General features: G+C 31.4%; 20 protein-coding genes and 2 pseudogenes across 25 annotated transcripts; 8 read left to right on the top strand and 14 right to left on the bottom strand.

The window, feature by feature from the left end:
• The first annotated feature begins 15709 nt into the window (after positions 1 to 15709).
• On the top strand, positions 15710 to 20277 carry LOC101266241 (TPR repeat-containing thioredoxin TTL1). Its single transcript, XM_004244218.5, has 7 exons — positions 15710 to 17148; positions 18034 to 18229; positions 18320 to 18504; positions 18581 to 18914; positions 19034 to 19238; positions 19326 to 19432; positions 19518 to 20277. Exons 1-7 carry the CDS (start codon positions 16223 to 16225, stop codon positions 19668 to 19670), a joined length of 2106 nt encoding a protein of 701 aa, XP_004244266.2. The 5' UTR covers positions 15710 to 16222; the 3' UTR covers positions 19671 to 20277.
• A 5330-nt stretch (positions 20278 to 25607) lies between these two features.
• Positions 25608 to 30928, bottom strand: Fni3 (ubiquitin-conjugating enzyme E2 35-like). The gene is given in 8 exon segments (NM_001287377.1): positions 25608 to 25645; positions 25775 to 25872; positions 26007 to 26080; positions 26169 to 26210; positions 29510 to 29568; positions 30376 to 30462; positions 30695 to 30722; positions 30893 to 30928. Coding segments are annotated over 8 exon segments (462 nt in total).
• Positions 30929 to 33833: 2905 nt separating this feature from the next.
• LOC101266844 (anther-specific protein LAT52-like) lies at positions 33834 to 35891 on the bottom strand. The gene is made up of 2 exons (XM_004244220.5): positions 35676 to 35891; positions 33834 to 34361 (listed from the first exon to the last, which is right to left on the bottom strand). The coding sequence occupies exons 1-2, from the start codon at positions 35827 to 35829 to the stop codon at positions 34006 to 34008; spliced, it is 510 nt and encodes a 169-aa protein (XP_004244268.1). The 5' UTR covers positions 35830 to 35891; the 3' UTR covers positions 33834 to 34005.
• A 1184-nt stretch (positions 35892 to 37075) lies between these two features.
• LOC101267142 (uncharacterized) lies at positions 37076 to 41586 on the top strand. Of its 2 annotated transcripts, none has more exons than XM_010326086.4 (6): positions 37076 to 37693; positions 39924 to 40074; positions 40179 to 40463; positions 40546 to 40717; positions 40982 to 41060; positions 41144 to 41586. In XM_010326086.4, exons 1-6 carry the CDS (start codon positions 37164 to 37166, stop codon positions 41340 to 41342), a joined length of 1416 nt encoding a protein of 471 aa, XP_010324388.2. In that variant the 5' UTR covers positions 37076 to 37163; the 3' UTR covers positions 41343 to 41586. The 2 variants fall into 2 exon arrangements, with proteins under 2 accessions (XP_010324388.2, XP_004244269.2); XM_004244221.5 differs by lacking the exon at positions 37076 to 37693 and adding an exon at positions 38396 to 38996.
• A 129-nt stretch (positions 41587 to 41715) lies between these two features.
• On the bottom strand, positions 41716 to 46780 carry LOC101267427 (alpha-1,2-mannosyltransferase ALG9). Its single transcript, XM_004244222.5, has 10 exons — positions 46380 to 46780; positions 45661 to 45748; positions 45377 to 45536; positions 44888 to 45105; positions 44271 to 44566; positions 43641 to 43755; positions 43424 to 43562; positions 42468 to 42664; positions 42266 to 42355; positions 41716 to 42183 (listed from the first exon to the last, which is right to left on the bottom strand). Exons 1-10 carry the CDS (start codon positions 46652 to 46654, stop codon positions 42052 to 42054), a joined length of 1710 nt encoding a protein of 569 aa, XP_004244270.2. The 5' UTR covers positions 46655 to 46780; the 3' UTR covers positions 41716 to 42051.
• Positions 46781 to 47415: 635 nt separating this feature from the next.
• Positions 47416 to 53517, bottom strand: ppc2 (phosphoenolpyruvate carboxylase 2). 2 transcript variants are annotated; one of them, NM_001320894.1, is given in 11 exon segments: positions 47416 to 47936; positions 48035 to 48421; positions 48538 to 49536; positions 49932 to 50086; positions 50356 to 50443; positions 50545 to 50648; positions 50872 to 51094; positions 51713 to 51797; positions 51944 to 52335; positions 52905 to 53108; positions 53311 to 53498. In NM_001320894.1, coding segments are annotated over 10 exon segments (2895 nt in total). In that variant the 5' UTR covers positions 53073 to 53108; positions 53311 to 53498; the 3' UTR covers positions 47416 to 47642.
• A 3764-nt stretch (positions 53518 to 57281) lies between these two features.
• On the bottom strand, positions 57282 to 61030 carry GAME7 (GLYCOALKALOID METABOLISM 7). 2 transcript variants are annotated; one of them, NM_001365978.1, is made up of 5 exons: positions 60745 to 61030; positions 59551 to 59768; positions 58769 to 59013; positions 58107 to 58494; positions 57314 to 57926 (listed from the first exon to the last, which is right to left on the bottom strand). In NM_001365978.1, the coding sequence occupies exons 1-5, from the start codon at positions 61025 to 61027 to the stop codon at positions 57501 to 57503; spliced, it is 1560 nt and encodes a 519-aa protein (NP_001352907.1). In that variant the 5' UTR covers positions 61028 to 61030; the 3' UTR covers positions 57314 to 57500. The 2 variants fall into 2 exon arrangements, with proteins under 2 accessions (XP_019070415.1, NP_001352907.1); XM_019214870.3 differs by lacking the exon at positions 59551 to 59768 and having other exon boundaries at positions 57282 to 57926; positions 60745 to 60886.
• Positions 61031 to 61438: 408 nt separating this feature from the next.
• LOC101268591 (cytochrome P450 CYP72A219-like) lies at positions 61439 to 65032 on the bottom strand (annotated as a pseudogene). Its single transcript, XR_011210837.1, has 5 exons — positions 64604 to 65032; positions 63567 to 63777; positions 62983 to 63221; positions 62350 to 62737; positions 61439 to 62021 (listed from the first exon to the last, which is right to left on the bottom strand). The product of XR_011210837.1 is annotated as a cytochrome P450 CYP72A219-like (transcript).
• A 959-nt stretch (positions 65033 to 65991) lies between these two features.
• On the bottom strand, positions 65992 to 70096 carry CYP72A14 (cytochrome P450 72A14). Its single transcript, XM_004244224.4, has 5 exons — positions 69576 to 70096; positions 68047 to 68264; positions 67291 to 67535; positions 66811 to 67195; positions 65992 to 66719 (listed from the first exon to the last, which is right to left on the bottom strand). Exons 1-5 carry the CDS (start codon positions 69844 to 69846, stop codon positions 66294 to 66296), a joined length of 1545 nt encoding a protein of 514 aa, XP_004244272.2. The 5' UTR covers positions 69847 to 70096; the 3' UTR covers positions 65992 to 66293.
• A 1237-nt stretch (positions 70097 to 71333) lies between these two features.
• On the bottom strand, positions 71334 to 72634 carry LOC101268888 (epidermis-specific secreted glycoprotein EP1). Its single transcript, XM_004244227.5, has one exon. The coding sequence runs from the start codon at positions 72539 to 72541 to the stop codon at positions 71615 to 71617; it is 927 nt and encodes a 308-aa protein (XP_004244275.3). The 5' UTR covers positions 72542 to 72634; the 3' UTR covers positions 71334 to 71614.
• A 6483-nt stretch (positions 72635 to 79117) lies between these two features.
• Positions 79118 to 80371, top strand: LOC101243909 (epidermis-specific secreted glycoprotein EP1-like). Its single transcript, XM_004244228.5, has one exon. It carries the CDS (start codon positions 79146 to 79148, stop codon positions 80070 to 80072), a length of 927 nt encoding a protein of 308 aa, XP_004244276.3. The 5' UTR covers positions 79118 to 79145; the 3' UTR covers positions 80073 to 80371.
• Positions 80372 to 87144: 6773 nt separating this feature from the next.
• On the top strand, positions 87145 to 88056 carry LOC101244207 (protein LIGHT-DEPENDENT SHORT HYPOCOTYLS 10). The gene has a single exon (XM_004244230.5). The coding sequence runs from the start codon at positions 87304 to 87306 to the stop codon at positions 87862 to 87864; it is 561 nt and encodes a 186-aa protein (XP_004244278.2). The 5' UTR covers positions 87145 to 87303; the 3' UTR covers positions 87865 to 88056.
• Positions 88057 to 89748: 1692 nt separating this feature from the next.
• Positions 89749 to 91725, bottom strand: LOC104648584 (peptide-N4-(N-acetyl-beta-glucosaminyl)asparagine amidase A; the record flags this gene model as incomplete). Its single annotated transcript, XM_069287489.1, is given in 6 exon segments — positions 89749 to 90470; positions 90472 to 90992; positions 90995 to 91099; positions 91102 to 91147; positions 91149 to 91517; positions 91519 to 91725. Coding segments are annotated over 6 exon segments (1647 nt in total), but the record flags the coding sequence as incomplete, so codon positions are not given.
• Positions 91726 to 92057: 332 nt separating this feature from the next.
• On the bottom strand, positions 92058 to 96574 carry LOC101244685 (rab3 GTPase-activating protein non-catalytic subunit). The gene is given in 8 exon segments (NM_001347935.1): positions 92058 to 92481; positions 92759 to 92902; positions 93196 to 93344; positions 94478 to 94635; positions 94758 to 94819; positions 95060 to 95239; positions 95410 to 95544; positions 96174 to 96574. Coding segments are annotated over 8 exon segments (1368 nt in total). The 5' UTR covers positions 96528 to 96574; the 3' UTR covers positions 92058 to 92295.
• Positions 96575 to 96821: 247 nt separating this feature from the next.
• On the top strand, positions 96822 to 99338 carry LOC104648569 (uncharacterized). Its single transcript, XM_010326092.4, has one exon. It carries the CDS (start codon positions 97347 to 97349, stop codon positions 99135 to 99137), a length of 1791 nt encoding a protein of 596 aa, XP_010324394.2. The 5' UTR covers positions 96822 to 97346; the 3' UTR covers positions 99138 to 99338.
• Positions 99292 to 106407, bottom strand: LOC101244972 (polynucleotide 3'-phosphatase ZDP). Its single transcript, XM_004244232.5, has 12 exons — positions 105939 to 106407; positions 105134 to 105193; positions 104674 to 104730; positions 104539 to 104580; positions 102944 to 103015; positions 102509 to 102565; positions 101920 to 101996; positions 100741 to 100822; positions 100480 to 100596; positions 100026 to 100147; positions 99861 to 99930; positions 99292 to 99767 (listed from the first exon to the last, which is right to left on the bottom strand). The coding sequence occupies exons 1-12, from the start codon at positions 106251 to 106253 to the stop codon at positions 99714 to 99716; spliced, it is 1125 nt and encodes a 374-aa protein (XP_004244280.2). The 5' UTR covers positions 106254 to 106407; the 3' UTR covers positions 99292 to 99713.
• On the bottom strand, positions 103235 to 103335 carry LOC112941966 (U6atac minor spliceosomal RNA; annotated as a pseudogene).
• A 1818-nt stretch (positions 106408 to 108225) lies between the features above and the next one.
• Positions 108226 to 110081, top strand: LOC104648585 (protein FAR1-RELATED SEQUENCE 4-like). The gene is made up of 2 exons (XM_010326142.2): positions 108226 to 109083; positions 109165 to 110081. Exons 1-2 carry the CDS (start codon positions 108289 to 108291, stop codon positions 109393 to 109395), a joined length of 1026 nt encoding a protein of 341 aa, XP_010324444.2. The 5' UTR covers positions 108226 to 108288; the 3' UTR covers positions 109396 to 110081.
• A 2778-nt stretch (positions 110082 to 112859) lies between these two features.
• On the top strand, positions 112860 to 116558 carry LOC101245270 (uncharacterized). 2 transcript variants are annotated; one of them, XM_004244233.5, is made up of 5 exons: positions 112860 to 113730; positions 113970 to 114122; positions 114213 to 114299; positions 115076 to 115180; positions 116065 to 116558. In XM_004244233.5, the coding sequence occupies exons 1-5, from the start codon at positions 113077 to 113079 to the stop codon at positions 116104 to 116106; spliced, it is 1041 nt and encodes a 346-aa protein (XP_004244281.2). In that variant the 5' UTR covers positions 112860 to 113076; the 3' UTR covers positions 116107 to 116558. The 2 variants fall into 2 exon arrangements, with proteins under 2 accessions (XP_004244281.2, XP_010324395.2); XM_010326093.4 differs by having other exon boundaries at positions 112944 to 113730; positions 114210 to 114299.
• Positions 116559 to 117884: 1326 nt separating this feature from the next.
• Positions 117885 to 120732, top strand: MBF1c (multiprotein bridging factor 1c). The gene is given in 4 exon segments (NM_001320223.1): positions 117885 to 118089; positions 119162 to 119245; positions 119956 to 120038; positions 120184 to 120732. Coding segments are annotated over 4 exon segments (423 nt in total). The 5' UTR covers positions 117885 to 117953; the 3' UTR covers positions 120304 to 120732.
• Positions 120733 to 120871: 139 nt separating this feature from the next.
• LOC101245861 (tubby-like F-box protein 7) lies at positions 120872 to 125709 on the bottom strand. The gene is made up of 4 exons (XM_004244235.4): positions 125243 to 125709; positions 124419 to 124506; positions 123550 to 123679; positions 120872 to 121643 (listed from the first exon to the last, which is right to left on the bottom strand). Exons 1-4 carry the CDS (start codon positions 125606 to 125608, stop codon positions 121067 to 121069), a joined length of 1161 nt encoding a protein of 386 aa, XP_004244283.3. The 5' UTR covers positions 125609 to 125709; the 3' UTR covers positions 120872 to 121066.
• A 5953-nt stretch (positions 125710 to 131662) lies between these two features.
• LOC101248798 (protein DOG1-like 3) lies at positions 131663 to 133060 on the bottom strand. The gene is made up of 2 exons (XM_004244325.5): positions 132459 to 133060; positions 131663 to 132259 (listed from the first exon to the last, which is right to left on the bottom strand). Exons 1-2 carry the CDS (start codon positions 132909 to 132911, stop codon positions 132032 to 132034), a joined length of 681 nt encoding a protein of 226 aa, XP_004244373.1. The 5' UTR covers positions 132912 to 133060; the 3' UTR covers positions 131663 to 132031.
• Between the last annotated feature and the right edge of the window lie 9877 nt (positions 133061 to 142937).

Raw genomic sequence — 142937 nt, 5'->3', positions numbered from 1 at the left:
TACTAGGCTCAATTTTTCATCAAAAGGACTTTGAATGAAATCACGCATCTTTAATTTTGCATTTTAGCTCGGTGTAAAACATATTATGAATTGTTTTAAAAGGATATATTTTGAGTTGAGATTAACTGTCTTCTGTATCGATTTTTTCATACTTGATTGGTCAAGATTTTTAAAAATTTCTATAGAAAAAAAAAGTTTCTTAAACTATCTCAGGCGTTTTCATATCATTTGTCTAGATTAAATACAAATAACATTGAAATAATATTTTTTTTATTTACGTAACGAACGCAAAAATCTTACTCATTTTATTTTTAGAAAATATTTTTCATGCCAAACACATCCAAAGTCTAATCTTTGCCTAAGCATTTCTGACATCCCAATTTATGTCCTTTGATGTACAATACAATTATTTATTTTATGCTATCATCTTTTTCTCCAAAAAAAAAAAAAAAACTCAAAATCCAACAAAATGTAATGGCAGAGGCATCTTCTCTGAACAATAAAGATTCACATTTAATATAAATATATATATACAAATTTCAAATTATAAAAACAAATAGTAGTAAATTGGACCATAGTGTCCAATAGGTAGTGAAGAATAGTAACCAAAAATACACTTGATGACAAAAAATGTTCACAACCCAAACATGAGGAGAACTCCATTTTCTTGAATAACTTAAATTACTCTGAATTTCTGATCATGCCCATACCCCCCCACCCCCCACCCCCACCCCCCCCCAAAACAATAATAATAATAAATTCTCAACCACCCCTTTTATTTTTTAAAAAATATTTTTTGTGTGAATTTAAGAGGAATCCAATGAACCCCATGAAGAGACAATTGGGATAATTACTACACAATGGTTTTAATTTTTTAATTTTTTGAAATGTTTTATCTTTGTGATTTTTTATTAGATTTAAATAAATTAAAAATCTGGCAAAGGAAACAGAAGTCAGAAGAATATATACTAGCATAGGCTAGCTTCTATAGTTATTAGTACTATTTTATTAGTATATTATATACTTCTTTAATTATAAGTTGATAATTCAGATTTGTTTAGTATATATAAAAAAATATTTACTTCTTGTTTAGTTTTAAATTAACTTAATACCTGTATAAAGAAGAAATTAGACTTGTTATGATTTTGTAGTAACGAACATAAGGTTGAAAGTGTTAATTATTTTATTTTTTAAAAAAAAGAGTGTTAATTAACTTATGGGAATATATATTAATATAGTAATTCATAGAGATCGAAGTATTAATTTGAGAAAAAAAATAATACTCCTAATAAATCTTCTCGCAAAAAATAACTCATTTTCTTTTAGTTATTTTATTTTTTGATATTCGTTTTGAATCCTCATTAATTTAGATTTGCTTGCAAAAGTTTCATTCGGTGAAGACACTTTCTAATAAGAGCGATCGCATATATTGTCTCAATTCACAATTAATTATCATAATTTTTTTTTTAGAATCAAACAATAAAGATTTTGATCAATATTTTACGGTGTATATTTTTATTATATTTGATATGCAAAAAAAATTATAATTTATAGTATTTTTCGTATAGTTTTTGAATATTTAATTTTCTTAAAAAAAATATTGAATTAACTTAATCTAATTTAATTTAAAAAATGAACCGAATTAATTTTTGAAAAACGCAACATGACAAATAAAAGTATACAAAGAGATTATTATATTAAAAAGTCGTTCGTAGCTAATGTATAAGAGTTATGCATATATTAATAATGTTGAATTACTCGTAAGAGACTTTACGTATCATTTTAGCACGTATTAGTTTTATAAGGATTAGTTATTCATATATTAATTATATATGTATCTGTTAGATTTTCTCATAACTTATTTATGTATTGATACTGATTACTAATTTATAAATTACTCTCCGTTCGGTATTGTTTGTCATAGTTTTTATTTTTAGAGTCAAATTATAAAAACTTTGACTAATATTTTAAGATGCATTTTTTATCATATTGACATGAAAAAGTTGTAATTTATAGTACTTTTCATATAGTTTTAGAATATCTAATTTTTTTTGTTTAAAATATCGAATTAATATGATCTAATTTATCATTATAAATTAATCAAATTGACTTTTGATAAGTATAACATAACAAATATTTCTGAACGAAAATAGCAAAATATCACATAACTTACAAAAATAACTAATTATCAAATTCAATTTTATTCAAAAAAATTAAAACGACAATTAAAATAAAATCGAGAAAATTGCTACTTTTCTTAGAGGAAAGTGTGAAAACTGATGATGATCATTATATTGTCTGTAGTTTTTTCTCCCTTGAACTTTGTGAAGTAAAAAAAAAAACGTACTCTCTTTAGTCCTTTCATTTCTCTTTTTTTGTTTTTTACTTTTAGTTTTATTTTTATTTTTTCTAATTTATTTTAAGGTTAAAAGACATCCTAAATTGGATCAACCTTTTGTCTTTCTGGTTCTTAAATCACGTGGCATTTCAGTTTCTTGGGAAAAGAAAAAAAAAAGAGAATTTTTTTTAAAAAAATAAATTCAGTCAAACATAGCATAGTTAGATTCTTGTTATTCAGTATGGGAGTTTTTGGTTATGATAAGAATACCTATCACAAATTTTCTTATCCTTTTCTTGTTTTGAGTATTGGAGATATGTCTAAGTTATACACGTCAACGATTAAATTATGTGATCATCTTATTTAGTTAATGATATTTTTAATATGTTTTTTTTCATGAGTCAAGTACGTAGAAATTTTTCTTATCCTTTTGTTTTGAGTATTGGAGATATATCTAAGTTATACGTGTCAACGATCGAATTATGTGATCATCTCATTTAGTTAATGATATTTTTGATACGTTTTTTATTATGAGTCAATTACGTAGAAATTTTTTTAAAATTTGAATGTATGGTGATGAGATTGAATCTCAAGTCTTCTGTTTGTTTTGATATCGTTGAAGTGTGCGATTATATAATATATTTATTTAAAAAAAATTATCAATCAAACTAAAATAGAAACATAAGAGTAAGATTAATTAAAAATCTAACATATAATGTATCATAGATTAAATTACATTAATATTGTGTAATTATTTTTTTGGAATTTAGGATAAGGTTTGAGAAAAAAGAAAGGGAAAGTTGAGAATATGTATGTAAGCTAAGAAAGGCACAAGCTTTTTCTGAAAAGAAAAATACAACAAATTAACAAGTCCCATTTTTCTACATGAAATCCATAATTCCATATTCCAAAAAGAAAAATTAATAATTTATGGGGAGTTTTTTTTTTTGTGGGGGGTGAGGGGGTGGGGGGAGGGAGGGGGTGGAGTAGTTAGTTGTTATTATTTTTTAATTTGTTTATTTTAATGAAAGTTTGAACGTAGAAAATTATGTTTAGTCTAGAAAAAGTACTATTCGAAAACAAAATTCAATATAATATTTAAAATCGTGGTTGTTTTTGAATTTATATGGATGACTTTAAGTGACAATTGTAAAAATAACTTCAGGAAGTTAACTTAAATCAATACTAATTCTACGTCCGAACAATTTTTGAATAATATACTGAAATAAAATGAAAAAAGTATTCATGATCAAACGAATATTTCGTTATTGTTACAAGGTTAATGAATATTTTCTATAATCGTAGTTACTTTTCTAAATATGTCGAATTACTTAACTATTGTGATTGACTTATAATTCAATGTACCTACTTTAAATTACTTTTTTAAAAAAAGAATTATAAATCTTAAATTTAAATTACATCAAAACATTAATTAAATCCTTATACTCCAAATTAAGTCAAATAAACTTAAATCAGCATTGTAAGTCGTAACATTTATAATCTCTAATCATCAAACAAAAGATAAGAATAAATTAAAATACTTTGTATAACATAAAAATGTATATTTTATTAATTAGTAATAATAAAAAATATAGTCATTCTTACATTTTCTTTTGGGTACAATGAAATACATTTTTTTAAAAAAATAAATTGGAGACACACGAAAATAAAAACATATTTATTTATTTAAGGACAAAAATATTGACTACAAATTTCCATCTTTAGACTAAATTAAGTTCAAACTTTTTTGGTTAAATTTAAGTTTAATAAACTTGAAACTATAAAAATGGCCATTATTTAAATGACAGTCATATTATAATATATTTCTTTCATGTGAGGGTAGAACATGGTGTGTTTTGCTAGATCTAATGATTATTATTGGCTATCTTTGCAATAAATAAAATTAAAAAAAAACTCCAAAAGGAACTTACTAATTAAATAAAATATGCAAAAAATAAATAAAAATATCCATTTCTTTTTTCCACACTCTGAGATTTTGCCAAAATCAATACATTCTTTAGTTTAGTTCTCACTTCTCCTTTCCATATGTCAATCACATGGCACCTCAGATTTTGGAATTATCAAATCATGTCTATATACCTTTCCACTCTAATAATCTTCGTTTCGAGTTCGAATCCTTCTGAATTCTTCTTTGATCTCTCGTAAAAGATACTATCATCTTTCTATAATTAAAATATTTTAATTTTTTTTAATCTTAATATTAATGAAATGGTTTACAGCGAAATAAATATTTTACGAAAATTTCAGGAAAACTCACTGTTAATATAAACTTGTCACAATCTCTGTCCTTCGGATGAGTATTTTGTACACATTAGGTAAATCTCTCACTATATAATAACTTATAAACCAAACGAGAAATGTAAACTACACTAGGCAAATCATATGCGATCGACCTCAAATTTTTCCCTAAGTCTTTTTTTTTCATAAATTAATCGTTAATCAACCTATTGATTAGGGAGGTTTTGGTAGCTAGTTAGGTTCTAAATCTGTGGGCTAAACATAATTAAGGGTTCAAAAAAAGCTGATTAGGGAATTTAATATTGATGAACCAATAGTTTTGTGGGGAATTTAAGTAGGTAATTTAAAATTATGTCTACAAATATAGGTACAGTTTGGTATATCAAACTTTTGGTAACTTTCACGTATATTTATTTTATTTTATTTACTGTCTAATAAAGCTACTCTACTCCCTATTATTAATTCCTCTTTTTCTTCTTACATAGAGTACGTTTTTTTTTTAATAATCGTTATATTCAGATCAATTTAAGTACATTTTAATTAATTTCAAGAGCTATATAACATTTTTCATCGATAATAAGTATTGTTGATTTCTTTTTTAAATATGTTAGTAAAATTTATTTAAATAGTCAAATCATAATCTATGTTAATTGAATAATAGAGTATTTTGTAATACATTCCACAGGATCATATTTCGGAAAAATTCATGCATGCGTTGGACTCAATCACATAAAATATGTCTTCTTTTTAATTATACATATCAAACACGCGTCTGATGTTTTTACTGTTTATATATTGAGGCTATAAGGCATATAATCATTTATAATAAATGAGCTATTTTAAGTGATTAACGTCTCTTTAATTCTACGTAATGAATGATTGAGAACATACCCATAAACTTTTTAAAATTTTGATAATCAAAGTAACTAATACAAATATGTTATTATGTGTTTAATGTGATCGAAATATGTCATAGTTTGAACATTCGAATTATTTTTGTTGGCAAAATTATCAATGTATTTAGCTTGTAACATATATTGACTAAATAGAAAGAATCAGATTCGTCAGCATATTTTTTTATTTTTGTAATCCTATATAATTAGTGTATATAAATAATAGTAAAGAAGTGATCAATTATACTCAACATATTATAATTATTAATTTGACGTGGATAAAGTAGAAAAATGATTTGATTCACAGGCTGTAAAAATCATCCTTCTTTTTTTTCAGGCTGTAAAATTCAGCCTTTTATACATCACCTTTAGGTAACAAAAATGACATGACTCTAAAACTTTTTTTAATTCACGTCAATACTTTATATTATTTTTTTGGTCGTTGTTTCATCTAACATAAAGATTTTATATATATATATATATATATATATATATATATATATATATATATATTGAGGTAATAATTTTATAATATATAGTTCAATTTATACATAGGAATCTCACTTCAATGGCCAAAATTCAACATTTCACAAAGATTTTAAATAGCGATCATGAATTCAACTTGTTTATTAGAAAAATAGATAATTTGAAAACCAAAATAAAGAATATTTGAGGTGTGAAAAATGACAGATATTCTTTATATCGCGAAAATATTGTTATTTATAGAATTTCACTTCTTCCCTTTAATATGTAACAAACTATCAATAATAATGCAAATATCCCTTTTTGATCTGTGCCCGAAATCTCAGATATACATTTATATTATACTAAAGTCTCCTTTCTTTTGAAGTTCAACGTCGAAAATCGTATTCTCAGCCTAGCTAAAGCGAGGCAACGGGGATCCCCCATTCCGAAAGGTTACTAGGCCGGCCGTTAGGTCCAAAGTTGTATACCACTGCTATGGTGCCGATAGATTCACTACTTCAGCGTCGTTATCGGATATTGCAGGCTGAGTATCTATTTCTCGTTCGCTGAACATATTTTATTAATAATTTTCTATCCCTTTTCAGCCTACGTGACACTAGCTTGAAAAAGAAAATCAACCAGCATTGAGCCCACAGGATAGTGTCACGTAGGTCGAAAATGAGTAGAAAATTACTTATAAAATAAATTCAAGGGGTAATTGGACCTTAGTATAGTATAAGTGTGTCTATAAGATTTCGGGCATAGATTGAGGAGATACTTATTCATTTAAGTCAAATCAAATTAAATTTTAATATTACATAAAAATATTCATAACTAAATGAATAAAGTAAAAAATCACTGATGCACGATGGCTATCAACCACCGATGTGAGAAAATTCCACTTTTTTTTTCCAAATACGTAACAAAGTATACAACAACTTCATCTATAATTAATTAAAATATCTTCATAATTACCTGCTACGATAAGAGGGATATACGTATTTTATCATCGTGCTTCTTTGAAAAAATCAATCATTTGTTGAGGCTAAACATGACGATTAGTTGATTACACGTGGCTTAATTAATTACCTAGTGCTTAAGCATGGTCATTAAGGACGATTAATAATTAATTAGTCTTCAATTAGGATCAGTTGTTTATAAATAAGGACAATGTCATTTTTAGTTTATTTATACATTTTACGGGGGGAAATCACTAGGAACACGAAAAAAAAATTTAATTACACTAATAATAATAAAAAATAATAATATTAACTCTACACTTTTAATTTTAATACTTATGATCTATTACTTGACTCGAAAATATTTTTGAGAACACTGATTCAGATAAATTCAAAATCATAATTACTCAACCCTATAATAAATAACAAAAAAGGATAAAAGTTTATTCGAATTGAGTAATTAATTTCATCACATCAATAAATGAGGCATTAATGAAACGAATTAAAAATAGGAGTATATAAAATAATAAAGATTCACCTGATCTTGGATTAATTTTGGTCCCCATCATGGCAAGAATTTTATTCCTTTTTTAAAAAAATTTATACAAAATAAAAACATAAATAATTAATATGATGCCAAATGTAAATTACAAGCAAACAATGAACAAAATGACGCCTTAATTAATTCATATAATTAACGTAAGCTAACTAATTAATATTTATATTCACATTGAGTAGGCTCTTTTCTAACAATAATACAATAACTAATATATACATATTCGGTTAAACGTAGCTTTCTTTCTAATTTTGACCTAGTTTTCAACCTTTATAAAAATAAAAAATATGCTAAATTAAAAATCACCATCTTAAACATATTTTAAAAATAGTAAGCCTGCTTCCTTGCATCACTATACAACATAAATAAATAAAATAACTCATCGTGATTACAGTCATTTTTCTCGTGATCATGATCTTGTCTTTAACTTTCAAAAAACGAAACATGTCAAGTATTTTTAAAATCGAGTGAGTAATACATTATTGTCTTTTGGCTTTAAGAAGCAAATGTACCAAAACTATTATTTTTTAATATATGCATTAACTAAAAATAAATAAATAAATTTTTTTTATAAAGCGCCTGTCGTTTTTGTTATATCATAACTAGGGTAATTAATTTTGTTCCTTTGCATGACGGCCTCTTAAATTAGGGAACACATTACAATTATTTGTTTGAAAAATTAGCATTCAAATAATGTCGTTATTCAATTGACCAAAGAGTTATTATTCTGATGAATGCAAAAAAATTAAGCAAAAAATCATATACTAATTGTAATTAAACGACAACAATATCTTAATTGCTTGTAACTTAAGTCACATTTTGACTTAATTAGGCTAAACATGCAAATTAATTTTTAAAGGAAGAACAAAAATGGTTGATTCCGGGTAAAGTGAATTTTAATCTCCACCAATAAAATTTAAATTGAAAAAACATGAATACGATTGTTTAATGATATAAATTTCGTTATGAAAAAAAAAATAAAGCAAGAATCATTTACCATTGCAATATGATAATCAGAAGTCTTATGTTCAAACTCTAAATATAAACTAAATAATATTGAAAAAACTATCCGTTTAAGTCCTATAATACACATTTCAAATTTTATCGAGACTCAAATATTAATATTTAATACCAAACAAAAAATATTAAAAAAAAATACTTTTCATACATTTTTAGTTTAATCTAATTATAATGGGATAAGCATGATATAATATAAAACATGTGTTCGATGTATATATTAGATGATACAAATCATTATTATTAAATCCATTGTCACAAAAGAGAAAATCATAAATTTTCTAAACTAGTATTTATATACAATTCAAAAAATAGGATCAAGAAATAAATTAATTCTCAATACTTGTTAATTTTTTCATCATTGCGAAAAAAGTTTTAAAGAAAATATATTTATCATTATAGTATTTTATGTCGGAAATATCATCTCGCTTTCAACATGAGCTAGACTAGTCTTACGATTACGATATAAGTTAATAATTTCAAAAATATTATTTCTTATTCCGTCGATCGATCGAAGATGCCACGTTGGCATAATTCCAGCTGTAAGCCACCTCAGGACCATGTGGCCCAAAAGCAGCATGGGGTACACATGGCCACCTTGTTGCCAAATCACACACTTCTATTTCTTTTCTTGTAAAGTTCTTCACCATGTGATCACCTTTTCTTTTACTTCCACGTCACATATTAAATAAAAATTGGTATATTTAGAATAAATAAATTTATATCATATTTAAAATTATGAAAGTTTTAATATAATTTTACTTATTAACAATATTTGGCTAAACTTATAAGCTAGATCACTTAAACACCTGATTTTATAGATTATAAATTTTTTTTGTTGTTGTTGATTTGATCATATATTTTACAATTTTATGTAATCTTCAAATTATAATTTTTTTTAATAGAATAACCAATTGTTATCGGTTTCAATATTTTATTTCTATTTTCAATACCTCACAATAATCATCAACAATTAATGTTTATGAACTATTTTTGATGAGAAGACCAAAAGAAGCGTTTTAGATTAATTCATCTGTCTTAGAGATTCTTTGATATGGGTGATAAGATAAACAACGATTTCCTATATAATTACTTTATTTCACTTTTAATATGAGATAATACAAATAATCTCGAAATTAACTAATATCGCGATATATTTACTTATTGATGATGTGGCATGGATTAAGAAGATTGCCAGGTCATCATTCCACGACTCTGTCACTTCCTGCTGTCTCAATTGTTAGCCTTAAACGTTACGCCTCCATCAAATAACTGGATTTTTATCCTCTATATATAGTACCAAAGTACAATTTATTTATCTTTAGAAAATAATTTAAGATTAAATTATTTTTAAAAAAAATAATGAAAGGAAGTAATAACAATCAAAAGTATTTTTAAAAAAATGATTTTTTTTTTTTACATATTGTATAGTAGATATCGAATCTGCTTCAACTTACTTCTTCAGATTTTATACTTTCTTAGTAAGATTAATACGACCAAACACTCGTAACAATTTGTATTAAAGAGTTTTTTTTGATTGAATGAAATATCGAATATCGAGCACGTAATAAACGGTGTCGTTTTTTCGCATTATCTGCTTAGCTGGATGACACTGTAAACACCTAAGAAATTCATTTTTCCTGTATGGGGCCAGCTGGCAAAAATACACTATCCAGCACATGGCCAGCTACTAATATCGAAAACTTTACTATATTACCCTTGTTTAAATGTGGATTTCACGTAAATGCCAAGTTAAAAGGATTTGATTAGACATATTTGACGTGGACATTTCCACGTCATTCTCTCGAGCTCATAACTGGCCACGTGGAATAACTTTTTTTAATTTTATAATATAAAGTCATAATTACTTTCCCATTTTATTTTCGATACGAATTCGAGTATGAAATTTTTAAATTTTGTTTACAAATCACACAAAATTGTTAATACATAATATTTTTTGATATAATCGTATTATTTTTGATATAGTGATTAAATGTGTATCTGCTTTAATATAATATATGTTACAATAGTTTTTTTAAAAAAAAATTACACAATTATAGAAGAGAAATATTTGTTTATGATATAATTTTATTATTTTCAATCGAGTTAATAAATATATAACAACTTTAATATAATATATGTTTTTAGAAAAATGACACAATTTATAGTGGACAAAATTAGAGTTTTTATTAGGAAGTTGACATAAGTTAATTATTCTGAGAAAAATCTTTATTTTTATTAAGATTTTGTCCTCTTAATTGTTTTTTTTTTTCGGTTTTAATATTATTTTTTCAATGTTTTCAAATGATGAATTTTGTAACTATAGTGGAACTTTTCCACCGTTAGTTTGTGGTTATAAATACTTGGCTAGCTCACTGAACCAAAGTTGGTCAAAAGTTGGATACAAAGTGAGATGGAAAAGGTGATACGTATTTTTGAGATTTTTCGTATATCTTTTTATATCGAGAAGAAGAGGGTTGTGTATTTTTAATAACAATAAAAATAATGATTAAATCGTTTAATCAAGTTCTAACTAGCACTTATCATGAGTATGTTATATAAACTTTATGGACAATCTTTTTAGTTTATATTAAAAAATCATAATGTATATGAAGGATTCAGTTAGAAAAATCATAATATATGTAAATATTTATTAAAAAATTTACAAATAGTAAAATGTGAATTTAGTTAGTTTTGAAAATCTTAATAACGCAATTGGTTAACTATCTCCACTTCATTATGTTGCCGAGGGAATGATTCCCTACATTATAATTATAAAAATCTATCTCTAAAATTTAAATCTTAAGTTCCGATTCTCTTCGCATTAATCATTGGTTGTAATGAAGGTTAACAATGAAATTATGTGCGACTTAAAAGGGCAACTTGGTAATTTGAATGGCCATCCCAATTCCTAGGCTTCCATGAGAAAGTGAGAATAAGAAATCGAATAAAAGAAAATATTTATACATTACTTTAGATAAATTAGATAATGTAAACTAATTAATTATTAATGTAATTAATATTTTCTTTTAATTTAAGAAATTATTTTATAAGTAATCCTATTGTATATTTTTTTCTATACCACCAAAGAATAAAGTAGTAACAATACTAAATTTAAAAAGATTATGAAAAAAATGATAATTGAAGAAGGAAAATATAATTCTCTTGTTTCTCAAATTATTTAGAATTTCTCTTTTACACGTTCTTTAAAATAAATAGACTTAATAAGATTTGGACTATTTTATCCTCATTTAGATTTAGAAAAATGTTTAAGTATCCTTTTAGATTATGACCGAAATTTTAGAGATACACTTTTATTAAATTAAGGTTCTATTACCCCTAATTTATTTTTTTTTGTAATTTAATGCATCTTTATAACTTACGTGACATCCAAATATCCCTTCACGCCTCAGTTTTGTGGAGTCAGAGAGTATGCCATGTAAGATAAAAGATGTACAAAATTACAAAAAAATATTGTTCATGGGTGATAGAACCTTATTTTAATTAAGATGTATGTCTGAGATTTTGATTATAGTCTAGAGATACTTGTGACTTATCCGTTTAGATTTTTGCCGTGAACTTCTAAAATGGCAAAGAAATAAAATCAGATTAATATTTTATTAAAATTACGATAAATAATTTGAGACGGAAGGAATTCGCGGGTCCAAATGAAAATCAAAGTCTTGGTTAGGTTTCTGTTAACAACATAAATTAACGGACTCATTGTCTCCAAATTACATAGCAAATTCAGTTTTTTTGTTCTTTCTTTTAATTTTTTTTTTGGAAATATATTATATTTTCTTTATAAAAATATGGACCCTATGATATGATGGAGTAGAGATGCTTTATTAATGCGTAATCTTTAAAACATTAGTAATTTATATCATGTCAATAGATTGATATTATAATTGTTTGTCTAATAATTTATGTTTTCTTTGTTGAATATAAGATGTCAAGCTATAAAAAGTTATCAGTCCTTTATGATTAAGACAATTTTTAACTCAAAATCAAATTTTACATCGAATTTTAAATTTAGTGAAAAGTTTTGTATTTTCAGCTTTAATTTGCATTAATTTTAATTTGATGTAACATTATTCATCACATCAAATCACTTTTTAAATATTGTTATTTCATTATACAAAAATTTAATTTAACATTATATACATTATATGTTTTAATTAAATTTTTTGTGTATTCAATTATTTCTTATGTAATAATTTTTATAATATTAATTTTAGATATAAAATTTAGCTTTTTATAAATTAGTTTATATATATAAAAAAAATTTAAGATAAAATTATGTTAATTCTACTATAAATTATAATTGGATAGAGCTAAATTAACCTTCATAAAAATAAAAATGCAAACATATAAATTTTTAAACAACTAATATAATATACAAAAATAACCGAAGATAATAATCATTCAACGAAGTAGTAATTGACATTCACTAGAAATTATATATGGTGAATGTTTTAGGAAGAAATTATTTTATGAAATAAAAAATAATAATATAATAATGAAGAAAAAATATATTTCTTTTGGTGTAAAATTTGGTGCAGTAAATTAAAGCTGATTACACAAAAATAGTGCTAACACTAAATTTGATGTTTAGAAGAAAAAAAAAGTTGAATTGCAAAGGGAATTAAATCATTATATAATTCACTGTTTCATCAACTATAAAGTTTATGTGATTGACAATTTTATTACTTAGGGTGTGTTCTTGACTGAAGAATTTAATCAAATACTCGCAGAGTCATTAAATTAGTTTCACTTAGTTTAATAGTATGAAGAAATACAACTTTTCATTAAAAAAATAAATTCAATAATTGTGTCTTTCCTTTTATTGATTATAATATCACATGTACAAATACACATGACATAATTATATAAATAATTTTTCTAGACATGAATTTGGATTGATCCATATGGGTAATAATCCTGTCTAATTTTATTCATGTATAATAAAAGATGTTTCTGAATAATGTGTTTTCTTGCGAAATAAAATAATTTCTTTACCTACTTTTTAATGTTTGGTAAGTAAAATAAATAAATATTATCAGAAAAATATTTATGTGTAATTCAACAAAATACAAAAGACACTCGTCCTAACTCTTATATAACATAATACACAAACTGTTAGATACTAAAAGATAACTAATAGAATAATTTATTTACCCATGCTTAGGTTAAAGATGTTCATATCCATCGATCAAACTTGTGATCTCTGATTAATTAAATAGTAACTCCATTTACTACACTACATCTTTAATAGAAAGCACTACTCCTCCTATTTAAAACGTGTATCGAACACTAAATAAAAATTGTTAAATTATATTAACTAAAATAATATTGTGCAAAGCTTTTTCTTACAAGGCATGTTTTTAAGATAGATGGATAAGACCATGAATTTTTTTATTCTTTTTTTTTTTTAAAAAAAAAGAAGAAGTTGAAGTTAATTAATTAGAGGTAAATCCAAACATAGGATAAAAGAAGTACATGCATGATGTTATGTTTGTGCCCACAATGGTACAATATAGTTACAGTTGGACCATTAAAGAAAAAGCCTGTAACATTTCTTATGGTAAGATTTACTATCATACCAATAATGCATATTATATGTTTGCACATATATATACACGTACTTTTATCACTTTTAAAATAATTAATATGCATAGATTCTCATCCTAGAGGTATTATTGAGAATTTAAAATTTATGAGTTATAAATTCTAAGATACAAACTTCATATATATATCGGTACATTAGCTTGAGATTACATATTTTATTTAATACATTTTTTATGTAAATATATATCTAGGTCAAAATAACTGAAAAATTATCTCATGTATAAAATTGAGATAAAAAGAACTCGAACTACAATGATATATATGATAATACTTTACTTTTCTTGTATGAGAAGTTGGTTGAAGAAGAGCGCTAAGAAGAGTGAGATTCTTTGATGTGAGAAGTCGATATATATGATAGTTAAAATACAGATTTTTCATGTTTTTTTTTTAAATTATATGATCGAACCGTAAATCAACTTTTAATCTTACCTCGTGAGGTCACTCAATCATAGTATTGATATTAATATGAATTGACGTAAATACTTTATACAAGTTATATTAATTTTGCTAATTATTTTCAACTCCACTTTATTTATTAAAATCGAGCAATATAATTCTATTCAACATATATAGAATATTTTTTCCTTCGTTGTCCTTGGTATGAATTGAAATTATATATGGCAAAGATAAGTGAATATAATAGTCTAATGTTATGACCGTCCTTCGACTTACCATCTTTATACTACTGCTATTATAATGTGAACATTTTAATCAGTCGAATCTTTCTCAATCATCTTGATCGGCTACTGTATTACGTGTAGTGTGTGCTAAAGGTAAAGTATAATCCAAAAAAATAATTTAAGATTTTTTCTTTACTTCTAAAATATTAAGGCTATTACTTTTAACCTCAAAGAATATTTTTTAAAATAAAAAAGATATATCTTTTCATTATGCTTAAAATAAAAAAGATATATCTTTTCATTATGCTTACCTAATACGAATTTAAATTAGTTGAGTTAACGCGCTTCAAGTAATGATTAAGAAAAAAGTCTAGTAAAACAAAAAATATAAAAGAAGAAGAAAGGGTGTTTGAAGTTGGATTGTTCTATTCTTAACTATACGTTTAAAGTATTTGAGAATATAAAGAATATTCATAAAATACCACTCTCAAAGATAGATCCTTCATTTCATAAATTTCAATCGAATAAAATCTCAATATTAACACTGAATGATATAAAATCTTAATTTAAATTTAGAAAATTCAAGCCTTTAAAAAAAATCTCTCTAATATATAAATATAATTTTAATTAAATTTTAATATAAATATTATTTTTTTTAAAAGATTGAGCGTATAAGGATATATATATATATTATATAAAAAAAGAAACAAAACAAAAACAAGGAGTAGTAAATTATTGAGGAGGAAAATGAGGGGGGTCAAGGAGAAGAGTAAATGAGGGAGATAAAATGGAGGAAAACAAGAGTGACAAAGGCAAGGTTGTCTCGTGAAGCACCATCCCATCAAACCCAAACAAAAACCTCCTTATTTTTATCATTTCATAATTTATCGTATTATATCGAAATAAATAAAATTATATTAGCTTTCTATCGATAAAAGTTACGTATATAAAAATATAAAAAAAATTAGAATATAAATCACATTAATTTGATGGTTATATATAAAATGATTTCTCATCGTTAATACAATATAATTTCATTGATGTAATAATCTAAATTTTTCCTTAATCAAGAAATTTCGAATTCAAACTTTCATATAATTATTTTTGTTAAAAAGTATTTTATTCTTAATATAAAATTTTTGAAGTATCTAAATACGACAAGTAAAAGTGAACAAAAGGCTACATAAATCTACTTCTCTTTCTTCATCTTTGTATCTATAAAGAAAAAAAGAAAACTCCATTTTCTCTTTCTCTTTCTTCCCAACGCTCGCATTCATTCTTTGCTTCTTCCTTTTATATATCACGAGATCCCCATCTCTGTTCCTCTCTTTCTTTTCCCCCATTTTTTCCCCTCTTTTACATGTCTTCTTCATACGATTTCTTTCAATTGTTGAGGTTCAGTTCATTATACTGAAACAATCGGTTTTCTGGGAGCTATTCAACTTCACATTTTTTTTCCGGCCAAAGAACTGAAAGGGGTTTCGGAAATGTCGGAATCTGGGAGACCCATGTCGGAAATAGGACTTGATGGGGTAACTGATCGATTGAAGAACTCATTGACTTGCGCGGAAGATGGAAATGGAGTTGAAATTAACAAGCCCGATTTTCGAGAACTCGATCTGGGTTCACCTGTTTCTCCATTACGGAATCGACCGCGTGGATTCACCGCTACTACTACTACTACGACGACGACGACTACGACTACTACAACAACTACTAGTAGCAGTTCTAATTCATCTGGATCTGGATCGGTATCGGGTCGGAATGGATCTCATTTGGGTCGGAAAAAGTCCGAATCCAGTCACTCCGGTGAGCTTTCAAGTTCAGTGGAGAGCTCACCGAAGGCGCGTGGGTTTAAGCCAGGTCACGCGCGGTCTTATTCCAGTGGTGGCATTGCTGTAAATTCACCTCCGTTAAATGTGCTTCCCACCGGGAACATCTGTCCGTCCGGGAAGATTTTGAAGACCGGCATGGCTAGTAAGTCATCGAAGACTGACGTTTTAGGTTCTGGAACGGGTTATTACGGTCACGGAAGTATAATGCGTGGAGGTACCGGTGTAAAACCTGGTGGCGGTGCTGTCGGTGGGGTTGACGCCGGTGCTACACAGACGGCGAATTTGAGAGGGGTAATGGCTGGAGACACAATGAAAAGAGGAATGTTGAATACTGATCCAGAGGAGTTGAAGAGATTAGGAAATGAGAATTACAAAAAGGGTTATTTCGTTGAAGCTTTAAATCTGTATGATAAAGCTATAGCTATTTCTCCAGGCAATGCTGCTTACCATTGTAACCGGGCGGCTGCGCTGATCGGTCTGAAGCGGTTACCGGAGGCGGTGAGGGAGTGTGAAGAAGCCATTAGGTTGGATCCATCGTATGTAAGAGCACACCATCGATTGGGATCTTTGTTACTTAGGTAAGTTGAATAAAGTCTGAATCTTTATAATGTTTATGAATGTTTTGCTTGTTGATTAGCATAAATCTTCGCAATGTGTGATTATATTTGTGGGTTATACATGTTTAATGCTACAGTTTATAAATTCCTGTGTGTGATTTGCTCTATAAAAAGAACAAAATTTATGAACTTTGATGATTTGATCTTCACTTGTGCAAAGGGGGATGCATCTTCTTGTTTGCCAAATCTAGTTGTTTTAGCCGATCTGGAGTTGATGGTTTGGCCTCTTTTGGATTGTACTGGACATATTACTGTTACTTATTCCCTATGTTTCCCCAATTTTTTCTTTATTTTTCACTGTTACTTATTCCTTGTGTTTGCCCATTTTTCACAGGACAACCCATTTATTTCAAGGGTTATCTTTCCACCATTTTTCCTGTTGTTTTACCCCTCAAAACTGTTTTTTTCCTGGTTCTTAGCGGTGGAAACACTATGTTATTGTTCAATCTAATTGTGATTGCTGTAGTGGCTTACTTTGTGGTTTATTGATTATCTTTAGTAATCGCTAGCAACATCATCCTAGTTCAAGTTTTATGTGTTATGATGACGTTTGTTTGCATTAATGCGATGGGTGTTAGCAGGGCAAGTGTGTTTCTAGTCATCTTTATTTCCATTGGACTTCAGCTTAATAGTTAAATTCTATTCCTTTTCCAATGAATGTACCTCTAGTTAGATGTTGATAGTTTTTCCAATAACACTTCTATTATCGAACACATAATTTTCTTCATGAATTCCCAGTTACATGCTTGTTTCAGCATCATGTGTGTCGCGTCCTTATCTGAATTATGTTCTTAAAATTCACCTTGCTTATTTTGCATTGTGATGTAAGCAATCTAATTCTTGCAGTTTCGGGCAGGTTGAGAAAGCCAGAAGTCACATTTGTTTCCAAGGACATCAGCCAGATCAAGCTGAGTTGCAGAAGTTGCAAGCAGTGGAAAAATATATTGTCAAATTCACTGACGCACGAAGAGTTGGTGATTGGACACGTACGTTAAGAGAAGTCAATGCAGCCATTGCTTCTGGAGCAGATGCGTCTCCTCAGGTAAAGCAATACTAGTGATCCAAATGTGGAAGAAAATAATGCATGCAAGTTTGAATGCTGGTACTGAATTACTGAAATTGAATTTTACAGTTATTTGCTTGTAGAGCAGAAGCTCTTTTGAAGCTACATCAAGTAGAGGATGCAGAGTTGAGCTTATCAATTACTCGGAAGCATGAACCATCTACTGGTGGATCACCAGAGTCAAAAATTTTTGGGATGCTTTCAGAGGCATATGTGTTCTTTGTTCAAGCTCAGATTGACCTGGCTATGGGAAGGTCAGTATAGAATGATTTGCTAAGTTTTTATAAGGTTGTGGGGGAGTAAGAGAAGTTGGATCATGGATACTTGCAGGTTTGAAAGTGCAATCAGTTCAGTAGAGCGAGCTGGACATATTGATCCTCGAAATATTGAAGTATCAGTTTTTCTCAACAATACAAGGTCGGTGGGACGGGCTCGTACCCGTGGCAATGATCTATTTAAATCCGAAAGGTATACTGAAGCATGTGCTGCTTATGGGGAAGGTCTCAGGCGTGATTCGTCAAATTCAGTTCTCTATTGTAATAGAGCAGCTTGCTGGTATAAACTCGGGCAGTGGGAAAAAGCTGTGGATGACTGCAATCGAGCGCTCACTTTCCAGCCACACTACACTAAAGCCCTTCTTCGAAGGGCTGCCTCAAATACCAAGGTAACATGCCATATAAAAATCTTTTCTAGTCAGTGTGTTCCTAGAAGAATATTAATATATTATCACTTGCTTGTTCCTGTTGTTGAGTAAAATTAATTTTAACTGTTGATCAATTATAGCTTGAGAGATGGGCTGAAGCTGTTAGAGATTATGAGGTTTTGAGGAAAGCGCTTCCATATGACACCGAGGTTGCTGAATCGTTATTCCATGCTCAAGTTGCATTAAAGAAATCACGCGGAGAAGACATTCACAATATGAAATTTGGTGGGGAGGTGGAATTAGTTTCTGGTCTCGAGCAGTTTCAAGCTGCGATTTCATCGCCTTGTATGTTTTCCCCTGCACTTGTAGCTTGACCCTCCTTAAGTCATTTTCCGCCAATTCAGAGATTAATTATTATATTGGACATTGTAGGTGCATCTGTGGTCCATTTCAAAGCAGCATCTAACCTACAATGCAAGCAGATATCCCCTTTCTTGGATACTTTAACCACCAAGTATCCTTCCATAAATTTTCTTGAGGTAATTTCTTTTAGCAATGCCTTGTCTTGCTGCGATTTCTGATTGTTTTATATGCCTTGTATTCATTTCCTCTTCTGTGTTGAAGGTTGATGTGGAAGAGAGCCCGTCAATTGCTAATGCAGAGAATGTTAGAATCGTACCAACATTCAAGATTTACAAAAAGGGAAGCCGCGTGAAGGAGATGATCTGCCCAAGTCAAGAGGTGTTAGAATCATCGGTGAGGCATTACAGTATTTGAGTGCCATGATTGCAATGTCATCGTGCTTCTTCGTGTTCTCTCATCATTCCAATCACCCGGTATTCTTGCCGTTTACCTATGACAAAATTGAGCTACTACTACTACTACATAATAACAATCTCATTAAGGAGCCAATGCAGCCAAATGCCAGCAACCTTCAGAGGGATTAGTTTAGTCTCCTTTTTTCCCTTTTAATTTTATTCATTCATTGCTGTCTTGGTTCCTACTTCTTCCCACCTCCACATTAATCTTTCTCTTTTCATATTATATGAAAAAAAAAAAATTAAAAAAATTAGGTTACATTTCCCTAGTATAAAACTTGAGTTGTGAAGGAGAAATAGTGAACATTGTAAAATTGATTTTTATGGCCATTTTAAAGAGATGAACAAGTGGCTGGCTTTGGATGAGGATCATAAACATGTATATATATGATTATATATATACAAAAACCATTGGAGGAGGCCTATTTGGGTTTTAAGGAAAAGGGGGGGGGGGGTGGCTATTTATGGTTTAGTGAAAGAAGGATGAATATGATGATGTTATTGATACTATGTTTCTTTGCTCAACTATTCTATCAATAAAATTTCTCAATTTTTTTACCTTTTAATATTCTGTTATATTAATATAACATCGTTATAGAGTGATTTGACGGTATATTATTTTTTTCTCTCTCAATCATAAGGTATAGGGGTAATATGGTCATTTAACATAAAGATTCTAAATTTCCAGCTTGTCACAAGTACACAAATTTTAATGGAATGACGTGGTAGGTCTTGTGAATAGAAGTGTAGTGTCAGAGTTTTGATAGAATTAATTACTCCCTTAAGGGGGGGTTGTTGCTCTTGTCACTTTCTATGGTTTGTCTATTTCCTATCATTTAAAAAAAATATCAATCAATTTGCTCAAACAATTATTTTATCGAGTATGTTATTAGTTATTTGTATAGAAATCAAGTAACTCTAAGTCATTTTGAATACGTGATATTAGATAACTCTATTCACGAACAATATCATTATTTTGTCCATGTTAGGTCATAGTTAGGATGGCTGGCATTTTCAATGTAAGGCATGCTTGTATATTATTATTCACATGAAATACACACACTCCTTAGTAGTCAATGAAATAGTTTGAAAATTTTGATTTTAAGTTTCAATTCTAACGAAAGGTAAAAGCCACAAACGATTTCGTTTTTTATGTGCTTGAACACCTAAAATACAAAAATCTCCGTACAATCAAATTTTCCATAAAAATATTCTCTACCAAAATACGATAATAAATAACTTATAATATAACATAACATCTGTATTGTTACAATGAGCTCTAATAAGTCTTTTGGTTTGCCAATAAGATACATCACCAAATTTGATATACTAATTATTCTCAAATTAGTTAATTTTTAATCTAAAATTTAATCTTCAAAATCTGAAACATATCCCATGTACTTGAAAAATTGGGTAAGTTTTGGGATAAACTTATTCCCATTTTAGTTGTCTATATATGGGTTGAGTAAAGTTGCCCTCTTCTAGAGGGTTATACTTTTAAGATTTGATCTTTTTTCATTGTAAAATAAAAAAATAAAAAAATCACATGTAAGCATTTAATTTGCCAACTTTTAAAAGAGTCCCCATTCCCAATAATAATGAAAATTGTGCAATATTTTGCGCCGACTTGTCAGTCGTAAGCTCATTTTTTTTGTCTATTATATTTCTATTTTCTATGACTATATACGAATTTTGTTGACTTTGTAAGGGATTTTGAACAAATATTCCAAATCTTGAACATATAAAATTTTAATTTTTCAACAAAAATTATAGTCCATGGTATGGGTAGTTATTATGTATATATATCATCAAAGATTTTAATGAGATGGTAAATATTTTAAGTTTTCAAAATAACAAAAAAATATATTTAAAGTTAATTACGTACTCTTATCTACTTAAATAATTTGATTAGTGTAAGGTTCGAATTTGTGACTAAGGTTAAGATAAAAATCCTTAATTTTTACAAATTGAGTTAACCTATATAAGTATTTTGTTATTCTCTAATCAGAGATGGACGTAAATTCGTTAGGTATAGAAGGTAGGGATAATTATCTAGGTCTATTGTGAAAGAAAAAATTGCTTCGCCACAACATACATGCTGCTTCCTCTGTTATTATCAGGGAGCTCTTGGCAAGGAAAACGTACGATAAGTTGAAAAACCAAACGGATGAAAGAATCGATCCATTCAAATAATTTCAAAGAAAGACTGTTGACAACACATAGAGAGATTTTTTTCATTTAAAAACACGAGGAAATGCGAACAAAATAGAGCTTAATAAAAGGTTCGAGAATAGAGTAATTCTTAAATTTTAGATAAGAAAAGAGTTTCGAACCTTTTGATGTTTTGTACAAATATTACATACAAGTTTTGATTAGAACGATTGAAAAAAAGTGTCTTAAAAAAAGAAATTATCTTATCTTCATATAGTGAATTCTAATAAAATCTTAAAAATAATTTTTTTTTAAAAATCTTTTAAAATAAAATTATTTCGTAAAAATCTAAATTAATCGAATTCGAAATCAATATAAACATATGAGTAGGGGTAATTTTGATCTCAATAATTAGCTCAAGAGGATCCAATACAAAGTATTTTGTGCCTATATACTTAAGAACTAAAATGCAAAAAGGTGGTCGAATAAGTATTTAAATATTATTAAAAAATATTTGGGCGGCTGAAAATGACAAATACCTTTCGGCTGGGGAAACGTGATATTCTTTAAACTTATAAAATATCATTTTATGTACTATAGTCTATTTATTTATTTATTTTTGCTTTAATATTTCTTCTTCTTTTTTTCATTTTATAAATATCACTAGTCGTATACCTAATACCTCCACCTTGTATCCTATGATATTTTATTTGTTTTCTTTTTGTAATTAAGAGAATGGCATGTCTGCCTCCCTAGGTGTCTTTATCGAATTTTAAATATTCGTGTGATTATGAAATATTTTATTAAAATTAAAAAAAAAAATTCTAACATTAAATTGATCATAATTATAGAAAATAATATTTTTTAAAGACAAATTAAAAGAAAATAAATTACTATAAATTAAGACAAAAAAGTAGTTATTAATACACTTTTCTGCGTAAATTAACATCTACACCACAATTTTACATTCAACTATAAGTATTAAATTAGCTAAAATAAGTTGATGGATAAATCAATTTTGGATAAGTTTTTTTTTTTTTTTTACGGGTAAAAAAGTACCACATTTGTTGAAGGATGTATTGGGGAAAAGTGGAACAAGAAGCATTAAGACAAGAAAAAAGACGATATAAGCTACAAGACAACCAATACGCTAAGTCAATAACTAAATCAATAAAATATTTTTATTGATTTTCGGCTTACAATTTTCATTCTTAACGGTTTCAGTTTTCGATTTAATCAATAGAAAATACTTATAAAATAAATCTATGATTTCTCTAATAAATTTTATGCGATAAAACAATAATATAACTTTACAAATGCTCATCAAATAGACCCCACCACCAACGAAAACCATTAGATCAATTATAAAGCCACTAAAAGTTGGTATTAACTAGTCGCAACCAAAAACTGAAGTGGCAACTATTTATATACTCCTACCACTACAAAGTCAGCATTACTAGCAACTTTAGTCTGCTAAAAGATATATAAGTCACCACTAAAAGAATGTATGTTGACGTCTTTTATGGCAGCATTATAACTCGCCAATAAAGTTCGTATTAGTGGCAACTTTAGTTACCGCTATAAGTTATATTTGTTGCCAATAAAAGTAATTGTTAGTCCTAAATACAGTCGCCACTATTTATTATATGTCGCCACTAAAAGTATTTCTTGTATTTATTATATGTCGCCACTAAAAGTATTTCTTGTCGCCACCAAAAATAATCAAGTCGCCCCAAAGATTTTTTAGCTGTCGCGAACTAAAGGATGTATTAGTTGCAATTTTAGTTGCCGCTATAAGTTATATTTATTGCCACTAAAAGGAATTATTAGTGACAATTTCATCCATTGCTGGTGTGTATTAGTGTCAACTATGGTCGAGGCTATAAGTTATACTGTCGCCACTAAAAGCTGTTATTAGTGCAACTACAATCGCCGCCAATGTCGCCACTAAAAGTTAGTATTACTGGCAACTGTGGTCGACGCTATACGTTATATCAGTCGCCACTAAAAATAGTAATTAATGGCAACCTGGTCGCCGCTATAAGTTATATCTGCCGCCACGAAAAGTAGTTTTTTAGTCGCAACTATAATCGCCGCTAAAGGTTATAACTGTCGCCACTTAAAGTTTGTTATTGGTGGCAACTACAATGGAAAGTTATTTTTAATGACAACTGCATTCGCGTTACAACTTCCGCTACTAAAAGTTGTTACTAGGGCAACTATAGCTGCCGCTATAAGTTATGTCTATCGCCACTAAAAATTGTTATTGTGGCAACAACAAATGCCGCTAAAGGTTTTAACCGTTGCCATTAAAAGTTTGTATTAGTGGCAGTTGTAGTTGCAGCTATAAGTTATATCTGTCGCCACCAAAAGTAGTTATTGCCAACTCCAAACGCTGCTAAAGGCTGTAAATGTCGCTTCGAGAAGTATTTTATTAGTGGCTATTGCCGCTGAAATTATAAATGTCGCCACAAGAAGTGTTGCCACCATAGGTTTTTATTGGCAACTCTTGTCGCCGCTAACGGTTATCATTGTTGCCATAAAAGCAAGCTGCTGTCGCCACGAAAATTTTGTGGCAAGTTTAGTCGCCAGAAATACTAAAAATTTGTACTAATAGCAACTTTTGTCGTCTTGAAAACACATATTTATTGCCTTTTCTAGTCGCAATTATGCTTAGCATTATTAGCAACTTTTGTTGTTGCTGTCACGAAGGCAAGTATTAGAAGCAACGGTTGTTGTTTCTAATATCTACGTATTATTCCCACAAATTAGTAAACTTTAATCGCCATTAAAACATGTAATATGTGATCTTTAATTGCGACATGTTTGAGATTTTGTCAGCTCAAGTAATTGAGAAACATTTCAAAACACACGCAACTAGAAAGTTTCAAAGATAAAATAAAAATGCTTATATCAGATGTTTAAATGCTCAATTAATAATCTTCAGTTTGACTATAAATGAAATTAGACAATAGTCTAATCCGTCAAATTACGTTAAAGCTATATAATCTATCCTATTATTCAAAATATACTCCATTTTATTGATCTCGGAATTTAACAAATTAATTCAAAGTACTTTTTAGAAATATAACAATTGCAATGGACCTAATCACTTGAAAAGGACCTTAATATGAATAATATGGCAAAGATGCATTTTGGGGAACTACCAATAGATAATGCATCCACTTTAGTCATGGTAGACCTTGTAAACATACTTGTTCTTTGACAATACAACCAGACAAAAAAAGCCCATGAGTGCATATTTACAGTTTGATTATCGTCTTTGGGGTCTTTAGATAGGGAAAGGTAGGACAAAAAGGTTGAATGAAGGATAATTTATCTGAAAAGAGTAAAAAAGCAGCATACAGAACCGGAACAAACGATGCAGGATAGGGAGGAAAAGAAAGAAAAGAGAGAACAAAAAGGGTCAAACAAAAGGATTTCCCTTGGAAAATTCAATTTTCTGAAACAAAATCTATGGAGGTTGATAGAAGCTGTGCAGCAACAGTACTTTTCAATTCCAAACCCACAGATCTGAATCACTTACTACTCTTTGCAGTGACAAAATCCTTACCATTTCCAGTTTTGTTGTAACAAAGTTCATTCCTGAACATTAAAAAACTAAAGGGTGTCACATTCAATTATACAAATTTGGAGGGTGCTATCCAGGTTCATATTGATAAGCCAGTCAATATTGATTACATTCCATGATTTTTGTTATTTTGAACATTTCGTTGCTATATCTTCATGCACCACTAGCATATAGGCGTGTCCACTCCTTAGCTGGATCATTGAAGAAAAACGAAAGTCAAATCAAGGATTGAACAAGAATGCGTATACAGATTTGCATAAGATTAACATTTTCTACTTGACATTTACAGCTCTAGATTGGAAGACCAGGACACAACTTACCCGTTTCAACAGCTTCAACCTCATTTGACTTCCAGTGCTTAGCAATGTTTTCAGAGAGTGGATCATCTGGATTTGGAGCACTCAAAAGTGCTTGAATGCTGAAACAGTAGTAAACTTTTTGAACTTCTAACACCTTAAAAGCTTAGTATGGTTCTCATTAACATCAGTCTTGCATCTTTTGATGTACACAGAGATGAGAAACATATTTCAAAGCATGATAAATTATTAATACCTCAAAAGTACAGTACGGATCTGAAGAGCAGGACTCCATTTGTCTTTGAGAATATCAAGACATATCCTTCCAAGCTTCACATCAAAAGGCATAAATAAGCAAGGTATTTTATGGCTTGTATCTATATGTATGGATATGAAAAACTTGACGAGGACAACAGACCTTATCGATGTTCGGATGGTAGATTTTGGTGAGGAATCGAACCTGTTGGGATGCAAATTGATCAATGACTAATAGACACTATACGCATAGCAAAACTTTATAACATGTTAAATGCGTACAGAAAATAAAAGTGTGCACAAGCATATATAATCTACAATTATTAAGATGAAGGGTACATGTCATGTTTAAGAAGTCCAGAATCATTTGAAAAGTAAGCTTCCAGCAAAAGCTAGCAACACCAGGTACTACATCTAAAAACGTACCATGAAAAGCACCCAGGAAAAGTGGAAATATTTTTATCTAACATCCAGATTTAGTATCTTCAGGAATCTACAAAAAAAAACTAGGGAACCCTAGCATTTTAAGGACTGTCCATGGCACAATTAAGGTCATGACATCCTTTATATTCAATTATACAAATGGATTGTAAGTCTGAATACCAACTAAACATAATAAATCCAAGAAACCCTCACACAGCACATGTCCATATGAATCACTGTCGTAAGTTCATATTTGATAGAATTATCTATAAAAAAAAAAAGAATAACAGAGATTTTTTTTTTGAGAATTATTTGATAGAATTCTCTAAAAAAAAACATAGAATTACAGCAGCAAATCCAAGTTTGACAAACAGTTCTTCTCACAACCCGGGTTTTCTTAGTCCTATCCATCTCAGCCCTAGGATTCTAAATCTTTTGGTAGGAAAATGTACTCCCAAATAATAAATCTCATCATAATTCTGTTTAATTACTGAAACAAAGCTGCACCATAACTGCAACCTAGTTTCCAAGAAAAGTAACAGAGGCTATGCCAATACATGTAAGCCAAATGAAATAGGGTTTGCAAAGTTCATAAACAAGCATCTCACTTATCAGTTCAATTGAAACCAACGGTACAAACAACTGTAGCCAAAAGCGGTCTGAGTAAACCTTAACCATGAAAGAGAGATATAAATTTGAGATTAGACAAGACAGAGAATTAAAAGATGTCAACCATAAAGAGCAGTTCAGCCAAAAAAAATAATAGTCAATGAGAACAAGAGCTACAATTATCCTAATCTTCATTTCCTTCAATAGCTGATATCCTGATCATGGACAATCAAATCATTTTCCAGAAGAAAAATCGAATCAGAGTCCTGCTCCAACTAGTCAATAATACAAAAAGAATGTTACCTTTCTCAAAAAAGTCAATAATACAAAACAAATTGATCATTTATATAGTTGGGTTTAAATCAAATTACTAGATGAAGTTCCAATGGTATTTGCACATTGTCACTTCCACAGAGTAACAGACTTTAAGTAATTCTTTTATTCCAGCACTACTCATAGTTCCAGTAAAACCAATATCTAGGTAGCCCGAGTGTACTATATTTTCACAACCCTACACTGCATATAAATGGAAGCAGAATGTGGGAGAAACAGTCATCTAACCAGTACTCCTAGAAAAGCAACCTTATCATGAACAAAGTTGTGAAACATGACAGGATTAATACACTTGTCTCTTAGCTTTTCAACTGTCATGAGCTTCTTTGTCAATGCATCTCACATCAGGTTTGAGCATCTATTAACAAATATCATGATCAAATTGCAATACAAACTGCATAGATTTTTACCTTCTTTTCCTTGTCAAGAAAAAAGTACAAACTGCATAAACATTTAACCTAACATATTCACTTAGGCAGCAGTAAATAACAGATATTATTAGTACATCAGTATTTACCCCTAGTTGAGAGAATGATAGCTAGGGTGAAATGCTGGACATCAAAATTCCTTACTTATAGTGGCAAACTTCAACTCATAAAGAGTGTCCTATTTAAGATGCAGACTTATTGGGCACAAATCTTTTTATTGCCAAAGAAGATAACAAAAATGGTGACAACTGTGTGCAGAACCTTGCTCCAGACTGGTAGCGACAATTGTTCAAAGAAAGCACTGGTAGCATGGGAAAAAAGTTTGTATGCCAAAGGCAGCAGGGGGACTGAGTGTGATTGATGGGCATATATAGAACAAGGCAGCTCTATCTAAACTGTTATGGCACTAGGACAGAAGAAGGACAAGCTGTGGATAGTGTGGGTACATACTTTATACATCAAGAATAAGGACCTATTTACTATGACCACCCCAAAGCAAGCATGTTAGATTATAAGAAAGTTATATGATGCAAGAGCATAGTATACTAATATGTCCTGGAAAATTGATGGAAGGAAGAACCCTGAATCCAGCATCAAGAACAACTATGTGATACTTAGACCTCAATACCCTCCAGTTGAATGGAAACATTTGGTACAGGTCAAAGGTCTGTTGCCAAGGCATCAATTCATTTTGTGGATGGCATTACAGAGGAAACTATCAACTGTGGACAGATTGCTGAAATAAAGAATTTCGATCACCTGTTCTATTAGAGCTATCCTTATTCTTCTTATATATGGACAGCAACACTAAACTGGTTAGGTTATCACAGACAACTAGGCAGCTGGGATTGGGAAGTCAAATGGATGATAGATAGGATCAAGAATAGTAGACCAAGAACTGGAATTTTGGGATTCTGTTTTGCAGCAACCATTTACAACATCTGGACTGAAAGAAACAAAAGAAGATTTACAACCACAAGGGCGAGCACAGCAAGGGGACTAAAGGAGATTTCCATACAGGTGCACATTGAAGGCCAAAGACACCACAGGTAGAAGCCTCATCTGGAGCAGCTAATAGGATTATCCTAGTTAAATGTTTTCTTTTACACAGTTGATAGGTTACTACCTGAATTAGCTAAATTGTATAGCAAGGTTCTGTGAGATCTAGCTTTAAGTCCAAAAAGAGCTTGCTGATTTGTATAAATAATTTTTGTTGAATGAAAATGTTACTCGTTGACCAAAAAAACAGATAGTAACAGTGTTAAAGAAAGCAGCAAAGTTTTAACATCTGAGAAGTTTCGAATCCAGAATGATACATCACAAAGTTAAAATGTCGCAACATATTGCCGGACATAAAGACATAGACATCTGGCTAAGAGTGAAAAGGCAGATTCAAATTGAGATATAACACTCCACCAGGAGAGAGAAGGCAATATCAACAAATAATTAAAAAGAGCCAAACATAGCTAGAAAAGGGAAAACGAAACAGGGAAAAATGCACATGCAACACCTACAACAACCGTGTCGATTGCAAGAAATTTTAAACTGTATCTTGATATTTGCTTTCAGAAAATATCAGTCAAAAACAAATAAATCTTTATCCATTCCAAAGCTCTGAGATACCATTTCAAGAACCAAAAATCAAGAACATCAACTGAACTTTGTTAAAACAGCCATTGCCCAAAAAATTGTCCTTAATGTGTGTACATACCTTAGGAGCAGCCATTGGGTACTCTTCAGGTAAAAATAGTTCGAGCTTGAAGACACCTCCTACACAAAGAAGGCATGGAGATTAGGTAAAAGGAGAAAATGAGGGGAAAAAGTGCGCGGCGGTCAAAACAAATAATATTCAAAATGCACCTGTAGCGGTATCCTCTAAATCATTATTCAACAAAATGAAGGAAAATCAGAAGAGCTAAAAGAAAAGAATGCACACATGCATTATCGCATAACATTAGAAGGTAGTTGATGGGTGTCTTGCAGCTGAATGCTAGCTATTATAGAAACATTTTCTACTAGACAACAATACTCAACATTTTAAAGTAAGAGCAGACAGCTTTCTGCTATGCTTCTGAGGATTCAAACAAAAATTAAGACATTTATAACAAACATGCACACGGTCATGCTCATATAACCAAACTCCGGGAATTGCAAATATAAGTATATGTAACTACTTAAAATTTTCCAAATGCAGTTCCAACACACCATCAGTACTGCTATAAACTAGTCAAGTTAACTTCATATTCTGCTGGATTAATTAGTTCAGAAAATTAGCCGGTTTTCATGATTGTTTCATTTAGTATGCAGCAACTGAAAAGGTAGATAAGTGCCAAAACTATATAAAGAATGAGAATAGAACAAATTAGAGGGAAAAGGAGAGTAACTTGGGCCAGTTAATGCACAAGTAAAATGCTAGAACAAAAGAAAAACTAGCAACAAAGACAAACTTTAGCCAATCACCAGCCAATACAAAGGAGTCAATTCGCACCAAACAATATGATGATCAACAAAAACAAGTAAAAGCTGCAAGCATATTTCCCTGCTTACTCAAATCTTATAATTGAGCTCATTGATTACCTTCATAAGGAGACTGTGTTGGACCAAGTATCATGACATTAAAGTATCGCATATTGTCTTCCGACGGCGACGCACTTATCCCAGGCGCTGCATCCCAGTTAAATCAACATTAGATCCTCTTAAACCTTTACTTCCACCATAAACTAATATACATCAACACTTACTGTAAACTTCAATTTTTAAAAAAAAACACTCATGCATACTGAAATCAACAATACAAATTACATCCCAGAGCATTCAAAACTCATAAACGAAGCTCAAAATTCCACACGGCTATACGAAAACGAACAATTCAAAACAAAAATTCCAGAAAATTTACCTGGTTCGCTGAGAAGACGTTGAGTTTCCTGTAAGATCAAAAATAATAAATTATCAGCTACACCGAAGTTAGATCATCATAAAACCTACCGAATGAAGTGATCAAAACCATCAATGGATTAAAAAATCAAAGTTTTATGTATGAAATCGATATGGATCGAGTGAAAAATAAGAAGATCAACATGAAGGAAGAGCAAACCTTGATAATTCTTCGAGGAAGATTGCTGTTAGCCATTGAATTGAAAGCCTTTTTGGGGTTCGCAGAGTTTACGCTAAGGGTTCTTCTTTTCTAGAGAGAGAAAGGGGAGCAAGTGGAGAATAGTTTTGTGAGAATTTGACAACTCTTTCTCACACTATCACTAAAATATATGTGGTGAAAAGGATTGGTTCAGAATCTTTAGGGGTGTATTTTATAATTTTTACGTAATGGTGGGGGAGTGGTGCCAATTAAAAAAAACGTAAACCATGCACTTTGTATAGCACTTTCCATTTATCGAGGTTTAAATAATTTAAATTTGATCGGAAATATGTTTATGAAATTTTTAATTTTTTTGAAATAAAATTTACATATTTATAAAGTACGTTAAAAGTATTATAAGTCACAATAATTAACAATTCAAAATATATAAAAGATAAATTAGTTTGAATCTCAAAATCCAAAGATTGTCACTGAGACAAAGAAAGTATTTTAATTTAACTAGTACCCTATATTTTTTACAAACTTATATCTTCATAACTATTTTTTGTTTACTTTTTTGAGTCTAAATTTTTCGAAAACAGCCTCTCTATTTGATAAAATAAAGATGATATTCATATACATTTTATCCTTTTTAAATCATATTTATAAATTATACGAATTATGTTATTATTATTTATTTCAACTTGATAACATTCAATAATACTAATTGAAATTTGCTTATATAAATGATTAAATAGAGATGTGTACGATAATTACAAAAAAACCATTGATTATATAGCGAATTAGCATTTTCTTACATATATGTTAGAGTTATTCGTCTTAAAACAAAATAAACAATAAATAATACTAGAAAGCTACGCTAAAGATAAAATATATTGAATTGAACCATAATTATGTAATACCTCAAATGATAGTTCTTTGACCCATTCATTATCTTCACACATTTACCATCACTATTACATCCAATTTTCTTATTACATAAACAAACATCCACCATTACCATTAGCATTGATTTTATGGTCACGATTATCAACGTCGTTATTAATAATATCAATTAGCTTCACCATCATAATTACTATCAATTATTAATATCACGTCAGTAACTAATGTAAGGGCGGACCCAGTAAGCCAGATGCGGGTGCTCAAGCATCCATTGATTTCCGAATTTTTTTATATATATAGAAAATATGATACATATGTTATTATAATTTAAACGAACACTCATAGGACAAAATCAGCCGTGGTTGAACTGGTTTAAACCTCAGAGGCGCACGAAGCCATTGATGAGGGTTCGAATCGCCAGTAGCATTTCTTTTTTTAAATCCTGAATCCGCCACACCACCCCGCATTACAATTATTACCGCCACTATTGTTAGTTCATAGTCACTAACACCGATTATTACTGCCACCACTACTAGAAACTACTCCATCATCATAATCAACATAAATGTTTTAATTTTTTTTAATCAAATGGTGATTTTATTTTATTAAAATCATATATTTTGCTAATATTTAATTATTTTTATTTTAAGTGCATATTTATTATGCTTAGAAATAAATGAATTATGGTTCTTCAAACGTTAGAAAAACAAAAGTGTTCAGATTTATGGATAAAATTTTAATTATTCTTTTTTGTTAAATCAAAAAGTAATTATTCAAATATATATTTATATTCAAATATCGTGATCTTAATGAAAATAAACGAGGCTAGTATCTTGGATCTAGGATTTTAATATGATACTTTCTAACATTTAAGTGTTTACTAGAGCACAAAAATCTCAAACACTTTAAAAATTTGATCTTTTGAAAATCTATCGTTTATGGTAATTCTAATGATTTTTCTCATATATATGAACTTTAGTTCTCTCCATATGTTTCTCAATATGCTACTTTGTGTGCACAACTTCAAGGAAAGAGAATTTATTGACACAAGAATTAATCCAACTGAGGAACAACGTTAAAGAAACCTACATTTGTGCAAAAAGGCTTAATTTCGCATGATCGTGATTTATCATATAACCACTCAATTATTAATTCATTGAGTAATTATCTGAGAAATCAACTTTATAATCATGACATGATAAGTATATACAGACACAAACTAGTCGGGGAAAGGGGAGGGGAGTACGAGTTCAGGTATGGAGGGGTTCGAGTTCAATACTCGATATGAAAAAGATCTTGAAAAAATGCCCCAAAAAATTACATGCACTAGTTAAACATTAAAAAAAAAAAAAAAGGAAAAAGTTCTAAAAAATATTTAACTTTGCCCGAAATTATTGTTACGATACCAAAATTTATGAAACACCTTTTATCCTTTTGCACTGTTTAGTAGTATATTTAAAGATATATGTGTGCCCAGGGGCGGAGCCACCTTGTAGTAAGGGGATTCATCCGAACTTCATTCGACAAAAAATTATATTATGTATACATGGTAATTGAATTAATTTTTTATGTATATATAGTAGATATTGAACGCTCTTTAACTACTTCATGTGTCTATTTCTACGAATTTTAAATCCTCTTATTGAAAATTCTAGCTCTGCCACTGTATGCGCCCACGTGGACGCAATACTATTTATAATTATATAATATTTTTTATGCCCACATGGGCACATATATACCCTTAAAATACATTATTGAATAGTGCAGGGGTAAAAGGTCCTTTTCAAAGTTTGATATCATTACATCAATTCGATGAAAGTTCGAATATATTTCATACATTTTTCTTTTATAAAAAATATACACTATTTTGTATATGTGCATATCAATTATCATACAAAAAGAAAAGTATTTATCAAAGTATTATTTCGATGGATGGCTATAGAGCGTAGAAATAACGAAACTATCATTAAGGAAGACTTTTTAATGACCGGTTAGTCTTGATGTATATATATATATATATAAAAAGATAGATAATGATTTGATGATCAAACACAAAAAATTTCTAAGAAGCTATTATTGATCTTCTCATTAGAAAATCATGGAAATTTTTTTAATTTTTCCATGTTGAGTTACACATCAAAGGAGAAATTATAACAGATTTAATATTCTTCTTAATATATAAATGATGAATGATGCAAAAGCGCTCTCTCTCTATATATATATGTTCTCTCTTAATTCTCTTCTTTATCATTTTCAAGAATCAATAGATCAACAAGCTCCATCTCCTCAACAAGTTTTGCGCAACCATCGATTGGTTTGTCCTTTTGATAGAACAATGGGTTCACAAAACGAACAGCATTGTGCATCCCTACATTTTTACTGCAAATAACTCTGTTATTAACCATATCTGGAACAACTTCTTTGCAATCATCTTTTGGGCTGTTCACCAATGTAACCTCACAGATATCATTCTCATGGTCACCTTCAACCTTCAAGGTATATTTGCCAATACCATCCGTTTTGCCTTCAGTTGTAAATGTCTCGTTGTGTGTCTCCATGTCCTTGCATGTCATACGCACCGTGGCACCTATTGTCAAAAATATGAAAACAGAGGGAATGATGAAATTAATTAGTAGTACAATAATGATAACTATACAAGCATAATTGTCCAAAATACAAAAAAAATGTTACATAAACTTGAGAAAGAGGAGAATAATGAAATTAATTGGTTTTACGATAATGATAATTTTTCAAAATATGAAAAATGTTACATAACAATAATGGTAACTATACAAGGACAATTGTCAAATTATGAAAAAATGTTGCATAAACTGATAGACAGAGGGAGGAATGAAATTAATTAGTAGTACGAAATACGAAACAATGATGCTTCCTCTTTTTTAAAAAGAAAGGATCTAATTTGACTTGGAACGGAGTTTAAGAAAAAGAAATAAGACTTTTTAATGTTATGGTTCTAAATTAAAGTTATGTCAAATATATCAAAATGTCCTTTAATCTTGTGGTACGAAATACGAAACAATGATGCTTCCTCTTTTTTAAAAAGAAAGGATCTAATTTGACTTGGAACGGAGTTTAAGAAAAAGAAATAAGACTTTTTAATGTTATGGTTCTAAATTAAAGTTATGTCAAATATATCAAAATGTCCTTTAATCTTGTGGTATTAAACATGTCACGTGAAAGTCGCCAAAAAAATAAAAAGAGTCATTCTATTTCTAAACAAACAAAAAAAGAAATAGAATAATTCTTTTTAAAACGGAGGGAGTACATAAAGACCGAAAGAGTAATAAAATTAATTAGTAGTACAATAATGATAACTATACAAGGACAAATATCCAAAATATCAAAAATATTACATAAATTGAGACAGAAAAAATAATGAAATAAATTAGGATTACAATAATGATAAAGGATAATTTTCAAAATATGAAAAATGTTACATACCAATAATGGTAACTATACAAGGACAATTATCAAATTATGAAAAAATGCTGCATAAACTGATAGACAGAGAGAGAGAGAGTAATGAAATTAATTAGTAGTACAAAACAATGATATTCAAGGATGATCTAGTTTGACTTGGAGTGGAGTTTAAGAAAAAAAAAAAGATTTTTTAATTTTATGGTTCTAAATTAAAGTTATGTCAAATGTATCAAAAATGTCGTTTAATCTTGTGATATTAAACATGTGGAAAGTTAAAAAAACTAAACTGTTGCAAAAAAAAAGAAAATGAGTCATTTTTTTTAAAAACAGACTAAAAGGTAAATAAAATAATTCTTTTTTAAACGGATAAAGTGAGACGGAGGAGAATAATGAAATTAATTATTAGTAGTAGAATAATGATAAGTATGATCAAAATATGAAAAAAGTTAGATAACTATACCTTCAAGGGTATTGCTGAGGGAGGTGACGAAACCAAGACGGCAGGTATCACAAAAGACTTTGCCTTCGACGTTGAACGTTTCAACGTCGGCAACCGCGAAATTGGCGACAGCCAAAACGCAAAGGGTGGAGAGGAGAATGATAGCTTTTGCCATTTCTGATTTGATTTTTATTTTTGTTTGTTTATTTATTCTCCTTTCTCTGATGTGTGACTGCATTTTGTAATAAAATAGAAATGTGTTATTTATAATAAAAAAAAAAAGAAGAGTTGTAGGTAATAATGGTTGAGCGTTATTTTTGGTTTTGTCGTTCTGTTTCTATTTTCGTTATGGAATTAATGAAACAAAAGACCCGTTCTTTTTGTTTTACATTTTTTATTTTTTGTGGTTGTGGAAAAAGTTGTAAAATACTGATAAATTGGAAAAAATTATGTACTCTAATTTGCTTTAGAAGGGCGTCCATATATATAGCTTACTTTTGTGCATAGATGGGTCCGAGTTTATGAATTTCTTTCTTAATACGAATATAGAGTGATTAGGTTTTCGTAAACTCATATGTTTTTTGGATTATTTTATATATTGAGTAAAATTTTATAAGTATGGTATTGGAAAGATTGAGTGCAATTATCTCGCAAAGATAGAAAGGTTATTTTCGGAGGGGTGTAATATCGAGTAAAACAAATCAAAATAGGTAAGCAAAAAAGGCGAGGGCAAAAAAATATATCAATTTATAATAAAACAATAAACAACATATGATGATATAAATAAAAAACAAGACACTACAAGAATAAGACTAATATATATTACTTTACTTGTTCATATTTCCTTTTATATTTGTTCTTGTTTACTTGTCTATTTTAATAAATCAAGAAAGAACAACAATTTTTTCCTAATATGCACTTATTTAATTCTAAAAAAAATTCTAGTACTACTAACTTGTAATACATGCTTTTGGGAACCAGAAAATACATTTATTATACTTAGGGAGTTGCATAATCTTTTTATTTAACGGTAAAATTATAACTAACATATGATGATTATTGTTGCTTAATATGTGTGCCACTTTTAAAGTAGACAATAAAAATAGAGACATAAAGTTTTAAATAAACACCACCCAATCTAAACCCGTCGTAAAATAGGAGAACACTATACTATCTATTCACCTTCTATCTTGATTCAAAATAATATTTATTGAAATTACATCGTGTCTCATTTAATCACGTTCCCTAATACATTTCACCAAACAAAATTATATTGGGTGAAACACATTTTTAAAATTGAAGATGGGTGAAGTAATTTTCTAAAACCAGGTGACATTTTTGTAAAAATAGTTTTTCTTTTAACACTTTTTTTGTTAAATGAAAATGATAAATATGTATCATTTGTTATACCACAAATATATACACGAGATACACTTTTCCGCCAACTAAAAGATACACTTTGTTGCTAGCCGTTCTCTTCAAACTCTGCAATATTGATTCTGTTCATCAATGGCTTCAAAGTTCAATCCTCCCCAATATCTCGTATCTCCTCCAAGAACTGAACTTTACTTTCCCCAATACCCAAAACCCTTCATTTCTCCTCCTACAACTCACATTCCAGATCCAAAACTTGTTATTAATGGTGGGTCTACACTCTCTGGACATGTCACTATTAATGGGTCCAAGAACTCAGCTTTACCTATTCTAGCAGCAACCATTTGCTGTTCTGGATCTTCGAAGCTTAAAAATGTACCCTGTTTGTCTGATACTTCAACAATGGCTTCAATTTTGAAGTCTTTGGGTGCTCGGGTTACGAGTTTTGATGGAGATATTGTGGTTAATACAGATGGGATCGTGTCTGTAGAGCCTGATTTGAGTGATATTGGAAAAATCAGAGGTGGGTTTTTTGTATTAGGGCCATTACTGGCTAGATTTGGTGAAGCTATTGTTGGGTTACCCGGTGGATGTGACATTGGGGCCCGACCCGTTGATCTTTATATTCATGGTCTTCGTGCTCTTGGTGCAACAGTTGAGTTGAGGTTAGTGACTTTTCTAATATTTTTCATTTACTAACTAAAAGGAGAAATGTAGATGTCACGGTGAGGAGGCGTGAGAGGTTGACAATGATGGGATATTAGGAGAGGTAGAGAAATGTAGATGTCTCGGTGAGGAGGCGTGAGAGGTTGACAATGATGAGCATTAGGAGATGTAGAGAGGCACGTCGAAGAAGCTATCAAAGACGAATAGGAAATTTCCGTACTTAAAGAGTGATCAATCAACAATTTTTGCTCGAAAAGATCTATCATGAGCACTTGAGAGGCTAGCTAGGAATGTGTATATCTTCACCTCTCATAGCTTGAGGGGAGTGTTACTTGATATATGTACAAAAGGAAACTACCTAGGTAGTTTCCATGTATTATGATTAACTAGTTCACGACGAAGAATATTCATGATATTCGGAAAGATTTATATGCGTTAACTCTAGTCTCAAAATGCAGAGTTAGTTATTTAACTAACGCTGCTAAGTTCCTAAGTTAGATGGTTAAACCCGCATCAGATAATACACAAATTTTCTCATAACTTGTACAGGTATTAGTTATACGGATTTCTAAATTGCAAAAAAGGAACTTTGCGTTAATTTTGTATTTTTGAGTAACTTATGTAGAAATTAGTACATGAATAGTTACCAAATTATTGGTTATCAAAGGACCCTACATGAATGCAATAATGCACTGATCACATGGAAGTAACATGAAAACCTGAAGATAATGTACAATGACAATAATTCATAGGCATTCTCTTCAAACTTCAACTCCTCAATATCCCAGATTTTCTTTTTTTCTGTTTTAGTTCAATGGGTACATTTTGTTTCTGTTCATCAATGACTTCAAAGTTCAATGTTCCCCAAGTTCTTCCACCTTTAGACCCTAAACTTGTTGTAAATGGTGGGTCTACACTCTCTGGTCATGTCACTGTTAGTGGCTCCAAGAACTCAGCTTTACCTATTCTTGCTGCAACCCTTTGCTGTTCTGGATCTTCAAACCTTAAAAATGTACCCTGTTTATCAGATACTAGAACAATGGCTTCAATCTTGGAGTCTTTGGGTGCTCAAGTTATGAGTTGTGGTGGTGATTTGGTGGTTAACACCGATGGAATTGTGTCTGTAGAGCCTGATTTGAGTTATATTGGGAAACTTAGAGGTGGGTTTTTCGTGATAGGGCCATTACTGGCTAAATTTGGTGAGGCTACTGTCGGGTTACCCGGTGGGTGTGACATTGGGGCCCGACCCGTTGATTTTTACATTCATGGTCTACGTGCTCTTGGTGCTACGGTTGAGTTGAGGTCAGTGAACATCATTCGAGTGAATTTCTATTCCTTTTCCGCATACTAACTAAAAGTAGACTGTAGATGTCTCAGTGAGGTGGTGTGAGAGGTTGACAATGACGAGCATTAGGAGTGACAGGGGCAAGCCGAAGAAGCAGTGGGGGAAAGTGATTAGACATGAAATGATGCATCTTGAGTTTACCGAGGACTTGACCTTAGATATGAGGTTTGGAGGCTGGGGAGTAGGTTAGAAGGTTAATTTGCTAGTTGAAAGTTCTCTTGCTTTTCTGCGGGATAAGATTATCGATAGTAGTACTACTCTCGTAGTTTTGCTCTTCGAGTTCGATTATCACCTCTATTTTTTGTGCTTCGGTTATTGTATTATTTTGTAGTCATTACTATTTTTTCCTCCATGTTGTGTGCGTCTCCCATTTTACATCATTTTGTTGTTGTTACTTTTCTCATTTCAGTAGTCCCTTTTTTCAAGTTGCTTGAAATGTTTTATTTTAAGCTGAGGGTCTATTGGAAACTCTCTATCTTTACGAGGTAGGGGTAAGGTCGGTGTACACTCTATCCTTCCCAGACCACACTTGTAGGATTACACTGGCTATGTTGTTGTTTTGTTGTTACTAACAGGGGTAGGTGAATTTTGTGAATATCTCGTCTAAAAGTTGTAGCTATTAGACACACTTTTAGTTATATATATGATTACTAGTTACCACAGTAGAAAGGTCCAACTAGGGACTGAGATTGGAACCCGTGACACTATTATTTGAAACTGTACTATCCCCCTTGAGGACGATTACAAAACTCAACGAGGATCTCCCGTTAACCTTTTTTGACATGGTATTATCTCCATTGCCTCCAATTTTGGCTGAGGCGGTACTGATAGCAAGTGAGTGAGTTCATAAAATAAGTAGTGACTAACTTTTTGAGTCCACATAGGGATGGAAAAGTGCAAGCACATGTATCAAATGGTAAAGGTTTGACTGGTGCAAGCTTCCGACTTGGCTACCCCAGTGTGGGTGCTACAGAAACTCTTATGATGGCGGCGTGTATGGCTGAGGGAAAAACTGTAATCTCAAATGCAGCTCAAGTATGAAAGTGTATTGTCTTTTCAACTTCTATGATATTTCCTTGAAGTGCCTATTTGATAAATCTACAATCTTTTTGTACTAACCCTCAATATGTACCACATAGGAACCAGAGATTATTGACCTTGCTGGCTTTCTAACAAATTGCGGAGCAGTTGTGGAAGGAGCAGGAACAGACACACTCTATATTACTGGAAGGAGAAAGTTGTATGGTTGCGAGTATAGCATAATGCCAGACAGGATTGAAGTCGGCACCTACATGTTGGCTGCTGCAATTACTCGATCGTGTATCTCAATTTCACCTGTGCCCCACAGCAATTTAACTTGTTTACTAGACAAGCTTTCAGGGGCTGGTTGCAAAATATTACAGCTCAGTGATGACACTTTGGTGGTATACTAAATGTAGCTAATCTCTTGCTTTTCTTCCATTTCGTGCACTGAGTTCTTATGGTTATTGTGGTTCACGAGATCAGCTTTCAGCAGTACCTCGGATGATTGGAGATGATTTGCGGGGGTTCAATATCAAAACAAATCCATTTCCAGGATTTCCAACAGATCTCCAGCCACTGACAATGGCGTTGCTATCAACGTGCAAGGGTGTCAGCGTCATTGAGGAATCTGTCTTTGAAAATCGTATGAGTCATGGTATGTGATGACTTTTAGTTGTTCGTCTACAGTCTAGTTTCTTTCCAAAATCTCCTACATAGCTTGTGTTTGACATTTATCCACATAGAAGTTATTCTACAAATATGGATTACTATAATTTTTTAATTAGTCGACATCAACTTAAGTCTCACACAATTGCTAAAGAATATCTGGTCAGAATGCCTACAGAACTGTTTGCTATTTTTTCGACAGATAATTGTAACGATTTTTCTTTCAAAGGTTTCATTATCTTCTTTTGTGCAGTAACTGAGCTGCAGAAATTTGGAGCTAATATTCAGGTCTCTGGAAGCAGAGCAACTGTTTATGGGAAGGGAAAGGCAAGGTACGTTTATAGTTCTTGCTTGATTTCCTCATGTTCTATACAAACTATATCGCGTATTGATGTTGTTATGTATCTTCTGCTAGTCCACTCCGCGGTTCTCAGGTCAACGCAACTGATTTGCGTGGGGGAATGTCATTGGTTTTGGCTGGTCTGGCTGCTGAAGGAATTACTGAAATCAGTGGAATCTCCCATGTTGATAGGGGTTATGAAAATTTGGAAATGAAACTTCAAGGTCTCGGTGCCAACGTCATAAGGACGACAACAACAACATTCCCCGTGTAATCCCACCAGGTGAGGTCTGGAAAAGATAATGTGTATAACTTCCGGGTTTACTCGTGTAGGACTTATAAGTAAAGATCGAAGAGCAAGCTTGAAGAATAGCTGGGGATGTTGAAACTGTGAGATTATTCATTGCATTTCGCAATAGCCAAATTTTGCAGCTTTAGACAAGGCTCATTTGTCGATTTCTATAATCAGCTTAATTGTCACTAAACATAGTAATTCATAACTACTTTGATTTGCCCAAGAGTCTTTCGGAAACAACTTCTCCACTTTTACCAGATAGGGGTAAGATTTGTTTCCATTCTACCCTACTACACGGCAATTTAGGTGAGATACACTTGAATTGATTTGTATATGCTACGAAGGACACATGTTCACTTAACTTTTTACAACTTTGAGCATATATAGTAACTGGAACCAAATTAAACTGATACATTTTCAACAATGCCAATAAGAGACTTCGACTATTTGCTTCCTAATCAAAATTTAAACACCCATCTGTGTAATCTACACCAACAAAAATGTAATGCAAAATCTGACTTCCAAAATTAATGGAAGATCCAATAACTTACTTAATTCAACTTGCTACTCTCGAAAGTGTAGGCAGTTTCAGACTACAAAAACTAAACTAGTCAACATTAGCGTAGTACTATACCCGAGAGAGTTAAAAGCTGCTGGACAACAGAAAATTCAGCGTGTACATCTGCGATCACTTTTGTATTCTCCTGAGTAATCTGTATTGGCCAAAGACATTCTTCTGCTGCCATTGATTTGGAATAAAGAATGACCGATGCAATGGAGGTGATAGTTCCCTGTCCAGGTATGGAAGTGCTGCAACAATCTGTACGCAAAACTCTTACAAGTTAATAACATGAAGCAGAGGGAGGGAGAGAGGGATGAGCTTATGATCATGAGCCATGTACCTCCCATGTAGACATGTCACTCCCTCGCGTAGGATAAGGACGTTGAAGTTGCAGCTCTATCAGCAATGTGCATTGCTCAGGATCCTTAAGCTATAACATTATTAGCAAAAGAAGCTGAGTGTCATCTCATAGTTGAATACATTGCGCACTTAAAAAAAAATGAGACTCTTTCTGGTTAAACATTACAGGAGAGTCTGCTTACATATTGCCTCTCTGATGCCTTGTTCTTATTATTGAAGTAAGATGGTGCCGCCGAGGTCCCACCCAAGCTAGAATTGAACGGGATTGGGAGAAGGCCTGTGAATCCATCATCCAGCCATCGAACTTGGCTCACATAATCAGGAATGAAGAAGGAAGAAGGGAACCGGTGCCACTCACTACCAACGCAAAGGACAGAACCTGAACCAACATGGGGAAGTTCAAAATATACATGGGGAAATGGATACTGCATGCAACTTTCAGAACATGAAAAGATGATGTTACATCCAGCTTCATATGCTAAACAAAGCACCAGAAATGCACCCATCTAGCAAGAACAGAATAAATGGAGAAGCAAGAAACATAGCAGTAGCTGTAAAATGGGGGGAAAATCACATACGGATGTCCCGAGGAAACTTTTTGCTCACATTTGACAAATGCTCATATTTTTTTTGTGATAATGGAACCAAAACAACAAATGCTCATACTATAGGGCGTTAATCTAAAGACCAGATAAATGGAGAACCACATGGTAACAGCAAATCAACGTCTCATATCTCGACCTGACACCTATTTATTCCCATGTCTATCTAGGTTCAAATAATTAAATCAGGTATTTTCACTTTCAAGTTTCAACCCTATGCAATAAAATCACATCTTCGGCTCCAAAAAATCAGATTTACAAGAGAAATCGTTTCACCTTCTCGGTTATCCAGTATTGGCAAAAGTTACTGGATAAAATTACTCTTTACAACAAAACTAAAGTTCCAATAAAAAATTATATGGTCCTTTTAATCCGACAAGTATCTTAATGCCGAGATCATACAATGAATGTCATCCTATGAAGAAAGACTAATTCATGCATCAAGATTGATACACCATTCATCAAAGCTAAAAGTACTGAAGATGAACATTTAACAAGCATATAATCAACTTGCCATTAAACAGGCTAATCCTCACCTGGTCCAGCGTCATCATGGTAGTCCAAATGCTTGTATATCTCAATAGGAGCTGAATAACCATTAATAAGTGAAAATGTCCGAGCGTGGGAGACACAAAGAATCAAACCAAGAGCTAGAGGTCTGAGAATTTTCGCTATCTGCAAAAGCAAAGCAAGTGAAAACTATAGGCACTATTATTGAAGCTTGGCAAGTTCTCTTTGGACATAGGGAACTACCTTAACTAGAGTGGATGTACCGTTGGGATTGTACTTATCCCTGAACAGATCAGGAAAGCTCTCAATCACAGCAGAAGCAGCAACACAGATAAGTGGATATATTGGGTACAGAAATCTGCACAGGCAGTAAACAATGAGTTGCTACATCAGATTTTATTTGTAATTCATGTTACTTTCAATCTCAGATGCAGTAGAACATAGCTCATGTCTCTTGGCTACAGAAATGACTTTGACCAAGGAGTCCTGTCATGAGTCTAAGTTATTTTAGCAATGACACTAGCATCTTCCACGCAATTATCATTTCTGGTCAAAAATAAAAAGATAATAGGTGGATTCCAGACAACTAGGAGAGACATAAAAATTCCAGATGGGATCGAGTTTCAGTTTAGCACTGCAAAAAAAGATATCTGAAGAAGACAACTACAGCTTCACTGTTACTAAATAAGGATTTTAGTAGAGCATGTTGACCAAATATCTTTCCAGCTAGCACACTTGTCATAGACGAGCCACTATAAAGGTCTTTTTGGGTTGAGCTCAGAAAATCAGGACTTTCAGCATAATATTTAAGTAGACATATATATGATATCTATATATTGTCGTGACAAGAAGAAAAACTGAAAGAGGATTAACCTTTCTTCTTTGTGTGGCTGTAAGGACATAAAGGCGATCCAGAGATAGACAGGTGAAACAACAATGAGCAACTCAGGAGCATACTTCTTCTTAGCAACGGGTAGTATTGCTAAGAACAGTAGAGCAAACACAAAACAGAGGTTGAAATTGTTAAAGCCATTCCTCAAATAAAATGATGCCCCTTCAGTACCATAGAGATGACTTTCACCACCCCCTAAAACATTGTACACCAGCAAGTTGATAACAGAGGATGTCCACTTCTTATAGTAGTCGTAGTCAACAAGAACTGAGAGTACCTAGAACAATTTGTACACCAAGTCAAGTCATCAGGTGTTCCAGATAGGAAAAAAGCATGTGAGCAGCACTAAAACAGATAAAGCCTATTACGTTAAGTGATTTGAAATTTCGATATAGGACGACGGACTTGCATATCGAATTTTAGCAAAATGAACATTTGGTAGATGATCTCTTTGCATTACGGTAAGTATGAATAACTCTATACAATGGAAATTCAATACTTACTTTTTGTTCCCCTAAAAGGGAACTTCCCAAATTTTAAGCTTGATGCATGAAAACTCAACACAGCAGAAAACTTAATATGATATGATCAAACTTACCATAAGGACGATAGAAGTGACAACACCTGTAAGAAACACAGGTTTGAAGCTTTTAACCAGTGAGTAAATTGTCAGTGGAAGAAAAGCAAGGATCGAAAACGGCCAGCCCAGAATCACTCCAGTGGCAGCAACAGAAACTGCCATGGCAGGCTTATTAAATAGAAATAGTGCTGAAGAAAGAGACATGGCATACATTGAGAATGAACTCGGAAGGAAACCTGCGTAAAGGACACGTAACAGGCATTAGTATTATGAGAAAGTTGACACAGGGCATTGACAAACAACATTAAGGAGTCACCCACACATATCTAGATCACATAGTATGCATGCACAGAGAATACAGCTGAAATTTAAAAAATCATTAAATTGCTCACCACTGGTAAATAAAAACCTCAAATATAGTTTACTGAAAGTAACACACTCGTGCTTCATTAATTGTTTACCACCAACAAAGAAAAACCTCACACATAGTTTAGTGAGAAAACATACTCGTGCTGGCAAAGAAACAACCACTTGCTAAGCATAGCATTGCGAGTGCATATGATGCAAGACGCTTTCCATATTTACGGGAAAGGGCTACAACTAGAGCAGCATCACTGATGACAGACAGCCCTGCAAGAAAAATTCTCACAGCATAAAATACTTTCACCTGTCATGTTGAAAAATGGAGAAATTAGAGAATAAATAACTGAAATGAGTAATTATGATGTTATTATTCTTTCATATCAGTGAGTAATGATGAGTAATTTTGTGGAAATAAAAACAATATTCACCTTTTCCTCTCCAAACCACCAAGCAGCAGGCCAACCCACCAGTTTGTGAAGCAGAATATACAGATACGACCGCAAGGCAAACTGCGAACTGCAAAGACAAGTAATCGGCCTTTGTAAAGTATTATCATAACAAGCTGAACTCTAGTAACTAAAAGGGAATCATACTAATATCATCAACCAGTCAACTGTACTTCAATCCAAAACAAAATTCAGGTTTGCTATAAGATTCCTTGATAACCATTCCTCTCTATATGACCCTAAATTATTCCACTACCAGTTTTTGCTAATAAATATTCATCTAATAAAGCCGGATTCTCTAGATCACACACATACCCCAACACTGGTACACAAGTCTATGACCAAATTAGAGGACCCTCGTCAATCGTCGACCTAATGTACATGCAACAACAATGACTAAACCTTAACCTCAACTAGTTGATATCCTCTCTATGAATAGTTGGCAGCCAAATCTCAAACTATATGTCTAGGCATATGTACCGAAGGAGGAAGCTACAAGTGAAGTCCAGGATAGTTACATATTTAGATTGCAAATAAGGATTAGTGACTTAATACTGCATCAACTTTGTCTAATGGAGCAAAAAATTGATCATTTTAGGGGAAATTAAACCAAATCTTACACATCAGCTAAGAAAAAATCATTCCAAAGCAATATTTGACAATGCTATCATTGTATAGTAAAGAATTGAAGATGGTGAAACCTGTATTCCCAAGTTTGGAAACCAGACTTGTAAAGCAAGTAGTGAAGAGGCTCCCAGTAATTGAACACCTCGTCACAATCGTGAATAATATTTGACGTAGCGCTCATGTGCCTCAACATCCCTAGGCAAAGCAACGGCAGAAGCCAACCTAGTCCTCTATCGACGCCTTCATTTTCACCGTCCGATCTCTCCGGCTTATCCACCTTTGTATACGCCGGAGATGACGCCGTCTCCGGAGGATCCGACGTCCAAGCTCGTCTCTGCCTCGTCGCCATAGCTATTTCACTGCTTAGCTTCCCTTTTTCTTCTGTGTTTCAATTTTGTATTTTCTTCTCTACATTTGGCGGAGCGGTTCTTTTGCAGTTGAAAGGACTTTCCGGTTGATTTGAACCGGTTGTGAGAATCCGGTTCAGAGAGATCCTTTGCTTCTTCTTAAAGTTTAAAAGAAAATGATAACTATGGTCCCTTATGTTTAGAAGTAAGTTCAAAATGATACATTAAAAATATTTTTGTGTAGATTTGGTCCTTTTTATGTTTGCTAAAAGCCAGTATATTTGTCTCCGTCAGATATCAACAAACTTTGATTGTTAAATTTTTTGGAAAAACTCAAATATACTATCGAATTTTGAGAAAAGACTTATCTATGCCATTTTTATTCGTAAAAAAACTCATCCATGTCATTATACTTTTAACGGATGATATAGAAGATGAGCATTTTCTCAAAGTTCAATAGCATATTTGAGTCTCGCTCTTTATGCCAATTAATACAATATTTGCTTGCTCCTTTTTATTATTTTTTTCATTTAAATAATACATCCATATATATTACTCGAGAAATGAACCTTCATAATAGTGAGATGATTTTATTTTATTTTAAAATGACAAATACTATTAAATAGCATAAGACGAGCTTGAATGGAGATTCACAATTTCATGAAGTTTCATATAGCCGATTCAAACTTGTTTAGGAATTAGAACAGAGAAATTGTGGTTAAAGCTCAAGTAAAACCTAGACCTATTGCAAAGCATAAGGTGCTAAAACTGAAAGATTGGAACTGAGATTAATTGCAAAAAGCATTTGGTAAATGAAGAGAAGTACTCTTTTACATCATAATTTTATTCAAGAAGCTACTAAACAAAGAGGGGAATAATTATTCATCCATTTTATGGAAGTTGCAAAAAAAAAAAAAGATGAACTCAAGGATACATGATTCTTAATGTTCACTTTATCAACCATTAAAACATAAAAACATAGTAATAGATTTAACCAGTATTCTGCATTCCAGCAGCAATACCTTTCATGGTCAAGATGAGTGTGTCTTCCAAGCCGGGAGCATATTCGCTTTGTGGGTTCAGGCTCACGAGTTCAGCAGCAGGTTTCGATTCTATGTATTCCTTGGTAATGTGAGGCCTTGGTGTGACTTTGTAGGTTGGATCACGAATCCTCTTTAGTGTGTAAGCTTGGCAGACATTTAAAGTAGTGATATAGGAATCACGCAGCCTGAGTCGTTGTTTTAAGGAGGGATCGTTCTCCAGAAGTTCCTTGTGTCCAGCAACCTATACAAAAGAAACATAGATAACATGGATATCATGCGATCAAGCATGATGAGTAAAAACGTATGTTAAGTGCGAGAACTTGGTGAAAAGTAATTTACCTTAAGCAGGAGGCTCTTTGTCTCCTCATAGTCAGACCTCAAAAGCTCACCGAAGGACCACAAATCTTCAGAAACCAGAAGCTTGTCGTATAAAGCAGCAATGCCGGGGTCTCCCTTAGCAAACACCATCTCAATCAAATCAGCAGTAACTCTAAAAAATGGCCATTTTTTGTGCATGTCCCGCAGCATATTGAGGTTTTTTTTATCCTTGTTAAGTGCATACTTAAATGCTGCCCCAAAGCCAAGCCAGACCGGCAGATGAAACCTAGTCTGGGTCCATGCAAAGATCCATGGAATGGCTCTAAGTGTTTCTATGCCTCCATTTCGTTTACGCTTTGATGGACGGCTACCAATGTTCATTCGACCATACTCCAGCTCGGGTGTTGCCTGCAATTGTGATCCAAAAGAAAAAATAACTTGTTAAAGTTGTAGAAATATTTGTTACCTTTTGGTAACACCTATTGTTAGATAAGTAATATATTGCATTTTCCTAGCACACTGACCAGGCGGAAGTACTCGACAAATCGGGGTTCCTTGAATACTATTGACCTATACTTCTCTGTAGCAACAACAGAAATTTCATCCAGAAGTGCACGCCATTCTGGCTTTGGGGGGAAAGGTGGATACATTCCATGTTCTAGGGTGGCAGAAGTGAAACGTTGGAGTGTCCTAAAACACAAGTGTTCCTCCCCAAATGATTGCTCAATAACCTCACCTTGAACTGTTACGCGAAGAGATCCCTGAATCGTATCAGGTGGCTGAGATAATATAGCAAGATGGCTAGGACCACCTCCTCTTCCAACTGTACCACCTCTGCCATGGAACATAATTAGCTTCACGTCATATTGTTTGGCAACTTTTATAAGCTCCTCTTGAGCCTTATATAGCTGCCATGCTGCCGACAGCCGACCAGCATCCTTTCCAGAGTCTGAGTAGCCAATCATGACTTCTTGCTTCCCATTAATGCGGTTTTTGTACCACTCAATTGAAAAAAGACGTGCAATAGCAGCAGGAGCAGCATCCAGATCATCCAATTTCTCAAAAAGTGGAACTACCCGTAAAGGTTGCTTCACGTGGCATTCACGCTGTAGAAGCTCAACAGCAAGCACATCAGATGGTGCAGTGGCCATTGAGATGATGTATGCCCCAAAGCAGTCTGATGGAAGTTCTGATATGACATGGAATGTATTCAAAACATCATCAATTTCTTCAGTTTTTGGTAGGTCGGGTCCAAATAGAGGTCGCTTGCCGCTGAGTTCAGAGAGAAGCCACTCTTGTTTACGTTCCTCAGACCACTCTCGATATGAACCAATTTCCAAGTGCTGGGTAATGGCATCAAGGACATCAGTGTGCCGATCCGACTCTTGTCTTATGTCAAGTCTCACAAGTGAGAGTCCAAAGGTAGAAACTTGTCGTAGAAAATCCAGAAGGCTTCCGTCAGCAATTGGTCGATCCCCACAAGCACAAAGAGATCTGTAGCAGAGCTCAAGAGGTTCCAAGAACTACACAAAATGTGCAACCACTTATATATTCAGGCAAAAGATTCAGTTTGTGGGGCAGAAAATCGAAATACATGCAATTCTGACAGAATACAAATGTGCATGCCAATGATTAAAAAATAACAAAGAGACGTGGCATATTCACTTCTCAAGTCCCTTTATCAGGAATAACACGTCAAGTTGAACAAAGAATAACAATGCTGCTTAATTTTAGATGCTTCACATTTACAAACAAGGCATGGGAAACAAAGAACAAGAAAGATAACAAAATAACGAAATATTTCATAAGAGTAGTGGAGTGAACCCATCATCCACAGAAAACCATTAGCCACTGGGCCACTGGCCCTTAGGGATTTCTCTGTTATGAAAAATACTAACAATAATGAAGTGTTGCACACCTGCTTGATGTTAGTATATGTTGCTTCCTCAGGAATTTCAGAGAACCCATTGGATAACAGTTGGCGAGTACGCTCACGTGTATGATATAGCTTATCTCTCACATCACCAATAATTACACGATATGGTTCACTTGGAGGAACTTGTTTCCAGAATTCTACATCAAAAGTAAATTTTGAAGGTCAAGAGTAATGCAATTGCTCTGTTCAGCAGAGGTACAGAGAAAAATTCATGCAGCCTCTGAAGACTGACTAAAGTACCAGACGCTGAAAATCTTTTCTTTTCAAAATCATAGACAACAACGTGCATTTTTCTCACTTGAAATGGAGAACATGCAAAAGATTACCTTAAATCAGTACTCTGAGCAGTGCTACTAAATTTATACGGAACAAGCAAGTTATTTTACTTAGCATTCATGCTAGATACCTATATAGTGTTTTTCGTCTCTCTTTAATGAACGGTGTAGTTCATCTGCCCGATCACGAAGCTCGTCATTGCAACGCCACATAGATAACTGAAATAACATTCTAGTTATAATCATCTATAGGGAGTAGAAAATGATGGCAACTTTTCAATATCAACAACAAAGAAAATTATGCAAGCGTTGTAAATTACCTCAAACATTAGATCATCTATCTGAGAGTAGTACAAATTCGCTGCCATCATTCGGGCCAATAAGCAAACATCTCTAGTGACCTCAGGAGTTACTCTTGGATTACCTGCATTTAGTGGCAGACATATCCTGAGTGACTGATGGAAGAAGTATTTACATGATCTTCTATCAAAAGAATCTATGAAGCAATATCTTTAGAAGATAAAAAGCTTTGATTCCGTCCAATTCCCTTCAAAATATATCACGATTCAAATACCAAAGGTTTTTACGTTCTCTACAGCCAACTAAAGTAACTGAAAACAACATTGTTAAGAGGAGAGGAAATGTACCATCACGGTCGCCACCCATCCAAGACGAGAACTGAATGAGAGGAGCATTATAAGGCACTCGTTCATCAATCCCTATGTTTTTAAGAGCTGTGTCTACACGTCGTAGAAACTTCGGAACACCGTTCCAAATTGTTTCATGGAAGTAACTCATTCCAGCTCTCATTTCATCTTGTGGTGTTGGAGGAGTCCTTCTGATTTCATCAGTGCGGAAAGCAGCTTGAATCTGCAGTATTGGTAAGCAGGATGCATTGTGAGAAGACAACGTATCCGTCTTACACAAACATTATAATTCACAGAATGTTCAAGTTCGAAGCTTTAATCCCATATAATTTCTTCTCAAGTGTTGCTTGTATAGTGTGAGAAAGAAAAAAATTTGAGCAGTGCTTCAATTTGATTGTATTCATGTAACATAGTATGCCAAGAATTACTCAATATTTCCAAACTAAACTTCAGTCATCCGTCACATTTTCCACAAGTATCATGACAAATGGAAAAGGTGAACAGAAAATGGTAGCATCGTTGTAAGGAATCCTCGTATTCATATCAAGGACATCTCATTTCTCAAACCTAAAGTTCTATTAGAATTATTTTGTTTGGAGATGAAATTTGACTTCCTAGCAACTGAAACAACGGAATGGTTGCTATGTCTTTTAGTCGAAATGACGTCTCTCTGTTGGGAATAGACCAAATAAGGGGTGAGAGATGAAGACAACTTGATAGGAGATTAAAGCACCCTTATATTTGCTCTAAGAGCTTGACAGTCTACAGAAAAGCATCAAAATTTGAAGAAGCAAAATGATATTTATATCAATGCAGCCAGAATGTGCACACCGATACTTACCTCCCTCTCTAAAGCTTCATCCAGCTCCTCTTTATCGTCGGGTGTAATGTCTTTAGCATACAACTGAGACAAACAATTGCGGATCCTAAACAGTAGAAAAGTCAGCACTAAAGAAGTAAAACAACTGAAGAAAAAGGGAAAAAGAAGACTTACATGAGTTATGACTAATACGATAGAAATAATAAATAAACAAAATTCAAACTTGTAAAAAAATGTGTAATAAGACCAGACCTTGCATGCTTCTGAAGCAAAGATCTTCGGATAGCTTGAGTCGGATGAGCAGTAAAGACCAAATCCACAGTCTGATTCTTCAGAGCATTAAAAACTTCTCGAGGAGACTTGTTCAAGTTCACTACAAGTCTCTTGAGTGTTTCTTCAATGTCGGATTCAGTCATCAAGTTGCTCTCATCTGAAAGTTCGCCCTTTTTCGACTTTGCCCTCCCACTGTTGGCAATCTGAACCTCCTCAGCCAAGTTGGCCATGTTAAGCATATGGGATATCGACTTAGCAACAACAATTGAATCCCCTGGATCCAAAGTTGTCAACACACTGCCAAGCTCCTCCAGCTTCTTCTTATCATGCGTGTTTTCATACTCAGCAGAAAGCTCATAACATTCTTGGACCTAAAATCACATCAACAAAATCCAGCATTATCAAAGGCGAAAGAGTAAAAATGTTCTAAAGTCTGTCGGGGCTTTACGCAGAAATGGAGGGAAAAAAAATACTACAAAATATGCTTGTGTCGTCCAAGACAAATAAATATACGAATTTATTTCAAACATATCAACAAAGAAATTGGATTTCGCTCATTGGCAAGGAAAAATATATACTTAAGAGCCTTGATAATGACACTAAAGTGCCCACTAATCTTAGCGAGGCAAAACACTTGACATGTTTTTGCACCTCACTTCAGGGATTAATCACATTTTAAGCGCACCTTTGATAATACTAAGAAATCACCACTATTAAAGATACAAAATGTTCAACTGAGACTATAGTACTATTTTTTTTAAAAACTTCTTTTTTTTATAACAATCGTGCACACACCTCGACTAATTCCACAGAATACCTATCACCTCCCGCCATTTCATTCACCACTGCGTCATACATAATACTATAACACATAAAAATCAAATCTTCAGCTAAAACACAGTTAAAAAAAAGATTGAAATTTTGAAATGCATAAACATACTGTTGTTTTGATACCCTCTCCATGCAAATCCTCAAGAATATCAAGAAATCGATCCAAAAGCAAAGCATCATACTCAACAAGCATATCATCTTCAGACACCTTAGTAGGTACCAAAAGCCTCATCTGTGCATCTATAGATGCAAATTTCTCCAAATTACGAGTAGCCATCAACCCCCTTTTTACTCAAACTACAAAATCAAAATCCTGCAAAAAATTATTTTAAAAAAATAAATAAAATAGTGGGACACAACTGAAAGATCATCATAATTTTTTAATACAAATTACCCCATCAAAACAGAATATTTTTTAAAAAAAGGGATTTTAAAGGGTCCACATGAAACAGAAAAAAAGATCAAATTTTGAGCATATGGCAATGAAAAAAAGAGTATTATAAATAATGGGGTACCTGAATCTTGATTTATTTTAGAACCCAGATGATGAAGAAAGGAAAAAAAAGAAGCTTTTTTCCAGTAAGAAAAACAAAAATCAGATCTTTTTTTTTTTAACTTAGAAAAATGATTTGGTTTTTGCTTTGTTTGTTAAAAGGATTTGTGATCTAAAAGAGAGAATTGTTCACTATATAATAAGCTCTTACACTCTACTTTGTCACTTTGTCATTTCATGGTATGTATTATATATATATAGATGGCTTATATTAAATTTATTTCTTTCATTTTTACTTATTCACCCGCGTATTTTTAGTTCTCGATAAATATTTTCTATTCAATCTTATTTATCTGATTTAAACTTTGAATGATTCTTTAAAAAAAATGGACGTACATATATTATCATAATAAATTAATATTTAAGATAAAATTTTAAAAAATAATTTAAAAAATAAATAAATAATTATAAGGTAATGAAGAAAAATTGATGACGTGCATATTTAATAATTCATTATACACGTATTAGTTAGTCTATAATCTTTAATTAATTTGGAAAATAATTTGAAATTTGTAAAACACTAAGGTATTAAATAATTCATTTTTAATATAATAGATAAATAAAAGTAAATGATGGATTAAATATATGAATCGATTATAAATTCTACTAGTTTCACGCATTTACTCAAAAGAATAGTCAAACATAAATTGATGAACGTATCAAAAATGTGAATATATCGATATGAGATGTGTGAGGAAGAAATTTTCTAACTAAATAATAAGCCCACTCTAAATACTTGCACTTATTCGATTAAAAATATAAATTTTACTAGTTTCACGCATTTACTCAAGAGAATAATCAAACATGAATTGATGAACAATTCAAAAATGTGAATATATCAATATGAAAAGTGTAAGGAAGAAATTTTCTAACTAAATAGTAAACCCACCCTAAATACTTGCACTTATTCAATTAAATTCTTATTCATAATTTTAATCTGAATTGAAATATTAAATCTAAATGAACTCATAACTTATCCTTTACGTTATTCCGTAGAGCCGTCTCTACATGGAATATTATCGATATCCCGAATTATCTTAATTATCATAATCATTTTTTGAAATTTAAACTTGAAATCTTTGAATGTCGAGATCTCGATCATTTTATCATAATTCATCTTAATTGTTGCTTTAGGGAGGGGGGAGGAGCTATGTAGAATTAAAGATTAAGTTATCCGTTCAATGAGAAATTACATTATTCATTCATATTAAACTTATTTTTTATGTATAGATAGTAAAATCTCATTTAATTTTCTCTTATGTTTATTTACTTCTTTATATTATGATATTCGTTTAATGACAATTCTATATACCCCATATTCATTATTGGTTTCTTTTCTGAGCATAACATTGCCAAATCATTAAGAAAATCAATATAGAAAAACACGTCTAATTAAAGCACAAAGTGACATAACTCCAACAATAATTTATAGATGACGTGTCTCTATTTTGAATAATTTTATATTATATTAATGTATAGGACAAAAATAGACGGATGATACGTGTTCAAGTAAGCAACAAACACGTGGAAGGTCGAGTGTGCAATAGTCATAAAACACCAAATTAGGAAGCATGTATATATATTTTGTTACGGAGAAAAGACATAAAAATATCATCGAAGTTGTTTTCAATTTTTAAAAAGATATTTTAACTTTGCAGGTGTCCTATTACCTCATTAAACAACTTCAAAGTAGAATGTATACCTCATTTTTCACTCAATACCACTTATACAAATATATTTGTATGTCACGCGCTAATAGACACTTGCCACGTATTAAAAATAATATTTAATTTTTTATGTACGTAATTTCTTTATATTCTTTTTTCCTTTTTCTCTTTCTTCTTCACCTCAACTTCGTTTTTTCTCTTTCTCTTCACCTTTTCCATTCTCTTTGTGCTTCAAGAATCTTCAAATTCATTGTGGTTGAGCAGATTTCGCAGCAGCACTATCAATTTTTAGTCAAATTACTATCAATTAATTTATTTATGCAAATAAATATCGTCAAATAATTAAAATCTAAATACTCAAATATTACCAAGTGAAATCTGACATTTAAATCACCACCTTTTCTAACTTTTACTTCGAAGTTGAATTTTTCATAGTTTAACTACTCCCAAATCCCAATCTTAATTTATAAGAGAGAAAAAAATCACCAAACTAATTTATTTTTCGAAAAAAAACCCTCAATAACATTAATTTAAAAAAAAACGCCAGAAAGGAAAAAGAGAAAAAGAAATGAAGGAAGATATGGATATTCAAGAAACATGGGTAAGCTAATGATGGTAGGGAAGATGAGAAAAAAAATTGAAAAATTAAAAACTATTCTTAATAAATTAAAAAAAATAATTAATACATGAGTTTTTATATTTTTTTTCAATAAGGCAAATTGGAAGTGTCAAATAACAATTTTACATTGGTATGAAGCTGTATCAACAGTGCTTCACGCGCCCATATGCTGTGACAACACGAGTGATGTTAAAATTAGTCAAAATGGTATATTTATTGAAGATTTAGATAGTTTCATGGGGTAATAGGACACTCGCAAAGTTAAAGTGTCTTTTTGAAAATTCAAAACAACTTCAACGGTAATTTTATATCTTTTCTCTTTGTAATATATAGAGTTCTTAAATTGATGTTCATGAAAGAACATAATCGTTATAAAAAGTTGTCATATGTTCATGAAAAAATATCGTTCTGATGAAAAGATATCTCTTAATTAAATTCTATATATATAAAGATTTTTTATAATTACCCTAAGAAAAATATGCATGAATAAATTAAGGATTCGTTTGAATTTTTCTCAATATATATATACAAACAATATCTCCTTAAAGAAAGTAATTACATATCTCAAAGACATTTTCTTCTTCAATCGTATTTGTATTATTTTTTCTAATATACTTTGCCTCGAAGGAGTGAAAGCGGATCGAGACTCAAATATTTAAGAGGAAAATACACTTAGTTTCTTTTCTTAAGCTAATCTCTTCTATCACGATTTATATTTCTATATGCTATTAAGAAAAGATAATCTACACGATCTGTAATTATAAACCCGAAATTCTTTGAATTTCAATATCATTTGCTGGAGTTTTTCATACTTTAGTTGGAAATATTTTGTCCATAAACTTTTTCCACGTTAAAGGATTATCAAAATATAAATAATAATCGAAGATAACTAAAGAAAAATATTAAAAAAGACATGAACCATATAATTTTTTTAAAAAAGCATTGCCAAGAGATATTTAACATGATAAGTTAAATGAACTATTTGCAATAATTGATGACTTATTTGATCATGTTACCAAATATCAAGAAGTGTTTACGTCTAATACTTCTTTGTCTCAATTAGTCAATTTATATTATATCATTTAAATTTTGATAGTTAACTATTTTAAGTTAATCATAAATTTAAATATAGGATTTTAAAGATTTTTGAAAATTATATTAAAAAAATATTATTCTAAATTACAATAATTGACTATTGAAATTAGTTAAAACATATTAACAAAATTACATGTTAAAGATAAATTTTATCATTAAAATGTAAAAATATCACATAATTTGAGACAGAACGAGTATTAGCTAAAAGCAAGGGAATTGAGTACTCTTAAACTTAAAACCTTTAAAATAAACAAAATAATGCAAAAACATTTAAATTTGTTTATCTTAAATTTTCATTTCCTTTTAGTTGGCTCAGTCTTTTTTTTTTTCTAAAAATGTTAAATCTTTTTTTCCTCTTAATTTCCTTTTTCCCTTTTTGTTAGTTTTTCTTCTTCTTTTTTGTCCCTTTGTCTATTTATTTAAAGAATAAAAGCAAAATACAAAGATAAAAATATTAGCTACCGTTTGTAAAATTTAAAAAAAATACATGACAAATAAATAATTAGACTAAGATAAGAACTAATTAAGAAAAATATTAAAATCACAGGCAGATTATTAATGTATAAGTGATGATTCATATTACGTCTAAACAAATTAAAATCATAATTTCATATCACATATTTAAACGAGCCCTAAAAAATTGCAACTTCATCCCTTTTAACTCTTACCTATATTACAAGACATCTCTCACAAACGATCCATATTTAATATTGCAAACTCCACCCCTTATTTGAGTCTTTATATTAATTCTTGTTACATTACATTACAAAACTAAAGTTTGTGCAAAATAAGTGGAGCACCATACTGAGGCTGCATGGTTACTAAGGATTTAGGAGCATGTGTGTAAGATGGAGACAATTCAAAAGAGAAGCTTTGTAGGATCATACACAAAGCCATCTTTGCTTCTAACATGGCAAAATTTTGTCCAATGCATATTCTTGGACCCCATGAAAATGGAAAATATGTAACTTTACCTTTTGTTGCACTTGATATTCCTTCTCTAAATCTCTCTGGATTGAACTCGTTTGCATCTTCACCCCATATATCTTTATCATGATGCAATAAGATCATTGGCAATGAGACTAGTACACCAGCTGGTAGACACAATTCTCCTAATACTATGTCTTCGTTAACCTGTCGATTAAGTGTTATCAATGGGGGATATAGCCGTAATGACTCGTACAAGATCATTGTTACCTGCAAAAAATTGCTTCTCCTTTAGGTGTATATCTTAGCATGAATTCACTAGAGTACTAAAGTCAGGTCCTCGGTAAACTGAAGTTGCGTTATGCCTTGTCTAATCACCTCTACCAAAGTTCTACTTCTGCTTTTAGATGAAGTAAACCAAAAACAAACAAAAAAAAACAGAATACTCACAACTTTTAGATGATTTAATCCATCAAAATCTGGTTTCCGACTCTCAAACACTTGCAAGACTTCTTCTCTGGCCTGTGTCTGCCAATCTTGATACCGACTCAACAACACCAGAGTCCACACGAGTAAGACTGATGTAGTTTCTTGGCCAGCAAAATAGAATAACTTGCATTCTTCGATGACTTCTTCGATGCTCATTCCAAAATCCTTGTTACCGTGCTGTTCAATTTCTTTGAAATTTGATTCAAGCAATATGCCTAACAGATCCTCATTATTATCGGCATTCCCTGCTTTCATTGCCTTCATTCTTTTATCGATAATACCTTTAACTGAGGTCCGAACTTCGTTTTTTATTTCCTTCATTCTTCTGTTCCTCTTTGTTGGCAAAAATCTTTGAGATTATATTATAAGCCAGAAAACCAAAATGCATTAATTAGATGAAGTAAAAGCTATGTGCATCTCCTAATGAACTTTGTAGTTTATAATAGACCACTTTGGCTCTATGTTGTTCCGACTCTCCAAAAAAACGTTACTGCACTCATGTCGGATCCTCCAAAAAAACGCTATTTTTGGAGGATCGGAATTCCAACTGTCATCATTTTTGAAGAGTTTGAACAACATAGCTATGACTACAGTTTTTCAATTCCTAGGATAAATTAACTTACCTCCGCCCTGGGATATAAACTTCACGTACAGCGTCGATAAAATTCTGAGCTTGTTCCGTTTGAAGTTCAAAAATCTTTCTACCTTCTTCATAACTACTTCCAAAAGCTGTCCGAGAGATTACATCACAAGTTAATTGCTGAAGGTGAGGCCATACATCTATCTCACGAGAGCTGCCAAGTGGAACAGCATCTTCCCATTTGCTCAGCATTTCAGTACAGCTCAAGTGAAAAGCTGGGAGCATATGCTGTTCGACAAATGTCAACGAGACAACACTTAAAACAGAATTAGCTAATACAGATATAGTGATACCGTCAGTATCTAGTTCGATAAAAAAGAACAGAGTTCAAATAACAAATAAGGCGAAACACGGTCAGGAATATTACAAATCTCTTTATAATAAAAACAGATCCATAATACATCTAAGACATTACACAACAAATGTAGCCAGAGAAGCAAGAGTGAGCATTTTTATAGTTTAGTGGATGAAAAAACTAGAACATTGAACGCTGATGCAGACGAGATTTGACACTGAAGAACCATAAGACCCTTCTATACTTGTCTAACTCAAGTTAAATATCAGGATTTAATTGCAATAGTCATATGCAGAATACATAAAACATTAGATAGAAAGATAAGGATAGCGAATTAAAGGGGATAGAAAGACTTGTAGAGAGCAGTAGCTAAAGAAGCATGAGCCAGCATTTTATCCGTCGTGTACAAACATAATAATTTCTAGTTGACCAATCACAAAGTTTGAAGGAGGGCGCGGAAGAAAAGCAACCTTAAGCTTCTCTAGATGGAAAGCGGGATTGATAATTTTTCTATGTTTGGCCCATTTATCTTCTTCATAGGTTGCTAGTCCTTGTACCAATAATGCTGCAAATGGATTTCCACCGGGCTTTTGATACAAATAGGTTTTCGAGAGTACTTCCTTAATAAGCTCAGGGTCCATGATTATTACTTGTGGTTTTGGACCCAACCATATAAAACATTTTTTCCCTGCAAGCATATGTCTTAGGATTAACTACTAGTACAAATCATTCTCAATTAAATCAGCTTCATTAATCACAATCATTGTTTGATTCACTTTAAGAACCAAACATGTGTATATCCTTACGATAATAGGTGTGTGGCGGTAATACTCAAACCAGGACCTCTGTAAAGATACGACACCTGAGTCTAACTCAACTGTAAAAGTTAGCTCATGAGAAAAGGATTATCAAAGCTCATAGCCATATAAGCAAACCACCAGTCTAATCCCCAATCGATATGACACTTTGACCTATCCTAAATCTAAAATGTGGGAAATAGGGATTCAAACTCGGGCAGGCTGGGCAAATTAAGCCCTTTTCACCACTGTGCCATGGGTCACACTTGTGTTAGTGGAGTCAAAAGTTAATATATAGATATAAAATTTTAAAAACTGATCATATATATATATATATATGGTGTTATTTATGAACCCACTTGAACCTCTGTGGGTGCACCCCTGCATCCCTATCACGCCTAGGCCTAACTATAGTGTAGACCGATGCTCAAACGGGGATGAACCCGACTCTGATACTACAACTAGCCTTAACTCAACCAAAAGCTAGCTCATGAGAAAGGAATTGTCCAAGCCCATAGCCATATAAGCAGACCACTAGTCTAATCCCTAACCAATATAGCACTTTGACCTATCCTAACACCCCTATCATGCCTAGGCCCAACTAGAGTGTTGTGTGATGCTCAAACAGGGATGAACCTGACTCTAATACTACAACATGCAAAGATATAACATTGGGCTTAACTCAACCTAAAGCTAGCTCATGAGAGGAGAATTGTTCAAATCCATATAAATAGACTTTGACCTACTATAACAACTTCTACCTACTCGTGTATCAAATTATGAGTGACCAAAAAATTTAAAATACGGTGTAACTCTACGAGTGCGGTCTAGAGAAATTAGAGTAATAAGCAAAGTATATAGGAGTACCATATTTCTTGGTGGTCTCAAGAAAGAAAGGCACCAATCTTGGAGCTATATCATCAGACAAATTCATAGGTTTTGAACTAGCTTCCCTAATCATTCCAATAAAATCATTCAAATCCCCATACAATATTTTGTAAGAGTTCCCATTTAGCCCTTGTTTCCTCAACAAATTCTCCAACTTCTTCGGATTGAGCCAAACCCAATTTAGTACTTTCCACAGACACACAAACAGAGCAATTGCTATGGCAGAACAACACACTCTTACTAATATTTGAATTTCGTCCATTTTGTTTGAGTTGAATTTGTGTGTAAAAAACGAGGAGTATTAATTTATATATACTATGTCTCTGGGAACTAACAAACGACGTCGTCAACAATGATGAGCAAAGACACCAATGAGTGGCTCTGATTTTCTCTTATATTTTTAATCATTTTCGTTTGTTTTTACTTGTTATTTCGTATTCTGACATTCATAATTTTAGTTTAAAAAATGAAAAAAGAATTAGTGTACAAGTGTATGTAGTGGTTTCATTGCCAAAAAGGCCGGCTGTGCTTACTGCTTACTAGCATGTCACATGTTTTTATTGTGACCAAAAAAAAAACAGTTATTTTTTCCACAAATTCTTTAGCTTAATGTGTTTGTAGAATATATCTAAATTTGTCATAACAATAAGCTTCTCATTGGTTCTTGAGATGATTTGTATATAATTTGCATCATGTTATTTATTCTCTGGTACAGATAAAAGGTTTAAACAAGAGTTATTGAGTTTGTCTGAACAATAACATATCCAGTATAGTCGTACAAGTGAGGTCTGCAGAGTGTGGAGTGCAAAGATACCTCACGTAATATGAAATTATAGTTTGTGGAAAATAAGAGGAGCACCATACTGAGGCTGAATGGTAAGTAGGGGTTGAGGCGCATGTGTGTAGGATGGAGACAATTCAAAAGAGAAGCTTTGTAGGATCATACACAGAGTCATCTTTGCCTCTAACATTGCAAAATTTTGTCCAATGCATATTCTTGGACCCCATGAAAATGGAAAATATGTAACTTTACCCATTGTTGCACTTGATATTCCTTCTCTAAATCTCTCTGGATTGAACTTGTTTGCGTCTTCACCCCATATATCTTTGTCATGATGCAATATGATCGTGGGCAATGAAACTAGCACATCAGCTGGTAGACACAATTCTACTAATACTGTGTCTTCACTTGCCTGTCTGTTATGTGTAAATAATGGGGAATATAGCCTTAGTGACTCGTACAAGATCATCGTTACCTGCAAAAAAAAGGCTTCTTCTTCAGTTATATCTAATGACTCGTACAAGATCATCGTTAGCTTGTAAGTTACAAGTTGTAATTGTGAAATTAGGTCTTAGGTCTAACTCACACCGCAAAAGCTAGCTCAAAGAGAGGAGGATTGACCAAGCTTTATAAGGAATCTGCTCCATCTTTTAACACCCCACCTCACGCCCAGTGCTTAGAATCTGGTGCGTGGACAATGAAACATTAGTATCACAAAGCTCTCAAGCAATAGCAATAACAATGAGAGAAGGAACTCATGGCACATGAACTAAACCAAGAATTAAAAAAAACAGAATACTCACAACTTTTAGATGATTTAATCCATCAAAATCTGGTTTCCGACTCCCAAACACTTGCAAGACTTCTTCTCTGGCCTGTGTCTGCCAATCTTGATACCTACTTAACAACACCAGAGTCCACACGAGTAAGACTGATGTAGTTTCTTGGCCAGCAAAATAGAATAACTTGCATTCTTCGATGACTTCTTCGATGCTCATTCCAAAATCCTTGTTTCCGTGCTGTTCAATTTCTTTGAAATTTGATTCAAGCAATACGCCTAACAGATCCTCATTATCGGCATCATGACCTGCTTTCATTGCCTTCATTCTTTTATCGATAATACCTTTCATTGAGGTCCGAACCTCGTTTTTTATTTCCTTCATTCTTCTGTTCCTCTTTGTTGGCAAAAATCTTTGAAATTATATTATAAGACAGAAAACCAAAATGCATTAGATGAAGTAAAAGCTATGTGCATCTCCTGATGAACTTTGGTTCTATGTTGTTCGGACTCTCCAAAATAGTTCCTGCAACCATGTCGGATTCTATAGAAATGCACTAATATTTGGAAGATCCAACATGCAACCATCATCATTTTTAAGAGTCCGAACAACATAGCTTTGGCTACAATTTTTCGATTCTCAGGCAAATTAATTTACCTCCATCCTGGGATATTAACTGAGCGTACAGTGTCGATAAAATGCTGAGCTTGTTCCCTTTGAAGTTCAAAAATCTTTCTACCTTCTTCGTAACTACTACCAAAAGCTGTACGAGAGATCACATCACAAGTTAATTGCTGAAGGTGAGGCCATACATCTATCTCACGAGAGCCTTCAACAGCGTCTTCCCATTTACTCAACATCTCACTACAACTCAAGTGAAAAGCTGGAAGCATATGCTGTTCGAGAAAATGATGTAAGGGAACATATAACGATGACACAACACTTGAAACAGAATTAGGAATACAGATATAGTGATACCATCACCATCTAGTTTAATAAAAAGAAAGAGCGTTCAAACAACAATTAAGGTGAAACACGTTCAACAATATTACAAATCTCTTTAATATAAAAAAGATTCATTTTACGGTAATATATCTAAGACATTATCAACTTACATAGACTAAATGCCCCGTCCAAGCCTATGAACTTACATAGAACTGTAGAAGAGTCTTGACAAATGATGAATTTACTAGAAATAGTCATACGTTAAAGGAGGAAAAACGAAGAAACGTCTGACAAACCTTTAGCTTCTCTAGATGGAAAGCGGGATTGATAATTTTTCTATGTTTTTGTCTTCCTCATAGGCTGCTAGTCCTTGTACCAATAACGCTGCGAATGGATTTCCATGAGGCTTTTGATAAAAATAATTTTTCGAGAATACTTCCTTTATAAGCTCCGGATCCATGATTAGTACTTGTGGTTTTGGACCCAACCAAATAAAAGACTTTTTCCCTGCAAGCATATGTATAACTAAGAACGCGTTTAATTTGGATTATGTTTAGCTTATATCATCATCCTCAATTAAATCAGCTTCAGTAATCACAATCATTGTTTGTTCTTCTTGATAATAGAGATGTTTGGCCGTCAGACTCAATCCAAGACCCCAGTATAATATTGGCCGTCAGACTCAATCCAAGACCCCAGTATAATATTGGAGTCTGACTCAACCGGAAAAGCTAGTTCATGAGATGAAGATTACTCAAGTTCATATAAGCAGACCACTAGTTCATTCTCCAACTAATGTGGGACTTTGACCCACTGGACACTTCTAACTACCTCTATCTACTCGTACATCATGTTGTGAGTGATCAACTCATCTAAAAGTTTAAGGTATCAAATAAAGCACAATTTTTATTTACTTAAACATATCTTCAACTCTCGAACAAATTCATCCCCTCCTCTACCTAAGAAGCATCTTTATGTACACTTCATACATCTTTTGCTTGTAAATTACCTAATCTTACAGACAAAACATAAAATTTACTTATAACGCCTGCATCAACGTACAAAACTTTAGAGCATGATCTAACGTTTTCTTATAAGAACTTCAGTCTTCTCAAAAATACCTAAAATTAAGGGACTTATTTTTCTTTTAACAGATTTTGTGTAATCCTACTAGTAGAGTCTCGAGGAGAGCATATGCCGACCTTACCATACCTTGGGTAGAGACATTGTTTCTGATAAACACGTCTGACTTAAAAGGAAAAATATATCAAAGCAGATACTAAGTAAAGCATGACAAATCATTCTCGAGATAAACAAAAAATAAAGTACATACCATATTTCTTGATGGTTTCAAGAAAGAAAGGTACCAATCTTGGAGTTATATCATTAGACAAATTCATGGGCTTTGAATTAGCTTCTTTAATCATCTTAGAAAAATCTTTCATGTCTCCATACAATAATCTGTATGAATTCCCATTTAGCCCTTGTTTCCTCAACAATTTCTCCAACTTCTTTGGTCTGAACCAAACCCAATTCAGTACTTTCCATAAACAAACAAACAGAGTAATTGTTATGGCACAACAACATGCTGTAACTAATTCCATTTTGTTTCAGTTAAATTTTTGTGTCCCTATACTTATTTATATCTGTGGGCAAATATCTGAGGGTGTTTTCGTAATTATACATCCTATAATAACAAGAAGGGCTCGGATTTTCTTTTACTTTTTAATTACTCGTTTCATTTTTACTTAGTGCAATTCCCGCTCTCCACATTTTTTTGGGGTGTGTTTTAACCCAGGACGTTAAGAATATGGTCCATGTCTAATCAAACTAGTTCTTTAATGCAAAAGCTGTTGAATAAGAAAAAGTAAAATAAATACGAATGATCTGATTGACTATTTGAATTCTTATCTTATTGGTGAAGGTTAAATTCCCACGTTATAATCTTCTCTTCGTTCCCTCTACCTCAATTATATCTATATCTATATAGAGAGAGTCCAAAATATTCTTTCCATCCAATTATTGGCTTCAAAATACCCTTGTCATTCACATTTGAATTCAAAATTGACCACTTATTTAACGGTTTTAAATTTAAACTATTTATATATTTTTTTAAATACGTGGCACTCAACTATGTATAATTTATAAATCAATCCACTATCCACTTATTACTAATTAAACCCCACGAAATCAATAAATATTCATAGGCTTTGAGTTAGCTTCTTTAGTCATCCCAGATAAATCTTGCATATCACCATACAAAATTCTGTATGAATTCCCATTTAGCCCTTACTTTCCCAACAATTTCTCCAACTTCTTTGGTTTGAACCAAACCCAATTTAGTACTTTCAATAGACACACAAACAGACTAATTGCTATGACATAACAACATATTGTTACTAAAATTTGAATTTTTGTCCATTTTGTTTGAATATAAATTTACGTATAAATATAAATTACTACTATATATTTATATCTACCATATCTGTGAGACATTGTTGAGCAAAGGAAAATATCCGAGGACTTTTTTGTAATTATAATCCTAAAATACATAGATTGTATCCCTACCCTCATAAACTTGGGCACCGAAAAAAATCATCGTATGTAACACATGTCTACATTAAGTGAATATTTTAAAAAAAATTCAATATTGTAACAGTAAACATAATAATATAGACAACCTAAAATATTTAAAAATCATATTAAAAAAAATAGAGGTAATTCTCCAAATTTCAACTATTTCACATAATTTGAAATTAAGGAAGCAATATATATTGAGCTCGTGCTAGCACGGATGTTGTATAGTATTTTTAGTGGATTTGCTCAAACAAATGCAAGCTTTTGACGAAAACTACTGAGTTTGTCAGAATAACAAAAACAACATACCCAATATGAGGGTCAGGGGAGAGTGGAGAGTACAACACATAATCCCCTGTCTTTATGAAATAGAGAAACTGTTTCTGAACCCGTATTTCGATATTGTAACTCCATCACTGAATCGAGTCTGAATAAACTCTTCGAAATTATAGTTTGTGGAAAATAAGTGGAGCACCATACTGAGGCTGAGTGGTTACCAAGGATTGAGGAGCATGTGTGTAGGATGGAGACAATTCAAAAGAGAAGCTTTGTAGGATCATACACAGAGTCATCTTTGCTTCTAATATGGCAAAATTTTGTCCAATGCATATTCTTGGACCCCAAGCAAATGGAAAATATGTAACTTGACCCTTTGCTGCACTTGATATTCCTTCACTAAATCTCTCTGGATTGAACTTGGTTGCATCTTCACCCCATATATCTTTATCATGATGCAATAAAATCATTGGCAATGAGACTAGCACACCAGTTGGTAGAGATACTTCTCCTAGTGTAATGTCTTCATAAACTCGTCGCGTAAGTACTGTTATTGGGGAATATAACCTCAACGACTCGTACAAGATCATTGTTACCTGTAACAGAGATGCTCCTCTAGCATGAACGAGATGATCAAAAGAAATTCACACGTGCTTTTTGTACCAATGGCAGAACAAGAATACTTACAACTTTTAGATGATTTAATCCATCAAAATCTGGTTTTCGACTCCCAAGCACTTGCAATACTTCTTCTCTGGCCCGTTCCTGCCAATCTGGATGTCTGCTCAACAACACCAGCGTCCACAGAATCCACACTGATGTAGTTTCTGCACCAGCAAAATAGAACAGCTTGCATTCTTCAATGACTTCTTCGATACTCATTCCAAAGTCCTTGTTACCGTGCAGTTCAATTTCTTTAAAATTCGATTCCAGCAATATGCCCAATAGATCCTCATTATCCGCGTTCCCTGCTTCCATTGCCTTCAATCTTTTATCAATAATACCTCTAATTGAAGACCGAACATCATTTTTTAATTTCTTCATTCTTCTGTTCCTCTTTGTTGGCAAAAATCTTTGAAAACACAAAACCAAAACGTATTAACAAATATTAGAACTAATCATTTCCTATAGCTACATTTTTCGGATTCTTTGGAGCAATAAGTTTACCTCCATCCTGGGATATAAACTGAGCGTATAACTTCGAGAAAATGCTGAGCTTGTTCCTTTTGAAGTTCAAAAATCTTTCTACCTTCTTCATAACTACTGCCAAAAGCTGTCCGAGAGATCACGTCACAAGTCAATTGCTGCAGGTGAGGCCATACATCTATCTCATGAGAGCCTTCAACTCGAACAACGTCTTCCCATTTGCTCAGCATCTCACTACAGCTCAAGTAAAAAGCTGGAAGCATATGCTGTTCGAGAAAATAGTGAATCAGGGAAAACGTCAATAACACTTGCACTTTGAACATAATTAGTAACACATATTCAATCACCATATAGTAAATATATCAAATAAAATTGAACTTAGTCTGTAGGAACACAACATGGACTAAACACGTACTCTGTCCAAGCCAAGAAACTTACGCAAAGAGCGTCCTGACAAATAATGATCCAGACAATATTCGACTTCTTTGAACCATAGATTCACTCTCGGATTGTCTAACTCAAGCTAAGGTATAGCAGAAATCACTCAATATAGCCATATGTGGAACATACAAGAAGCAAGAGTTAACATATTATCGATTGGTGGAAGAACAATCTAGAACATTGAATCATTGATCCAGGTGAGATTCGCGTCCCTATAGAACCACTATTGTCTACATCAAGTCAGGCAGCAGATACCACATTACTCGAAATAGTCATATGACATAAAAGTTAAGATTGAACGATAAGGAAGGCAAATCACGAAGTTGAATGACAAACCTTTAACTTCTCTAGATGGAACGCGGGATTGATGATTTTTCTATGTTTGGCCCATTTATCTTTCTCATAGCTTACTAATCCTTGTACAAATAACGTGCCTAACGGATTTCCATGAGGCTTTTGATACACGTAGGTTTTCGAAAGTACTTCCTTTATAAGCTCAGGATCCATGATTAGTATTTGTGGTCTTGGACCCATCCATGTAAAACATTTTTTCCCTGCAAATATATATATATGACTCAAGCTTAACTACAACAAGTACAAAATTCGAAACAAAACATCTATACAATCGAACAGAACGAAATGAACAGAGTGATCTTTAAAAGATAAAGAAATCAGGATAACATGCTCATTACAAATTTTATCGAATTCGAAAAAATAGTTCAAACAAACTACATTTTACCAAAGGAACTTCTAGCTAAACTGCTTATTTGTATTAGCAAGTTCATAAGATATGTACAGATATTTAATTGTGAACCTTGTAACTAAAGAGAACTACAACTTCAAGTTCAAAAAGCTTAAACTTCGAATTCTAACTCCGTCTGTGCAAATGAATGAGAGATTTGTGAATGGATAACAAATTAGTGAATTTAATCTACTACTTATATCAATAATTAGTACTCCTTTTGTATCATTTTGTATCTCATTCATTTCTATAAATAGTTCATCCATAGTACTTGTCATTTCATAAAATCAATACATAAATATTACTCCCTCCGTCCGGAATTATTTGTCATGTTGCGCTTATCGAAAGTCAATTGGATTAATTTTCAAAGGTAAATTAGATCACATTAATTCGATATTTTAAACAAAAAAAATTAGATATTCTAAAACAATATGAAAAGTACAATAAATTACAATTTTTTGCATATTAATATGATGAAAAAATACATCTTAAAAAATTAATCAAAGTTTTAATAGTTTGATTCTAAAAATAAAAACCATGACAAATAATACTGGACGGAGAGAGTATATTGTTCCTCTTTTACCTTGTGAGTTATTAGCTTTGAAAATATGCATTTAACCAACTTAGAAAAGCTAAGTAAATGATTTATGTCTATTGGTTAAATTAATTCATATTCATTGATTGAAAATTTGAGTTTAAAAAAATTAAATAAGAATAGAAAGGTAAAATTACGTCATTTCTTTTTGCATTATGCAAAGTAAAAAGATAATATATAAAATTGGTAAAAAGATAATATATAAAATGGAACAAATGAAGTATTTAGTATAAAACAGTTCGATCCACTAAAGCTTATAGCAGGTGTGGAAAGGAACGGACTACGAGAGTCTATTGCATAAAGTGTTTCCAATGATCTGTAGTAATTCCTACATGTCTACATAAAGTTGGGTCTACGAATCCGCTCGTGATTTTCTGATTAGATGACATCAACTTTATAAGTTATGCAATAACTAAAATCATCTGTTTCCGGAAGAAACCGAAGAATTAACTAAAAAAAAGATTAAATTCATAAACTTTAATTTTTGACTCGATTACGAATGAGTAAACTTTTTGAGTGAAAACTTACCATATTTCTTGATGGTTTCAAGAAAGAAAGGCACCATTCTTGGTGCTAAATCATGATCATCCATATTCATAGGCTTTGAATTAGCTTCCTTAATCATCTTAGAAAAATCTTTCATGTCCCCATACAAAAATCTGTATGAATTCCCATTTAGCCCTTGTTTCCTCAACAATTTCTCCAACTTCTTTGGTTGGAACCAAACCCAATTTAGTACTTTCCATAGACACACAAACAAAGTAATTGCTATGGCACAACAAAATATTGTTACTATCATTTCAATTTTGTCAAGTTTTTTTTTTCTCTGTTAAATTTACTACTATAGTTTCTTGCACTTAAAAACACCTGGCATGTTCATGTGAACTCCAAAAACGATGTCGTCATGAGTGACGAACAAAAGTTTTCTGTTCTACTACGCAAGTTGACAATTATAGCAACAAAATTTTAATAAAATAATATAAATGAGTGGATCTGATTTTATTTTATTGTATATACAAAAGTAGAAGTATCTAGCGTCTAGATCATATAATTTAAAGAAAACAAACGTATTTTTATTAATATAGAACGACGACAAAAACTTTGAATTTTTGTGTCGGTGCAAAGTGTAAGTAATGTTGGAGTATTAAATTCCATTTAAATTGACTTAAAAGTTAAAATTATTTTTAATTTTTTTGGTATTTTATAAATTTTAAAAGAATTCTGATCTTTATTTTTTTACTTAAAAATCTGATTTTTTTTTTAAACTCATTCAAATGCGCCACAATAGAAATTTGAAATTTTGATTTTGATATTAAATGATTTTAAACCTATACGTTTATTTTATGAAATTCTATTTTAAATTATAATTTTATATTTAAGTTACTCAAAAATAGGAAAATGTGATTTATTGATTTGAAGAGTGAGATATTTAGATACTTTGTGAATGATTTCTTCCGTTCATTTTTCTTTGCTTACTCTAAACAAATCATAAGTAATTATCACTTGGTTTTTATTTTTTAAACTTTCTTTATTATTAGCTAAAGTTATTTTTTAAAATATTAAATTTATTATATTGAAAAAGTGATAAAATAGACGTATCATCTATAGTACTATCTTTTAAGAGGTGTGTAAAGTCAAACAATGAATAAATAAAAATAAATAAAATAATTATTCATTTGATAAGATTGTATAAAAATAATTAATGATTTTCATAAATTAAATTTTCACATTTGTAAGAAAATATACGAAATAAAATCTAAATCTAAAAATTTCCAAATGATTGATTTTTCAAACGATCCTTATTGTCATATTATATGGACTTCAGTTTTGTTTTTTAATTTTGTCTGATTTGCAAATAGCTTATAGTAAAATTTTAATATATAAGTTATAGTAAAGGAACTAAGAATATAATATATTGATGCTTATATACATTATATTTTTTTTCAATAGTAGCCCAGAAGGTAAATACTTATTTTTACAGAAGGTTTATGTCAATTTTTTTTTAGTAAGACCCAAAGAGTCATTTTATAAATATGACTAAAGAAAGTACATAATTAATTCTGTTTACGTAAGTTAATACAATTTATCATATGATTAAGTAATTCAACAAAGGGAATTAATGTGAAATTAGGTCTTAGGCCTAATTCACACCCCAAAAGTTAGCTCAAATGGGGGAGGATTGCCTAAGCCTTATAAAGAGTTCACCCATCACATTAATCACCGATATGACTTTTGTCATTCTTTAACAATCGAGATCTCACTTGTTAAAATCTTATTTCATAAATATTTCAATACAAAAATAATTATATATATATATATATCAAAATAATACACTCTCTTAATTCAACCAAAACATAATATTTTTTTTCAAAAGTGGAATAAAGAAAAATAATTAACATTAAATAGGAGTTACCACTCATTTATTGGACTACTAGCTGCATGTGGACCCACTTATTGTACTGCACACTTATCCTTTATCTTATAGATTTACGTTCACAGCACGATAATATAATTCGTGAAAAAGAATAGTGTGTATGTAGATTTATACGTTTCGTTTATGAAACGTTTTAAATCCTACTGTAAGTTACTTTCCAACGGAATTCATCTGCTTCTTCATCTCTAACGAAAGTATAGGCCTTTAAATTTCCATCAATTTCAAGTCTAAGATATGTCAATGTTGTGTTGTATTTAGTAAATGCCATCACATGTGAGCTTCTTTGTGTTGATTTTGCAAATCTATAATCCAATTTCAATCTTTGATTCCCATTATTTAATTTTATCGATTCCAATGTGTTATTTCCATAATCGAACCAAGCTAATTCCACGTCAACCTTGTTTCCCTTGTAGACTGCAAACAATCTCGGCTGCACCACCAAGCTATAAGGCCCGTTCGCATTCTTTTTCACCGAGGCCCGGCTCACAAGCTTATTCGGGCCGGACAATCTGAGAGTTTGGCCCACTAGTAAAGTATCAGTGGGATAGTTGAAACTCTGCCAGACGAATTTACCTTTTTTGTCATGTAGCACCATGTTACCGTTAGGTAACAACTTGAACCCTGTCACCCCCTTATTGGCCGTGTTGCTCTGCCAAGCGATTCGACCGTCAGCATCGGCCAATACGAGATTTCCGTTAGTTCCAAACGTGAATGTCGCGTTTTCTTTAACGGGGTTTCCCCTGTTTGCTTCCCACACCCAACGCATGAGTGATTCAGAACGAACAGTGCCCATTCGCAACGCTAATGTCCACGCATTAGGAGTTGTGTTGTAGAAACAGAGCTGGAACGGATTATTGAAAACACTAAGAACACGATAATCTGCTTGATATTCTACGATATAAGGTCCTAATTCGCCTTCGTTGACGAATTCAAAGGTGTTTTCAAGTGGAACTAGGGCAATGCAAGAAAATATTTGGGAGAAAAGAAATAGAGAAGCAAGAAGTGTAGTAGGCCATGAAGTAGTCATGTTTAATTTGTTGTTTGATTTGATATGATACATTTGCTTCTTGAGATTGGAATTTATAGATGGATGGTGCAGGATAATTATATTAGTTATATATGTTGTTTATCAGAATCATTAAGATATTTGATTTTGACTAGACGTTAATAAAGTATAATATGATCATAAATGTACAATTAATTATGCACAAGTTGGGTAGTCAATTAAAAGTACTAGTCAATGTTGATGTGCTCTACGCGGGAACAATCAAGTGGATATATATTCCTCAAAAGTTATAATTTTGCTCTTTGATGGTAATATTGTTTCGAGTTAAAATCTCTTTAAAAATAAAATTATTCGTGTTAAAAAGTGTTTTATTTTGAATATAATGTAAAATAAATTTAATGAGATTTTAATATAAATATTTAATATCATGAGAAAAAAAGAAGTATGTGCATAGTGCATTTATTGTCTCAAGTTTAAGAGAAAATCTATCAGCAGTCATGTTCATATTATTAATTTTATTATTGTTGTTGTTATTATTATTTAAGTGCAATAAATACAATCTTTTAATTCAATTTGATATACACAGAAACTAAGTATTATTTGATAAACTTGGAATATGAATCTTTTAGACTAATATTACATTGCATTAAAACCACAGAATATCAAAACTAACTCTAATCATAGTACATTGAATTAAAACCACAGAATAACAAAACTAATTCTCATAATAGCAAATAAAATTTTATTTTATTAAAGAAGTAAACACTTATTTGGTATTTTTTAAAAAAAATTGAAAAAACATTTTGTATTTTATTTATTTAGGTATATACTAATTTGCATATATCTAAGTTCTAAATAGATCTTGTATTCAGATTTTTATTTTTTTATTTTTTACATGATGTTCACTGTTCACTATATATTTCGAGTGAATTAAAAGTTTCACGTCTTTATAAATATAACACCCTATTTATCGAATATATTTTATAGCTCAAATGTAAAATATCTAATTAAATATAAAAGGAAGATGTATTACCTTATTATTATCAAAATGAAAAAAATATCAAAATAAAAGAGAGATAAAAAAGGTGGTCCTATACCACTACCCACTTGTGTGTTCTGGATAAAAAGGGGTTAAGGCGGCTCGATGTGGAAATTAATTGCGATAGATTTTATATTTGACCGTTCAATTATAAATATAGGCATGTTGCCTATTTTTTTTTAATTTTTTTTGATAAATAATAATACAAATTTATATTTTATATTTATCAAACGTATCAATAGTTGCTTTCTAATCATATTAATAATATATTAGAATCCGAAATTTATTTTGTATCAATGATATAATACTTTTTAAATTTTTTTTACATCAACAATAAATAATTCACTTTGTATGTATCATCATATGACTAATATGTCACGAATTTTTAAAAACAAATGTAACACTAATAATGAACGAATTTCAAAATATATATACTATATAATTAAGTCTTGAACAATCATTATTTTTTTAAAAAAAAATCCCTTATTTATACGTCGTTTTTAATTGTTTCAAATTAATTTACATAATCAATCAGTGTGCACGTAACAAACAATCATAACTTTGTCCTAAACAAATGAAATTTGTCACTTTGTTTACTGCCAATTTAAAATCGCCCTCAAATTTATATTTTTTACTGCATTATTGATTCTCTATTTTATAAGATTAATTTACTATAGAAAAAAAGAAATCTACAACATTACAAGTATTTTCTAGTAAATAAAAAATTCCTATTACTGCAAATCTTTTTCACTTTGTAGTATTAAATATTTCTACCATTTTATTTTATGTGTAGTGTTTGACTAGCTTCAGAATTAAATATGTATGTTAGTTTGACTTATATATTAATATTTTAAGGATGAAGAAAAATAAAACAAAATTGTGGATGAAAAGAGAACAGATATTACATTAAAGTTTTAAATTGTAGAAAATAATGAAAGTATTTATATTTTTGAAAGTTATGAAATCGTATAAAAATAAAATAATAATTAAGTATTCTTATATTAATTTATGAATAAAAAGAGTTTTTTTTATATATATATATAATAACGAGTTTGTTTGACTTTGCTATCTTTTATTTGAATATTGAAAAGCTAAATAAAAAAAATTATATTTGGCTCCAGCTCACGCTTGCATGGGAAACAACAGGCGGAATGACCAAATCAAATCGATATTATTTTTTCGATTTTAAATTATTAATCGTGTTTCTCTTTTAATGTGATTTAAATAAAATATTTTTTTTATTATTTTATATTTATTCATGTTTTTAGATATAATTTCTATTTATTGAATATTTAATTAATTCTATATTTCATAATTAAAATGTTTGTAGTTTTTAATAATAAAGTTAAATAGAAAAATAGATGTATATTAATTTTATATTAAATCGAGAGCTACTAGAAGTATTGACAACGACAATTCCACCTTGCTTTTTCTAGTATTGAATTCTTCATTTTAATTATTAAAATCTGATATTCCAAAGTTAGCATGGTTGATTATAACATTAGTGCATATGCATGACATCTAAACTCAATCTCTACCACAAAATGCTACGATACATAAATTCTATCGCTAATTATAATTCGTATCAGAATCATAAATTTGTATGAAGTTTTTAAAAAAAATTCAAGAATATCGCAGTTATAATTTAAACTTATGATTTAAAGCATTTTTTAATCTCCTTTTTATCATAAATTTAATATGTCAAAAAACGTATCCTAATTATAACCTACTATCACAAAAAGAAACTTATATAATAGCAAATTAATAATCTAAAATAAATAGAGTAAATAGGTTTAGTTTAATTGTGCTTCATAGCAAACGTTTGCAAAAAATTGCCAGACGCCGCTCTTCCAAATATCTCACTCACTACTCTCCTCCAATCTCTCGCTCGCTTTTTTACTTTTTATACAAACACAAGTGTATAAAAAATGTTTCTAATTGTATAAAGCAGATAAAATTATATAAATACATATATTTTTGTTCCTTTCTCTCCCCTCTTCCATATCTCGCTCTCCACCCTCTCCTTTCTCACTTATAGAAATAGAAACGAAATGTACAAATTGTGTTTCTGTTTGTATAAAGCGTGAGAAAATTATATATACACATGCAAGTACATATATTTTCGTCCTATACACTTATAATTATACAATAAAAATACTCCCCTGCCCAGTTTCTTTTGCCTTTCTCTCTTTCTCGTTTTATACAATTTTCGAATTGAATCTAATTTCTCTCTTTCTCGTTTTATACAATTCGATTCAATTGTATATTCCTTGTCAAGTCTCTTTTGTCTTTCTTTCTTTCTCATTTTATACAAATTCAAATTGTATATAATCGTTCTATACACTTATAATAATACAACTCATTTTATACACTTCGTTTTTATACAATTCTCTGCCCAAGTGTCTTTCACTTTCTTGTTTTATACACTTCGTTTTATACAATTTGCCAACTGTATATGTATAGCGAATTATACAGTTTCTATATTTTTTATGAAGCGGAATTATGCAAACTTTGTTATAGCATACAAATATGAATTTTTTATTTGCTATATGTGAAAATTGCACCTTTTTTTTAATCTATAAAATTATTCATGACGCCTTTTTTTTTTTTAACAATACGTTAATTTTATCTTTTTCATTTAATATGTTTAAGATTATAAAATTTAATATGTTTTAACATAATTTTAATATTAATATTTCAATTCTAATATCGTGTTGAGTTTGCTTACCAAAAATCAAATAATTGTTTTCCCATCTTTTCAAATGACAAGTTACGTGGTTATCATATACTCATATTATTTATTCCTAATAAATTCAAGTTTCTAGGATAGGAAACAAGAAAATCTATGTACGTACTTAAGATCTTGCCATAAGACGATAAATATTTGTCATTATTTTAATATCTTTAAGAGTTATGGGCCCTTTGAGGTCAATATCACTCAGAAAATTATATAAAAAAATAATCTTGTGAAAACGGCTGATATTAAATTTTTTTGACTCCAATATTGTCTTATTTATAGCCAAATATTCAAGATTAAAAATTAGAGTACATTTTGTCTTAGTTAATGGTATATCGTCGGAATTTTGAGAATCAAATAATTCAACTTTTAGATATAAAAACTTTAAATTAAAAAATTATGTAAAAAAATTTATAAATTACAGTAATTAATAATTTAAAATATATGAGAAATTGTGATTAAAAAACTTATTTGAATCTTTATATTTACTGAATAAGACAAAGGTAGAAATAAATTACTTTTTAAATTATATTTTAACTTTTAAAAGTTAAATTAATTATTATGAAATGACTATTTTTAATAAGCACGATAATTAAAATGACTTTCTGTTTCGATTTATTTGTCGTAATACTTTTATTTTTAACACATTTAGAAGAATATTTGATTTTTTGTGGTCATTTTAATTTTAATTTTTTACATTACATGTTTCAGACATCATAAGATTAAATAAAATTTTGATATATTTGACATGTTTTCAGTATAAGGTTACAACTCACGAGATTCAAATTATTATTTATTTTCTTAAATTTCATGTCAAGTCAAAGTAAGACGAATGAATTAAAATTGAGTGAGTAATCTCTAGATATTTAAATATTCTTTTTTTTATACACGTAGATTATATAAAATTTAAACTTTATTAAAGTGAACCTTATAAAGTAGTATTGATACAGATAATATAACCTGTTTTTTTTTCTTCATATAATAAGCCATAATATGCCTTTGATGTTATATATTCGTGTTCGTTTTTGGCGATTATCACTATGTAATGAAACAAAGTAATAATTTTAAAGTATATTAGATTTTCTGTTTTTGACAAAATGTTTGATTTCTGTGGGGGTATGATTATGCAACTTTAATTATCTTATCCGGCCGCCGCAACAGTTTGAAATAGTTTTGATTTTTTTATTTAGTGTTCGATATTTAAATTTAAATTGATTGAATTTAAATTTATATAACAGAGCTCATACGAAAGTGTTACTTTTAATATGATTTTTTTCATTCCAAAAGCTTAAATCTTAGACATATGCTTAAAGATAAAGAATCTCAATCATCCATGCAATTTATGTTGACGTACGATTCATATTTGATTTAAGAAATGGTATAATTATAATAAAAAAAATATTAGTTTAATTTTTTAGCTATTTAAAATTAAAGTAAAAATACACGACATGTGATCCTAACTAAAGTGATAATTTCAAGTATTATCGATAAATGCTTAGCGTTCATTTATTTGCTGTAAATATTAAGTTTGTACAAATTTTTGCTTCAATTTTAATTACTTATTCACAATTTCACATCAATATTTATTTCAAATCTAATAATTCAGTGATAATTTCAAGTATTATCGATAAATGCTTAGCGTTCATTTATTTGCTGTAAATATTAAGTTTGTACAAATTTTTGCCTCAGTTTTAATTACTTATTCACAATTTCACATCAATATTTATTTCAAATCTAATAATTCAGTGATAATTTCAAGTATTATCGATAAATGCTTAGCGTTCATTTATTTGCTGTAAATATTAAGTTTGTACAAATTTTTGCCTCAGTTTTAATTACTTATTCACAATTTCACATCAATATTTATTTCAAATCTAATAATTCAGTGATAATTTCAAGTATTATCGATAAATGCTTAGCGTTCATTTATTTGCTGTAAATATTAAGTTTGTACAAATTTTTGCCTCAGTTTTAATTACTTATTCACAATTTCACATCAATATTTATTTCAAATCTAATAATTCAACTTTAGTAACTAAAAATTAAAAGTAAAATTCATACTCCCACTTATGACTTATAAATAATGGACTATTAAGTATAAATTATGCAATTTCGAAAATAATATTTATATGATTTGAGATAGTAATATATAATTAAAATTTGTATATATTTAATTTCTGATTTATTTCATTTTGTGAAATTTTACTAAATATATTATTATTATTATTATCATTATTATTATGGATATTATTATGGATAATGGACAAGTACCCCTCAACCTATGTTCGAAATCTCATAGACACACTTATACTATACAAAGATCCTATTAGCCCACTGAACTTATTTTATTAAAAATTTTCTACCTCTTTTTGATCTACGTAGCACTATCTTGTGGGCCCAATACTAGTTGACTTTTTTTTTCAAGCTAGTGCCACGTATGTCGAAAAGAGATAGGAAATTACTTATAAAATAAGTTCAAAAAAATAATAGGACCTTAGTATAGTATTAAATGTGTTTTTAAAATTTCAAACATAGATTGAGGGGGTACTTGTGCATTTTCCCTTATTATTATTATATAATTTATGTCATAGTTACTCTCTATAATAGTTTCATATTTCAAATGCAATTATTTTTATATTATGCTAATAATTATGCTCCTCCAATACACAATTTACGTATGGCACATCAATATTGACCGGTTTTGAATTTGACAACCTTTGAGATTTTGACCCAAACTATATGTATTATTATATCCATATAGTAATTATTAATGTCCAGTCATGCAAAAATCTTAAGGATTATGAATCAACAATAATACAATATATAAAACTAATTAATTATCCTCCCTCATGTAATCTATAAATACCAATCTCAAGAAGCAAATGTATCATATCATATCAAACAACAAACTAAACATGTCTCCTTCATGGCCTACTACACTTCTTGCCTCTCTATTTCTCTTCTCCCAAATATTTTCTTGCATTGCCCAAGTTCCACTTGAAAACACCTTTAAATTCGTCAACGAAGGCGACTTAGGACCTTATGTCGTAGAATACCAAGCAGATTATCGCGTTCTTAGTGTTTTCAGTAATCCATTCCAGCTCTGTTTCTATAACACAACTCCTAACGCATGGACACTAGCGTTACGAATGGGCACTGTCCGTTCTGAATCACTCATGCGTTGGGTGTGGGAAGCAAATAGAGGAAACCCCGTTAAAGAAAACGCGACCCTCACATTTGGAACTAACGGAAATCTTGTATTGGCGGATGCTGACGGTCGAATCGCTTGGCAGACCAACACAGCCAATAAAGGAGTGACAGGGTTCAAGTTGTTACCTAATGGTAACATGGTGCTACATGACTCTAAAGGTAAATTCGTCTGGCAGAGTTTCAACTATCCCACTGATACTTTACTAGTGGGCCAAACTCTCAGATTGTCCGGCCCGAATAAGCTTGTGAGTCGGGCTTCGGTGAAAAAAAATGCGAACGGGCCTTATAGCTTGGTGGTGCAGCCAAAATTGTTTGCTATCTACAATAGGACTAAGTTAGGCGTGGAATTAGCTTGGTTCGATTTTGGAAACAGTACGTTGGAATCCGTGAAATTAAATAGTGGAAACCAAAGATTGAAATTGGATTATAGATTGGCAAAATCAACAAAAAGAAGTTCACATGTGATGGCATTTACTAAATATAACACAACATTAACATATCTTAGACTTGAAATTGATGGAAATTTAAAGGCTTACACTTTTGTTAGAGATGAAGAGGCAGATGAATTTCGTTGGAAGGTAACTTATCAAATGCTATAATTTAAATGTTTTTTTTTTATAAAAAAAAATAATAATAAAAAACGTAACTTTATAAGATAAAGGATTTTATTTCCAGTAAAATAAGTGGAGAAAATGAGTGGGTCCACAGCTATTATTTTCCTTTTTTTTTTTTGGTTGAAGGGTGTATTTTATTATAATTTCTATATATTTTTTTCTGTTAAAGGATGTATTTAATTATGTTTTCTACTATTTAAGATGCTATGACAAATGTAAAGGGTGTATTTTATTATGTTTTCTACTATTTGATATGCTATGCCAAATAGATATATTCAAATTAACATGGTTTTAAAAAATAAATAAATGAAATGCATGATACTTTGTTGTTTATTGAATACAAATTCTTAAATAAAGAATAATTAATCCAAATATTTGTTCATTCAATTTCTTTAATTAAAAATAGTCGACGAATATATAATATGCATATGATTGTTTAGAAATTATGTATATCGGTTAAAATTGAATAAATTTAGGGAAAATTGTATATAATAGCAAACTAATAACCTAAAATAAATAGAATAGCTAGGGTTTGATTTAATTGTGCTCCATAGAAAACATTAGCTAAAAATTTGCCAGCGTCTCTCTCCCAAAAATCTCGCTTGCCACTCTCCATTCTCGCTCGCCTCTCTCACTTTATACACAGAAGTGTATAATTCTGTTTCTGTTTTATATAAAGCGAGAGAAAATTGTATATACACATGCAAAAATGTATATCTTCGTGTTATACACTTAATTATACAATTTACAGACATTTTACTTCAAATATTGCAGAGAAAAAAGCCAACGAATTATACAATTGCAGTAAAATATAATTTTCTCTAACTTTATACAACAGAAGTGTATATATTGTGTTTCTGTTTTTGTATAAAGCGAAAAAAATATATATCTTCTTGCTATACACTTATAATTATGCAATATACATACATTTTAATTCGATTCAACTGTATGCAAAGCAAATTATACAATTGCAGCGAAATAGGCCAGTAAATTATACAATTTAGGCCAGCGAATTATACAATTGTATATGTATAGCGAATTATACAGTTTTATGTTTGCTATGGAACGCAATTATGCAAACTTTGTTGTAGCATACAAATATGAATTTTTTGTTTGCTATATGTGAAAGTTGCCCAATTTATTGGACTTCATTCTTCTTAAAACTTGGTTGGGTTTGGGCCATAGGCCCAACAATAGAAGGTTAAATAGAGGGAGTTGAAACCCAGAATGAAAAACTCAATTAATCGAACAATTACATTTATAAATAAAATTTCTTTTTCAAATTTAAATTTATATTTTCGAGGATAATTAAATGGCTAATATTTCACAATTTAAAAATCTCCTGATCATTACTATTTTATTGTTCCTTCTTTAGGATATTGTTAATGTGAATTGTTAAAATCTTATTCTGTTATTCGTATGTGATATTTGCGCTAATTTAATAAATATATGAAAAAATTATTTCGACGTGACCACGTATACGAGAAACAAAAAGACTAAGATGATATTCATAAGCTCCACAAGTTGTGTCGTTTTCACAAGAAATTTTCTTCAGACATTAGGAATCTAAGCACGTTTTTGCACTATTATTAGTAAGAACAATTGAGATGGTGGACCCATTTAAAAGGAAAAATGAGAATGAAAAAGAAGATAAGTAGCATAAATGATGTGATTTAATTGTGAGCCATGGTCTTAACTAGTGTAGGGTAGGGTAGAGTAGTATTATTGAAATGTACGGTTAGTCTGGTACGAGAGATAAAAGATAATAATTAATTTTGAGATAAACTGTAGAATATGGATACACTGCGATGTTTCATGATCTAGTTGGGTCGGGGATAAAACTCAGTTAGCTTCGCTCTTGCAATTAGGTTGTTGCGATTGCGAGTTGCATTGCGTGTCTAATTTTTTGAGCAACAATCATGATATTATATTGTATTTGAATCGGTGACTCATCTTTTCTAAGTGATGGGGAAAATGACCAATATGTGCAACTTAAAGACTCTACTAAAATAAAAATGGTCTGTCAAGAACATAGAGGACGTAGGATAGACAATTGGTCAAATCTAGTATAGATCATACATACTGGTAGTTGAAATCGGCGACTCTCCTAGAGTTCCGTCATCTGAGATCTATAGGAAAGAGGATTAAGTTGACCCTTACGAACAACTTGATACACTATCTCCCTTCGACCGTTTGAGCAAAAGGCGGCAAAAGAAAAGAAAGAAAAATTCATAGACCGACTCTAATATCTCCACATGTAGCACTTTGAGATCAGTCCCCAAGAAAAATTCATGCACTGACTCTAGAATCTCCACATGTCGCACTTCGAGATCACGTACTCAAGGACGCCTTTGACATTTAAGGGTCACATACCGACTATAGAACCATGTTTAATAAGTGGAACACATGGAAATAGAACTATCAAAGTAAAAAATATTATATCTTATAAAATGAGATTATCACGTGTGAATCGGAATTAATTAAGTGGACTTATCTAGTCACATTCAAATACCCCTATCAAGAAGGATGCAGCTGATACTTTTGAAATGATTATAAGGGGTCACTTCCTATTTAACCATCATTTTATGTGATATACCTATGGTATATATGAATTGCAAATGAAACCATTATTTGCTCTTCCTAATTGCCCATCGACCTTATAGGTAGATTTTATTCCGTAAGATTTAATTATATTACAAAAAAAAAAGAAAAAAATTCTTTTCGATACACAAAAAACTTTCGGTTGAAAAATAATTTGATGCATGAAATATTTTGTGTATAAATTATATAGGTAGGATCTAAAGAAATGTCAAACTCTTAGAGAATATGAACTATGAAGTAGACAAGTCATCTGATCACGACACAATGACTATTATTTCACAAGTTCGAATACACCTGAAAGTAAAGTTTAATAAGATGTCCCAATGTTGCATGAACATTACATAAATACTATTTTCTCTGTCTCACTTTATATAACTTATTTTCTTTTCTAATTAGTTTCAAATAAAATAACACATTTTTATATTTGACAATGATATAACTTTAACGTATATATTTTATCCTTGATGAAATAATTTTTAGCCACACAAATATCTATAACTTATTTTAAATCACAAATATCAAAAGTCTTTTTTTTTAAAATTAAATTTTATGTCAAGTTAAACTGACTCGTATAAACTGAGACAATAAAAAAGTATATTATATAGCTCCTATGCAGGAGTTCTCATATACACATATCATATATAGGAATGAGGGAAAAAAAAGAACATGGTGTATAATTACTTCCATTATTATATGTTTGAATTCTCTTACAAAGCTTTTTTCAACCAATAAGAGAATTGAATATTATAAATTAATTGATTAGCTGGTAGTTGGAAAATTAAGCATAAGCTTTATATATTAAGCTAATTATTTATTCTCCCATGGTCCAAATGCGTTTAGTGGAATAAATCTTGCTGTTTATAATTAGGAATTAATTTCCAACCGAAAGCTTGATTAGGATAAGTTCAAAGATTACACGAATAATCTAGTGCAAAAAAAAAAAGCTAAAATAATATATTACATAATTATCAATTTAATTTTTTATTTTCCCTACATTCTTAAGTTGAGCAAAAAAAAAATATTTATACGTAAAATCTTGTTTAAATACAAGTATAAAAATTAAAAGACCAATAAAAATAACAAAAAAAAGAGTTTTTAATCAAGAAAGCGTGTATAATTTAAATTCATAAATTAATGATTACTAATTATAACCATACTCCATTAGTTGGCTTGTTTAACTTCATGTGAAAATTAGAGTTATTTTAAGTAAAATGATATGATAATTGATAGGTATATCATAACTACATGATCTAAATTAGCACTCATGTTGACAATTTAGCTTGAAATAAGGAAACATGACACGAGGATAATATTTTTAAAAATTATATATTTTTTAGATTTTAGTACAAGTTTTTTAAAAAAGAATCTCAAGGAAGCAAAATGCTATTAAGATCAAATGTGATTGAAATAGTTAGAGATTATTCTATTGATAGGGAGTTCTTTAATTGCTTTAATAAACTTATTCTATGTGATTCAAAATTAATCGTAATAATAATTTATCTCGATCTTATCTTAATTATCCGATCAGACAATGGTGCTTAGAATTTCATACATATATATATAGTTATGGAGTCACACAAATTATGTTGATATGACATCAACCTTAACTGTCTTGATTTTAAATCTTTTCACAACTTGATTTACCCTTACCGTTACCAATCACGTTCGTAATAACCAATTCTTCTTGCCACGTATCACTTTTTAATAAATATTTTTAAATCAAATTTTTATCTCATACAAAAATATGGAGACAAATTAAAGAAAAGGGAAGCCAAGGAGCAAAAACAAAAACATCACTAAGACACTAGAGTACACTTGGATAATAATATGATTAGACCATTATCAACAGTGTTATAATTTTAATTAATTAGTGACTCTACTATTGTCTTTGCTATTATATATTTGTGTTATTAGGAAATATTATTAGTGTCACAGCTGTAATAAGCAATTATATATAGTCTATAAGGAAAGTTGATTAATTAGTAGTTATTTAATTATTTAATCATTTTTTTCATGTAAGCAAAATCTTGAGAGTCACCAAGATAAAATCCCACATGATATTGATACTGATCATAACAATAGTAAAATGATATAAAACTTTTGATGTATGATGATCAGTTGATACTGATTATAACAATAGTAAAATGATATAATATTTATTTGTATTCGGTATTTATATAATACTAAATAACTTAATTAATTTTAAAATTGAAAGATTTATAACGAGAATACATATCACTTAATTATGCATGCATGGTTAAGAATATAAGTTATTTTTTGTTCGCGTATTGAAAAATATGTGTCTTGCTTAGAGTTGATTGATTCCTTGCAAATTAGAGCGATCTCAAACTGTTATATATCAAAGATGAAGTACAAACAAAAGTTATTAAATTCACAAGAACACAGAAATATATCTCTTATCTTCATTAAATTATTAATTTAGTATAAATATTTAATTTTTTTCCATAATTAAATTAATATTTCCACTTTATACTTTACTTTTTTTTTCTCCCATTACCCATATTGGAAGACAAATCCATAGGAGCCAATCAAAAAAAGATATTAGCTAGAAGGAGCCCATTGTTTATTAAATTATTAAATATTAAAATAATTGAAGCAGCCAAGCCATCACTATATTATTTTTCAAATCAAAATACAACTTCATGGTTGTCTTTTTCTAACATATTAGAAAATAATGATCTTCATGGACCAACAGATTTTCATCTGTCTAATGAAAAAGTCTTTTCATATAGTAGCTCCATTTATATATGTTATTACCTAGCTACTAGGGTATTTGCCTTGTATATATATATTGCCTTCTAGATAATATCAAGTCAAATATTGGACTTATAATCAAGTTTTCTCATACAACTTCATGTTACTTCTAGGCCCTAGCACTTCAAATTTGTTTGATAGATAAAAACATAAATTTATTACATAGCTCGATCAGTTGATTCATTATCTGAACTTTCAACTGATTAGCGAAAGGTTAAATTAATAACCAAATGTGTTGAATGTATTTGCTTTAATTAAAAACAACAAATATATGCTACCTAGATACTAGGGTTTTTGCCTTATGTGTTGCCTTCTAGATAGGATCTAAGTAGAATATATATTGGATTCAATTAAGATTATTCTACATGTTACTCCAAGCACTTCAAATCATTAATTTGATAGATAAAATATAACTATACTACATCTTGAAATGCATTCAATGAATTTGATTATCTTTTTTTTAAAAAAAAAAAGTTTTTTTTTTTAAAAAAGGAATCCTATGAAGCTGTATAAGGCAGTATAATTATTGAAATGATGAAAGATATGTTGGAATCTCCAAATTAAAAAAATCCATATAAATTGAAATAAAAGTATAAATATAGTTTACACTTTGTTTTATTTTTTTAATTAATTAAAGTTGTTAAGATTTCACAAATAGGTCAAGGAGAATAAAGTGAGGTTATGTGTACAAAAATTAGGGATGAGAGATTCATTCTTACACTCTAACTTATCAAAGAAATAAAAAGGGGAGGAGGGCCTCATCATATGTCTTATAAGCTTACAAAAAGGAAGTTTTAATATATATATATATATATATATATATATATATATATATATATATATATATATATATATATATATATATATATATATATTAACTTGTGAACTCCTTAACAAAATTGATTGACATCGCAGTAATAAAAAAGAGCAGTTGAAAGTGTTTTTCACACTACTATTGTGGGTTTGAATGCCACCTAAACTCATAATCCTGGCTGAGAGTTATCACACTTAATTCACCGTCAATTGTTTATATTGTATCAATTGAAGTGAACGGTACCCTTCTTTAATCCCAAGTACTCTAAATATTATGATATTGTACATGTATAATGGTGTCTTGATTTTTATTTCTTACAAAGTAAGCATATCATTATTAAAATGAATTATTAAGTATGTGTTTATGATATAAAATTCTATATAGTTAGGAGAAATACAATTTTCTTCACCACATAATTAATTAAACAATGGTAGTAAATAGTAATTACTCAACTCCTCTTTTTACTAGACAAAGTTCTAGTATTTTTTAACTTCTTGACTATACATACACAAGTTGTTAATTTACTGTGTTCACACTAGCTAGCTACCCTTTGTAGCTAAGAGTCAAATTAAAGTGCTAATTTTGCTAATATTCTTGATAATGAGTGCTAGGATGATGCTAATACAATTATTAAAAAAAAGTTAATTATCATTAAAGGCCATATACTTATTGCTAATAGTACAATTAAAGGAAGAAAACAATATGGTGATGGAAGAAAAAGAAGAGCTAAAGCACTTCCCCTTGGACCCCATTTCATGTCTTATCAACTACCCCAATTATTTGTTTTTATTTCTATCTTTTTTTTTTTTCAATTGCAATCCTACTCATCTCTATATAATTTTCCTTTCTCTAAGCTAAAACAATTCATTAAATTAAAACACAAAACAAATCTATTCTCCACCCAATTTATGTTTACTTTTCTTTTTTATTTTTTTTTACAAAATTGTCTTGGTAGTGTTACAAAAAATTATTCCTTGGTAGAAATTAAAACCCCTTCTTGAGAAGATAGGGAAACAATTTCAATCTATGATGTCATCAAGTGAGCAAAAAAGGGAAGTAGGAGGAAGAGAAGGAGAAGGATCATCATCAATGACCTTAACACAATCCGATCATCATCATCAGCTATCACCACCTCCTCAATTGAGTCGTTACGAGTCTCAGAAACGCCGTGATTGGAATACTTTTGGTCAATACTTGAAGAATCACAAACCCCCGGTACCTTTACCTCAGTGCAACTATAATCACGTGTTAGATTTTCTTCGATACCTAGATCAATTTGGAAAAACTAAGGTACATTTAAATGGATGTGTATTTTTTGGACAAGTGGAACAAGTTGGACCATGTACATGTCCACTTAGACAAGCATGGGGAAGTTTAGATGCACTAATTGGAAGGCTTAGAGCTGCTTATGAAGAAAATGGAGGATTACAAGAGACTAATCCATTTGCTAATAGTGCTATTAGAATTTATCTACGTGAGGTAAGAGATTCTCAAGCTAAAGCAAGGGGAATTCCTTATAAGAAGAAGAAAAAAAAGAGGAAAATTCAAATTAATTCTAGTAATAACAATGAGGTAAATTCTACTTGATTTTTCACAAGAGGAAAAAAAAAATGAATGGTAATATTTATTTCTTTTATAATAAGAAGGTTATTTCAATTTGCTTTTGGAAGATTTGTATATGGTCATAGTTTCAATATTATGAGTATTAAACTATTAATTGACTTAGTTTCATATATAATGTGAAGATGTAAAATAAAATTTAACATTAATTCTGATTAATTATGCTGCTTTCTCTATTAATTCTTAAATATATATTCATTGAATGATTAACACTTGAGTTGAAGTTCGATCCAAAATAACATATTTATCTTCAGAAGATAGAAATAAGTTAAGGTTGATGTTTGTCACTGTAATTTCTTTGAACTCTATTTATGAGATTTCACTGTTTATATTAGTATTGATATTATATATCGGGTTTGAGAGCTTTTTTTGTCCGTCAAATCCGCTCTTAGTCAGCTAACTAAGAATCATAGGAATTTCCCTAGCCCTAAACTAGTGTTTTAGAAACCCTAAAATTTAGACTGTAACTTTGCTCTTCTACTTGAATTTAGGAACAATAGTAATTAGTAGGCAGCCACACAATCCAAGATTTAAACCTAATGGATTTGATTTTCAAGATTTTAGTAATGAATTCATTATATTTTAAAATTATAATTTCAGATCTATTATTTACGATAAGTTAAACAAATTTATATATATAAAAAATTTAAACTCTACATTAGAAATACGGATGAAATCTGATCTATGAATATTACATCACCATTTGTCAGTGACGAAAACAGTATTTTCACCCTCAACAATACCATTAATTTCATGTTGTCACATTAATTAATTGATGAATTAAACATTTTTTTTTAAAAGAGTCTGCATGAAATAGACTTACGATATGACAAGTCATTAATTAGTAATAGTAGCAATTATTATGTGTTTAGGCCCCACTACATAAAGAGACTTCTTCATTGAACAAATTTAATTTAGTCATAATCATAGCCATAAATAGAAAATAATCATGTCTTGTGCCCTTGTTAATACTTTTAATCTGTTGAAATTTAATTCACATTGTCCTAAAATTCAAACTTATACAATTGAAATGTCAAAACTATATATGTCATGACATTTAATAAAATCCTAAATTAGAACTTATAAAAGTAAATTCAAAACATGTGAAAAATTCGTAGAGTTCGACGGAGTCCCATTATCCCTAGTTGCGACCATAATTATATTAGATTTAAAACACTAATTAAAACTCGATTAGCGGTTAAAAAAATAACGATTCACATGTTTCTTTTAATTTTTATTCATCTAAGATTAAATTAATGTTTTTTGATTTATTCACACTCGATATTAATTAGTTGTTTGGTATGATAGTGGATGTTAAACAAATATTGTAATGAGTAAAATATATGAAAAGGTAATTTAGAGGGAGCAATATTAGATTTGGAGATCTTTGTTTATTTGATTTGGTCAACCAGAATCAAAGGTGGCTTATAAACATAAAAAGGATTAATTGGAGATTAGCAATGAGACATGCTGGGCCAAATTAATGGAATAAACATCTGGGAGACTTTTGTCTTTTTATTTTATATTATATTATACTATATAGTATTATTATATAACACAGTGGTAGTTTGTGGTCACTTACATGATCTATTTTGCTACTTTTCTTATTTGTCAAAAATTGTTATGTCCTGATAATGTTGCTCGTACTCTCTTAAAATATTTATGTTTTTGTGTTAAATTTTTAATAAATGTGTTATATATAGAAGGTTCAATATGTACCTGATGACAATTTTGAGGAGTACGAATAATATAAGTAATAGTCGATGTACTGCAACAAAAAAAATTGATATCATTACTAAGGTTTAATCTTGGTGGCTTTTGCTAAAAATTCTTGTAGAATTTCAATCAAAATTTTCACAAGAACTACTTTTTATGTCTTCGTACTTGGAATAAATTATTTTTTACAAACAATTTTATGAATGGTAAAAACCGCGCTAGCTTATTCACATGTTTATGTCTTCATGAAATCTCAGGCAAGGGCAGATGTAGACTTAAAGTTACGGATCAACTCAGTAGCTTTTGCCTGAATCCTATATTTCTATCTAAGAATTCACTCAATATCAATACATATTTGATCGTGAACACAGTACAGGAACCAGTAAACTTCAAATTCTGAATCTGCCTCTACTTTCGGGAACATGAAAAGGGCACTGCATTTGCATGATACTTAGAAGCTATGATACAGTATTGATCAATAATTTGCTGCAACTATGGATCACCTTGTCATAAAGCACTGTGTAATTTGAGCTGCTTATGTTCCTGAAGTAGCAGCCTTTGTCGTCGTTGTATTTGTATATCTGTTGTGTGCTCCCGACTCCACTGTCTATCGACTGATCCTTTACAAGCATACACCCCTGCGCGTTCTGCAGATTGTGAACAGAGCTGGCTGAGGATCCATACTTCAACCTCTTTTCATCGAATATCAAAGTCACATTCGAGATAGAAGCATAGCTTTTATCTCCTATCTCAACACCATCAGAGTACAAGTGAAGCTGAAACTTTTTGAAGGATTCAAGAACCTGAACAGAAAAAGACCGCGTCTTAGCATAAACAGTGTCATTAAACTCAATAGTCTTGATCAACAACTTGCTAGTTCGCGTCATTTCCCATCACCATATAGTTACTATAGCTCAAACTCTGAGATGATGTCGTTGTGACTGTTCCATAAGATGATTTTACCCATCCAGTCATTGAGATCGATCTACGAGCATTTGTCACAAAGGAACCATCAAGACCAGTAAAATTACTCGCGAGTGAAAAAGAAAGGGGCAAACTACTATACTCCAACAACTTCCCTTCTGTTTTTACACTCTTTTTATCCAACCAAAGATGCAAATTTGCATCAACATACCACACATTCAAAGCATTTGTAACACTAAATGAAATATTATGAAAACTTCCATCTAAGATATTCTCTAACAACGGCGTAATTTCAATATCATATGAAGGAAGATCAAATAAGTCAATTCCACTTATAGGTCTCCACAACAGAGGATTGATACCACCAGTATAAATCACAGTAAAAGGCCAAACTGAAGCAACTACACCATCATCCACACTTACTATCACCTCTCTGAAAGCACCATTTCCCGACGATTATTTGCAGTAATATACTCATTTGGCAAATTTCCATACCAGAACTCATCATTCTCATGAAAAGACACATAAATTTCCAATACAGCCCTGTAAACATTTTGTGGGATTTGAACTCTTTTGACTGTACATCTGTTGAATTCTCAATCTCAAACCAACAAACCATCATTCAACGGCAAATTACGCGATACGGGTGCGATTAAATCAGCCACAGAATCAAATCCCTTAAAGGGGTTTCTCACTCTTTCAGTAGGATAAAAATGAACAAATATTTCTACATGATAAACCCCAGTATATTTACTATTAACAATGTTCCCAATATAAACAGCAAGTGTTTGATTAGTCAGAAGCAAAGAAGAATACCTAGTGATATCCTTCTTGACAGTCCAAATAACTCCATTTGGCCTTGGCTCTGCAGTGCAACTCCTGAAAATTTCAACCCCACTAAGCCAAATCCCAAAAATTCTATCAAATTGTCTTCCTTTACTCTTTGCTTTCCATTCAAGAATGATTTTGGAGAAATTTTTTAGATGGGCAATTTGAAGGGGGTGTGTAATTTGTGAGAATTGGTGTTTTCCCATATGTGTAGGCAAAATCATGTTTGAGGACTAAGTAGGAACAAGATTTGGTTTTGGGTAATTTTATTGGATTTGTGACTTGAAAATAGGCTGTGGGAGTGTCAATCTTGGAGAAATGTCTAGTTGAGTGGTGAAATTTGGTCTGATTAGAGCTGTTTTATGGATTGTTGCTGTGAAAAAAAGAGGTATTTGGAGTAATGAGAAACAAATGAAGAAGAAGAAGAAGAAAGAGACAGCCAGCCATTAATGGTGTATGCAAGAGAATGTGTAGTTTTGTTAATAGCTCTTCCTTAGATTGTGGATCCGAGATTTGAAGTTTACAGTGAATTTCTACGTCACATACAGAATCTAAATAAGAGTTATTGAATTCACGTGATCAGGTCTAGATCCGCCCTTAGGAATTGGGAGGAGGAAACAATGTCCTAGTTTGCCTTGTTCTTGGAAATTCACCAAAAATGATGACAGCTTCATTCTAGTATGACAATAAACTAGCATGAAATGATAATCAAATTCTATTGGTTAGGCAAATTTAAATTTAAAAAATATGATAAAATTACAATAATAACTATGGTATGGGACGTTTTACCTCCTTTTTTTTCCTTTGGAAGTTTTGGGAAAAAGGGGAGTTGTTAAAAGCTACAAAACAAATGAAATTTACATTCTGTACAGGTAGCTCAAAGCCCTTTACCTGCAATTTGTTGTATTATTTTGAATTTAATATATAATGTTAACTAAGAGATCGATTCAAGACGAAGAGCAGACCGGAGTCTCCATTCAAAAAGAAAAGTTCCAAAGGTACGTAAGAAGACACAGACATTTCTGATGAGGCGAATCTGTATGTAGGTTGCAAAATCTTGCTACCTTTGGCACATGGAATAGTTAGAAGACGCGGACCAGTCCTCATCTGCCATATCTGCAATGATAAACTCAAGTGTCAAAACAAGCATAATCTCCGATGCATCTTCTGATATACAATAACCTAAAGTTTACACGAACAGTTTTCATCAGATATAGTTTTCACGAGCAACCAACAAATGGCACAGATATGTATTTGTTGTTTTTGCAAATAATTATTATGCAAAAGGATGGTAGTTGTGCGAGTTACTATCAAGGAAGTCTGAGAGCGCATAGTTAAAAATGGGGCTGAAATGAATGAGAAAGATGATACAGCAGAGAGTGCAGCAAACTACCTCAACAATCCCTTTACGCGGTGCATGAATCGCTAGACAGAGGCAATAATCACTTTTCACGTGATCATGGTAAGCAGATCTAGACGTTTCAACGTCTTTCTTAGCAAGCATCTCAACAAAGAGGCAACTTGCATCACGATAACCCTGCAAACCAATATGTTCATTTTATCAGGTGATGAACCTAAGTAGATAGTCTGGGTTTGTTTGCTTTGAATTATTTCATCAGAACTACTCGAAATCATTTGAAAACTCACATTTCCAGTCTATATTGGCATTCAGTTCTTATATGAAAAATCAATTCACTGAAGTAATAATCAAGCATTCTTCTACAGAATGTGCACACGTATATTTTCTTCGTCATCCAATGATCACTTATATAACCATAAATAATTTGGATGAACCAAACAAGTTATTATTAATAGGTGAATAGAACAAACCTTCCACAAACGGACAACCACAAGGGCCTGAGTGTCTAAGAGTAAGATACGACCCAGAGAATCAGTTATTGCAGCCAAAGTACCACTAGGTGATAATGTGAGTTTCTCCCCCTTTCTAGGATGATCCTTAAAGCAAGTCAAAGGTGAAGCTGCCAGAAATAGAGAATTTACAATGACAGTATGTCAGCTAATTTGAAATCCAATTAGATATTCAAAGAGTATACAATGAAGTTTGAAGTACAATTATGTAAACATGGAAAAATACAGCACTTTATATTGTTAGATGAACTATTGGGAATTAGACTTCAACTGAATAAGGAGTAAAAGAAGAATCAGCGAAAGATAACTTCAGCAATCTCCACTTCACAATTCTAACATACAACCTCATTGGGAAAGTAACATGTCAGGATCATTCTTTGAGTTTTTCCACTAATCTAGTAACTACAGCATCAACACTTTACCAGGTTCAGTTTACTGACCAACAGTCAGCACAATGTTGCGAAGTATTTTAGCCAAAGCCCAGAGCAAACATAAACAAATTACCATGGTCTGGTCCAATATTGACCATGTTTTCTCAAGCAAAATGCAGAAAGATAATGGAGAGAAGTAATTTAGTTTTCTTGAAAAAGGAGCTTGTCATAAACAAAAGGCAATAAAACATAGTAACATTTTATTCAACCAAGTGACACAAAGGTTGTCCCTACTACTTGTAGTAGACTCTTGGAAGCCAGTGTGGGCACCTGACCTGACACTAGTCGTCGAGTACTGATCTAGAAGTCAGATCTGTCATTACCTAAATCTTAGGATGCACGGATACAGATTGGAATATGGGTACAGACCTTAATGACACAACCAAATGAAGTATATATGACATAGATAAGTAAAATATGTTTCAACAAAGAATTGAAAGTAATAAATTAAAGCTAGTATATTTAAATTCTTTCTAAACAACTTGATAATTTATTTATAGGTTATCTCGTATCAGTACTTTATGTGAATATATATGCAATAAACCAAAGAACCAATCAACCTATACTTCTTGGCCATATTGCAAACTACTTTCCAACTCAAAGATAAACTTGTACAAAGAACACTTCTTTCAGTCATGATCTCTAGATGGAAGTTCAAATAAGCAAAGGAAGGATGACATGATGCTTGGGAGGTGAAAGAAATGAGCATTTTAACATGTAGAAGAAGTGATATGTGATCAACCTCTAGCTATTAAATTAAATAGAGAGAACTGAATAAGAAATTCTTTCAACGATAAAAAAATAGCATATACCTCGAGCAAAAGGCTGAGGCTTTGGTTCTGGTCTTTTTGTAGGAGATGGATCACTTCTCCATAACATTTTTGAGATTGAAGTTATTGTTGAAAAAGTTGCAGGCACAACCTTGGAGAGAATAGCCCCTACTATTGATCTGCTTCGGTCTACAGAAAGTCTTGAAAGTGTAAAGAGAAATCCAATTTAGTAAAACAAAGTAAGAAATGGGAGTGCAGACGGAGACTTTAGTTAAAAAAATACTTGAAAAAAGAATCATAGTATAATATACTGCAGACTAACCGATAAGCAGAAATCACAGCGTCAGCTCCAACAGTGATTGCACAATAATAACGCTGACTTGACTGCCCAACAATAAAAGCAGCTGAATTCAAATACCAGAATAACTTCAGAAAATTTCCGGAAGTCATAGGACAAAAAATAGCATTTCATAAGAGCACTAAAAATTCTTTTTGGTGTGTGCAGAACTGTAGGAGAAGGTTTAGGGTTGAGGAAACAACAAATCCCAGTAGAAAAGTATGCCTTGTTTAAAAGTAAGAGAAGAAAGTACTGCAACATGATAGAATGAGAAAATAAAATATTACCTGTAGCTCCAGCAGAGGAGGGGGCATCAGACCAGTGATAGCAGCATCAACACAAGAACCATATTTATTAACATTCCATAGCTGGTATGGAAGCCTCCCAAAAGTATCTGCAGAATTTTCAGATTCTGTCTCATCCCAGAACTGAGAGTGTCTTTCTCTAAACCACCTCTGAAGCATATTCTGCATTTTAATACGGACATTAGCATTTAGCAGTATGACATATGAGAACCTAAACTTCATGGTTCGACATCAAAATGGAGATGTAAAAATTGAAAATTAAATGTCCTCGTATCATAGTTGATTTAGAAAAAAAAATAACATTAATTGTAACTACGAGAAAATTCCAATACCTGAATATCTGATCCATCAAACCGAGCAATAACACCTGACATAACAACACAGACCTCTTCTGATGATGCATCTTGGGTTAGATCTCTCTTGGTATCACGGACTCTCAATCTAAGAATCTTTCCAGGGCTTACTATCTGCCACACAAAAGTTCTGGTAAGTTTGCTAATCATCATATGGCACCACTAAATAAAACAAAAAAAACAATCTTAAACCAAACGCTTATAGGTTCCAAAATATCTAGTTTTACTACATTGCATAATCAGTTAAGATGTTAAACTAAAAGAAAAAGTACATAATGACCATCATCAACAAACTCTTTTGTTTTCTTTGAGAATAACACTAAAAACAAACAACAACATATCCGATGCAATCCTACAAGTGGAGTCTAGAAAGGGTAGCAGGTAGGACAATCTTACACAATTGGGGTGTGGAAGGTAAAGAGGTTGTTCCCGATATAACCTCACCTCAACGACAAATTTATCATAAATGACAAATGAGAAAGCATAAAACTTTTAAATAGCAAAACTAACAGTAGCGTGATCCAGTGACAAATAATAATGTCTAATATAATCCAAGCGCAATGCAACTTCGCTAAAATTCTTTCTGAATGTAAATTCCACAGCTTCATCAATTCCTACAATTACCTAGCTTGCCTAAATCCAATCTTTCCCCTTTAAATAGCTTCTTCACATAACAATCAAATTAACAACTACATTTACTAACTCCACTGCATTTGCAAACTATGAACTGAAAATACGAATACCTGTTTATGAATCAGATCACCACGGAGAGAATAAATCAACAAATACCCACGAGAAGTGCCCAAAGCTAGAACTTTGATATCATCAAACACTAACCACTCGATCGCAGATATATACTCAGCCTCGATCGGAGAGAGATCAGGTACAATCTTCACCCGGTTTCCTACCGGGTCGGATCCTTCGGACCAATGTAGAATGAGAACAAGCGAACGGTTGGCTAATGCAATTGAATGAGTGTCGAGAGCAGTTAGGAGATTAGGGTTGTTTACAAGCCAACCTTCTTTGCCGGCGCCGAGCTCCGACAAATCATCGCAGGCTATGCATCCGAGCTCCGTCGTATGGTTTCGCCGGGCCATTACGGGTCAGATGGAGAAGATTAGAGTAAGATCATCGGAAATTTGTCAAATCCCGGAGAGGGCCCTACACAAATATATATATTCTAATTCTCTTTTCTCTGTTTAATTAAATATACTTTGCTTGTACCAATTTTCTGAACTTATATTAAAAGTGAATAAAAATTAGACAAAGTTACTATGAACCCTATCATATTTACTATAAAGAAATATATATTATCATATTTTTATACAAAATAGTACTTCCTCCATTTACAAGACTCTTAAAGAAAATATTGGGTGTTTAAATTATTTTTTACTTTTATTCATATGTTTTGATTAGATATAATCGTTCAGCTTCTTCTACAAACTAAGTTAATAATAATCTCACTATTTTTTGTTATTGATATTGAGTTCATAGTCACTTATTTCTTGTTTAAAAGAATGTCAGATTGAATTCAACATTATATACGATATTTCATTCCGATCCTTACTAGCTCTTTGCTTGGGCTACTATACTTTTCGTGCAGTTGCATTATCCAGCATCATCTTCGACATTTTTTAATTTTATAATATAAATTGAACATCTAAAGAACATAATATTCAAGTTGCCGTTACACAGAGATTGTTACCTAAAAATATTGGCACAATTAGCATCGAGACGATTGAATTGAAAGTTATTCGCGATTGATAATGGTATTATAAAAAGACTAAAAATAAAGATTTATGGAAAATAACTTTGTTATCTGTTGTGTTAAATACACCACATTTATCCTATAAAGCAAGTATAAGCAACTGAGCTCACACCTTCTCCTTTGTGCTGTGGAAATTTTGTAGAAAAAAATGCAGAATCAGAACTTGTCTGTAGCTAAAACCCTAAACCCTACCTTCACAACTCTTCAATCACCATCTCTCGCCCAATTTTTCAACCCTCTTCGCAGAACACTACCCACAATTCCATCTACCTATAACAGAACTCCGAAGCCTCTCTATATTCAAGCCCAGAACCGGGAACTCGCAATTTCCCGGCGAGATGACAGTCACCGGAGGGATATCCGGTCATTTGCCGGCCGAAGCAAAGGAAAATCCGGTGGAACATCACCTGGGCGCATTGAGGGAAGTGGCGAATTCCGGCGACAAGCTAAACGAAATGCCCGCCGGAAAAGTAAGAAATTAGCTGAGAGTCTTTTCTACAGGTTGAAGAATCCTCATGGAAACTACCCGGATAATTTCTCCGAGGAGGAGTTGCAAATGATTGGTTTGGGGTATGATAGAATGGTTAGGTTTATGGAAAGAGATGACCCAAATCTCAAACACCCGTATGATTGGTATAAGTATGGTCAGTTTGGGCCATATTCTTGGCGTGGAGTTGTATTAGGGGAGCCTGTTCGAGGGCGATTTTCGGACCCATGTGTATCGATGATTGGTGAGGTTAGGGACCAAGAAGAGTGGGAGAAGATTGAGCAACATGAAATGGCTCAGGAATTTCAGAATAGATTGGATGCAATGGATAAAAATGTGGGCTTTAGATACTTTTGGGTGTTTGTTAGGCATCCTAAGTGGAGGATATCGGATTCTCCATGGCAACAATGGACTTTGGTGTCTGAGGTTGTAGTTGAAGCTGGGAATCAGAGGTTGGATAAATGGAATTTGATGGGGCGGCTCGGGAATAAAGCAAGGTCATTGATCACACAATGTGCAGCATGGATGAGACCTGATATTGTGTATGTACAGAGACCTGTATATCAGTGTAGGTTTGAGCCTCAAGATGACTTTTTTAAGGCGTTAACGCCTTTGCTTGATCCAGAAACTGAACAGGATTGTTTGTTTGAGTTGGAGGATGATAACGGAAGGATGGAATTCTGTACTTACTTTGGTGGGTTGTGTAAGATTGTGAGAGTGAATCCTAAGGCATTTGTGGATGATGTGGTAAAAGCTTATGAGAAATTGAGTGATGAGAAGAAGTCCAAGTGTTTGGGATTCTTGTTAGACAATCATCCTGTGCCTTTGTTGCATCCTTATACGAAGGAATGGAAGGTGAAGTTGGAGGAAATGGAGATGGGTTGTGATGCACCGGATGATGATGATTATGGCAGAAATAACACGGGAGAGACCGAGATAGTGGACTGGATTGAGGATGAGGAGGAAGATGGTGAAGATGAAGATGAGGATGAGTACGATGTGGATTTGGATGCAAGTGGAGACGATGATGATGAGCTGGGTATCAAGGAGGATGACGATTCAAGTCAGGAAGAGGACACAAGATTCTGGGAAGATGAATTTAACAAGGCATTGGGTAGCAACGAAGCAATGGAGAAGTTTGCCAAGAAATATATGGAGACATCAACGAAGTTTTATGAAAAACATATAAATGCAATGGAAGACAAGGAAAAACAAGCAAAGGGAGATGGCGGAGATGAATTGGCAATGAGAGGTGTTAGAGCCAAAATTAGCCCAAAGGAGTGGGAGAGCCATGGATATGGTCCTTGGAGAAGAAAACTAAAGAAAGGTAAAATGCCTCCTGAATTGTTCATGAGAGCTGCAGTCAGGCCATTCACTTATAAGAATCTGATAAAGGAAATTGTTTTGACCAGACATGCTATACTAGAAGGCGAGATCGGTAAGAAGAAATGAAGTAATTACCAGCTTTTGCAATTGGGTAGGACTCTAGATACAAAGATTCATTGTGCTACACTACTAGCAATACTGCAGAAACAATGTATTATCATAGGAGCTAAGTTATTTTCTTGTATAATATAACTCGAGGGAGAAAGTAGACTATGCAATCTCACCAACAACTTATTGCTATGTATTGATACCAAGTTTTGATCGTAATATTGATCTTTGTGTCATAATAGAACAAACTCTACAAATTGTAACAATAAGTCTGCAAATTCACAACTGAAAACTGACCAACAATTTCCAGTCAATGCATCACTTCATAATTTTGAAGGATAAATGGGTTCATGCAAACTTTGATCCGTCTACAAAGCAAAAAGGACTGAGGTATGTATTTGCAGAAATCTCACCAAAAGGATGAAAAAGGCGATAAATTTAAATAAGAATCCAAGGTAGATATGGAAAGAACTATTTACACAAATGTCAACCCCTTAGCTGGGAAAGAGTTGAACGCATGTTCCTTCTACTTCAGCTCAGACAGTTTCTTTCTACTGTAGTAGATGTTACACAACAAAATGCTCATTGTCATTGTCAAGTTTCCTTCTCAAAGAATTCCTCTGGAACATAAAATTTTAGTCCAATCGCCTGCAACAAAAAACAAATGGAAGCCCATGGTGTAATTTGTTGGTCAAGTGCATTGAAGGTGTGTCATCTTAAAACGTCAGCAGAATTAGGTACCTGCGCAAATCTAATATCAGCATCACTGTGGTCACCTTGTCTGCCAGCAGCATCACCAACATAGAAAGACCTAGAATGACAATAAGAAAAGCTCTGTTAGATTTGTCAATGATTAGGAAGTAATATATTTAAAATTGGGCTATCGACCAAGGAAGAGGAAATAACTGGTCCATGTCTATGGGAACTCCAGAATTGAACTGCTTTTTCATTATATTCCACATCCCGGTCTTAGGCTTGCGAAAGGGATCTTCTGGCTTGATCTTACTCAAGCCACAAGCGATGAAAACCTGCATCAACAGAGCTATGAGAACTATTTACAGAGAGTTCTAGTAGATTATTCTCTCTGCTATTTTCACACTTATGAAGGAACCTGCCACCCCACCCACAAAGCATGACCCATCACCAACAACAAATAAAAGTCAAAAAGAGATTAATCTGAGAGGACACTTCCTTTTTCTCCATTTTCCTATACTCTGCTGGGGGTGAGGGGCTGCAGAAGGATCAGGCACTAATAAGCAACTTATCAGCTACTATTTAAAAGTGAATTGGCCCTCGTTACATCATAAGAAAAATACTAGCTAGATCCAAAATGTTGATACATACTAACAGATCCAATCACCTGAATTGGAACACCAGCAACTTTGATAAATTGTTCAAGTCGTCCAATTTTAGAGTCCACAGCTGCCTGCCTACTTTTTTTCCACCGCTCAATGTTGGATTCATTGGTAAAAATTACCTGCACGTATTAATAAAAATAAGATGGCTGATTTGCAGAGAATGTGATGAACTTATCAAACATACTTAAATCCACTTAGTGACTTAATATACAGCAGCATAAGAATTAAACATGATATTTAGACACTACAAAAGGGATGCCCACCAGCTTATAGCCTTCATTGTACAAGCTCTGCAGCTTCTCTGGGATTGAAGGATGCATCAGAGACCAAGCATCTGCACCAACTCTGAGAAAAATGGAACTCCATCATATCAAAAAGAGAAGTTCGACTTTAAAAGCAATAATCTAATTCTAGAATATTTATGACATTGGTATACATAGTCCATCCAGAAAACTAATAAAGAGAGAGAGGATGTTAAAACATAGTATTCACCCTAGACGGAGTACTTCTCTTTTTGACAAAGTCACCAATACACTAATAAACGATGCAAACAAATAGCTGTGTATTTGGTGTCAATAGAACTATTGAAGAAATCAGTACATCTCCACATCCCTTTTTTGAAGAAAAAAAATACACCGAACAGTTTAAAAATGAAAATGGAAGGCATGGAGGAATTCCTAGCTAAAATCTTTAGTTATGAATTTTGGGTGGTAGAAAGCAAAATAATATGGCTACTAGTAAAAGGTTCTCGCATAAATCATTTAGAAAGCCAAGGTTCAAGGAAATCAATTTTTTTTCACAAAAAGTCACAAGTTGACATGCACTCTCATAGCTACAACTTTAGAAAGAAAGGGTAGGTCAATAATGGAGGGAACACACAAAAAACTTTTTTACACTGTGATTTGCCTACCTTATAGAGTTCTATTTATACGTATTTTGATTACTTTAGACTTAAGTACTTCCAAAAAACAGTGAATGAGAACTCAACAACTTGGAGAAAGCAACACTAGGAACTAGGAAGAGAGATTGCATCAGGGAAGTAGTGCCTTTATGCCTACATGTATATTCTGGGAGACTTAAAGAGGAAAAACTAGAATAATTATGAAGGAAATGAGAGGCCTTAGTGGAGAATTAAGTGCTCCTTTTTTTTTGGGTTATTTTAGGGCAAGGATATCTCTATATACAGATAGTTGGATGTATGTCTTAAATGCTTAATATAATATTCATCATTGTAACACAGCTACTACTTTGGGACAAGCAATAACTGTTTAGACTAGTTAAAAACATGACAATTCGTTTCCTATTAAATCCTGTATTTTCATACATTCTAGAGTTAGCTTAAGCTCCAATCATGCATTATTTAGAGTTGCAATAATTATCATATACACGCTCTCATCTCAAGAAGAGTTTTTAATAATATGAAACACAGGAAGAAACCATACCTTCTCACATTTGTATTTGCAAGACAACCATCAAAATCAAAGGCGGCAATTTTACTTGAAGCATGACGCCCATCACCCTAAAAACCCAAAAAAGTACATAAAGGTGAAAAGGAGGTCTTTTGATCACATGCCAAATCAGTGCTAGAATACAAGCCTCCACGCCATGCGTCTAGCTCTGTATCTGATAATATTCCATCCCATTAGAGGTCATACAAGTTAGACTAGAACATCAATCAAAAGAAGTATGAAGAGATTATTATTTCATCATTGACTCATTGACCAAAGTAGTGGTCAAAATAAAAGTTCAAACAATGAACAAGGTTGAATAATATGTCAAAAAGATGTCATATAAAATTGGAGAAGGAAAATTTTCAATTGTAGAATGAGAATTATGAGAGAAATTGCAGCTGTGAGATGCTGGCAAAGAAGAGTACACCTACATACTAGCATCATACAGAGTGAATATGTTGAATATCTACTCAACAACACCCTGGCCCACTACTACCACAGCAAATGCTATCTTCATGTACTCAATGGAAAACCCCATACAACTTGGTCAACGTATTCATCAAATAATTAATCAACTAACCTGTTCAAGATATATAATAGTCTGAAACGCCCTCCATTTTGGTAACAATGTAGCATCCTGAGAAAAGAAATAGTGCTCCCATGAGAACAAAGTGCCAAATATCTGATCAGTGGCCCTTGTTTTTAATACAAATATAAAACTGCAGTAAAAAATAAAAGGTAGCACAGAAGCTAAAAAAGACCATTCATTTTCATATCGTCAAAATGAGGCAGCAAGGGAATCAGTTAATTAGTTAAAAGCCAAATCAATAAGCAGCTATATCTTAAAACATTGCCGTTAAAATGCCATCCTATGAAAAATCAAAACCTATAGAGAAAAAATAATAAAGGAATACAAACAAAATCTTTTCCGGTTCTATCCTTTCCATTCAATTTTTACTGCTCTAGGAAGTGGAGACAGGGGATTACTGATTCTGAGAGATGCCAGATATCGTACCTTATAAGTGTCCCTCACATCAGAAATGGAGAATGCTATCTCCAACACAGGTTCCTCTTCAGTGGCCGACAGCTAAAAGAATTTTGCCATGCAAGACATGCTTAGAGAGTCGGTTCAACTAAAATGGAAAGGAGACAACCATAAAGAGATGCTACAATAACACGAGAACTTACTGCTTATGGAATCGTGCAGACTAATCAACAAAGTCATCTTTCATTTCAAGATCTATTCAAAGTTTATCGGTGGTTTAAGTTTATCTTATTGCCAACTTCAGTGCGGGATAGCGATACCAAAAATGAAAAGCAGAGACAACTGCTCGGATCAGGTAAAGCCTGAAGGCTATCCCGACCATGTAAGGGAAGATGCTAATCATCTCTACTTTGTATGACCAAAAACAATTTTAGTTGTAAGCATGCAAGCACCAAAAACAATATCTGCATTCTGGACTGGCTAGATGATTTGTACATGCATGTTAATGTTTGCCCTGACAAGTGCAAACATAGTGCAGAAAGACCAAAGAATATAATGTCTCCCGATTATTCTCCCGTATTTACCATAAACCTGTTGACATGCCATAGAGAATGATGCTTCTGATTCACTAAAAATCCACAGAAATAAGTACAAAAGATTGGTGAAAACTCTTGACATCTCATTTCCTGGTCACGGTTCTTCTACAGTTCACAAGCTTCTAAGAAGGGTATACTTTAGAAAATTGTTATACAAGACCAATTGCTTCTATAGTTGGCTCTAGGATATCTTGGGAAAGAAGGAAGCACTACAATAACATCTAGGTGCACATTATCAAACAAATAAAAAAACATCTAGGTGCATGATGCTTTATGGAATCAACATAATATGCTTAATATTTCAATGGAGTTTGATTTGTTAAAAGGGAGACACAGAGGGCCTGAAAAAATCAAATGAGAAACAAAAAACCAATAGTGGAACAGCATATTAGAAAACATCTATGAAATGAAAAAATTAATGCATTCATCTGCAATTAAAATTCTCCATAATTCTACTACTCAAATAACGTAGTACTCAGACATGCTAAATTGATGGGAGGACAATTTTGGCAAACAATAGTACCAAATAAGCTTTCCATAGGAGAGTGCTTAACCTGTTATGCACATTCTCATATACGAATATTACATAGTTAACTTGATACCACTACCTGTACTCAATATCATCACCTATACTCAGCAGCAACAACAACATTCCTAGTGCAATCCCACAAGTGGGGTCTAGGAAAGGTAGGATGTACGCAGACCTTACCCCTACCTTTATGGGGTAGAAACTGTTATTGAAAGAACATCGGCTCATAATAAAAGAAGAATCCGAAACATAATTATAAGACAATAAAACAGAAAAAATTAACAGAATACAAAGCAAATACAGCAATAAATAGTAATAATAAACACTGATGAACAAATAAGACTAAACAACAGATAAAATTACCTATACAGCTATAATCAAATAAGACTAAATCAAAGTAATGCAACTGGATACAAAAATAAATTCAAGTTGTGGCTTCTAGTTTCCTTTTACTCATAAAAAATCTACTGGAAACTTCAAGTGGGAACAGCAATATTTACCTTTAGTCGCTTTTGCTTGCTCAGTTCGTGCTCCGAGTCTTCCTTCTCATATGTTTATAAGCCAGATGCAGGAAAGCAGTGATAATAAATAAGTTAATAGCAAAAAATAACAGATTCACTATCACTTGACTTTACCTGTGCACGGGTTTCCTTTTGTTTTCTGTCAATCTTATCTGAGTCTGCATCAGAAACCTGTTGATTAATCGCTTCATTGTCAGCACAAGTGAAGTTCCAACAAACTGACTTGTTCGACAGGGTACCTCAACTTTAAAATTTACATAATAGTACAAACTCGGGAATAAAATAAGTCCAGCAAAGCTTCATACTTCAGGAAGTAAAAGCAACAGGTGAAAATTTGGCAACTATGACCAGATAAGTTGAAACATTTCTAAATTAAAGAAAACTAGAAAAGGATTTGAAGCAGCAGACTTGGTCAAACTCATGTCTCGAGTTTCAAATAGAGGGAATTCTAAGTGGAGTCAATTTCAGCCTACATATATTTGTAAATGGTAAGCTGCTACTATGCTACCATAACAAGCACTTTATACTTGCATTACAAATGCCTAAAGAATTTAAACACTAAAGAAGACAGCACCTTCTGCAAAGTTGCAATCTCGGTGCTAATCAGTTTCTCCAAAGTTTCTTTATCTTTGTTCTGCATAAATCAGAAAGACAAGCTTAGCTGCAACGAAGAATATTATCAACTAAAAGAAAACCTTTTAGTTATCAAATAAAACACTGAGAATAAAGATAGTTTATCAAGATGGCAAAAAGACTCTATAATGAAATAAAGCTGCTCCAAGTCAGGTGGTGTCAAATACAATCGCATGCACCTACAACTATTTGATAACAAAATTGACTTAGTGCAGGACTGCAGGTATATATTTAACAAAAGTTCATACACGTAGCTCTAGCGAAAGATAATTTATGCCATGCTCACCTATAGATACAACTAAAAGAAGATACTTTTTTTCACATGAATGGAAAATCAAACAAACGGCTACAAATGCATATTGGAAAATAATGATAAAAAAATACCCCTAAAGTATTGAGGTTTTTCAAGTTTCATATCTAAATTATTTGTGAGTTTACTACTCAACTATAATCAACTATTTATCAAAAGACATTCATACATAAGTTGTTCTCTTTTACTACCTAAAATATCACCAAGTTAATGTAGGAAATAGGAACAATTGATAGTTAAGGTGTATTTTGATAAATAATTGGTTATAGTTTAGCTAAAAAACTCACACACGTGATAGTTCAGTTCACATATCAAACTCAAAAAAAAAAATGGAGACATGTATTTTTGACTCGTCACTCCAAATAATTCAGTAAATACTCCACATGCAAATTGCAAAATTAAGCTTAAATTTAGTCAGAGTTTTAGAAATGTATACCTGGAGCAATGAGAAACCAGCGATGTCTTCAACAGAGGAAACGAAATCAGAACTGAAAGGGAAACAATCGGGATGATGCCATTTCGTCTGGTCAAAGCCTTGAGGGTGTTTTGACACTAATCCCAGCCTTACTGATTTCGCCGGAATCTTCTCATCGCATTTCTTACATGACGATCGACCGGATTTCGCATACTCAACTGTGACTTTTGTAGAAGACGCCATTGGAGAAAAAAATAGTAGAATTAATCTAGGGTTAAAATTGTTGGTTCTGGAAGGAACTTTGAAGAAGAAGCTGGAGATGTTTATGCTTAGCATTTAAGAGTAAATAATGGGAGATTTTAGGGATTCCTTTTCCCGCCATTAAAGATAGTATTTGTTGGTTCTGATTCCCAACTTCTCATAAGTTCAACCTAATAGACATTTTGGAAAAGGAAAAGGATTTTTATCATAAATTTGTAATTTTATTTATATAATTTATATAGTTTTTAATACTATATGTTATTCTAGTTTGACTTGAAAATATCAAAATACTGATGTTTGCCCTTTTGATTCGATGTGCGTTATTTAATAAGCTATTTCGGATGCTAGTAAAAAGTTTTTATCAAGAAGTTGTATCGGACATATATGTCATCCAAAATTCATGGGCTACATACGAAAAACAAAAGAATCTATATTTTCTATTGAAAATATTGATATTCGTCGCCTCTGAACCAACACACACCATTTAATAAGTTGTCACAGACATTTACAGAAAAACTCAGCCAGAAAATGACTGGACGAACATACCATCCAAAATTCATGAACTATATAATTAAAAAATCTCTATTTCTCGCCTGGACTTTATTTTATTTAGAGATGACATATTTTATATAATATTTCATTTTTAATGAAATGACTCAAATATTTTTCCATCAAAAATTTTATTAAGGAATCCCATTAATATTGTTGCACATACTATAATAGAAAAATAATTCATTTTCGATCAAATGATTTAGAACTTCATAATTCTTATCAATATTCATAAAAAAAAGGGAAAAAGGGTCTGATTTACCCCTGAACTTTATGATTTGGAGCTGATATACCCTCCGTTTAAAAAATGGTCCATATATGCCCCTGCTGTTATAGAAATGGCTCATATATACCCTTTTACTTAACAGACCAATATTTAATAAATTAAAAATTCATTTCTTTATGCTTTAATATGAGAAAATGCCACGTGGCTCTTAAAATACCCCATCCAATTAATTTTTACTGACCCGACCCAATTGAAAATAAGAAAACCCGACCCGACCCAATTGAAAACAAGAAAACCCCACCCACTCCTAACCCATTTCATTCTATGGTCTTCACTCTCCCGTTCAACAAGAAAAAAAATCAAGAATTTGTTAGGGTTTCAGTGAGCTCTAAACTGGCGTCCATCAATTTCGATATCGTTCAAAATCTTATGTAAGTTTCTACTACTTTCTTCCCTTTTCTTTTAAGGATCTTTCGTGTTAAAAATATAGGGTAAAAAATGTAAGAAAAGTGTAACTGGGTTTACTTATGTGCATTTTCCACTTAACATTCTATCCACGGAAGGTTTATTTTCTTACTTTAATACATGAGTTTATCTCTTTGAATGCAAAGATGGAATCTTTGTTTGTCCCCAAATAGTTATTGTCTCTTTAGGATTTTAAAATTCATTTTTCAGTTGGTTGGTGTTAAATGCTAAGGTGGTTCCTATTATGTCTAAGTTATATGCTTGTTGCAGGTGTCATTTTAAAGGATGATTGAGAAAGTGGATATTGTTTTCAACTACGGGGGCAATTGGGTAATTTCTCCAAAGCTGGAATACAATATAAAATTTCAGCACACCTGGTATTATAATACTTGCTTAGTTTGTTATGATAATCTGTGTGAAGCTTTTACTTCCAAATTTGGATTTACGGAAGTTCAACAATTGTTGGTCACTGGTCCATCTGGTACTTATTATGTAATTGAAGATATTGATGGAATTAAGGCTCTTCAATACTTATTTTCAAAAGATTTCAAGGTGATAAATTTTTATGCTATAGATGCTCATGAATTGAGAGTTTCTACCACAAATATCATATATCATACCGAATCATATTTTGTGGATGTTGAAGCTGCTACTGATTGTGATTATAGTGATGTGGAGGATGATACCCTTTATGAAATGGGCGACAATTGTGAAATTGTTGAATATAATGTTGAAGTGCTTCAACATTATGTTGAAGTGCTTCAACATTATGTTGAAGTGCTTCAACATTATGTTGAAGTGCTTCAACATTATGATCATGAAAAAGAGAGAGTTGTGAGTGATGGACTTGAAAAGTTTAAGGAATTAGAAATGGGTATGACCTTTAAGACTATACAAGAAGCTAGGCAGGTTGTTAGTTTTTATGCTATGGCTAACAAAAAGAAGTTGAAAACAAAAAAAAGTGATACAAAAAGAATCAGGTATGAGTGTTATGATGGTTGTCCCTTTACTCTTCTCATATCTAAGGATGGAAAATCAACAACATTCAAGGTTAAAACATTGAAGCCTAATCATACTTGTGGTGATTCTTTTGTTAATCCATTGGCAACTTATCATACCTTGGCTGTTTATTTTAAGGATGAAGTTCAAAATGATCCAAAATACCCTATCAAAGACATGAGAGGAATTCTTGAAAAAAAGTTCAAGTTGAATGTCTCAAGATCCAAACTAAAAAGAGCCAAAACAATGGCTCTTGATAAGTTGGAAGGCAGTTTTAAAGATGACTACAATAGGCTTGAAGCTTATGGTCAAGAACTTAGACAATCAAATCCAGGATCTGATGTGGTAATTAATATCTCTAAAGATGCACTTGAACAAGGCATAAGAAGGTTTTTGAGAATGTACATTTGCTTCAAGGCTTTGAAGGATGGATGGAAAAGTTTGAGACCTATAATTGGTTTAGATGGAACATTTCTCAAAGGAAAATGTAAGGGACAACTATTAGTAGCTGTTGGGCAAGACTCAATGAATCATTTCTACCCAATAGCTTGGGCGGTGGTGGAAAAGGAAAACAAAGGAACATGGACATGGTTTATTCAGTCGTTGAGGATTTCGTTGGAGCTTAAAAATGGTGAAACTGTGACATTTATGTCTGATATGCAAAAGGTAGCTTTAAAATATATTTTTTATTTATTGCCTTTTCTTTATCTTTTTTCTTACTGTCATTTATTTCTTTTCGATTTTTAGGGCCTGTTGGATGCTGTAGCTAATGTTCTTCCAGAAGCACACCATAGGCTTTGTATGAGGCATATAGAATCTAACTGGTGCAAGAAATGGCGGAGTGGTGAAGAGAAAAAATTAATGTGGTGGTGTGCATGGAGTACCTATAAAGAAGAATTCAAAGACACTTTGAAGGTGTTAGGAAAGGTAGATGAAGATTCAGCTGGTGATCTTCTTCATTTTCCTGTAATTAAATAGTGTAGGACATATTTTGATACTCAATGTAAGAATCTGATGGTAGACAATAACTTCACCGAGTCTTTTAACAGTTGGATACTTGAAGCGAGACATAAATCAATCATCAAAATGTTGGAGGAAATAAGAGTGAAGGTGATGAATATGTTGGTGAAAAATGAAAAAAATGGATAGAAAATGGCAAAATGATATCTGTCCAACGGCTATGAAATTGTACAATGACTATCGATTAATGGCTACCAATTGTACAGTTGAGTTCAATGGAGATTATGGTTATGAAGTGAAAGATGGAGACACAGACACACATACAGTGAATTTGGAGTTGAAAAAATGCACTTGTAGATTATGGGACTTAGGTGGAATACCATGTCACCATGCCATCAAGGCACTTTTGCATAAAAAAATGGAACCATTGGAAGAGGTTCATTACTGGTACAGAAAAGAGGCTTATTTGTAAACGTACAAGCACAAGTTGCAACCAGTTAGGGGTTCTCAATTCTGGAAAGTCGACCCTGCTCAAGCAATGGAACCTCCAGAAATGGTAAAACTTGTTGGTAGACCCAAGATGAAAAGAAATAGAGAAACTGATGAGGCAAGTTTGAGAAAGGGAGCATGGAAGCAGTCAAGAAAAGGAACTCTAATGAGATGCAACAAGTGTGGTGATTTCAATCACAATGCTAAGGGATGTTATAAGGTAATATCTCTTAGTTTTTTCTTTTAGTTAAAGGTGTTCATTTTTGTCAATAACAAAAAAAAATTTGGGTTGAAGGACCATGAAGAAGGTGAGAGTTCACACGAAATAAATAAGAAAGCAAGCAGTCAAGAGTCGAGGAGTCGAGCAGGAAAAAACTCTACATGTAGTGCCATTGTAGAGTATGAGACAGAAGCTTCACCCCAACATTTTCAGACGCAACAGTCTACTGCATATGGTCCTGAGATCGGGAATGAAGAAGATCCAACATTACGACCAATGGTAATTTCTGAGACAGAAACAAGGATGGGAAAGAGGTCTCGAATATTTGAAGGATTAACAAGCAGAAAGATTGTTTTTAAAGGAGATGCAAGAGGAATCTCGACCCCTTCGAATCTACCATATTCACCAAAGAAGACTACTTGGAAGGGAAAGAAAGCAGTCACGACTGGTCAGTTACAAGCTGAAGTAAAGAAGAAAAGAGTGAAGCAAATGGCAATGAAGGGCAGACTTGGATTAATGTTTTCAATCTCTACAGACTTTTTTTTCACTGAGCAGTCTGGAGAAGAGTTTTCATTTTGGTTTGACAAGTTATCTTTCTTACGCTTCCTGCTGAACATATACTTGAGAGGCGTCATATTGTGGCCCTTCTTTACCTGACACAAACGAACTTCCTGCTACATTATTTTTCTCAGTATTGATGGAAGGACAATTAGGACTGTCATACAAAGTGTCTGTGTGCAAGTATCTTGCAGAACAACGGAAAATTGCTGGCAATGGTCGTTGAGAAAACATGAACTTATTAGAACGAGCCTTGCAAGAGCTATTTTTGGTTTTGCCATTTCGAGATGATTTGCAGACCTTGGATCCCAACTCAGTAGGGAATTTTAACAACTCTGAATTATTTACATTTGACTTGGCCATGATACTATTGCGACAATTCAAAACCTCTTCAGCATGTGGTCTCAGGTGATGGAGAGGCTTATTTTTTGCTTCATTCAACTGCTCATGCACATCATGCAATTCTGCTCTAAGATCAATTATCAGCCCTTCAGCTTCATTAAGCTGAGCTTCTAATTCATCAATTCTTCTTTGCTGATTTTGAGACAAACTTTCAGCTTTAGCTGTCTGCATTAAGGGTTATACATATCAGTTTCTTTAAACTGTGAGATATGGGAATCAACATCCTGCTAGGATATACCATCATATCATTCATGTAAAATCACTCTCAGAATACAAAATTTGAAGTGTGTAAAATCACTTTGCAGACAATAACTCTTGTGATAACACTAAATTTGAAGGTGTTTTATGTGATAGAATTACAGAGTAAAGATCAAGCGCAAAATCAAGGATACTAAGAGTAATGACGCTCAAATGTTGGGAAGCTGATGCAAGTACTGCACATTGTAAAATACACACAAAAAAGGTTCTTGAATTTCTGCTGGCTACTGGCTAGATTCGAACTTGAATTTCTTGATTCATTCGAACTTGTCTAGATTCTATAATTTTTGTGGTCCAGAATCAAATTTTAAGTACTACATTTATTTTCTCGAACTCTCTTGATGAAAATATAGGATCCGTCACTGCTCATATTATTACTTCCTCCTCATTTTATGCGTTTTAGCTCCTTTTCACGATATTTTTTTTAACATCAAGGATATAGTTAAAAACAATTATTATTTTTCGAGCTACGGTTATAAAAAGGAACAAAGTAAGTACTTAAATAATAAAATGCAACACACATATGTTTTATATCCTATTAGAACAACATTCACAAAAAGCGAAAGCAAATTTCTTTACATCAAAGTGAAGAGTGGAATCTTAGGCTTTTACTTTTATTTTCTCCTTAGTTGTGTCATCACATTTCTGAGCAGTGAAAGGAACCTGTTGATGATTTGATATATTCTGCACTACAAATAGGCTAGAAATCTTGAACAGTGCCATTATTTGCAAACACTAATTTCATTAGGGATTGGAAAAGGAGAAGACATGAGTAAATATTTAAACCAAAGTTATTATTGGGTCGTGATTTTCCTTCTTTAATTGTATAAATTTGACGAGGGAAAATAAGAGAAAGTTTAGAGTTACTCTCTTGTCTACTGTCAGCAATAGAAAACGTGGAATCATCAGACTCACAAACAGCGCCATAACTCAACAAAATTGATATGTTTTTGACTTTTTTTCTTGTTGAACGGGAGAGTGGAGACTATAGATTGAAATGGGTTAGGAGTGGGTCGGGTTTTCTTGTTTTCAATTGGGTCGGGTCGGTAAAAGTTAATTGGATGGGGTATTAAGAGCCACGTGGCATTTTCTCATATTAAAGCATAAAGAAATGAATTTTTAATTTATTAAATATTGGTCTGTTAAGTAAAAGGGTATATATGAGCCATTTCTATAACGGCAGGGCATATATGGACCATTTTTTAAACGGAGGGTATATCAGCTCCAAATCATAAAGTTCAGGGGTAAATTAGACCCTTTTCCCTAAAAAAAATACTTTTTGAATAACTATTCAAATTTGGATATTGATATTTTTCAGCTTTTAACCAATCTTCAAATATCATTTCAATGTGATTATCGTTTTATTGTCATGACTATTATTTAGTATAATTTATTCTAATATTTTGTTATGTGAATATTATTTCAGTGTGATTATCGTTTTATTGTCATGATTATTGTTTAGCATAATCTATTATAATATTTCGTCATGATCTTGTTTATTTTATCATATCTATTATTTTTATATAAATATTATTTTAAATCCTTTTTATTAGTCGATAATTAAAAATGTATTGAAAATATTCTCTCTACGTCTAACATAGTAATAAAATCTCTATTGATTAATAATTATGTTATTGTTAGAAATCTCCAAATATATTTTGAAATACTTTGAATCAAGTGAAGGTCTTATTATTTCAAGCGCCTAGGAGACCAACATTTCATAAAACCCTTCAAATTCTACATCGCCCAAGAAGAAATTTTAGGAAGCAAAAATGGCCTGGAAAACGGATACTGACCTCGAAAATTCCGACCCAATTTCAGATTCCGGCGATGTTGAGTGGCCTTGTAAACCCGTCGTTGAATCGTCAGGCTGGCCTACTAGCTGGCAAAACGACAGTAACAAATCAAAGCTACAAACCCCTTTACCTACCGCCGAAGACGAAGCTGCGAACAACAGTCAACTTCCGGCATTGCTCAAAGTTGCTGAATATTTGAACTCCACACTCAGTCTCGACGACGATGACGAGTTTTCTGAGTATATAGGTGAAAATGGGGATTATTTCATCAATGACGATGAGGGTTTTCTGGATGGGGAAGAGGGGTTTCAGGACTATGATTTTTTTGTGAAGTTGTTCAAGCAGGATGATGGGTTAAGAGAGTACTATGAGAAGAATCGTGAGAATGGGGTGTTTTGTTGTCTTGTTTGTTGTGGGGTTCGTGAGAAAGGGTGGAAGAGGTTTAAGGATTGTTCGTCTCTTGTTCAGCATTCCATAAGCATTGCGAAAACCTCTAAGAGACGAGCTCATCGGGCTTACTGTAAGGTCGTCTGTGAAATTCTTGGCTGGGATGTTGATAGCCTGCCTTCCATTGTCCTCTCTACAGGTGTTAAGCTCGGTGAATCTTCTGATAAACCAGTTAAGGCTCAGGTAACTGTTTACTGTAAGTTTTGGTTTTAATTTGACAAAGCTCAACAATTTGATTGTAAATCATCCCCAAATTGATAGATAGACTATTATATACTGAATATGTTAGTTAGTTTGTGTCCTATATGTACAAGCTTCGAGCTATCTAAATGCTTATGTCAAGCAGAGTGAAATAAATATGTCTGTCAAGTCATTACCTTGACATGCAAAGCCAATGTCTTTATCAGTTTGCAATCTTGCAGGGCAATGTCGATGATGGTGGTGATGACAGTTTGAGTGGTCAATGCAAATCCACAAGTTCTGTTAGTGTCAGTGAGACTGAAGTGTCTCTGTCGAAATTGTCTTTGATTGATGAAAGGAAACCAGGAAAAGATTGTTGCTCTGCAGAATTAGAGGTTTGTTTGATGGCTAGTATTTTCTCTGTACTATGTATGTTGAATGAGATTATGCTAAGTTTTAGCTGACCTGTATTTTGTATTTAGCAGGACTCTCTAAGTGGAGCCACTGTTGATATAAGCTTGGGCGATCTCGGCAAAGGTACTTCTGACACAATGAAAGAGAATGCTGAGGGGGTGAGTTTTTTGATATTGCATTTAGTTCCCATGGTAATGTCCTGCTATGCTAAGTTGCGCAGACGTGGGTGCGGGTGTCCGATACGGGTGTGGATCTAGAGGTAGGATCCTTCATGATCTAATTTTTAATATTCGAGGATATGGATCCGTAAATTGATACGGGTGCGGGGATTTGCCTAAAAATAATTGAAATATCTAAAAATAGAGTTATAAAACATAATTTATGAGATATTTTGTGGAGAACTTGGTGAGAATCCTAGAAGGCAATTAAAGGAAAAGGAGTGACATAGAAATTTCTATATAGAAGGTATTTCATTTTCTTCAATTTCATCTTAGCTTTTGTATTGATTATAGAAATCATTAAAACTGTCCAGTCTTTCCCCATCGATTTTGGTCGAAGTACCCATAATTGGTTGACCAAATCGGACACAGATCCCACACCCACACCCATATTGTGTACCGGCGCCAAAAGTGAAAGAGTCCGAGCAACTTAGGTATAGTCAAGTGTCTGGACTTACCATGTATGTTATTGTATTTTATCTTTTGTAATTCACTTGCAACTGTCAACGGAAGTTGTGATGATCCCAGCAGTAGGATTACGTAAACACTAAAAAGAATTTGGAGGGGGGGGGGGATTTGTCATGTCCGGTGAAGTTTTTGGGCTCGTATCTCTTCTTTTCAATTTCTGTGTGTGTATGTCTCTCTATTTCTTCTATGTTATGATTATTACATAGCTGGAATTTCACACCATTTGATTGGCTTGTATGTTGTTTTAGGAGAATTCTGTGAGCAAAGCTGGTGTTGATGGACTCTTGGAAGATCTCAGCCTTCTTACTCTTGAAACACAAAAATTGAATGGAAAGGGTGCATCTGATCGTGTGGTAAGGCTTCGTGTCATTTACTTCTTCATAGAATGTGCCGCGTATATCCCCTACCAGGTTGCTATCCAATATTTACTTACCTTCTCCATCTGCGTATGGAATAAGCAACAACCATTTTCTCAATTACTAAAAAAAAATTTATGTTAATAGTACTTTATCTCGTCCATTTTATATGTTTTATGCACTGTTTCTTTACAAAATTTAATGTATACAGAACTTTTTTTCATCCAATTTATATGTTTTAATTTGGAACGTCAAGATGTTTGACACTTTCATGCGTTTCAACCCATAACTCTTGTCCCATATGTAGCAATGCCGAGTAGACTTTAATTCACGTAATGTACAATTGCAAAACATTGCTGGAACTCTCTCAATATCCTTATATACTCATCTACCAATACTTGTAATTAGCTTCAAAACTTTGAATCCATTTCGCCTACCCTACCTCGTACCCTATGAGACTTTTACTTCCCTCTTGTCCTCGGGCATATTTGGATCAACAGAAACCACAATGTTTTCAACAACTCTGCTAAGGAAATCCTTTCAATCAGATCACAGCTGGAGTTTTAGAATTGATGTACTCCATAAACTCGACAACCATTTATATTAAATGGTTTGCCCCCAGTCCCCCACTGCTGATGGTTTGAAACTTAATACAATCTGACCACTTTTGTTCAAGGAATAGGTGGAGTCGTTAGAGACAATAATGTTAACTGGATTAGGGGCTTTTCTAGAAAAACTACTGCACTAAACCCCACTCACATAGATCTCAAATTCATGAGACTCCAAACTGCATGCACTCACAAACTCCCAGATAAAAACTGATGCCACAGAGGTAATAGCTCTTCTGAATAACCCTCCCCCACTTTATTCTATGAATCCAGGTGCCTTATGAAGAAACTGGGGAATCCTCCAAGCTGGCATAGTTTCCGCAAAGGAAACAAGGTGGCACAAATTTTGGCAACTGAAGATTCCAAGAGATCTCCTCTACATCAGCTTAATGTTTTTGTTGAATGCACAGCGATGGTTTAGTACCAACCCTACAACAAGATAACAAAGGCTACTACTATATTCCGAAAAAAATCAAGTCTCTTGGTTTGTAATAGTCTAGCAAAACTTGGAAACTAAGTATCTCATGAACTCAAATGTAATAGTTAGTAGTACTGCCAACTATGGTGTAACCGCTCGGAACGTAAGCACTTGAGATCTCATGTTCTAGGTTATGCCATAATTTCTAATTTTTGCTTGTTTATAGTTGCATGTTGTTGAGATTTCGAAGAATATGTTTTTGTATTTAGATGGAAAATCTTTGTTGGATGAACGAGGAAAACACTCTGTTTAAAAAGACTTAATAGTAGTTGATTTGGCATTGACAACATATGGTTGAAATGTTTATATGCTAGTGGGAGGTAACACGTACCCGATGGGATGACGAAGGTGCACACAAGTTGGCCCCGTCACCACTAAATACTACTACTCAAGAAGTCTAATTTTCCTTCTCTTTCTTTATGTGAAAATAAATTATAGGTGCTCAAATATTATATATTAGGGCAAGGGCCAAAAACTATCTGAAAGGAATAAAAACAACTTTTGTTTATAGTTTAGCTCAAAAACGCTGTCAATATTTTGACACTTTAGTTCAAAAATGTCTTTACAGTTAATACTTTGGTTCAAAAATAACCCTATAATTATAAAATGGGTCAAAAATACTCTATTACAAGTAAATGTTTTTTTTAAAAAATACATCTTCTTTCTAATAAAATATTATTAAACAACACTATTCTTGTTTTATTTCTTTCAAAATCACTTTAACAAATAAAAATGTAGAAAATATTTTTATTCCTTCTTAATCTCATTTTATCAATTAAAACAGAATAATTTTATGTACCCTTTCGACTTATAATATATTTCATATATATAAAAATTATATCATATCCATCATTAATTTATATTTATATAACGATAAAAAATAATTATAATATACTAAGAAATATTATTTTTTTTTGAATTGAAGTAGAATTAACGTTTGCTAATTTTAAAAGAACACGTAGTATTAGAAAAAAATGTGTTAAAAAAGAAAATAATAATATATTTATTTGAAAATTAGCATTTTTGACCCATTGAATAACAATAACAACATTTTTGAACCAATATTTTTGTTTCTTTCGTATAGTTTAAGGGCGTTTTTTAGCCAAAATATTAACGATAAATACATTTTTAAATTAAACTAAAAAAATGAAAGACGTTTTATTCTTTTACATAATTTAAGACACTTTTAAGTTTAAACCCTTTTCCGTATAAAATATTCTATTTTAGCAGATAAAGGAATAAACTGACTATATTGAAGAAGAGGAATATAAAATTACAATAACTTCAAAGAAAAAACGAATTTTAAAAAGACCAATTCGGATAAGACCATAAACCTCAAAGATGCAAATTTATCCGCATTATTTATATCAAATCAAATGCATACATAACAATATATTTATATTTATTATTATATAAGGTAAGAAATTAATATTGAGGAACAATAACGAAAAAATATATATATACTAAAAATGACAAATAAAAATTTTAAAAATACTTTTGATTCAGTAAATAAGAAAAAATAAATTATTTAATCGTAACTATAATAAGCTTGCATTGATTTGAGTAAGTTATTAGTATCTGTCTATATATAAAGGGTTGCACAGAAATGGAATATAATTTCGAAGCGTAATAACAAAGCGAAGAGAAGCAAGAGAGAGATTTTTCGAGCAAAGAAAAAAAAAATATGAGTGGAGGATTATCACAAGACTGGGAGCCGGTGGTGATCCGGAAGAAGGCACCGACCGCCGCCGCACGCAAGGATGAGAAAGCTGTCAACGCTGCCCGTCGCTCCGGTGCTGAGATCGAAACTATCAGAAAATGTTCGTATTCTAGTCGCTGCTTCGTTTTTTTCATCTCTACAAAGCTCATATATATGATGATGTTCTAACTATAAACGTTAGCTTAATCATTTCTTCGATTGATCGTATAATCTGTTAATTTTATTTCGATAGAGATTTTCAGCTCGATTATTGTTGCTGGCTCTTGTATTGCTTAATTTTCTTATTTCTATATGCAGGTCCGATTATGCTAAGTCTTCAGCTAGGGTTTTCATTTTTTTTTTTTTTTTTGGTTAGGATTGTTTGATTGATTGATGTACATGCCTATTTTAAGCTATTTCAAGTATGTACGTTGTTTAGTTGACATGTTTCTTGGTATATGGATAGCTTAAGGACTGGTGTATTATCTCTGCTGTGGTGTAGGGTTGCTTATGAAGACCAAACTTGTTGATTTTCATGAGAATCAGAGCTTCCGGTTGCTGGAAATAACTGTTTTCTGCTTATTTTGTGTAGATTGAAGTCTTATATCATCCTTCCCGTGCCGGTCTAATTTCCATATTCTTGCGTACACATGTAACTAAGAAAGTTGAGTAGAAGTATAATCCTTAAACGTGTCTTCCTATCCTTTCATACTAGAATTTAAATAATTGTTGTATTGCATCATGCTACCTTCTTTCATTTGAAACTCGAAGTTTCTTTCAATCTACATTGATTCTGGAGATCTATAGTTGAATCTGGTTACGAGAAACCGTAAGGTGTGAATGAAAATGAATTCCCTATTTGTAGAGATGGTATATTTGATGGCACATATCTAACATTTCTTGATTTTGATATACATTTTTCCAGTGCGTTGCAGTTACTTTAGAATATATTCTTTGTTGTTAGAATGTAAACTTTTACAAATATGAGGGTCCTTGCATGGCAATATGATGAGTTCTATTGAATACTCTCTTTTGAGCTCCCCCACCCCCCACAGACACACAAATCTTTCCATCCAGAGTCCCTTCCTTTTTTTTTCCCAATTTCTATGTTGCCCGGTTTTCCTATTAGTAAACTTGTGCGTAATTTTTTTTGAGTGATTGTTGGTGCTTACAATATCTATCTTCTATTGCAGCAACTGCTGGCTCAAACAGGGCTGCCTCTAGTAGTACGACCTTGAACACCAGGAAACTTGATGAAGATACTGAGAATCTGGCTCGTAAGTTAAAGCAACACCTTTTACAACTTAATTAGAAATGTGTGTACGAGCATACATATTTATGTTGTGTTCTTTTGGTTGAAGTCATGCTTGCTTATAATTGTTCTTTGGTGTTAACTTTGATCTCCTCTACATTATTTTGATGGTATTATGTTAACTACTTCTGATGTTTCAAACACATACTTCCATCATTGAATGTGTATGCAAGATTTTGAAATTTCTTTGAACTTCATTATAATGAGAAGAAGATGCCTTCTTAAGGTCTGTGAATCTAAATGTTTTGGGAACACATCTACCCTGTCAAATGAAAATCATCCTTAATATTCTCTCTGCATCTCTACTGCTTTATTCATAAACACATTACGCAGTCTGCTCTATTCGTTCCCGCTAGAAATCGTTTTATTCAACATCCATAATTCTTATGCATGTGATGTCACGTTGCTGGAGATAGTGGTTAATAACTTCATTTCATTTGTGTTCTCGCTCTTCTCTTTTATATGTTCTCTTTCTTCCGTTCTGATAGATCTCCTGCTATTTAATGATCTAATTTTGTTATTTGAGCTGTGTTTGAGTTCTGTATCTGTTTCTACTCGTTTATGTATGCATTTCATCCTCAGCAAACAATATAGTAATATTTTTTACCACAACTAACTCATTCTTCCGTATGACATTTTCTGTTTGAAATTTTTCATTTTTTACCTTGTTGTCAGATCAAAAAGTACCGACTGAGCTGAAGAAAGCCATCATGCAAGCTCGACAAGATAAGAAGCTGACTCAGTCTCAACTTGCTCAGGTATACCATTTTTCTGTCTCCCTGCTCCCCTCCTGCCGCCCAAAGACTTAAGAGAGGGGGGTGGAGGGTTGAACAGATTGAGAGTACCAGATGACTGATTCCATAATCTGTGAAAATGGTTCTGATATTCCTTGTTGTTTTGCAGCTGATAAATGAGAAGCCTCAAATCATCCAGGAGTACGAGTCAGGAAAGGCCATTCCAAATCAACAAATCATCTCTAAACTGGAGAGAGCTCTTGGTGCCAAACTTAGAGGAAAGAAATGAAGAGCCTCTTGGCTTCTCAAATCTCTATTCCAGTTCTAACTGTAGTTATGTACATGGACAACTTTTTCTGTTAGCCCTCTTTCTATAGCCACTATGGTGCTTGTGCCTTTGTAGGGATCGATGGTTCTGGATTTCTTGGCTACTTGGGTGTTATTTCTGTGGAAAAATAAGACGTTTATGCTTGTGCAAGGGATGTTATCTTGTGCTTCCCGTTTTCTTGAGAAAAAAGTTCTCAGTCTCTTGAAGCATGACATCCCCGTCATTCTTCAGATCAGCACTTGAGATATAATGGAAGACATAATTGGCATATGGGAATATGTCAAGTATATCCATTTGCTTTGTGGAATATAATTTGATGCTACAATTCTATACTAATGGAGATGTTACCTCTTCTATATAAAAATAATAATAATTGCCCTATGTGAATGATTTTGTATGTTCATTGTTACTGCATGTTATGCATTTTTAGCACTTATCTAGAATTAAGTTATTTATGAAGAGTTTCTACAGATTAGAGAAACTACTAAATATGAGCAGGAATATGTTTCTAGGAAATTACCCCGAGTAGTACAGAAAACTCCGCTATTTGTTACATTGATGTTGAAATTCTCATAAAGGTTAAATTACACTTGGTCCCAACATCTACTACATTTACTAAATAGCACGAGTAGAGAATACTAGATTAAACAAGTGTCACTGTGCACCCGAAGAAAACGAAAAAACGAAAAGCAAACTAGGAAGTATATTACAAGTTCTAAAGAATCTATTCACAGGCCAATTTAGTGCCAAAACTGGTCATGCAAATTGCAAACGCTTGGAAAGCAGACAAAGGCTTCCTGTAGTCCATTGTAAAAACATCATCTCCTACTTTTCCAAACTGGAGGATAACTAAATCCTCGTCACCTTTTCCATCAGGTTGGCTTTGGTCCATCGTTGCCACTAGCTGAAAGTTTTTCACAGATGCAACGGTGACCCTTCCATGGAAATTTAAACACCAACATTGCAAATGCTCATGCCATCTTGGAGCTTTGTTTTTCAGAACTGTAGAGTTGGCTTCTGCGGAACCAGCCAGCTTCTTCTTCGGAGCATCCTGAGATTTGTCCGAGGCAGCTTCTCCAGGACAGGGGCAATTGAGCGAACAAATCATCCTCCTTGGTCCTCTTGACTTCAGCAGGTTTAACTTGTAGGAAACACTTCCCACTTCAAAATTACCAGCTGGTAATTGGGGACTAATTTGCTTACTTGCAAAACGTCGACAAGACCGGCTGCTTGATGGCCTTGCCCCATTGTGTGGGGCTTGACTATCATATATGGTAAAATTGGTTCCAAGAAAGTCCGATCTGTCAAGTTGGATTCAGTGGGAAGGTTAGAACATGAAGGAAAAAACAAAAATGAAATCAGAACACATCTTTTCTTCTCCCCTTACTCTAAGAGTTGTATCTATCATAATTGCATGGAAACACAGGTATTAGGGTAGGATATTGTTTCTAGTAATGTATTTAGATGTTTGTTTCTCCTGCTAACGACATTGAACACAAGACTCAAACGGAGAATCTGGTCAAGAGAGGAGAGTAAAAGAAACAACAAAAAAGTCTAAGTAAAGCATTCAAATTTCTAACTTCCTCTCAAGGACAGAAACCTTAACAACAAAGATACAACATTAATGGGGCTATCTTTAAGAACCTTCTATGGGCCACTAAATGGAAAGAGTACTATCACACTTTTGTTAAGGGGGGCAATACAGCTATGCACTTCCAGCTGCCAGCATCATCATTTTTTTTATACCGGAGGTTGAACAGATTCCATAATGACCATCCATAAAAGGAAAGTGTACATTTCCTTCCTTAGTACAGTTCCAAATAAGATGTGTAGATTTCCTTCCGTATTGATGTCTCATATTTCAATTTATGTAATTGTTTGATGAAAAACTAACTAGCAGATAACATTGAAGTTTACCTTATCTGCATGATCAGAAGCGTACAATTGCACGTTAATTCATTGTATCAAGATTAGTGTTGCATGGCAGCAAAGACGGGTAAACGTCTAGATACCAAACAATTTATGTTCCAAGACTTAGATATCTTGACGTAACATTTGGAAAGAAAGAGAGGAAGAAATAGCACCAAAGTTATCTTTTTAAAGTAAGAAAACTGACAGAATTTTGTCAACGGTATTATCAGCAGTTGCCAGCCTAAAAACAGTTCAGTTAGCTGGGGAAAAAAAGTAACAAGATCTGTGAAATTAGGTGGACTATCACATAGATTATAGCTTAAGAATATAGCCAGAATTTTTATCCCTAAGAGTTGAATTTCACCATGCCAGGATTCTTCTTTCTAGCAAGATATTAATAGAGAAATTGCATGAGGGACACCAAAAAGGTATGCAAATAAAAAAATCTAAAGGTATAATCAGCAAGACTATTTGGAATGCCTCACAAGTGACAAATATTCTCGTCCCACCTCAAAACCACAATTAAGTCGTGATGCACCCTCTTCTCTTAGCATTCTAGATCACTAAGCAGCCTGCTCAACCCATTCTGCTTTGTAGCAACATGTCGCCTCACAATTTGGCTTCTAATGTGTGAAACTGAATATCTCCCAACAAAAGAAGTTTTGTATCTGATACAGCTAGAAGGAAGACACATTTGACACTATACTAGTAACTCTTATTGCACATCTAGATTTTAATTTTTTTTATCTGATATCATATGTATTGGTAAGGTTTGGTATTCCTGTATTCTTCTCATTCTCTTGTGAATCACGAACTGGAAGTTAGAACCTTTTGAACTTCTACAGGATCAACCAAACATGCAGCAAGAAGAAGCAACATAAGGTTGAAATACCTTGTGTTCACAATAAGTATGTGCATGTTACTTTATACCACAACAAATATGTATAATATATCCACGGAATCTTTTCTTCGAACTTAGGTTATGTCAATCTCAAAGAAGAAATATAATGAGTATAATACACTTGCACTCTATCAGTTCTAGCCATGTCATTCTATATTTTTCTATAAACATCATTTTTCCTAAAGTCAACATCGGCATCTAGTCGTCAAGCTACATATATGAAACTAGACGTGTTAGTGAGAAGTGAGAATTTTGATTTTCTGGTTATTAGGACTTTTTAGGATACAGCCTAGCTTTAGCCCTTCAGACTCTTTTTGCCTGACAACTTTGAACACATATAACAACAAAGAAATGGCCTTCATCAGTCTTAATTTTAAGGGGCAACTAATTTATACCTTAACTTCCCAACATATGCCTTACTTCTCTGTGACAAATCATCTGCGTCGAGAGATATTATATATTCAATGTGAGCACCATTTCTGTACCTCCGGGCTGCTAAGAGGAACTTCCCCTGGTCCATTAATGCTGCCAAATATAAATACCAAGAAATCGTTAAAAAATAATATAGAAATTTCTAACAACTAGGAGCAACATATAATGACTATTGACTGATGAGTCTACACATCTTTGAAACAGTATCTGTATTAGCAATTGGAGTACAGACTCAAACCATCCATCAAGCTAATAGCTTTCGTGATATAGGAATGAAAAATAGAATACAACAGTCTTTTATTACGAGGAGCCCAGATAAAATGTGAAATTAAAATAAATAATCATGAATGATTTTTCATGTCATGCTCAAAAAAAAAGATAATAAAACTGTGCATGCCTTTAGACTTTGTAAATTGTTAAGAAAGTACAGACAAACTTTCAAGTGTTTTAGACTATTCTATCTTAAAGTAATTAAGATATTAAAACTGATTATAGAAGATTTCAAATCTTGTTGAAAGAAAGATGGGAGCACGATAAAGATAGGTGCGAACATGTAGACAATAGACGATTGAGACTTCCATTGATAAGTCAATGAGTGTTTAGTTGAATAGTCAATGCTGATATAAAGTCTAAACAAAACATACTGACCAAGTCATTGACCCAGAAAGATTCAAAGGCAATTTAAAGCATATGCAATTCAGTTTGCTAAGCAACCACCTAAAGTACAGTCCCAACCAGATTTTCATGAAGTCAAACATCAATTACTGCAGCTAGTAGCTAATTTCCCAAGGCTAAATTCCTGAAAATAATATTTGTCAAAGTAACAACTCACAGGGTGAAAGTGCAAGATATAGGTAAAAGGTCGCGTTCTTCTTGTCACGCTTGATGAAACATTGAAGAGGAGGGTCCCGAGGCCCTGGCTGCAGAAGAAAATTGGAGAAAGAAGGCATCATTAACAGCTGCATTAAACATTATAGATAAAAATACAAAAATGAAGTAAACTGAACTCCTAATTACCTACATTATACAGATAATCAGGCTACAGTATTTCTTTCAGCTGAATTATCACTAATATCAACCCAGTATTCGAAAAGATCAATAAAAATATTTCCTTTTTTTTCTTCCATCGGCTTGCTTATCTACTTGAACTAGCAACGGTGCTGCACCTTTACCACATACAGGGAACTCATTGTTGTTAGAGCTGATCAAATTCAAAATGGAAGAAGTTAATCTACCCTAACGCGTATACAACCGTGACAATCCGCAAGCTCAGAAAGGAAATCCCATTGTACTCCCAGCTCAAAAACAACAAGTTCACTAAACTACAAAACTACAATCGATCAACTACGCCTTGATCCAAAAATAGTCTGAACAGTTATACAAATCCTCTATTTCTATTCCTCTCTATAATCAGCCCTATTTCACATTTCCACTCCCACACAAAATTACCAACTCCAGAACTTCCCTTCTTTTCCTTTCTTCAGTGTTTCACTTATCACAACACCACAACAATTAAGCTTATGCAACAATGAGAACAACACAACTACACACAAATTTTACGGAATCAAACCTCAAACGACCTAAATTACAATCACAGAAAAAAAAAACAATTAACAAAAATTGAGGTCATAAAAAAAAAGCTAAAGTAATTTGCACCTGTTTAAGGCAAGACGGAAAAGTAATTTTCCCAGCCTGAAGAGACGACTCAACTACATCCTCAGTAACTTGCCTCCATCTCTTACACACACATCCACAAGCGACGACGTTTTGACGTAGAGGCCAACTGTCCTCCGTAGCTTCCACTCTCTGTATAATCTCTCTCAACAGCTCCGGCAACATATTCGACCACGACGACGTTGCATCGCCGGAATCCGATTCACCGGCGGCGCCGTTTTGTTCATCTCCAACAGCGAAATCATCTCTAGTAGAAGGTTCTGGAAGTTTGAATTCTTTGAATGATTTGGAAAATGTAAAAGATCGACTGATGATTCTTCGAGAGAGAAATGAACGACGAAGTGACATTTTGATGAATTTTTTTTTTTTTTTTTTTTTTGAAACTGTAAATTAGAGTGTGAAGGAGAGAGAATAAAGGAGAGCAGAAAATTTTGGTTTGTGAAAAGGAAAAGATAGAGTAAACTGTTTGTCACTTTTAAGCTTATATCACTGGATGACGTGTCACGTGTTAGCTAGATTTGGATTTAAATATTTATTTTTTACAAAAAAAAAGAATTATTTTGAAAGAAATTTTTAAAGTGCATGTTGTAAAATTAAATTTCGATGATCGTATAAGCTTGCTCACGTTGTTGATCTCAAATTGTACGAAGGAAATGGTGATATTAAATTGAAAATCAACGTAAAACTCGTTAATGAAGAATTGGAGAATTTATTTTTATAAACATAATGTAATATCTACGATAACAACATATTCAGAATATTTAAGTGAAAGTAGTGTGGATATATGTAATATCTATTAGTTAGAAATATTTATTAAACTTCTAATCTAGCTAGATTTCTCATTAACAATCATATCTTATATAAATATAAAGATATTTATGTTTCGTGAGGAATAACTTTCATGTTATATTATAAATTTATAATGTGTCTTTCATCATAACATTTTGCTAGTCCCCATATAAATATACAAAACAATTACACTATGAAAATACTTGATTATATTTATTATTACTATTATTAATTTATTTATATATATATATATATATGCGCACACATGTATTGAAGTTCAACGAATTAATAAGGATTCATATATTTGACAGTAATTTATTTTAATTCGAAAAGTAAATGTTATATTATTGTGATTGAAGGTATTTTTACTTTTAACGAGCAAATTTATAATAGCAAATTTTAAATTAATCCGTTAATGAATTTATGTATTAAATGATTAAGTTTTAAAAAGTTCTTTAAAATATTTTGAATAAATTTTTAAAATAATACAAAAATCTATCTTGTGAAAAAGTAAATATGTTAGGTAGATTTGTCTTGTTAATATAACTTACATGTGAGATTAGTAGGTTAGATTAGTTTATTTATTGCGTTAAATGAAAGAGAAAGACTTCTTCTTGTTTGACTATTTTTTTTTTCTTGTTTAAGTATAAATGATATGGTCAAAATTAGACGGCCCAAATCTCTTTGTGAGCACATTTTTAAAAAAATTGAATTATATATGGAAAAAAAAAAGTACACGAAAAATTATTTTATATTTTAAAATGATTAAATTCGTTAATTAATAAATTAAGATACTTAAAAGATTTATAAAATTACAATTAAAAATCAAATTGTTTCAATCTAAAAAAAAGTAGACATATTTATATGAATTAAGATTAAAGGAGTAGTAAATTCTCAATTTCAAATCTATATAAATTCCAAAAAAGATAGATCTCTTTTTCCAAGATTTTATTTTATTCAACTCTTTTTGTAAATACATAATAAACCAAATGGGAAAATATTAATCAACTCTATTTTTTTAATTTTTTATTTATTCAACTTTTTTTCCTTGGTCATCTACTGTTCCATATGATTCCACGTGGCCATTTGATTCTTCATATAATAATGAAAATAATAAAGGAGGAAATAAGGAAAATTTGATTTCTTTTATTCCTAAAATATAGTAAGACACAAAAGTTGATATTTCCATTCTTTTTTTTTTCTTCTAAAGTACATGAACCTAGTAAATTGTGATTTGTATAAATATTTAACTAGCGTTTGGTCATAGATATTCAAATATTTTTGGCAAATATTATTTGGATGAAAATTTGGGTGAAATTTTACCATGTTTTTGGCCATAGAATTTGAGAAACATATTTCATTTTTTTAAGAAATATGATTTATGCCCATAAGTTTTTAAAACTATCAAACTAACCATAAATTTGTATAACATAACACAATAGAAATCTCACGTAACAAGATTTATGACTTTCGCAACAAATCAACAAGAATCATAACAGTAAATATTCGTATAGTGAAAAGGTCTTGGTACAAATCATGATAATGAAAATACAACTAATATAAATTTGGGGGAAAAAAAAAGAGAAGAAAACAAAAGGAAATAAATATTGCAATCACTGAAGAACCTATGATTTCTCATCTGAAAGAGTTCAACCTATTCTTTAATATAATCTTCCCACATTTTATGAACAATCTCTTCTCGATGAGCTTGCATTTCCGAATCAGACGATCGAGAAGATGAAGCTATGTTGTTACCCTGAGCTCGTCACTTTCATCAACAACCATATCATCATTTACATATTCATTGAATATTCCATCACTACTTTGGTGTACATGTAAAAAATTATTGGTTGGTGTCAATAAATATATTATTTTTGTAAAATAAAAAGTTAAAGGATAAAAATTGAATTTCTAAAACTTTCCAAATAATGAAATTTGGCCCAAATACTAATTTTTTTCTAGTATTTGGGAATTTGGAAAATTTGCCAAAAAAATTTGCCAAATAATAAAAAAGTGTATGGACAAACAAAATTTGCCAAGTTTTTTCCCAAGTTTTACTTGTAAAATTTATGGCCAAACGGGCCCTAATAATATTGTTTTTTTAGTTTTGACCTTGTTTAAATAAGCTTAACAAGAAAAGCTAGCATATTAATACTTATGGTTGGCTGCAAAGACTTTTTACCCTAAGTCTTCGTTGATCATTAAAACTTTAGCATAAATTGTAATATTATGATAGAAAAATTACTCATAAAATCCTAGTTAATATCATCAAAAAAAGTATCTAGTGGACGAGCAGAATATATTTTGTAAATATTGTTGATTCGTTAAAATTTAAATACAAGTAAAATCACAATTTTAACGTAAATTGTTCAAAATTTTTAAATATATAGATTATCAGATATTCCACGTAAATTGATCTATGTCAACTCCAAATTTGATACTATCAAATATTATAATGTCACTTCCAACAATTTTCAATGATTGGAATCAACCTAACCAATCAAAAAATAATTTACCATATCATCTTCTTTACAATCAAATTCAACGAGACCTCAATATAATAATGTTATTTCAGTTTAAATTTTCTTAACCAAACATTATAATTTCAATTTTAAGAGTTCCTACATATCTTTTCTTTCTCTTGTTTCTATATTTGTTGATCTTTTTAGTTACAATTTTAGAGTTGAGCACTTATTTATAAAAGATATTAAGATATGCACTTTCTAGAACCAAACTATACACACAACAATGATGGTACAAGAATGGAAACATGGATGGTTTTGGAACACATGTTTTTTTTTGGGTGTGTTTTTCCTATTTATTTTATTTTTTGCATTCACCAAGTATGATCAACAACAAATTCCCCTTAAAATAGGAAAATTCATTTATGATTCTAGGTATGGAAAAAAAAAGGAGATAAAAACAACATACTCCTCTAATAAATGCCTTTGTTCTTTTGGTGAAAATATCTTTCTAACGGAATGATATTAAATATTTGTCATTCAAATAGATTTGAGTTTTAATTTTTGCTCTCGTTAATCGTAGAACTTAAGCATAGCTTCTTTAAGAGTGCAAGGGCATAAAATTTATGAAATTTACACCCCATTAAAAATGTTTAGCTAAAAAGATATAAATTAAGGATCTGACTCGTCCTCATTTTCCACCGACATAAAATAAGGGAAAGAGTGCCAATCATCTATTTGTTTTTGTCAAAATTTTCTCAAATGTCAAATTCTTGAAGATATTAAACACGTTGGGGAGTCACTCATTTTACGTTTGAGCTTCGTTAATAACAAATATAAATACATGATGATATACTAAGTACTACTAATATATAAATGGACCAAAAGTATAACATAGAAATAAATTAAATAATTTCATATAATACATAAGATAAATTTGAACATCTTCCTTTCTCTGTAATATAAGGGATTATTTAGTACGCGACTAGCGGGATAAGACGGAATATCTCAAAATTTATCACGAAATATACCATTCACGTTCTAAAATATATCACTTTATCCCACATACCAAACAATTAATCCGGAGTTCTTATTCTCCTCGGACCATGCTGGGCTCATGGGCCGAAAGTTCATAGTGACTTGTTGTGTGGGTTAGTCACTATTTGATCCACCTTTTAATATTCAGCCAGTCTTGGAATTTTATTTAAAAAATAGCCATCTTTTATTTATGAGAATCTTTTTGCTCTTTAATTTTTATTTGATTGCAACATATTCATCTTGAATTTTAGCTAATACAAATTGGAATTCCTTAGAAACAACCTTTTCCTATTTGTAAATATATAGCAAAATATAATATGCTTAGTTCATATTTTTCTTTTGCACATGACTATATATATATATATATATATATATATATATATATATATAAAAGTTATAAGTGATATATATAAGTGAATGAGTGAATCAATATCATAAACAATATATAATATTTATTTGATCCTATATTGACTTGATATTTTGAAAAATATTTATTAAAGATTTATTTTATAAAATCAATCTTATTAGTTATGATTTAAAAAATCTAAATTTAACAATTACGGTAGTACTAAGTAGTTATTTAATAATAATAGGGTAATATTAAAAGAAATAATAAATTATTTCTCCTCATTTGCAAAATTAACAACAATTAAAAAAGTGACAGCGGATAAAATTACTCCTCTCTTAATAAGAGATCACAAATTTACAATGCAAATACGAGACACCAAATAAATAACCAAAAAGATAAAGATATAAAATAGTAAATTAAAATAATTACACTTCATATAATTATTTCTTATATAATGAATCTCAACTCAACCAAAACATGCACAAATAATCTCAACTAGTAATATATGTGTAACTCTAACTCACCGCAAAAAAAACCCCAATTGTTTATTACTCTCACTCAATTTATTTCTAGATGGCATCATTTGAAATATGAAAATTTAGCTAACTAATTTTTAGATGAATTTTAATAATTTTTTTTATGAAACAAAGATTTCACCTTTGAAGCTAACATAAAAAGTAGCTTAATTCATAGTAACAATTAAGGACTGAAAACATTTTAATTTTGTTTTTCTTAAATAATATTCTTTTCATTTATTCTTACTTATTATTCAATATTAACATGATATCAATTAATAAATAAAATGAAAATTATACACAACATTTTTAATAAATAAATTTAACGCTTTAAAAATACATTACAATGTGACTATCAGTGATAATAAAGATAAAATTTTAAACTAGACCAAAAAAAATTCTGAATATCTATTTGTTTGCATACAAATAAAATAAAAATGAACGTGGAAAACCAATTTACGTCTCCAAAGTAAGGAGCAACTACATTACACTAAAAAATATCTTTAACAATAATTAACTGAATATACTCTTTAAGCAGCTAAAACTTTTTTTAAATGTAATTAACATCTATAATGACTCTGAATTGGCAACTCCCTCTAATCTATATTAATCGATCTTTATATTAAAAATAATTATTCTATATTAATTGTCTTATTAAATTATTTTTTTATTTATAACTTTTTAAGCATCGTACAGATCTCGCTATTCCTAACCATAAAAAAATATTATACTATAAAAGCAAGGTGCAAGTGAAACTGATATGAAACAGGAAAAGTAATATCGATAAAAAAGTAATATCAATAAAAAAGCTTCTAATACTTATTATTTGTATGTGTATTTAATATTTATTATCGCTAAAGCCGTAACATTCTTAAAAATATTGTTTTCCATTACATTCTCATTAGTTACGTTGATACAGGCTCAACAAAAGTTCCTATAAAATTTTGCCTTTTGATTAAAAAATTTGAAATTTTTGGCACTTTATTTTTTGCCCTTTACGCTTAACTCTTTTAACAACAATTAACTGAATATATTCTTTAAGCAGCTAAAACTTTTTGTAAATGTGGTTGACTCTGGATTGACTACTCCCTCTGTTCTATATTAATGGATCATTATACTAAAAATAATTATCCTATATTAACTGTTATAAAATTATTTTCTTTATTTATGACTTCTTAAACACCGTACAAAATGAAACTAATATGAAATAGGAAGAGTAATGTCGATAAAACTTTCATTAACACGCATATTTATTACCGCTAAAAATTAGAGACGGTGTAACAATTCTTAAAAAGATTTTTTTCTATTACATTCTGGATGAGTTGATACAGGCTCAACAAAAGTTTACAGAATTACCCCTTACCGGTGTTCAACAGCGCGCCACATCTTCACGCGCTGTTTGAATAACACGTGTTTCTATGCATGGGATCAACTGCATGTTAGCTTAACACCTCTTATAGCCACTCATCCACTTTTTTTAAAAAAATAATCCAAAAAAAAAAATAATAATAGTTTTATAAAAATCCAAAATTTCTTCTCTAATTTGAGATTTTTTTATTTTTTTTAAAAAACTAACAACATGCAAACCAGTGTGCATGATGAAGAAGGCAGAAAATGTTCATGGATTTTCTCTTTGACGATCATGATTAATTCCCCATTTTCGAATACCGAACTGTAAATGCGCCGATGCTATAAGAAATTCAACTGCTTGCTGTGGTGTTAATAGTTGTACTAAATTCTCTATCGTCTTCATCCTCAGTTTGTCCGCCTTCTCCAAAATCTCAACTAGCTTCTCCATCTTCTCTTCTATGTCTCCCATCAAACCAATTATCTCACTTGCACCATCCTGCATTTACGATAAATTCAACAAATTACTCGCAATTTTGGACTTAATTGAAACAAAATTCATGATAATTTGGGGATTCAGACGACCAAATAAGATCTAATTTCTCAATTCTTTTGAAATTGAATATTTCGATTATTGTAAACAGACAGAGTGGCCTTAGAAGAAAGAAAAAAAAGGAAGATAGATTAGGATTTCGTGCCTGCCAGTCGTTGAGTTCGTCGGTGATAGAATTTTCTTCGTGAACAGTTTCACATTGAAATTCGCTAACGCGAGCGAGTTGCTCCGGCGATAGATCACCGAGATCTCCGTATCGGAGGCCACGAAGAATGTCGATGATATGAGATTCAAACAAAATGCTGGATTCAGTGTAGATAAGGTGAAAAGCGGTGGTCGGTCGCCATCCGGCGATCCAATGGAGAGAACGTTCCAGAGATGTAGACCACGGGGCGGAGAAAACAGAGAGGATATCATTTTTTGCAGCTAAGGATTTAACTCGATAGTACTCGTAGATGTGAGAGACAACTTTTTGAACGAGGAGTTGGTGCAGTTCACGGTGATGGTCACTGGTGGCGGGACGGGGAACTTGGTTCAGTTGACGTACGATTTCTTTCAGTTGATCAAACCATGTTTCGTAGAAACGCTGGAAGCTCATTTTTCTCTCTGTGTTCTTTAGTTTTGGGAATTTTTTTGAGTGCAGTGATTTTTCACTTATAGTGCTCTAATTTGTAGGTATATATATATATTCATGTGCTCCCGAGTTTGAATGGGCTTAAGAGTTACTCCTTCGTTAGGTATTGCTTATCATCGTTTTTATTTTTAAAGGTAATTTATAAATTTTTTTGATTAATATCATATTAATATGTAAAAAATTATAATTTATATTAATATTTATATAATTTTAAAATATTTAAAAAAATTAAATATTAAATTAATATGATTTAATTTACTTTTAAAAATTAATCAAATTAATTTTTGATAAGCACAATATGATAAACAATTTCAGACAAAGATAATACCAAAACACTTGATGAAAATTAAAAAAAATTTAAAAATAACTTAAAAGAGTATATTCAATGAGGGTAATAATTGAAAATAATTTTTAGAAAAAGAGAGTTTGAAAAAAATTAAATATAATAACTTAAAATAAGTTAAACAATAGTACCTAAAATAAATTCAAGTTCAAAAATAAGTCTTTTAGTATTTTTTACTTTAACTTAAAATTATTTTAATTTAACTTTTTTTTGGTTAACTGTTTTTCCTGCCAACCAAATCGATCTTAAAATTATAACTACTGTGGGAGTATGGTTCTCCCCCCCCCCCCCCCCCCACAATTATATACATTGGGAAGGATCAGTGTCATTTTTCAAGCTAAGATGAGCAATGTAATTCTTTTTATTTAATATATCATAAAAATATAATTTAAAATTTTAAATAGTTTCATTTTCTTCATTTTAAATCTGTATAAGAAAATCTCTTCTTTATATAATTAAATTAAATTTAATTTTAATTTTCTTTTAAAAAATTTATAATTATATGAATAATAAATATCATTTTAGTTCGTAACTTTTTTGTTTCAATTTATGTGGCACTTTTCATTTTAATCAGGAAATATACATGAAATCTTCAATTTTGAAAATGATATATATATATATATATATATATACTACATAAAGAATAATATAAGTATGTCACTATAATTGATAATTTAAAATGTTTAAAAAATTTATGTGATATTTACGATTAAAAAGAAATTTACTTGAATTTTAAAATTCTAAAATATCACGTAAATAAAACCAAGAAAGTAAAAAGAACTTTTCCTTTTTAAAATATGATATTAAATTAAATAATATCACGTAAAATAATGTTCTCTAAATTCGAGAATATGACGGAAGTCCAAAAATTCCAAACAGCGCCGAGTCCCCTCACCAATTTGGATTTTACCTTTATGACGTACGAGAACCTAAAATCTTAATTTTAAAATAACATAAAATATCATATAAATTGAGAAAAGAAAAAAAATACTCAATTAATATTTACTCTCTTCGTTTGATATTATTTGTCATATTGTATTTTTCGAAAGTTAATTTGATTAATTTTTAAAATTAAATTATATCATATTAATTTGGTATTTTAAACAGAAAAATTAGATATTCTAAAACTAAATGAAAAGTACAAAAAATTACAATTTTTCGCATATTAATTTGATGAAAAAATACATCTTAAAATATCAGTCAAAGTTTTTATAGTTTGACTCTAAAAGTAGAAACTATGACAACAATACCGGACAGAAGGAGTATTTTTTCAGTTAGCTTTAAAAAAGATTGACAAATTTTTAGTATGCATTTTGTCTCAAATTATGTGAAATATTCCATTTTTCGAAAGTCAAAGTATTTAAGTCTAATCAGAAATTTGCTCATGATATTTTTAATTTTTTTGAAATTTAATTTATATATATGTAAACTACGTAAAAATTAGTATAAGTTACAATAATTGACAATCCAAAATATTTAAAATATATATGAAAAAATTATGATAAAAAAAATTAGATTAGTCTGAATCTCAAAATCTGAAATGTGTCACATAAATTTAAGCGAAAAAAATACAATTTAACTCTCAAATTTTTATTTAATTTTATCAAATAAAATAATTTCTGATTACATAAATATTTATTACTTATTTTAAATCATAAATTTTCAAAGTTTTTAAATTTAAAATGTGATATGATGAATACATCAAAAATTAAAAGTATCAAATATCATAATACAAATATAAAATATAATTCTAATAACTCCATAATCAAGCGGTTCTATACCATATAACTTTAAATTAATTAAACTCAAATACAAAATAAAATATCATAAAAAATTAAAATAAAATATTTATCAATGTATTTTCAGATATCCCATGCATACCTATTTCCCAAGGCAAGGTAGCTCCAGAAACTACGTCATGACGCAAAATCAAGTCTGCGTAATATCGGGAATGCATATATAGATGTACAATTAAAATTTTAAATAAAAAAATTTAAAATTTTAAAAAATAAACACATTAAATAATTAAAGAAGTTCAACATAAAATATTTTAATCATATACTAATAATTTAATTTTTTATTTAAAAGAATTCGAATAAACTCCAAATTATAATGTAACTCCGTCGCACGGAGAAAATGTCAGCCGAATTATATTTACACTGCTTTCATTAGGAGGGAAACACTTTCGTATTAAGAATTATTTTATATTCAAAGTCTAATTTTTTATTTTATTGTCAAAGCTGCACATTCTTTAATGGTTTAAACCGTATTTTTAATGGTATTTACTCAATTTATAATTGTGGTACCAAATAAAATTATTTGACTGGATATAAGCATTACATAATTCCTATAGGTTATTTGACAATGATATCGTGATATGAACTTAGGAAGTAGAAATAACATCTATTAGTCTATTTTCTATTGCTTTCTTTTAAAAAGAATAGTCATTATCGTAAAATTTCAGATTTATTACGGAGTTTAAATTTAAAACTGAATAAAAAAAATTATTATTCAATTGGAAAGGCTAAATATAGACACATTCTTTTTTACTTCATAAACAAAATCTTTTAAATATGGAAAATACATAATTAGACACCATTCATTATCATAAATATTATTATTACCTATATTTTCAAAATATTATGTTTATTATTACCAATTAAGATTTTTTTTTTTATGTATTTTCACTTAGAGATATATACATGTGAATTACCAAATACATGGGAGAGTAGCGACCGAGATTTGTTGTGTATCTCAGATACATGCGAATCCATTTGGATACAATAATATTCAGAACAAATTTCATCTAGATTTAATTCCAGATATCCGAAGTACATATATCTAGAGCCTGAAGACAATAAAATCTAATAAGATACTAATACGAACTACAAACTAACTAGAATATATTTAATACTTAATTAGTTTTCAATCTGGTGATATTTATATTAGTTTTTTAAAAATATTTATCTAATTATAATAATATTTCGTGGAGAAATATCAGGAAATAAATTATTACTTAATTGATTAGTAAAGATCTATGATACTAAAATAGAGTGTCTCATTTACTCCAAAAGGTCCATTTTCAAAACAGCCAAAAAAAAAAAAAGCAGCTGCCTATAAATAGCCAAAAAGCTTGCTGTCTAAGTAGAAAATGAAATGCAAAAAAATCCTCAAATTTTGTCCATTTTTATTTTTTATTTTCCTCATGGCCATTTCGAAAAATTCATCATCAAAATCATCACTATCACTATCATCATTATCGTCTTCAGAACAAGATGACAATGCGTTTGTTCAACTTGTTTCGAAATCAACATCCGATAGACTTTTGGGAAAATATTTTGATGCTACGGAGTTTGATTTCGATTATGAACAGAGTAGTATATGGTCTCCATTAGTTGTTCCTAAAATAATTTACTTGAAATCTCCATCCAAGTTATTGTGCTCTGAAAAGGGCAAATCACATTGGCTAAAAGATTGTATCAATTCTTGCTTAAGATTATGGTAATCATTTTTTCATTTCATATCCAAATTTAAAATTCTTCTTTCTATTTTGATGAGCAGTGACAGAGTCAGAATTTTTATTAAGAGGATTACAGGTTTTTTTTTTGTCAGTTTAGATTTAAGGATTTCTTCTTAATTCTCTTCTAGTGTTGTTTTATGAAATGTATAGATTAAATGTTGATTAGAGTGTTTTTATTATGCTATTAAAATTAATGACTTTGTATCAATTTGGGGAAAGCAAATTATTTTATGGAGATTCAATTGTGCTTTGTATGTTGTAGCATCTTTAATAGGGGAAAATGAACATCGTGTTGAAGTGGTTTGGATCCTTATTCTTTTCTCCTTGAACCAGAAATTCTAAAAATGAAAAAGATCTCGTTGATAGTATCGTCTTCTAAAATACATTTACAAATGCATAAGTTTAAATTTAATCGAATTTTAATATGAATACTGATTATTGGATGTTTGAAAATACTAGCTCCTTTTTTTGGAAGTTTCAAATCTTAATCGAGACAAAAAGTATTGAGAACTAGTTTCTCATCACTTTTTTATGGTATTATTATTCGATATCAATATATTAATGAATGAAATATATCTGAAACAAGCGTTAACGTTACTGTATTATATATATAAGTTGGGGACCAATGAGCTAGCAAAATATTTTAGAATATAAGTTCTTCCTGTTTCAATTTCTTAGTTATGGACCGATTTGACACGAAATTTAAAATAATAAAATATTTTTGACATTTTAATTCTTAAATATCCTTATCTTATTATTATTTTTTTATACTTGGATTATCTATTTTGTATTCGTAGACATGTCGATTGTCACCATCACGTATATCTAGAGTATAGTAAAAAGTTAAAAACATATTTTGAATTGTAACAGTGACCATTCATCAAACATACTCTGAATTACATTACAAAAAAAAAAGAATTTTCAGTGTCTGGAATTTCAGTTAAAGTCACAGATTTACTTTTCTTACATTCAAATTTTCTGCCTAGTTGTGCTAATTCAAATTCCATTTTTGCAGAATAATTTGCAATTAAATTTTATTTTATCTTTAAAAGGGCGCGAAAATATGTTAATATAACATGTTTATAATTAATGTACATAGATGTTCTGAGTCACACCTGCGCTACATTGATATATTCAACGAGTTTATTTTACTCAAAAAATTTCACATCATTTTGTGATGAATAATATAATACATTCATAAAAATGTGTACTAATTCTACTAATAAATAATCGATCTGTCTTCTTTGTGGATAAAATTAATTTGCTATGCGTGTATAGTAAGGCATATATATAGTAATTATATCTATAAATATGAAGTACGTATTGTAGAGTCCGGAGCCTAAAGAATATAAAATATTAATAAAAATTTTAAAACGGTATATAAAATTTTATATTAACCAAAATGGTAAAATCGCTGAAACAACAACGATTTTCTCCGCCTGAAAAAGCAAAATAGCAACGATTTTACAAAATGTGATTTTTTTAAAAAAAAATATTCAAGAAAATCACTGTCTAGGCAGCGATTTTCTTAATTTTTTAAAAAAATGAAAATCGCTGCCTCTTGATTTATTTATTTTTAAAAAAAATCACATTTTGCAAAATCGCTACAGTAGCAGCGATTTTGCTTTTTCCGGCAGAAATGATTTTGCCATTTTGATTAATATAAAATTTTATATATCATTTTGAAATTTTTGTTAATATTTTATATTCTTAGAGGACTCACATATTATACCGGTGGTGAAGAACATAATAATCCCTACACTTGTCCGTATATTTATTTCATTTGGATATTTGAACTATTCTCTTTTTCAATTGATAAAGTATTGATATATGGACTCGATAAAGTATTGATATATGGACTCTTCCGATCAATTTTTTGAAAAGATTTGTGTGTATTATGAAGCGTCCGTAATTACATGAATGAAATAAATTTTTTAAAATATGTCATTTGCTTAAGTTATACACATAATCTCAATAACTTGTTAAAGCGTTTTATTGTTTGAATTGAGGTCGATGTATAATTTAAGAAAGTGATGTTTTAACTTATTCATGTTGTGGGTGCTGAAGAAGTATAAGCTTTGGCAAAATTTGAGCCGAAAATATCAAATAGAAACACTTATAACATGTTCAAACATTCGATTGAAACAAGGTGTAATTCGAAAATCTATTTATAATAAAACAGAGTTATGAAGGTATTTAATAAAATGGGAGTTAAATGTTATTTTTTTCTACTAAAAGAAATTGAGAGACAAACACATAGTGCGTTTGTTGTGAAGATCGAATTTATAACTCCACATCTTGTGAGAAACCTCTTAGGCAATTAATAGTAACATAAGTCGATTCTTTTAGAGAATGTTTGTCTAACTCCACATTAATATATAGAACCTCAAGTTGTAAATATTTCCTTATGTTTTTTTCCGAGTTTCTTGTACCCTAGTCTATATCCATAATTGACATGACTCTGCAATTGACGCGTTTTTCTTTTTTGTATAGTATAACTAAGTGACTCCATAATTTCAATCTACTTTTTTTCCTAGAGCAAAGACTTAATTTGTTCGACTTTCGTCCCTTTTTCCTATAAGCAGAAGGTAGCTTGATTTCGATATTATTGCTTATGACTTGATATATAGTTGTGTAGTATTTGATTTTACCACTAGAATACCTATTTGATAGTGGTAAGCCTTTCAAATGTCTTCTTCATTACATTTTTGAAAAACCCTTTAGTCAGTTAGATGTTCATCTTCGAAAACATAGCTATTTATGTCATTCTCAAAAAGTCAAAAAAGGACCAATAAATTTTATATATAACTATAATAGAAATGCTAGATAGTCAGAAATTTTTAGAAATTATAATTTTTTTTATTTTAAAATAAGTCAATTTATTTCTCCATTTTTTAGTAAAAAAAAATTAAAAATAAAAGAATAAGAATATTTTTAAAAAAGTAAAATTACTTAGAAAAAATCTCATTCTGGTCAAAAAGATTTTTCCTATTTATTATTACTTATTAGTATTAGATGGAATAGGAGGTAAAATCAGGAAAATAAATATGATCGTTAAGATCCTCGACATCTTAGGCACATAATTCTAAAGATCAAATCTCCAAAAAATACTAAAATTTAGGCAAAAGAAAAACTAAAACTAGAATTTTATAATTCCGCATTTAAAGAATTTTCGTTCCTCCATTGTATTAAGAATATATCGTAAAATTTTGATATTTTAAATTCTGAATCTATCTTTAAACGCATTCGTTCATGCACTAAAACATGTACATTAATGTTCGTTAAGGAGACATCATATCATCTGCAGTGACTTAATTTTGGTGTGCACGCAAACTACTCAATCTCTACTTTGATTTTTTTTTTTTCCAAAGAAGAGAAAAATATGAACAGTATAACATGAATTTCAATTCCTTCTATGAAATGAGAATAAAAAGCTAAAAGTTTATGCTCTTTCTCCAACTTTGACACTAGTGAATAACTCACTCTGAGATGCGGATCTAGAATTTAAAAATAAAATAAAAATATCGAATATCAAATTAATCCCTCCTATTATTCTAGATAAATAACTCCGCATTCAACTTATTAAATTTTATATCATTCCATCAATTTCGCAGCACATAGCTACCAACAAATAACATTATAACAATTCTAAAAACATACATATAAACATCTAAGTTTACGAATAAATTATAAATTCACGTGCATAGTATTTCACTCGATAAATACACTACTACGGACCGGTCAACATGCTTATCAACAACAGAAGAGAAGACCACAAAATTAAAGAATTATTTCATTTATAATATGTATATATATTTAGTTTAAGATTATTATATTTTAAAGAATAAATTATTTTTTAAAATTATATGCCAAATAAAATTAAGACAAACAAAATAAAACAGATAGAGTATTATTGACTTTTGATTTGAAAGTTTTTGAGAAATAATTTAGAAGCTATTTTAGTGAGTGCATGAATATTTATTTTTAATCATTATATTGTTACTTGTAAAAATATAATTGCTTAGATTAATATGTCAACGGTCTCTTAAGTGTTTTTTTTAATACTACTCCAATACGTAACTGATCCATTTTGGTTAGTGTTTGAGTGTTAATTAATTAATTAATTAAGTCATATACGTAACTATCCATTTTTCTTAGTGCATGGAAAATTGTTCATTTGCTTGCAAAGGTCAGCAATAAAAAAGAATATGTCAACCATGCATGCAACTCCTCTTTTCCGTGTTTAAGCATAGATTCGATACGAAGAAAAATATCTTTTTAATATTCAGTTGATCAAAACGATTTGAGTTTTTCTTAGAAGTGTTTTACAGGTTATGAGGAATATTATTTTTCTAGTAAATATTTTGAATCATATTGACTCTATTAGGGGCTATGAGCTAGAAGTGAACATCTTAATATAATTGTCTCGTCCCAAATTTTGGGCCGTGATTTTCCTATAGCAACAAAGGGCGGAGCTACGTGGTTATCGGGGTGTTCGTTCTTCGTTTAAAAAATAATATTTATATATACACGTAAAATAATATTCTCTCCGTCCATAATTGTTTGTCATGTTAAGGTTATGTATACTCCTCAACGAAAATTTAATATAATAATCATATCAAGAATATCAAAAGTCTACCTAACTTTTCAATTGAACAACATAATCATTAAGGGCAAATTTGAAAAAAAGTGACTAATTATTTAAATTGAGGATTAATTTTAGATATCTATTTTTAGTATACCTGCCAAATAATTGTGGAGAAAGAAAGTATACAAATTGAGTAACATGCTATTGACACAGTTTCTCCACTTTCGAAAAAGAGCTTTCATTATATTTTAAATATAATTCAAAATTAACACTTATTAAAATTTTTAATACACTCATTCGTCCAAAAAAAAATGTACTTATGCAATCTCTAGACATTCTGCCACTCCCTATAAGATTATAATATTCAACTTATATATTATATACAAATACTTATAGATAATATTTTTATTTAATTATTAAATATAGAAAATATTATTTTCCAACTGTTTTAATTGGTGTAACGCAATAAGTCGATCGCTGTCAATTTTGTTACAACATGTATCATGAACTTGAAGGTTTCAACCGCATTTTGTGGATGGAAAATAAAGTTAAATGTTGACCATATTACTAAAAAAATTAAGATTTCAAAAATACAAGTTCACTGTATATATAATTTATACACGTGCCTTTATGAATGTTGTGCATTTTCTTGGACCCAGCCTCCTCGTTTATCTCTAAAACTTATTTTTAATTTTTCGAAGTTCAATGTTTGTATCAAAATTTAATTAATTAATTAAATATACGTAATTAAAATTCATTTAACAAAAAGGGTAACTTTTGTTATAGTTACGATTTAAATATTTCATCATTTATAAGGTTTTTGCACAAATCATAGTTCTTATTTGAGAGTGATAATTTATTTTTTATTCTCAAAATATAATGATTTTTAGTTTATTTGTATTGTTCAAAGGTTTAGATAATTTTTACCCCGCCTTAGATAATTTTGTAGGAATTTTTCATATTCCATTGTAGTATTTAAGAACAAAGTGAACATATATTCATCATAATCCAAACCATAAACAATGTGTATGGCTAGATGAAGTTACGTTAGATGTATCAATATATGTTTTATTTTTCGAAGAATTAAACATTAAATATGTCATGTGTAAATTTAATATGTAAGTCAGAAGGTATTTCTTAAATTTTGTGCCAAATCATTTAAGTGAATTGAACATAAAACATTACAATCCATACAATTACTTATGAAAACAACTGATAATTAAAAATGAAACGATATCGAAGACATCCAATTAAAGTGAACATATATCATCATAATCCACACGACCATAAATATTTGACGTAGAGCAAGAGGGCCAATATAATGGGAACAAGGCGGCTTATTAGTACTCTCTAGTTTAGTTCATCTGTACCAACCCAATTTCTAAGACACTTCCTAGGACAAATACACAAAGCAATTAATATTTCAATTATTATATTAATTAATGAACTATAGTCTAGATTTCTTAAACGTTGGTCTTTTGTTGTCTATAAATATCACGTTTTTTCTTAATAAACTCACTTTTCTTTCATTTCTTTCTT

The sequence above is a fragment of the Solanum lycopersicum genome, chromosome 7 (assembly GCF_036512215.1).
Source record: "Solanum lycopersicum chromosome 7, SLM_r2.1".
Lineage (NCBI taxonomy): Eukaryota > Viridiplantae > Streptophyta > Magnoliopsida > Solanales > Solanaceae > Solanum > Solanum lycopersicum.
Note: the sequence above shows the minus strand (reverse complement) of the source record. Positions and strands in the feature narration are given on the sequence as shown.

Bases quoted from the DNA above. Each gene is read 5' to 3' on its own strand.
- LOC101266241 (XM_004244218.5), top strand. From the start codon at position 16,223: ATGTCGGAATCTGGGAGACCCATGTCGGAAATAGGACTTGATGGGGTA. The intron at 19,239-19,325 runs GTATGTTTTCCC...TGGACATTGTAG, and splicing joins AGCTGCGATTTCATCGCCTT to GTGCATCTGTGGTCCATTTC. The intron at 19,433-19,517 runs GTAATTTCTTTT...TCTGTGTTGAAG, and splicing joins CTTCCATAAATTTTCTTGAG to GTTGATGTGGAAGAGAGCCC.
- LOC101266844 (XM_004244220.5), bottom strand. From the start codon at position 35,829: ATGGCAAAAGCTATCATTCTCCTCTCCACCCTTTGCGTTTTGGCTGTC. The intron at 34,362-35,675 runs GTATAGTTATCT...TTTTGACAATAG, and splicing joins CCTCAGCAATACCCTTGAAG to GTGCCACGGTGCGTATGACA.
- LOC101267142 (XM_010326086.4), top strand. From the start codon at position 37,164: ATGGCTTCAAAGTTCAATCCTCCCCAATATCTCGTATCTCCTCCAAGA. The intron at 40,075-40,178 runs GTATGAAAGTGT...TGTACCACATAG, and splicing joins TAATCTCAAATGCAGCTCAA to GAACCAGAGATTATTGACCT. The intron at 40,464-40,545 runs GTATACTAAATG...TCACGAGATCAG, and splicing joins TCAGTGATGACACTTTGGTG to CTTTCAGCAGTACCTCGGAT.
- LOC101267427 (XM_004244222.5), bottom strand. From the start codon at position 46,654: ATGGCGACGAGGCAGAGACGAGCTTGGACGTCGGATCCTCCGGAGACG. The intron at 45,106-45,376 runs GTATGTTTTCTC...TCCTTTACGCAG, and splicing joins TTGTTTCTTTGCCAGCACGA to GTTTCCTTCCGAGTTCATTC. The intron at 43,563-43,640 runs GTAGTTCCCTAT...TTGCTTTTGCAG, and splicing joins GTACATCCACTCTAGTTAAG to ATAGCGAAAATTCTCAGACC.
- ppc2 (XM_019214634.3), bottom strand. From the start codon at position 53,072: ATGGCTACTCGTAATTTGGAGAAATTTGCATCTATAGATGCACAGATG. The intron at 50,649-50,871 runs GTACATTTCCTC...CACTAAATGCAG, and splicing joins GATGGGTGGCGACCGTGATG to GTAATCCAAGAGTAACTCCT. The intron at 50,444-50,544 runs GTAATTTACAAC...ATGTTATTTCAG, and splicing joins TAGATGATCTAATGTTTGAG to TTATCTATGTGGCGTTGCAA.
- GAME7 (NM_001365978.1), bottom strand. From the start codon at position 61,027: ATGGACGAAATTCAAATATTAGTAAGAGTGTGTTGTTCTGCCATAGCA. The intron at 59,769-60,744 runs GTACTCCTATAT...ATATGCTTGCAG, and splicing joins TGAGACCACCAAGAAATATG to GGAAAAAATGTTTTATATGG. The intron at 57,927-58,106 runs GTGAGTATTCTG...AATTTTTTGCAG, and splicing joins GATTAAATCATCTAAAAGTT to GTAACAATGATCTTGTACGA.
- CYP72A14 (XM_004244224.4), bottom strand. From the start codon at position 69,846: ATGATAGTAACAATATTTTGTTGTGCCATAGCAATTACTTTGTTTGTG. The intron at 68,265-69,575 runs GTAAGTTTTCAC...ATATATTTGCAG, and splicing joins TGAAACCATCAAGAAATATG to GGAAAAAATGTTTTACATGG. The intron at 66,720-66,810 runs GTAAGTATTCTT...TCTCTGTTACAG, and splicing joins GATTAAATCATCTAAAAGTT to GTAACAATGATCTTGTACGA.
- LOC101268888 (XM_004244227.5), bottom strand. From the start codon at position 72,541: ATGTATCATATCAAATCAAACAACAAATTAAACATGACTACTTCATGG.
- LOC101243909 (XM_004244228.5), top strand. From the start codon at position 79,146: ATGTATCATATCATATCAAACAACAAACTAAACATGTCTCCTTCATGG.
- LOC101244207 (XM_004244230.5), top strand. From the start codon at position 87,304: ATGATGTCATCAAGTGAGCAAAAAAGGGAAGTAGGAGGAAGAGAAGGA.
- LOC104648569 (XM_010326092.4), top strand. From the start codon at position 97,347: ATGCAGAATCAGAACTTGTCTGTAGCTAAAACCCTAAACCCTACCTTC.
- LOC101244972 (XM_004244232.5), bottom strand. From the start codon at position 106,253: ATGCTAAGCATAAACATCTCCAGCTTCTTCTTCAAAGTTCCTTCCAGA. The intron at 99,931-100,025 runs GTTATTTCCTCT...TTGTCATTCTAG, and splicing joins GTTCCCATAGACATGGACCA to GTCTTTCTATGTTGGTGATG. The intron at 99,768-99,860 runs GTACCTAATTCT...TTTTTGTTGCAG, and splicing joins CTGATATTAGATTTGCGCAG to GCGATTGGACTAAAATTTTA.
- LOC104648585 (XM_010326142.2), top strand. From the start codon at position 108,289: ATGGGTATGACCTTTAAGACTATACAAGAAGCTAGGCAGGTTGTTAGT. The intron at 109,084-109,164 runs GTAGCTTTAAAA...TTCGATTTTTAG, and splicing joins TTATGTCTGATATGCAAAAG to GGCCTGTTGGATGCTGTAGC.
- LOC101245270 (XM_010326093.4), top strand. From the start codon at position 113,077: ATGGCCTGGAAAACGGATACTGACCTCGAAAATTCCGACCCAATTTCA. The intron at 114,300-115,075 runs GTGAGTTTTTTG...ATGTTGTTTTAG, and splicing joins TGAAAGAGAATGCTGAGGGG to GAGAATTCTGTGAGCAAAGC. The intron at 115,181-116,064 runs GTAAGGCTTCGT...CTATGAATCCAG, and splicing joins AGGGTGCATCTGATCGTGTG to GTGCCTTATGAAGAAACTGG.
- LOC101245861 (XM_004244235.4), bottom strand. From the start codon at position 125,608: ATGTCACTTCGTCGTTCATTTCTCTCTCGAAGAATCATCAGTCGATCT. The intron at 123,680-124,418 runs GTGAGTTGTTAC...TATATTTGGCAG, and splicing joins ATATCTTGCACTTTCACCCT to CATTAATGGACCAGGGGAAG. The intron at 121,644-123,549 runs GTATAAATTAGT...CCAACTTGACAG, and splicing joins GCATATGTTGGGAAGTTAAG to ATCGGACTTTCTTGGAACCA.
- LOC101248798 (XM_004244325.5), bottom strand. From the start codon at position 132,911: ATGAGCTTCCAGCGTTTCTACGAAACATGGTTTGATCAACTGAAAGAA. The intron at 132,260-132,458 runs GCACGAAATCCT...TCGTAAATGCAG, and splicing joins ACGAACTCAACGACTGGCAG to GATGGTGCAAGTGAGATAAT.